The sequence below is a fragment of the Balaenoptera musculus genome, chromosome 15 (assembly GCF_009873245.2).
Source record: "Balaenoptera musculus isolate JJ_BM4_2016_0621 chromosome 15, mBalMus1.pri.v3, whole genome shotgun sequence".
NCBI lineage: Eukaryota > Metazoa > Chordata > Mammalia > Artiodactyla > Balaenopteridae > Balaenoptera > Balaenoptera musculus.
In genome coordinates this window covers 81,302,380-81,424,275 of record NC_045799.1, presented here as the reverse complement: position 1 = coordinate 81,424,275, position 121,896 = coordinate 81,302,380, and the positions used below count along the sequence as shown (strand labels likewise).

Below are 121,896 nucleotides of genomic sequence, written 5' to 3'. Positions count from 1 at the left end.
AAAAAATTGGTGGTTACCAGAGAAGAGAAGGTTGGAAGTGGGGGCAAAATAGGTGAAGGGGATTAAGAGGTACAAACCTCCACTTATAAAATAAATAAGTCATGGGCATGTAATATACAGCATAAGGAATATGTCAATAATATTGTAATAATTTTGCATGGAGATAAATGGTTACTAGACATATGGTGATCATTTCATAACGTATGCAAATGTCAAACCATTATGCAGTACAACTGAAACTAATATTGTATGTCAGTTATATTTCAATAAAAGATAAATAATTAAAAATTAAATTGTATGAGAAGGTTGTGTAGCTTATATGCAAATACTATGCCATTTCATGTAAGGGACTTGAGTATCCTGGGATTTTTGTATTCACAGAGGGTCCTGGAACCAATCCCCTTCACAGATACCAAGGGACTGTATGTTCAGTTGATTTTCCACAAAGGAGCCAAGGTAATTAAATAAGTTAAAAATAATCTTTTTAACAAGTGCTGCTAAAACAATTGGGTATCCATGTGCAAAAAAAATAAAAAATGAACCTTGACCCATAGTTTCCATTATATATTTTTAAAACTTAAGATAGATTATAGACAATGTAAAAACTTAGACTATTAAACTTTTAGAGGGAAAAATAGAAAATCTTTGTGACCTTGAATTAGGCAAAGATTTCTTAGATTCAACACCAAAACCATGATCCATAAAAGAAAAATATTGACAAACAGGACTTTATCAAAATTAACAACTTCTGCTTTTCAAAAGATATTATTAAGAAAATAAAAAAATCACCTACTGACTGGAGAAAACACTTGTAAAACACACATCTGATAAAGAACTTGCAACACAACATGTAAAGACTTCTCAATACTCAGTAACAAAAATCCCAAGTTTTAAAAATTGGAAAAAGATTTGAACAGATATTTCATCAAAGAAGAGACACAGATGACAAATAATCACATGAAACGAAGTTCAAAATTATTATTCATTAGGAAAATGCAGAATAAAACCACAGTGAGATACCACTACAATACCAAGAAGTGAGGATGCAGAGGAAGTAAAACTCTCACACTTCGCTGATGGGGATGAAAAATGGCATAACCAGTTTGAAAAACATTTTGATAATTTCTTATAAATGTAAATACATATTACCATATGACCCAACAATCCCACTGCTAGGTATTTACCCCAGGAAATGAAAACATGTTCTCATGCAAATCTGTATGCCAGTGTTCATAGCAACTTTGTTCATAATCATCCAAAACGGAGGGAAGAAATTGTCCATCAACTGATCAACTGGTGAGTGGGTCAACAAGTCATGGTACATCCATACAATGAAAACGACTCAACAGTAAAAAGGAATCAACTACCAATACACATAATGATGTGGACAAACCTCGAAAGTATTTTGCTAAGTGAAAGAAGCCAAACTAAGGCTACATACTGTATGATTCCATTTATATGACGTTCTGGAAAAAGCAAAAGTATAGGGACAGAATTCAGAGCAGTGATTGCCAAAGGCTAGAAATGGGAGGAGAGGATTGACTATAAAGGGACATGAAGGAACTCGGGGTAGTGGAATACTGTGTCTTGATTGTGACGGTGGCTACAGAACCTTATACCTTTTAAAAGCTCGTTGAACTGTAATACCTAAAAAAGATAAATTCTACTGTATATAAATCATACCACAATAGACCTGAATTAATTAAAGTACAATTATCTAACAAAACAAGCAATATGCTAATAGGAATAAAATGAATAAATCTAACAAAAGATATGGAAGACCTTCTTGAAAAATTTATATAACTATTGAAATTTATTTAATTTTACATCATGGTCATGGATAGAGACTTAATATCATAAATATGCGAATTCTCCTCAAATTAGTCCATGAATGCATACCATTCCAATAAAAATCCCAACAGGTTTTGTCATGGAAATCAGCAAGCAGATTCTAAAATGCAATGAGATTCTGAGACTAAATGAGATTTTGAAGAACCAAAATTAGATGAGGGTTTCACATACCAGGTCTCACATATTGATACTAATTAAAAAGTTATTGAAATTAAGAAAATGTGGCTTTGGCACAAATAGAGCAATGAGAAGAGAGCCTAGGAATGGAAACTTTATATATTAGAGAGATGGCATTATAATTCAGTGGGGAAGGATGGCAAGGACAAGTGGCTATCCATCTGGAAAAAGTTAAATTCCAACTTTACACCTTACACAAAAACCAGTTCTAACTGGATGAAAAACAAATATGAAAAGCAAACTTTTAGTTTTTAACACAAAATACAGGAGGCTGTCTTTATGACCTTAAGAGTAGGACAGGATTTCTTAAAAAGACACAAAGAGTTTGATGAATCTGAGATCAGATTTAAATTTCTATAGTTCAAAAGTAAAGGGAGAAGGGGGCGAGTCCGCGCATGCGCGTCCCGCGTGTCTGGGTCGTGGAGCCATCGGCCGCGGTCTCCTGCGCAGATGGGCTCAGTGGCCTAGCGCCCCGGTCCCCGCCGTCAGTGATCGAGCGCCGAGGCCCGCGAGGGGTCGCCGCCGAGGTTTCCACCAGCCCACAAGCAAGAGCATGGCAGCCATCCCCTCCAGCGGCTCGCTCGTGGCCACCCACGACTACTACGGGCGCCGCCTGGGCTCCACTTCCAGTAACAGCTCCTGCGGAAGTGCCGAGTACCCTGGGGAAGGCATCTCCTGCCACCCCGGTCTCCCCAGAGCTGACCCGGGACGCTGGTGGGCTAGCTTCTTTTTCGGGAAGTCCACTCTCCAATTCATGGCCACAGTGTTGGGGTCCCCAGAGCAAACCAGCCCAGGCCTCCACCGGCATGATCACCTGTGACCTGGCTCGGAAAGCCGTGGGGAAGCAGCAGCCTGGCGGCCAGCCTGGCCAAACCAACTCCAGGCCCCCGTCCTGAGTGGCCACCACCAGCTGCCGGGCTTCCTCCCGAGGCGCTAGGCTCGTCAGAGCCCCCCCTCCTTCCCCTCCCTGAGAGTGAGCAGGCTGCAGCCAACAGAAGCAGTTGGGTTTTTAATATCAAAACAGCAAAACACCAAAAAGGAAGTTGAGAGAACTCCACTCTTTACTATCCAAGCCACATGAGAGCCTTCCCGGCACCCCCTAACCTGTGCCTCGCGCCAAGTAGAAAATAAACTCCAAGCAGCCAGCAAAAAAACAAAAAAACCAAAACCAAACAAACAAAAAGTAAAGGGAAATAACAAGCTACTGGCAGAAAGAGGACATTTGTAACATATGTGATTGACAAAGAATTCGAATTTCAAATATCTAATGAATGGCAAACCAATTTAGAAATAGGAAACTATGTTACCAAACCTGGTTCATTCGCTGGACAGGCAACAGGCCAAACACTGAGACGCTGACGTTTGCAGCAGAGAAAAACTATATTCACGAGGCGGCCAAGCCAGGAGAGGGGAGAATGGATCTCAAATCTGTCTCCCGGAAGGGGAGGGGCACAGGATATTGATGGGATAAAGCTGAGGCATGGAGGGCACGGGGAAAGGTGATAAGGTGATCGGAGAAAAGAAAAAGTGAGGCAGTTGTCCTTCTGCACAGGTGCAACTAAGCTGTGGCTTCTTCATGGGACACATGTTCAGAAAATGATGGTGTTATTACCATGCTCTGATGGTGGAGTTTTGGGCCCTCTGGCATCTAAAGGTCCCTGAGTGGACACTCACGCATGCCCAGTTGGAGGGTCAGTAGTCTTAGTCTCATCTGGCTCAAGCTCGAACTGGACACAGCTGACTCCAAGTTACTAAAAAAACAACTTGGGCAAATATCTTTATTATTTAGGCTGCATGAAGCTTGGAAGACATGCAAACCTTCTGCAGCAACAGTTAAAGTGAACTTGATCAGTGAGCGCAGGTTACAGGTGTAATGGATCTAACTAATGATTACCCTTGGTTTCCAATATTCACAAGATAAATACAAAGAGGCAGTTCACAGAAGAGAAAACCAAAATGGGCGAAACATGAGACATGCTCTTCTCTCTAGCAATCAAGGACATGCCAATGAAAACAGTCATTTTCACACACATCAGACTGGTAAAAATTTAAATGTTGGAGGCAAAGTGAACAGTGGTGGGAGCGTGTCTTGGTACTGCTTGGAGAACAATTAAATATAATTTCCAAAATTTCGAAGTGCACATACTCTGTGACCCAGAAATTCCACTTTTAGGTATATACACTAGAGAAACTCTTGCACACGTACCCAAAGAAACATGGAAAAAAAATGTTTATTACAGCATTATTTACAATAGTCAAAGACTGAGAATAACGTAAATGTCCATCAATAGGAGAATGAATAAGTGGATCATGGTAAATATTCACATTGAAATATTTAACAGCATTTAAAATGAATGAACTCCAGTTCATCTATCAACACTGGATAAACCTCTCAAAATCATGGTGTAAAGTTAAAAACGGTTCTGACCCCAATTCCAATGAGTGTGGTGTGAGGGTTTTCCCCACACACCAAGCAATGCTCAGACACCAGCTGAGAATAACTCAATTCTGACACTACTTCGAGACAGGGTCAGATTCCACAGGGTAAGGACTCAGTCCTGCAAGACTACTCCTCCCACCATACCACCACTTCAGATGCCAATCACAAGTTCAGGTTGTCATCTGGGCTCCTGACCCATCAGCTATAGATCAGAGGCGCCAACATCCTCAGGTTTGATTAATTTGCTAGATCGGCTCACAGAACTCAGAGAAACATTTTGCTTCCTAGATCACCAGTTTATTACAGAAGGATATATAACTCAGGAATGGCCAGATGGAGAAGATGCTAGGGCAAGGTAGGGGAAAGGGCAGGTATCTCCCATGCGCTCTTGGAGCACTCTCCCATCCTCCTCCACATGTTCACCAACCCAGAAGCCCTACAAACCCCATCCTTTTGGGGTTTTATGGAGCATTCATTACATAGGTATGATTGAGTAAATTTTGGTTATTGGTGATTAATTCAAACTCCAACCCCTCTGGTCGCCACAGAAATCAGGGGGTGAGGTCATGATTCGTTCCCCTGGCAACCAGCCCCCATCCTGAGGTGCTTTCTAAAAGTCACCTCATTAATATAAACCCAGCTGTGGTGAAAAGGGGCTTGTTATGAATAATAAGATGCCCATTTCACCTTTATGGCTCTGAAACAATTTCAAGAACTGAGGATAAGAGACCAAATATTATAACAAAAAATGCTCCTATTGCTCTTACGGCTCAGGAATTTCCAAGGGTTTTGGGAGCTGTGAGTCAGGAACTGTGGAGGAAAACCACATATATATGAGAAATATGTTTTGGTCATCCAAATGACCAAATATATATATTTCTTATCAATCACAATATTGCAAGAATAAGAGGCAAGTTGCAAATGAATGTATCCTGGAAGATACCTTGCATCAATCATCCAGTCCCCAGGGGCCCAAAGGTAAAGCCTGGGCTTTATCCAGCCTCCAAATCTCTGGTGACAAGAGACAAAGCCTGGGCCAGAGCAGGATGGAGATCAGATGAGACCTCTGCATAAAGCCAGGACCCCTAAATCACTGACCCTCTGACAGTGAGCCAGAAGAAAAAGAACTGCCATGAAGGGGGAGGTAGTGGAGATTGATTCTTCAGCCATAGCTTTAGAGAAAAGCATGAAAAATATCTTCCCTCAGAGCATCCCTAACCTTCACCCACACTCTCAAGGGTTTAGGCCAGAATTCACAATGCCTGTGAGCCTTAAAAAATACAAAGCTGAAATTTTCATTTAAAGTGACCCTCGATAGGTAGTATACCTGCACCCAGCAGATGTAAACACAGATCCCCTCTGGAGGAAGGCGCTTACATCTAGGTCTCAAAGAATTCCCACAGATTAAGTTCCAAGTAAGATGAAATATCAATTTAAAAACCATCAAACACAACAAAACAAGTGATCATGAGCAAAAGAACTACAGAAACAACTGCAAAGTTAAGTCTTCAAAGACTGCTGATATTAGTATTAGATGGCATCGTTCATAAATCAATAGGTTTAAAAAAATAAAAGAAGATATTGGAAGTATGATGAAACAAGAGAATGTAAAACTGGCCAGGCAGATTTGGGGGGAAAAAACACAAATAGAAACTCTACAAATGTAAAATATAAAAATTGAAATAAAAGAGTAAATGGGTACATTAAACAGCAAATTAAATGCAGCTGGAGATAAAATTTGTGGGTTGGCTTAAGATAGGTCCAAAGACACTGTCAGAATGCAGCATGGATGCACAGGGAGGGAAAATATGAAGGAAAAAAAAGTCAAACATAAAAGAGTAAAAAAGTCTGATGTGTCTAACTACTGTATAGCACAGGGAACACTACTCAATACTCTGTAATGGCCTATATGGGAAAAGAATCTAAAGAAGAGTGGATATATGTATATGTATAACTGATTCACCTTCCTGTACACCTGAAACTAACACAACATTGTAAATCAACTATACTCCAATAAATTTTTTTTAAAAATTCTGCTGTGTCTAATAATACGACTTCAGAAAGAGAGATTAGAGAAAATAGGAAATAAGCACTATTTGACAAGACAATGAATTTTCAGGAAGCCCAATAAATTCACCAAGCAAGCATAATAAATAAAAAGAAGTCCACAACTATAAACATTCTAGTCTAACTGTAAAATACCAATGACAAAGAGGAGATGTTAATAGCAGGCAAAATGAAAAATCAGTATCTACAGAATGAGCCAGCTACCTCCTCACTGGAACCCAAAAGACAGTGCAGTGTTATCTCTAAACTATTAAGAAAAATAAGTCAACCTAGAATTATGTACCAGATAAATTATTTTTAAGACCACTAGCAAAATAAAGACATTTCCAGACAAAAGTAACAGAAAGAAGTAAGGTCTGAGGAGCAAAAGGGAATGGTGAGAAAAAAGAAGCAACCATGTGGGTAAATCAGAAGTAATACAGAGCTTTGGAGAAATGTCTATTTAGGTCTTCTGCCCATTTTTTGATTGGGTTGTTTGTTTTTTTAATATTGAGCTGCATGAGCTGTTTATATATTTTGGAGATTAATCCTTTTTCTGGTGATTCATTTGCAAATATTTTCTCCCATTCTGAGGGTTGTCTTTTCATCTTGTTTATAGTTTCCTTTGCTGTGCAAAAACTTTTAAGTTTCATTAGGTCCCATTTGTTTATTTTTGTTTTTATTTCCATTACTCTAGGAGGTGGGTCAAAAAAGATCTTGCTGTGATTTGTGTCAAAGAGTGTTCTTCCTATGTTTTTCTCTAAGAGTTTTATAGTGTCCAGTCTTACATTTATGTCTTTAATCCATTTTGAGTTTATTTTTGTGTATGGTGTTAGGGAGTGTTCTAATTTCATTCTTTTACATGCAGCTGTCCAGTTTTCCCAGCACCACTTATTGAAGAGACTGTCTTTTCTCCTTTGTATATCCTTGCCTCCTTTGTCATAGATTAATTGACCATAGGTGTGTGGGTTTATCTCTGGGCTTTCTATCCTGTTCCATTGATGGCCAAGAGGCACAAGAAGAGCTGCTCAACATCACTAATCATTAGAGGAATGCAAATCAAAACTACCATGAGGTATCACCTCACACCAGTTAGAATGGGCATCATCAGAAAATCTACAAACAACAAATGCTGGAGAGGGTGTGGAGAAAAGGGAATCCTCTTGCACTGTTTGTGGGAATGTAAATTGATACAGCCACTATGGAGAACAGTATGGAGGTTCCTTAAAGAACTAAAAATAGAATTACCATATGACCCAGCAATCCCACTACTGGGCATATACCCAGACAAAACCATAATTCAAAAAGACACATGCACCCCAAAGTTCATTGCAGCACTATTTACAATAGCCAGGACATGGCAACAACCTAAATGCCCATCGACAGAAGAATGGATAAAGAAGATGTGGTACACATATACAATGGAACATTACTCAGCCATAAAAAGGAACGAAATTGTGTCATTTGTACAGACGAGGATGGACCTAGAGACTGTCATACAGAGTGAAGTAAGTCAGAAAGGGAAAAACAAATATCGTATATTAATGCATATATGTGGAATCTAGAAAAATGGTACAGATGAACCGGTTTGCAAGGCAGAAATAGATACACAGATGTAGAGAACAAATGTACGGACACCAAGGGGGGAAAACGGTGGGGGGGGGGAGTGGTGGCAATATAAAAAAAATACCTGTATAAAAAAAATTAAATTAAATTAAAAAAATATAAAATAAAATTCAAAAAAAAAGTAATACTGAGCTTATAAGACAGTAACAACAATGTCTAATTTGTGGGATTGAAAATATCAAGGTAGTAAAGCAATTATACTCCAATAAAGATGTTAAAAAAAAAAAAAAGAAAATATCAAGGTAGGAGTCCCAGGTCTGGTTAAGATGAGTAAATACACTCCACCCTATATCTCCCCCACTGATTACAACTAAAACCCTGGACGAATACATGAAGCAACAATTGGAAGACCCTGAAAAGTAAGGACTAGCAGACAGATTGGAGAGAGAAATCAAAACTCATGGAAGGGTATGGCAGAGAGTTTATGGTTTGGTTTGGTTTGGTTTCCTCCCATATCTCTCAGCTCAGACTCAGCGCATCCTGAATCCCAGAACTGCATAGCAGGCACAGGAAGAAAAAGCTCCAACAAAAACCCTCCTTCTCCGATCAGAGGACTACTACAGAGAGACAAGGAGGAGAACCTTGGTTTTATTTTGTAATCCTACCCAGCTCTGCCCTGAGGGAAGACCCAAAGATGCACTCTCACGGCAGTAGTGGCAACCCAGCTGCAGACGCAGGCATGCCCCCCTGACAGAGCAACTAGGAGAGAGAAAAAATCCTTCTCCCTGACCACAGAAACTAGGAAAGAGAGCCCTTGTTGTTGAAAGAGCCTGGGAGGCACCGCCCTTGCTTTTCTCTCTCCCCTCCCTCTCACTGCTTCTCCTAAAGGCAGATGCAGTTACAGGAAGGGCATGCAAGAAGTGATGAGGAAGCTAAAACCTCGGCTTTCTATCTTTAAGAGGAGGAAGCTTGAAAGAGGAATTCCATCAGCTGCATATGCAGCCCATGTCCAAGATACACATACATGGAACTGATCCTAAAAACATACTAAAGGCTTCGAGAACTAAACTGTGCTGTAGATCCCCACTTAGTCCCAGGGTGGCCCATGAGCAGTGGAGGGGCAGGGGGAGAAGGAGAGGAAGCGGGGGTGGGATGCACACACAGGACAGATACAAACTCCACAGCCAAGTTTTTGAAAATGGAAATGGCTTTGGAATCACAGCCCATAGAAGGCACGTTGGGACTTTGGGCTGAAGTTAGTCAGCTCAACTTGCTGCCAAAACAGAGAAATCAACATTCTCCGAAGATTGTAGCAGGACCCAGCATCTCATAGAGCAATAGTTAAAATATCCAGGATGTAATCCAAAATTACTTGAGATAGAAAGAAACAGGAAAATCTCAACAACCCACAAGGCAAAAGACGCACACCTCGAGATGACACAAATGTTGGAATTGTTAGACAAAGACTTTGACACAGTGATGACAACCTTGCTCCACGAAATAAAGGTGAACAGTCTTGAAATGGATGGAAATACAACCATCTTAGCAGAAAATATAACCCATAAGAAAGAGCCAAATGAAAACTTTAAAGCTGACAAACATGATCTTGCTGAAACAAAAAGCTAATTGGAAGAGTTCAGTAGCAGAATTGAGATGACAGAGGAAAGAGTCAGTAAACTTAAAAACAGGTCAAAAGAAACTATCCAACTTGAACAGCCAGGAAAAATAAGACTTATAAAAATGAACAGAGCCTTAGAGACCCAGGGGACAAAATAAAAAGGTCTAACATATGTGTCCTCGGAATTCTGGAAGAAGAGGAGATAGAGATCAACGCAGAAAACAATATTTGAACAAACAATGGTTGCAAACTTCTCGGGCTTCCCTTGTGGCGCAGTGGTTAAGAATCTGCCTGCCAATGCAGGGGACACGGGTTCAAGCCCTTGTCTGGGAGGATCCCACATGCCGCGGAGCAGCTGGGCCCGTGAGCCACAACTACTGAGCCTGCGCGTCTGGAGCCTGTGCTCCGCCAACGGGAGAGGCCGTGACAGTGAGAGGCCCGCGCACCGCGATGAAGAGTGGCCCCCACTCACCGCAACTGGAGAAAGCCCTCGCACAGAAACAAAGACCCAACACAGCCAAAAATAAATATAAATAAATAAATAAATTTATAAAAAAAAAAAAAAAGAATACAGCAAATAAGGAAACATAGCCAACACGAGTGCAAAGCACCCGACACACAGGAAGTGGGAGATGTCATCCCTGCCTGTTTCAACTTTGTGGGGCCTGGGTCTCCCTCTACTTGCTTCACATAGTGAAGCAAGCTGAGAGTCTTCCCTTCCCAGCTGGACTCTAGTTTCTGGAGGGCTCACTGCACGCCTGCACCCAACCAGGGCAGGAGAAGCCTTCTCTGAGCCCCTCCCTGCCTGCAAAACAAGAGGAAGTAAACAGAGTGCTGATGTCAGCAGAGGCCCGTGGACAGCCCATGGGAAAGAGCAGAGACCAAGACCTTGCCCTTCGTCCCTCCCCCTTCCCTGTGCTCTTTCTTTGCCTCGTGTGTCCTGCCTCACCTCAGGGGCCACACTCACATCCCTCCTGCCTTTGTTTCCCCAGACCCTGAGAAGTGGCCAGCTGAATGAAGCACAATGAATGACCCCCCAGGATGGGCTGTGGAAGGAAGGGGAAGTGAGGGAGGTTAACGGGGGTGGTTGGTGGGGGAGGGGCAATCGGGGCAATTTTGGGTAAGCGCCAAGCTCATGAGGCAGACAGACCTGAGTGTGGTCCAGATCCAGACGTGGAGGGAACCAGAGTAAGTGAGGTCACCTCTCTGAGCCTCAGTGCCTTCCTCTGTCAGATGGGAATCAAATTCCTTTATCTCACAGGATTGCTGTGAAAAGTAAATGTAACACACAAAGCAAGTTCCCAGCATCAGTCCTTGCCCCAGGGCAGTGGTTCTCAAACTTCAGCAGGTCAGGCTGGGGCCTGAGAATTGGCATTTCCCACAAGTCCCAGGTTGATGCCGCTCGTTAACACTGTGATACCTGTGAATGGTATGACTATGTCAAACGGTAGATGTATGTTCAACTTTTTAAGGAATGGCCAAAGTAGTTGTACCATTTCACATTCCCACCTGCTGTGGATGAGAGCTCTGGTTGCTCCACGTCCTTGCCAACAGTTAGTATGGTTGGTCTATTAATTTTAGCCATTTAATAGATGTATGGTGGTATCTCATTGTGGTTTTCATTTGCACTTCCCTAATGACTTATGATGTTACACATCTTTTCATGTGCTTATTTGTTACCTATGTATCTTCTTTGATGACGTATCTATTCACATCTTTAGCTCATGTTCTTTTTAAAAATAAATTTATTTATTTTTATTTTTGGCTGTGTTGCGTCTTCATTGCTGCGCGCGGGCTTTCTCTAGTTGCGGCGAGTGGGGCTACTCTTCGTTGCAGTGTGCAGGCTTCTCATTGCGGTGGCTTCTCTTGTTGCAGAGCACAGGCTGTAGGCACGTGGGCTTCAGTAGTTGTGGCACGCAGGCTCAGAAGTTGTGGCTCACGGGCTCTAGAGCTCAGGCTCAGTAGTTGTGGCACATGAGCTTAGTTGCTCCATGGCATGTGGGATCTTCCCGGACCAGGGCTCGAACCCGTGTCCCCTGCATTGGCAGGCGGATTCTTAACCCTGCGCCACCAGGGAAGCCCTAGCTCATTTAATTGGAATTTTGTTTTCTTATTAATCTTTGAGAGTTCGTTATATACTCTGGATACAAGTCCGTTGTTAGTTACATGATTTGCAAATATTTTCTCCCTATCTGTATCTTGTCTTTCACCTCCTTGACAGTTTCTTTTGAAGAACAGAAGTTGTTAATTTTGATGAACTCCAATTTTTCAATATTTTCTTTTATGGGTCATGCTTTTGGTGCTGAATCTAAGAAATCTTTGCCTAACCCAAGGTCACAAAGATTCTCTCCTATGTTTTTTTCTTCAGTTATATAATTTTAGGACTTATATTTAGGCCTACAATTCATTTTTAGTGCATTTTTGAACATAGTGTAAGTTCTGTTGTTTTTTGTGTTGGTTTTTTTTTTTGGTATATAAATATCAAATTGTTCCAGTACAATTTGTTTAAAAGACTATCATTTCTTCACTGAATTGCCTTTGCATCTTTGTTGGAAATTAATTGATCATAAACGTGTGGGTCTATTTATGTACCCTCTGTTCGGTTCCAGTAATCTATTTGTCTTCCTTGATGCCAATACATTTTGATTACAGTAGCCTTGTAATAATAAGTCTTGAAGTCAGGTAGCATAAATCCTCCAAATTTGTTCTTCAATTGCAAAGTTTTTTTGGCTGTTCTAGGTAGTTAATTTTCTACAGGAATTTTAGAATTGGCTTGTCAATTTCTACAAAAAAAACCCAAACCTACTGGGATTTTGACTGAGATTGTGTTAAATCTACATATTATCCGGGGAGAATTGACGTATAACAGTATTTAGTCCTCTCATGTGTGAAATCTCCATTTATTTGTCTTCTTTAATTTCTCTCAGCGATACTTTGTAGTTTTCACCATTCAGATTTTGCACATCTTCCATCATATTTATTCCTAAATATCTGGCATTGTTGATAATATTGTATATAGCATCGTTTTCATCTCAATTTCCAATTCTTTGTTGTTAGTATATATAAATAAAATTGATTTCCGTATATTGATCTTGTAAACCTGCTTAACTCACTAATGGTTCTGGTAGTTTTTTTGTAGATTCCATTGGATCTTCTACATAAATAACCAAGTCATCTGTGAATAAAGACAGTTTTACTTCTTCCTTTTCAATCTGGACGGCTTTTGTCTCAATTACTATACCTGCAGGATTTTAATTTATAGAGGTGACTGACTGATAACTCAGAGAGATCATTGAAAGAAGATTTTTTTTGAAGATTTATTTATTATTTATTTATTTATTTAATTTATTTTTGACTGCGTCGGGTCGTAGTTGCAGCACGCGGGATCTTCACTGAGGCATGTGGGATCTTTCATTGCAGTGCGCGGGTTTCTCTCTAGTTGTGGCATGCATGTTTTCTCTCTATAGTTGTGGCACGCAGGCTCCAGGGCGTGTGGGCTCTGTAGTTTGTGGCATGCAGGCTCTCTAGTTGAGGCGCAGGAGGTAGTAGTTGTGGCGTGTGGGCTTAGTTGCCCCGCGGCATGTGGGATCTTATTTCCCTGACCAAGGATCGAACCCGCATTCCGTGCTTTGTAAGGTGGATTCTTTACCACTGGACCCCCAGGGAAGTCCCGAAAGAAGATTTTTATTACTTATATTTCCCAAGGGGAGGGTGTACACCACCCCCTTATAGGTGGGGAAGCACTAGAGTCATTCAGGAGGCAGAAAAAGGATTGAGGATAGGGACTTCCCTGGTGAAGCAGTGGTTAAGACTCTGCGCTCCCAATGCAGGGGGCCCGGGTTCAATCCCCGGTCCGGGAACTAGATCCCACCCATATGCATGCCACAACTAAGAGTTCGAACGCCCAAACTAAGGAGCCCACCTGCAGCAGTTAAGACCCACTGCAACCAAATAAATATTTTTTTAAAAAAAGAATGAGGATAAAGAAAACAGTCTTTATTATGCTTTCTGCAGGAAAAACAAGGCAGGACAAAAAACAGTTTAAGATTGGCTAGTTTGAATAATTCTGGTGGGTGTTGGGCTATAGGTGCTTTCCTTAGTTGTCTGGCACCTGGCCCTGTGTTGATTTAGGGCAGGGGAAATATTGGGTTGCTGTGTGAGAGTTAGATAAAGGAGGTGGTATAGAGTATGGGGCCGGGAGTGGATAGTTTGTATATGAAAGGCGTGTTCCCAAGAAAGCCCTTTGCTATCTATCTCTAAGAATTAGCTAGATCTGGAAGGAGCAGTAACTCCCTGGTCCGTGAGCAGTAACTCCTGGTCTCCCAGATGTCAGAGCATCAAGAATACAGAAAGTAAGAAAACAGAGTTAGTACAATTAGCCCTGTCATAAATGGATGCCAAACAGATAAATATAGAATCTAAGAAAATACAGCTAGAAAATTTTTATTTCTGTTTCTTGCCTTATTATATGGGCTAGAACCTTCCAGCACAACGAATGGAGATAGTGAGAATGCACATCTTTGCCTTATCACTAATCTTGGGGGGAAAGCAAGAATAGGGTGAGGTGCCATGGAAGGGGAAGAGGCTGGGGCAGTGATGGACGTGGCCAATGAGGAAGGGAGGATGGAAACTTGGGAGAAAGTGGGGAAGATCTAAGGCAGTGGTTCTCTCTCTCATGTGGTCCATGGCTCATAGCCCTCACCTGTCCCTGCTGCTATCACACAGTTTCTGACCTCTCCTTCATGTCTCCCTCATGTCTACCTGGGCTAAAGGGCTGCATTTAGGCTCTGCCCATCTTTGAATCACAAAACTCCAGGCCCTCCTCCTCCCACAAGCCTCCTCTGTGAGTAGAGCCACAGCACCAGGCTGCATCCCAGGCCCTCCCATGCCTACTGGGGAAGGGAAGATGAACAAACCTAGAGACCACGTGCCATCCCTGAGCAGAAACCACACCTCACAAATCCTACCCTCATGGGGCTCCAACTGGGTCCAGGGGCCTGAACATGATGTGAAATGTGCAACTTGCATCTAGGGAGAACTTCTGTGGAAGCAGCGGGGCCTGAGGGCACCTGGACAGTGGGTGCTTGCAAAGGTTACCCAGAGCCTGTTTTGTAAAAGTTCTGTGCTGCCTAAGAGAATGGGCAGTGGCGCCCCCTGGCGGGGTCCAGCCCCCTCCTCCGGAGGCCAGGCAAGGAGGAGACATTCCAGGTCTCAAGCTAGTGGGGTGAGGCAGGAATAGAACCCAGATGTCTCCCCACACACAGGGCAGGTACCCTCTGAAGGCACTGCCAAGAAGCCAGTGGGTCCCTTTTCCTCTCTTCTGCCCCCCTTTCCAGCTGTTACCAATTCAGCCCAAGCATCTTTCACAGCCCAGAGGACTCCATGATATTAAGACTCTGTGCCTCATTTTCCCCCTGGGTAAAATGGAGATAGGAATACATTCATCACAGAATGTTGTAAAACTGAAAAAGAGAAAATGGATGTTCAAGGCCTGACTCAGATAAGAGGGCTCCATGAAAGTGCAGAATCACTCTTCTCGGGCCTGGGAGGAGAGGTAAGAAAAATAGATGCAAAGGCAGGGTGGAGGCTGCTTGGCTGGCTATGGGAAAATTATGGAAAAAAACTATTAGAATTGGGGGAAAACTAAGAAAAGGAGGAGGGAAGATGGTCTGTTTTTTTCCACCTCCAGAGAACTAATGCCACTTCCTAATGAAATCATGTCTTCCCCTGCCCTCCTTCTACCCAGTACCAATGCCAACGTCATCCTGGGGAGGGGGTGAGCAGAGCCTCCATCCCAGCCAGCCCTGGGGGGTCACCAAAGTTCCCAGCCCCCAATCTCTCACCCCACCCACCACCAGTCACAGGCGGGCAGGGCCTCCATCAGAGAGGGTCCCAGGGACTGTCACCAGGATGGCTCATGACTGCTCTGACCTTCATCCCCTCTGTCCAGGGAAGGCTCTGGATGAGCCAGGGTCGCACAGCTGCAGATGGAACCCCCTGAGAAGCGTTATTAAATACAGCCTCCGGGCTCACCCCCAGAGCTCCGCACTCACAGGGTGAGGCCCAGAGATTCTGTGGTGCAGCCAGGAGGAAGCGTCCAGAAGGAGCAAAAGGCCCTGTGGGCTCAGCAAGACTGGAGTTCAGGTCCTGGACCTGCCACCTCAGAGTCCTGGACGTGGCGCAGGGCGTGTCGGAGCCCCGGTGTCCTCCTTGTAGAGTGTGAGGACAGAGGGCCCTGCAGATCCAGTCTTGCCTCTGTGGGTGGAGGCGTGGCCTCCAGAAGGCCCACCCTCCGGGTAGGTGGGAACCTGCGCCCACCCTCACCTCCTCACCTCAGGGAGGGTGTGAGACTGCACACAGGGAGCGGAGCAGGGTGGGAGGGGCCTGGTGGGCCTTGGTTCTACCTGGGGACTGAAGGGGGGCACTGCAGTGTCCCCTACCTGGAGAGAGAGAGACCACTAGCATGCTGGGTGCCCCTGGTGCCTGGGCTGGGGGCTGAGGCTTGACTACCAGCAGCTCCCTCCTCCTCCTCCTCCTCTCTAAGGGGCTGTAGCTGGGCAGGGACTCAGGGCCGTGGACCTCTCCCTGAAGGAGCCTGAACTGGTTCTGCTGTCGCCCCTTTCCCTGGGAGGAGAGAGACACTCCGAGAAGCAGGGAAAAGAAGAGAGAGACACACAGAGACACAGAGACTGACTCCTAAGGAGATGCCAAGGGGGTGGCAGAGGCAGGGAGCTGAGGGAGAGAGGCGAGGCCCCAGCTGGCCCAGGTCAGGACCAGCCCCTCAGTGTGCAGAGGGGGGCAGGGAGCCCTAGATCATGGTTCCCTTTGCACTGACCACAGAGAGGCCCTTTTGCAATATAGGGAAAGAAGCCACATTGATAAAGGAAGTGCCAGTCACGGCGGGGGCGGGCGGGTTTCAGGAAGGCCCCTACCCTCCTCAGTCCTCTGAAGGAGCCTGGTCGTCGCTCTCCTGGTGCTGAGATTCCCCGCAGGCGGCCCTTCCACAGGCCTCCCCTCTGGCTCTGCTTGTCTTCTCATCCCGGGAGGAGGGCAAGGCCATGGGTCTGCCCTTGCTGCTGTCCCTGCTGCTGTCCCTGGCATCTCTGCAGGCAGGTGAGAGGCCGGGACTGTCCTGCCCTGCCCAGGGCCGCAGGGACCACCCCCCCAGGGAGGGGCTATGGCTGCGTGTCCGTAGAAGTGTCCCTTGGGGTAGCCGGCCAGGCCTCCCACCCCCAACAAACAAAGAGCTGGTCCCACAGTGCCGGGTCCCCCCAACCCTTCACCCTCCTCCCCGCCCCAAGCCTGGAGAGGGGCTCACCCAGGCCAGAGGGCCAGTCCTACCACCTGTCACACATCCCCTTGTAGGTGAGGGTGGCTGACGGTCTGGGGTCACCTTCAAAGTCTCTCCCTCTCCCTCCCTCCTCTAGGTCACTGGGCAGAACCCAATCCAAGCACTGACTTTGGGATGAACCAACCAAAGGAACTCTCAGCCCCCAAGGGTGGCTCCATCCACATCCCCTTCTCCTTCTATTACTCCTGGGAATCAGCCAAGGTTCCCAACGTGAGAATATTCTGGAGATGGAAACACTTCCATGGGGAGTTCATCTACAACACAACCCCGCCGTTCATCCACAAGGATTTCAAGGACCGGCTCCTCCTGAACTGGACAAAGGGTGGGCACAACGGCTCCCTCCAGATCTCGAAACTGCAGTGGAAGGATGAGTCCAGGTACTTCTGCCGGGTGGAGGTGGACACGCTGAGACAAGGCAAGCAGACGTGGCAGTCCATCGAGGGAACCGCACTCACCGTCATCCCCAGTGAGTCCCGCTGTCCTGCCTGAGGCTCTTGGAGGCCACTGGGGTCTTGTCTCCCAGGCCTGGCCCAGGCCCCCTCTTCCTCTCTTCTCTCAAACTCCTCTCCTTGCCCCCTCTACTCCTCCCCAGGCCTCTATCAACCCCTTTTCACCTTAATCTTCCCAGCCCTGGGCTGCCTCCCTTGCCCATCCTCCTCTCTGCCCTCCAGATCCAGCCCCCTCCCTCATCCTCAGGCTTCCGCCCTCTGGGCTCCCAGCTATTCTCCTTTCTTGCTCCAAGCTGGGGCTGCACCCTCCCCTGCCCTCACCCCATGTCCTCCAGGTGACTTGACATCTTTGGGATGCGGCCGCCTCCCCTTTGTCATGTGTCCATGTGTGGAGGCTCAGCTACCCCATGTCTGTCTCCCCACGGCCATGAGCTCAGCCCACACACACACAGTAGGTGTGTGGTGGCCACCAATGGTGGCCCGAGGCGTCCCGTGTCCCCATCACCTGTTTCCCATCTCCCCCTTCCTTCTGCTGCTCTGCTCCCCAGAACACGGCCCTCAACGCTCCCACCCCCACCCCATCTCTTTCCCATCTCCTCTTCCCCCGCTTCCATCCTCTTTACCTGCTTGCCGCCCCCCACCTCTCCCTGTGTGCTTCTCGTCACACTGTCCCCGTTGTCCACGCTGATCTCGCTCCTCTGTCCTGGTCATGACGAGGCAGCAGCAGCGGTAACGGCAGCTCCCGCTGACTGTGCCCTGCGTCCCAGCTGGACACCTTGGCAGCATCAGCCCAGCTAAACCCCAGCTAACCTTCCCCACGACCCCGGTAACAGTCAGCCCTGCTGCCATCCTCCTGTTACAGGAAGGGAGACCGAGGCTCGCACAGCAAACACCTGCCCGAAGTCACTCCTGGTGCAGGTGGGGTTTGACCCCAGTTTAACCCCAGAGCCTCTTCTCTTAACCATGAGCCGCTTGGCCTCAGCTACTGACCTGATCATCTCGTTTTGACTATTTTTCACCTAATAATGGACGTGTAGCATCAACGGATCTCCCTCTCTCATTCAGTGGGGCGTTGGAACTTGAACCTCAGTGTATCTGACTCCAGGGCAGAGGTGAGGGGTTCTCTCCCAGGCACAGGCAATAAAGGGGTGTGTTGTCTGTAGATTATTTTTTTGAAAATCGTCTACATTTGTTTGCTTTTTATAATCACTTGTGCTGGCAATTCTAAGCAGTATCAGTGATGAATTTCTGCTCCCAGCTGGGATGGACACTCCCCGTGTCTCCCCCTCGGAAAACCATTGCCCCTTCTTGACCACTATGCTGGTTTTAAAGCAAATAGATAGTGACTGACAACCTGAATTAAGCAAGACAGCCTTGGATTAATATTTCCTGCACCTCCTCCATATTTCCTTAAATGGCCTTTTTTGAGGGACTTCGTCTTTCCTTAAATCCCTCTTCTTCCTTTCCTAATTCTTCCTTCTTTTTCTCATTTCTGTGTTTCAGTCACATTTACTCTGAGTTTTTTCATCAGTAAGTTAATTTTTTTCAATTAATTCAATTAATTGGATGGTCATGCTCATTACTTTTTAAAAGATACAAGAAAGTAATAAAAAGAAATGTTTTTAATCCCAGTGAAGTACCACCATGCAAAAACTCACACCAAAGGAATATCTGTAGCAAACATAACTCATAAGTTTGAGATTGGCTTATTAATTTTTTTTTACAAACGGTTTACTTTTCTAGCCAAATCTAATTATCTAATCTCATTTGTAGTTTTTCTCTTTTATTTCTAAGCCGAAAACCCCACATCCCACTAGGGGTGAAAATATTTTTTCCTAATTTTTGTAAGATTTGATTACTTCTCACAATAAAATTCTTCAACATAGTGAGAATTTATTTTGGTATATGGTGTGAGATAAAGAACTAAGTTGATCTTTATACCAAGAAACAAATCAGTTGTCCTTACTTCATTTATTGAATATTTTTTCTTTTTTCCATTGATTCATAGGCCTAGCTTTTAAGTTCTTTTGTAGAATAGCATCCATTTCTGGTCTGTCTATTCTGTTTCACTAGTCTGTGTTTTCTTATATTAGTACGACACTGTTTTAGTTATTATAACTTTATCATGTTTCAATGACTGTTAAGACTTTTTCCATCACAACCACATATTTCTTCCTCAAAAACTTTATTATTGTTGCCTGCCTATTCTTCCACATAAATGTTAGAATAAGTTTGCCAAGTACCTAGAAAAACGCTTATGTTGATTTTTTAAATAAGAATTGCATTAAACCTATAAAGCAATTGACAGAAACTGAAATCAGTATGATGTGCAATCTTCTCACGGAGGAACGGGTCCTATTTTATATCCCTCAGTAAACCTTTGTAATGTTCTTCCAAAGATCATGTAAATGCCTCACAAGACTTTTTCCTATTCTCTACTTTTATTATTAATGTGCAACATTTGAAAAAATGTATACTTGTTATAATTTTCATTTTAAAAGTAATGCATAAATTCTGGCCAAGATGCTGGGTTATATGCCCATGTTTACCTCCACTCCCTCCCAAAATCTACTAAAATGACAGCAAAGGGAATTTTTTAAGACAAAAACCCACAAGGACAAAGTATTTGCAATCCAGGTGAACAAAAACAAAATTTGGGACGCTGGAAACAGAGAGACTAATGTAACTGGCTCAGGAGACCAGAGGAGTTAAACCCTAAGCCACCAGCAGGGACACCCAGAACGAAGGCGATTTACACTGCAAAACCCTTTAAAGGGTCCGGAATGGCAGCTCCTAGTACTCGTGAAACTGGGGGTGGAAGGAGGTCTGAAAACTAGAGGACTAGTTGAAACGTATTTAAGAAGCAGAGACACCTCCATACCCCCACCCACCACCCCAGCCAAAGAGTGGATATTTGCTTTCTACGATAATCCACAAGGAGTCTGGGGGGTGTACCCTGGGCCCTAACTGGTGACAAGAATTTAGTTCTTAAATCTGGAGATTTGGTGAACTGATGAGACCTTAAACAACTTGACCCCTGTGGGAGCCTCCCAGGATGCAGGTAGCCAGGCTGGTACCCACAACCCACCCACCAAGGGCAGAATATTAGGAGACTCTTATCTGGGATATCTATCTGATGGGCCTGAAAAGATCTAGAAATCTAACAGATCACTCTACAGCCCACTAACTGACATGCCTTTTCTGCTATAACACACACAGCTTCCTGCATGCTGGGAGCCAAGGGGGTAAGGTGATTGGGGTCTCGGCCTTGCACCAAATCCCCTGCACTAAGGATTGTACCCTCACCTCAGCTGTGCCCAGGTTGCTTGAGGCTAGAGATGCTGTTTTAAAAATGATTGAACTAAACATTTAAAGAATGCTTTTCCCATGAAATGCAGAGAACAGAACAATCGGGGGGCGGGGGGGAAAGGGCATCTGGAAGAATCCAAAATAATGAAAGGAGATTAAAATTTTCAAATAACTATCATCCTCAGAAAGTTAAGGAATCTCATGTATATAACACAAAAGGGTGCTTTACAAAGGAGCTTCTGAAACAAAAAAAGAAGTCTCAGAAATTAGAGGTATACTAGCAAAGATGGAAAACTCAATAAATGATTGAAAGATGAAGTTTGTGGAAATATCTCAGAAGGTAGAAAAAAATTCAAAGTTTGGATATCGTAGTGGGTTGAACAGCAGCCCCCCAAAGTTCATGTCCACATCCTAATCCCCGGAACTTTATACTGAATAATGTGAATAATGCCTTACACTGTTGGAGATGTGATTCAGTTGAGGAATTTGAGATGAGATTATCTGGGAGTATCTGAGTGGGCTCTAAATACTAATAAAAGTGTCCTCATAAGAGAGGGGCAGTGGGAGATTTGACACAGATGGAAGAGAAAGCAGTGTGACCACAGAGGCGGAGACTGTAACGAAGCAGCCACCAGGAGCTGGAAGAAGCAAGGAACAGGTCCCCCTTCAGGGCCTCCTGAGTGAGTGCAGCATGGCTGACACCTTGATTCCCGACTTCTGGCCTCCAGATCTGTGAGAGTGAACTTCTGTTGTTTCGAGTCACCTGGTTTGTGGCACTTTGTCATAGCAGCCATAGAAATATAATATAGGAATTATAAGGAAGGATAAGAAAAATTGAGAATTGGTCCAAGAGTTCCAACCCCTGAATAATAGGAGTTATAAAAACAGAGAAAAAAGAAGCCCGTGGGGAAGAAATTATCAACAAAATTACTCTAGAAATTTTCCAGAATGAAAGAACCCAGCAAAATGGATAAAAATAAAGAGACCAACCCTGGGGCACTGCAACATGAAATTTCAAAGCACCAGGGATAAAGGAAGATCCAATACATTTCCAAGGAGGAAATAAACTGGCCACATAAAGAGATTCAGGAATCAGGGTGGCTTGACTCTCTCAATAGCAATAGAGGAAGCTGGAAGACAGTGGTTGAATGTTGTGAAATTCCAAGGGAAAATTATTTCATTTATTCATTTAACAAATGAAATAACAAGTACTGACTGAGTCCCTATTATATGTCAGGTCCTAATCTGGGCACTGGGATAAAGCAGTTAAGACAAAACAAAATGAAAATGTCCTTAACAATGGAACTTACGCTTGAGAATACAACAAAAAAAGCAAACAAATTAATTCTGTGTGTCAGGTAGTGGTGAGAAGAGAAAAGCAGGAAAATGGAGCAGAATCTGTGGATAGAGGGGCTGGGGGTGCTGCTTTATTCAGATGGAACAGGGAAGGCCGTGAGGATATTAGCCAGAGTCCCGGCAGGAGGCAGCTGCTCAAACAGGGTAACTGAGGAGAGTTTTAAGGGGGGCACAGGGTAGGGAACCAGTCAGGGACAGTGAGACACCTGGGACCAGCCACAGGCCTAAGAAGCAGGGGAGGAAGTAGGTACTGGGACCCAGAGAGGAGCTGTGGCCTCTGGGGAGAGAGAGTCCACATGCCAGTGATGGTTAGTTCTGTGTCCACTTGACTGGATACCTACTAAGACATTATTTCTGCGTGTGTCTGTGAGGGTGTTTCCAGAGGAGATTAGCAGTGGGTGGGCACCAGACAATCCCTTGAGGGCCTGAGTAGAACAAAAAAGTAGGGGAAGGACCAACTTGCTCTCCACTTGAGCTGGGGCATCCATCTTCTTCTGCACCCAGAGATCAGAATTCGTGGTCTCGGGCTTTTGGAATCAGACTGGGACTTACACGATTGCCCCCGTAGTTCTCAGGCTTTTGGGTTTGGACTGGAACGACACCACCAGCTTTCTGAATCTTCCCCCTTGCAGATGGCAGAGTGTGGGACTTCTCAGCCATCATAATTGAAGAGGCAATCCCTCATATTAAAACTATTTCTCTCTGTATATCCTATTGGTTCCTGTTTCTCTGGAGAACACTGACTAATACAATGCCCATTAGGGAGGGACCCAAGGGCTATGCCCTGACTCACTCCCCTCTCCCCCTGAGCCCACGGCTGGAGTCCACTAAGACCAGCCTCCAAAGGCACCAAGCAGGGTGGAGAAGAGCTGGGGAGGGCTCTGGAGAAATGAGCAAAAAAATCCAGCCTAAGCACAGATGTGCAGGAAGTGAGGGAGAGGTCTGGAGAAGAAGGTTGCAGTCAAGAGGGAGCAACAAGGGCAAAGGCCGTGAGGTGGGACAAGCGTGTCTGCAGCAGAGGAAGAGGTTGAGGGTGGCAGGAGGTGAGGGCAGAACAGGCAGGTTTCGGGTGGCTTTGAAAGCCAAGGAGAGAGCTTTTTTTTTTTTTTTTTTTTAATATTTACTTATTTATTTATTTTTGGCTGTGTTGGGTCTTCGTTTCCGCGCGAGGGCTTTCTCTAGTTGCGGCAAGCGGGGGCCACTCTTCATCGCGGTGCGCGGGCCTCTCACTATCGCGGCCTCTCTTGTTGCGGAGCACAGGCTCCAGACGCGCAGGCTCAGTAATTGTGGCTCACGGGCCCAGCTGCTCCGCGGCATGTGGGATCCTCCCAGACCAGGGCTCGAACCCGTGTCCCCTGCATTGGCAGGCAGATTCTCAACCACTGCGCCACCAGGGAAGCCCAAGGAGAGAGCTTTGACTCCAAGAGTGATGGGAGCAGGTGAGGGTTTCCTGCAAAGGAGCACCGTGATTGGATTTACAATGTAGAAGTGTCCCTCCGGCTGTTGTGTGGAGAATAAGACTGCACAGAGGACCAAGGTCAAAGCGGGAAAAGGTGAGAGATGGTGAGGCTTGATTAGGGTGACAGCCAGGGCAGGTGAGAAGTTGCCAGATGCTGGTTATATTCTGAAGACAGAGCAGACAGGATTTGCAGATGATGGGAGAAGAGAAAGAAAGAAGTAAGGATGACTCTATGGCCTTTGGCCTGAGCATCTTGAAGGATGGCATTCCATTTACTGAGAGGGGGAGCTGAGGGAAGAACAGGTTTGAGAAGAAATGAAGAGCTCTGTTTTGAACATCTTAAATTTGAGATGTTACCAGACAAACAAGAGGTGTGAGGAGGCAGTGAGATATATATGACTCCAAGTGCAGGGGGAGAGATGGCTGGATGTGTAAGTTCAGGAGTTTTCTGCGTATGGCTGGTGGTTAATGCCATAGGGCAGGATGAGATTATCTGGGAAGTGAGTGTAGAGAGAGGAGGTCCCAGCACTGAACCCTGATGGTTACAGGTGGGAACACAAGGAGGAATCAACAAAGAAAACTGAGACGGAGCTGCTAGTGAGGGAGGAGAAGAACAAAGAGAGATGGTGTCCCAGATGCCACGTGAAGAACATGTTTCATGAAAGGGAGAATATCACACGCTGAGATGTTGAGTAAGTTGAAGAAAAGGGGGTGTAAGAGATCTAAATCCTGGATTTCAATAGTAGGAAGGACTAGATACTACCTAAAACAACAAGATCAAACAATAGCAGTAAAAGCCAGTGACTTAGAAATATGAGGTTAATGCCAAAAAATAGCTAAAGTTGCTGAAAGTAGTTCCATCTGGGGAGTGGGAAAGGAGTGAGAAGGCTTATGCAGGGGGTGCTGTTTTTAAAACCTGTAGGGAATTTGTTGATTCTTTAAATTATGTGCCTATACAACTTATATAAAAATAAATATTACGTTTTAAAAATAATAAAAGTACTGGAAATACACACTTGTGAATAGTTTTAAAAATGGTCACACAGAGGGAATCAAATGAAAAACAAGTTCCTCTCTCCACTTTATCTCTCAGCCATTACCTCTTTCTGCAGAAATGTTCTCTCTACAGATGTAGATATAGTTACAGATATATAGAGATGGAACACAATAGAATCAAACTGCACACTTTTCTGCTCTTCAGCTTGCTATGTTTACTTCATGGACCTCAAGTGTCTTTCCACTTCAACACATATACATCTACACCTATCTTTTTATTTTTTTTATTTATTTTTTTAAACATCTTTATTGGAGTATAATTGCTTTACAACAGTGTGTTAGTTTCTGCTGTATAACAAAGTGAATCAGCTATACATTTACATACATCCCCGTATCTCCTCCCTCTCATGTCTCCCTCCCACCCTCCCTATCCCACCCCTCTAGGTGGACACAAAGCACCAAGCTGATCTCCCTGTGCTATGCTGCTGCTTCCCACTAGCTATCTGTTTTACATTTGGTAGTGTATATATGTCCATGCCACTCTCTTAGTCCCAGCTTACCCTTCCCCCTCCCCATGTCCTCCAGTCCATTCTCTCTGTCTGCATCTTTATTCCTGTCCTGCCACTAGGTTCTTCAGAACCTTTTTTTTTTTTTTAGATTCCATATATATGTGTTAGCATATGGTATTTGTTTTTCTCTGACTTACTTCACTCTATATGACCGTCTCTAGGTCCATCCACCTCACTACAAATAACTCAGTTTCATTTCTTTTTATGGCTGAGTAATATTCCATTGTATATATGTGCCACATCTTCTTTATCCATTCATCTGTCGATGGACGTTTAGGTTGCTTCCATGTCCTGGCTATTGTAAATAGAGCTGCAATGAACATTGCGGTACATGACTCTTTTTGAATCATGGTTTTCTCAGGGTATATGTCCAGTAGTGGGATTGCTGGGACATATGGGAGTTCTATTTTTAGTTTTTAGAGGAACCTCCATACTGTTCTCCATAGTGGCTGTATCAATTTACATTCCCACCAACAGTGCAAGAGGGTTCCCTTTTCTCCACACCCCCTCCAGCATTTATTGTTTGTAGAGTTTTTGATGATGGCCATTCTGACTGGTGTGAGGAGATACCTCGTTGTAGTTCTGACTTGCATTTCTCTAACAATTAGTGATGTTGAGCATCCTTTCATGTGTTTGTTGACAATCTATGTATCTTCTTTGGAGAAATGTCTATTTAGGTCTCCTGCTCATTTTTGGATTGGGTTGTTTTTTTATATTGATCTGCATGAGCTGCTTGTATATTTTGGAGATTAATCCTTCATCAGTTGCTTCATTTGCAAATATTTTCTCCCATTCTGAGGGTTGTCTTTTCGTCTCGTTTATGGTTTCCTTTGCTGTGCAAAAGCTTTTAAGTTTAATTAGGTCCCATTTGTTTATTTTTGTTTTTATTTCCATTTCTCTAGGAGGTGAGTCAAAAAGGATCTTGCTGTGATTTATGTCATGGAGTGTTCTGCCTATGTTTTCCTCTAAGAATTTTATAGTGTCTGGCCTTACATTTAGGTCTTTAATCCATTTTGAGTTTATTTTTGTGTATGGTGTTAGGGAGTGTTCTAATTTCATTCTTTTACATGTAGCTGTCCAGTTTTCCCAGCACCACTTATTGAAGAGACTGTCTTTTCTCCATAGTACATCCTTGTGTGTAGGAACTAAAGTTCAATACATATTAATTTAACCGTAATAATATATTTCCAATATACATTAGGTCCTTTACAGATGTTTTCTCACTTATTAAGACAATCATGTAAAATGACAAATACTGTTTGAATCCACTTCTATGAGGTACCTAGAGTAGTCAAATGCTTAGGGTCAGAAAGTAGAATGGTGAGTGCCAGGGGCTGGGGAAAGGGGGAATGGGGAGTTGGTGTTTAATGGGGACAGAGTTTCAGTTTGGAAAGATTAAAAATTTCGGAAGATGGATGGTGGTGATAGTTGCACGATAATGTGAATGCACTTGATGTCACTGAACTATACACTTAAATATAGTTAAAACGGTAAATCTGTGTTACATGTATTTTACCACAGTAATTTTTTTCTGATCCTGTGACTTAGTTGTCCCTATTTGTAGGTGATGAAATGAGGTTCTGAGCTCACAGCACTGATCAGTGGTAGGGTCAGGATTTAAACAGAGTGATGAGGAGTCAAAGCTTCCAGCATCTGCCTTTGTTACTCCCCTCCCTGTGGGAGAGCTTCAGAGACTTGCTCCCCACCCCCCCACATTCCCCACAAGATGTGACAGCTTCACCCAGGTACCTCCAGCCCTTTAGTGAAGAATTTGCATATTTCTCATGTCTTCCCAGCCACCAAGACAACAATTCAAGGCCCCACCACCACCAACACAACCATTCAAGGCCCCACCACCACCATCACCACCACAGCTGGCCTCAGGGTCCCAGAGAGCAAAAGGAGTTCATGGTCTTGGCCCTTGAGTACTGAAGCTACAGTCGGGTTGGCACTGGCTAGCGCTGTGCTCATAACTGCAATTGTGGGACTGATTGTGTACCTCAGGTGGAAGAGAAGCAAAGGTAAGTGGTCTGGGACCCCCAATCTCTCCCCAAGATTCCCAGCTGGGTGTTTCTCAGAACCCTCCTGCATCAGAATGACCATAGGTGCCCATTAAAAATGCAGATCCCTGCTGGGCTTGAGATCTGAGCTTGGGAATCTGCATTTTTAATGGTCTCCTCAGGTGGTATTTGTGTGTCAAGTTTGGGAACCACGGCTCAAGACCAATCCCTCTCCACAAATCTGATCGTTTCCAGTTCTTTTCATCTGACTTAATCATTTCTCATTTGTCCCCACCTTTTGGTGCAAGGGTAGGGATGGTCTGCCCTGGGAAATTTAAGGAGAGAACAGAAGGGACAGGAAGGTGGCTCCACTCAGCAAGCACTGGTTGGACACCCATTTTCCAGGGTCTGGGTTGTAACTGGAGATGCAAAAGTAAATAAAGCATAGGCCCTGCTTTCAAGGAACTGGGGGATAGGAGGATATGGGGAAGACAGTTGCCTCAAGGGCTAATGGCCTCATTTGCAAAGAGCTATGGTAGGTTGGGAGGAAGGAGGGGTAATCAAGGAGGACTTCCCAGAGGAAATGACACCTGCAAAAAGTCTCAAAGAATGAAAAAGAATTAGGCAGGTGGTGAGGGTGCTGTAGAGGTCACTGTCCTTCCAGGGGAAGGAAACCATGCTGGCAACTCTAAGTAGCTCACAGCTGTGGAGGAGGCAGGAGGTGAGAGAAGAAGACCTTGGAAATCACACCCCAGAGCCTCTGATCCCAGCGGCAATGTGATAAAGCAATGTGGCAACCTCAGCTTGGCCTTGCACATACAGAGTCTGCAGTGGAAGGGCCAGAGGTGGGCCAGGCTGGGGTCACTCTAAAATTGTTATTTTAGCTCTGCAGAGCAAAAACCACAGTGGTTGTGTCCTGAGAGTGAGGATGAAGGTTCAAGATGTAGAGGAAATGTGACATAGTCACTGAGGAAATGCAAGATGGTATTTGAGGATCAACTCAGATGAGAAGCCATAAATCTGTACAAGCATCATTGCACATGACTATGGTTTTTTTCAGCAGTATTCAAGCATGCAGGTTTAGAAACCTTTAGGAATTGCTGATTAAAAGTTCTGTTCAGGGAATTCCCTGGCGGTCCAGTGGTTGGACCCTGTACTTTCACTGCCGAGGGCCTGGGTTCGATCCCTGGTTGGGGAACCAAGATCCCGCAAGCCGTGCCACGGCCAAAAAAAAAAAGTTGTGTTTAGCTGCTAGCATCAGAGAACAGAAGTAACAGTGGGTTAAGTAACACAGAGGGTTATTTTTTTCCTCATCTAAAAGGATCTGGAGCCAGAAAGCAGAGGACACCGTCCTTAGGCTCTCAGGCTCCCACCTTTCTGCTCACTGTGCTGGATACTGACTTCTATCCTGAAGGCTGCTTTATGGTGCAAGATGGCTGCTAGGACTCCAGGCATTATTTGTGAATCTAAACAGGAAACAGGATGAAGGAGGAAAGGACAAAAAGACTATGACCCAGCTGTCTGTCCTCCTTTTAAAGAGCCTTCCTGAAAGTCCTCCCTACAACTTCCCCTTATATCTCACTGGCTATATTTAGTCATAGGTCCCACATCTATCTGTAGGGAGGCACACTGCCACTCCAAATAAAATCAAAGTTCTGTAACTGAATAAGAAGAAGCAAGTGGATATTGAGAGAAGCAAATAGCATTCCCTGCCTTAGGACACATCCAGGACTGAAGATGTGTCAGCAAGTGTGGCAGAAGGACAGGGGAAGGAGGTCAAGGAGCCAGTGAGAGGGCAGAGATGGAGAGTAGAGGGCTCAGCAGGGAGCCTGGATAACCTGAAAGAAAGTGGATCATCAAGAGACAAGAGTTAGTGAGGTTAAGCACAGGTACAGAGGGATGATGACAAAAGAGAGCTGGAAGGAAAGACAGTAGTAGCATAAAAATGATACTAGCATTTACTAGGTCAGAGGTCTCAGCTCGAGTGATTAAAAAAAAAAAAAAAGGCCCAGGGTGTGGCTGAGTGGAGCAGAGGTCACTGGAGCTGGGGGAAGTGGGCAAGTCCAATGTGTTCAGAAGGTGAAGGGGCGCAGGGTGCAGGGAAGAGCTGCTCTCCTGATGGGTGTTGAGGACAAGGCAGGACAGGTGTGGGCAGCCTCAGGGTGCCTGCTGGGTGCAGGCTCAGGTCCCAGGCCCTTCCCAGGTGGGTTTCAGCCGAGCTGCTTCGCTGCTCTGGTCTCTCCAAGGATGAGCTCAGGGTGGGACGGGGCAGAGAAGGCAGGCAGGAGACCGGCCTCCATGGATGACACATTGACACACTGTTGGTCCCCCTACAGGTCTGCAGACTAAAGCCAGAACCCCAGCCAGGTGAGCGCTTCTCCTCCAAGGGGGGAGGGGGGTGCTGTTTTGTGAAGCAGGAAGTTTCCTTCTGAGAACAGCACTAGGGAGCCTTTCACAGCCCCTCCCCGACTGGACTCTCCATCCACACCCTCCCAAGTCCCCTAACAGGCCAGGCTCTTCACTTCCGGAGGCTCCAGCTCTTTAAAAAATCGAGAACAGTGGACCAGCACTTTCTCTGATTCTTTCCCGGAACATCTCCCTCTGTCTTTCTCTGGCTCCCCCTTTCCTCCTTCATCCCCAGTTCATCCTGGCTTCTCTCCACCTCATCCTTCCTGAACACACCTACCACCTCCACGTTCTGTCCTCTTTCTTGCTCCTCATCCAATCTGTCCTTTTCCCCTGTGACGCGCGACCTCCAGCTGCTCCGCCCTCTGTCTTTTCTCAGAGCAACTTCCCTCCCGGCTCCCAGCCTGGCTCCCTCTCCTGGGGCCCCAGCTCCTCTTCCTTTCCTGAGCTCTTACCCTCCTCATGGCCCCCCTCTTTCCTTTCTCCATCTTTCCTTCCACTTCCACGCTTTTCCTTCTCGCAGCCCCTCCCTCCTTTCTCTCCCTCCTGACTCTTGACAGCTGCCCTCCTCGGACCCCTCCCCATGGCGATGGCGTCTCCTCTGGGGACCAAGGCCTGAGCACCGCCCAGGGGACCTGAGATTAGCTTCCTGGTTCTCATGCTCCAGTTTTAACTGAGGCGCTGCGGCAGAGAGGACAGGAGCTCCCCCTCCTGCTTCTCCTCCCTGTGCCCCTGCAGTAAAGCCGCTTCTCCAGAACAATCCACCTCAGTCAGCACTCAGGGACATGGCTACACCGCAAATGACCCCTCAACCCCATCCAGGCGGCCTCCTTCTGAGAGCCTCAAACCTCTGCCTTCATCTTCCGAGTGCGTCCGGGCAGGTCACAGAGCCCCCACCAAGAGAACCAGCCCGATGCAGGTGGTAACTCTTTTCTGTCCAGCCTCTGACACATCGCCCCCCTCCTGTTCCCACACAGGGGATCCTTCCAAAACCCAGAGGAGAAATACGAGAACACTGGGAATAAAGGTAGGTCCTGCCGCCATCATCCCCGCTCTCCACCTGGGCCTTCCTTCCTCCCCACACACCCCCTCCCCACACACGTGCCCTCAGCATCCTCCTCTCTCCCCTGCCTCACCCACCCTCCCCCAGACCCTGTTCCTGACCTAAAGATGACCTCACTACTGGAGCCCCCTGCCCACTTCTCTACCCTTGCTGCCAGGCCACCTAACCCTGGCACATCTTGATTTTTTCTAGGACAACATACAGGCCCCAAGCTGGACACCAAGGTAAGCGGCTCAGATTAGGTCCTGAAAGAATTAAAGGGAAGTTTGGAGAAGGTGGGGTGGAAGAACAGAGGGACTGTGGTTTCGGCAGGGCATCAGCTGTGGGATTGCGGCTCTGAGATGGGACAGCTCCCCCTCTGCTGCCTAACCCCCTCCCCTTTCCATTCTCCCCCAGGATGATGACATCTTCTATGCCTCCCTCGCGCTCTCCAACTTGACCTCACCAGCAGCGCCTCCCCACCCGCCTCCCCAAGAGGGCCCCCAGGAGGAGACGCTATACTCTGTCTTAAAGGCCTAAGGAGTGGGACTGAGTGAGGACCTGCTTAGAGTCAGCTGCACACAGGGATCTCAGTTCCTCATAATCACCCTGGACAGACACAGACGACTCAGAAGCCAGCAGGTGTTGAAGGCCACCAAGGACCTGAGAGACACACAGCCACCTGCTCCAGTTCCCTCTTCAACTTCCTAGCCCTTGACCACAAAAATAAAAGTCCCTGTACAATTTGCCTGAATGCATCTAAGGAGAAAGCTGACATCACCTTCAACTTCTGTCCTTCTTGCCATAAATGAACCATAATAGATAGCTCACACTCAGATCCCTCCCCTAGTCCTTTTGTTCAGTGACTGCCTCAGGCCAGGGACCAATAAATCCCCAAACACTGGTAGTCAGTCCGGAAGCGAAGGTTTGTCCCCCTACTTTAACCATTCTACTTTCCTTAGGAAGATAACTAGCATGCATTGTGTCAGTGCCTTACGTGCATCACCTCATTTCAGCATCATCAAGCACCCTACATGGCACTGGAGGTACCATCTGAGGCAGGATAACAAGACTCAGAATGGTTACGGTGCTTTTCCCAAGGCCATGTAGCTAATAGGAGGCTGAGGCAAGATTTGAACGCAGACCTGCCCTTCTCAGTGTCCTTCTCCTAGGAGTCGGGTGTCATCACCTTCCCAGATCCCTATACTGACAGGCCTCCCACCAGAAAGCACCATGAGCCACAGTGACACGGAGGAGGAGGGAGAGAAGCCAAAAGAAAGCAAGTGGTTGAGACGAACCAAACCAACTAAACCAGTAACCTGGTTTATTAACATAAACTGCACAACTCTGACCTTAGCCAACCAACCTCACAGCCAATGAACAAGCCCAACATTTATCAGCTTCTCGGGGCTCCTCTGAGAGGCTCTGCCTCTTGCTCCCACAGAAGGGATGAGAGAGCAGGAAGGCGGTGCGAGCCCACAGCTATTCCTCACAGGAGGCCACGGCGAGCCCCCCCGCGTCGTCTCTGTGCTGTGGCTCCGCCCTCTGCTCCGGCTCTTCTCCAACATCCGCCATGAGCTGGTCCAGGTCCAGGTCGCTGGAGTCCCCATCGTCAGAGGGGACACTTCCAGCCTCCTGAGGCTGCGGCTCCTGGGGTGCAGGCCCTTCTTTCCCCACCATGGGACAGGCCCCGGGAGGAGCTGGTGGGGTCAGGACCTCTGGCACTATTCTAGCTTCTTTTTCCTCAGATGAGTCACTTACTGGGGCCTTGCTTTGGGGAGCTTTAAATTTTTTCTTAGGGCCTAAATGAAAAAGTGATAAAACTGAGAGCCTTATTGGGTCATCTGTCCTCACCTTTTACAAGTCAAACTCCTAAATTTCTATTACCAAAACAATCTCTGGAAAAGATGACCTTTCTTAATAGAAAGAAAATGGGGTTTGGAGTCAGAAAGACTTGGATCCACAGGCTAGACATGGGTCTTGAGCAAACTTTATAAACCCTTTAAACCTCAGTCTCCTTATCTTTAAAATGGCAAATATCCAGTCACAGAGATACTGAAAGAATTAAAGAGAACAAGTATAGAAGTATCTATCTAGCCGGCCCACAGAAATATCAAAAAATGTTAATTCCCACCTCCTTACCATTCTCTTATCCCTGAATGTCCCTGAATCAAATCAAATAATAACGACCAAATGTTTCTACAGTGTGTGCTGTGTTCTATAATTTGGATGACACCCTTTTGGCCAAACTTTTTTTTTTTAAGTAATGAAAAGCTGTGAAATTGTTAAAAAATGATCAAAGGAGGGAAAATGCAGACATGAACCTCATTTCCCCAGTTTTCCCCAAGTCTTGAGCCTTACCTGGCTGCTCAGGTTCTGAATTCCCATGCCCCTTTTTCCCTCCCATTATGGGTAAAGGTGGAGGTGCAGATTCATTTCCCAGAGATCTCTTCATTGTCTTCCTTTGCGGGGTCCCATCTCGTCCATGTGCTCCACCTGCATCACCCCCAACCCCCAACCGTGAAGGACACTGGTTTATTTCTCACTGAGTGACAGTATGGCTAGGGTCCATAGACTCCCCACATTTGGTCTCCGCCTTGCATCTTCTGCTCATTTTCAATCTAGTGAGTCCTCTTGGTTCCTTTCTTTTCCCCAAATATTTCTTTTATTTTTCCCCCGGGTCTTCTTCTCTTTACAGTTCACCTCAGAACCCGCCTCCTCCAAGAAGTCATCCTTCTTGGCTAAGAATTTAAAACATTCATTCCACCTTTAACCTAAGATTTTATAATTCAACTCACAGAAGTGAGAAGGCTACAGCTTCCCTGACAACATTAGCATGAGTCTTGCTCATTTTCTCAGGTTCTGGAGCTGAGACGTCAGTAAGGCCCAGCCACATGCAGACTCTCCCACTCTGCTTCTGCCTTGCCTTAACTGTAGTACATGCCTCATTTCCAGCTGACTTGCTTACCTCTTTCCTTGGGTTTTTTGGTCTGAATTTTGGCTGGCTTGGGACCAGGCAAAGTTGGATCCTGAGAAAAATAAGGAGAGAAAAATAAGAAAATATAAATGAAGTCACATAATTGTGATTTAATAGAGTGGGATGCTACAGAAATGAGTGAACTTAAGGGAGTTCAAATTAGGTTCTGTGAGTCTGATACAATTTAAATCAATGACAGCACTTCCCTGGTGGCGCAGTGGTTAAGAATCCACCTGCCAATGCAGGGGACACAGGTTCGAGCCCTGGTCCAGGAAGATCCCACATGCTGCGGAGCAGCTAAGCCCGTGTGCCACAACTACTGAGCCTGTGCTCTAAAACCCACATGCCACAACTACTGAAGCCCACGCGCCTAGAGTCCGTGCTCCAAAACAAGAGAAGCCACTGCAATGAGAAGCCCGTGCACCTCAATGAAGAGTAGCCCCCCTCACTGCAACTAGAGAAGCCCCCACACAGCAATGAAGACCCAACGCAGCCGAAAATAAATAAAAATTTTTTAAATGTTTAAAAATAAATAAATAAATGACAACAGAGATAAAAATGTTCATCCTTCCCATTCTATTTGTTATTAGTCAATGCAAGGCTTTATGCACAAGAGAAGGAAATAAAATTAGGCCACAAACATGATAAAAACTGGTAAATTAAAAATTAAAAGAGAGGGGGCTTCCCTGGTGGCGCAGTGGTTGAGAATCTGCCTGCCAATGCAGGGGACGCGGGTTCGAGCCCTGGTCTGGGAAGATCCCACATGCCGCGGAGCAACTAGGCCCGTGAGCCACAATTACTGAGCCTGCGCATCTGGAGCCTGTGCTCCACAACAAGAGAGGCCACGATAGTGAGAGGCCCGCGCACCGCGATGAAGAGTGGCCCCCGCTTGCCGCAACTAGAGAAAGCCCTCGCACAGAAACGAAGACCCAACACAGCCATAAATAAGTAAATAAAATAAAATGTGCAAGTCAACCTTTTAAAAAAAAAAAAAAAATTAAAAGAGAAAGTGAAAAATCTACATTTCAGAGCTTCTAGTTTCCAGATCTACACGCAAGGAGCTTGGAAGCTGTAACTGTGTTCTAACAACTAAAAAGCTGAACAGACTGAAATACCAATAACTCTTCTTAGATCCATAAGAACGGTGAGGACACAGGGAAAACCTCTGCCCTCAAAACTGAAGATACACAGGCAAATACAGGGAGTCATGCTTATCAGAACATACACTCACAAGCAGAAACCACCAAGAGAACTAGTGTCAGGATAGGAAAACCTCAACAGTAATAAAGGAATTGCTCAGTGTGGACAAGTCTGAGAGTTAAAAACTCCAGGGATACCCAGTCATGGGGGACTTCCAGACTTTTTGTGAGTTTTACATCCAGGAGCTCAACCAGATTCTCACAGAAAATATCAAAGAAAAACTCCTTCATGCTTCCAGCAGGGAGAGGGGGAAAGAACCATTCTGAAATATACCAGAGCATTCTGTTCTTCTTAACAAAACCTACCCTCAGGAGAAACCAGTTAACCAGAGCCTAACCTACTAGGGTGTTAACAGAGCCTAACTGTCCTTGGGGTAGCGAAACACCCAACTTCAGCCCACTCTAATCATCCTGTCCCACCTAAGGGGGTGGGAAAAAACTAAGAAACACTGCGAAGTTTACAGTCCAGAGGCATAAGTTCATTAATAGACTTAGACCCAATCACAGGATATAGAACACTTCCCCTCCCCTGACACCTTACCACCACATTACTAAAGGTATATTTACAGCAGTACTTTTTACCTGGTACATCATATCTGGCAATCAAGAAAAAAACTACAAGGCATATCAAATGGCAAAAACACAACCTGAAGAGACAGAGCAAGTATCAAAACCAGGGGCTTCCCTGGTGGCACAGTGGTTAAGAATCCGCCTGCCAATGCAGGGAACACAGGTTCAAGCCCTGGTCCGGGAAGATCCCACATGCTACAGAGCAACTAAGCCCGTGAGCCACAACTACTGAGCCTGCGCTCTAGAGTCCGCGAGCCACAACTACTGAGCCTGCGTTCCGCAACTACTGAAGCCCGTGTGCCTAGAGCCTGTGCTCCGCAACAAGAGAAGCCACTGCAATGAGAAGCCTGCACACTGCAACAAAGAGTAGCCCCCGCTCCCTGCAACTAGAGAAAGCCCACGTGCAGCAACGAAGACCCAACGCAGCCAAAAATAAATAAATAAATTTTTTAAAAAAAGTATCAAAACCAAACATGCTAGAGAATTATCAGATTGGAAATTTAAAGCAAATATGATTAACATGCAAAGGGCTCTAAAGGATAAAGTAGACAGCATTCAAGAACAGATGAGCAATGTAAGCAAAGAGATGGAAATCCTAAGAAAGAATCAAAAGGAAATGCTGGGGATCAAAAACACTGTAACTAAAATGAAGAATGCCTTTGACGGGCTTACTGGTAGACTGGTCACAGCTGAGGAAAGAATCTCTGAACTTGAGGATATCTCAAAAGAAACCTTCAAAACTGAAAATCAAAGAGAACAAAGACTGGAAAAAAGAATGAAATATCCAAAGATTGTAGGATGACTACAGAATGTATAGATATGTGTAATGGGAATACCAGAAGGAGAAGAAAAAGAGAAATATTGAAAACAATAATGACTGAGAATTTCCCAAATTAATGTCAGACACCAAACCACAGATCCAGGAAGCTCAGAGAACACCAAGAAGGATAAATGCCAAACAGCCACACCAAGGCATATTATTTTCAAACTACAGAAAATTAAAGTCCTGAAAGAAGCCAAAGGAAAAAAAAAATCTTACCTGATATGCTAAGGAAGGGGAGAAAATGGAATCATATAAAAGCTCAATCAAAACCACAAAAGGCAGAAAAAGAATGGAAGACAAAAGTAAGAAGAAAGAACAAGGGCAACAAATAAAAAACAGTAACAAATATTGTAGATAATAATCCAACTGTATTAATAATTACTGTGAACATCAACAGTCTAAATGCCTGTCTAAAATGACCAATTAAAAGACACAGATTGTCTGAATGGATCAAAAAAGAAGATCCAACTATGTATTGCCTACAAGAACCCCACTTAAAATATAAAGATACATATAGATTGTAAAAGTAAATGAATGAGGAAAAATATACCATGCTAACACTAATCAAAAGAAAGCAGGAGTAGCTGTATGTTAATTTCAGACAGAGCAGACTTCAAAGCAAGTAAAGTTATCAGGGATAAAAAAGGGCATTACATAATGATAAAGGGGTTAGTTCTCCAAGAACACATAACAATCCTTAAAGTGTATGCACCTAACAAGAGAACACCAAACTACATGAGGCAAAAACTGACAGAACTGCAAAGAGAAATAGTTGATTCCACTATCATAGCTGGAAATTTCAACAACCCTCTATCAGAAATGAACAGGTTCAGCAGGTAGAAAATCAGTGAGGACACAGTTGAACTCAACGACACCATCAATCAACTAGATATAACTGGCATCTATAGACTACTTTATCCAACAACAGCAGAATACACATTCTTCTCAAGCTCACATGGAGCACTCACCAAGACTGACCACTGGGCCATAAAATACAAATTAACAACTCTAAAAGAAGAAAAATCAGGGGCTTCCCTGGTGGCGCAGTGGTTAAGAACCCGCCTGCCAATGCAGGAGACACGGGTTCGAGCCCTGGTCCGGGAAGATCCCACGTGCCATGGAGCAACTAAGTCCGTGCGCCACAACTACTGCACCTGTGCTCTAGAGCCCACTCGCCACAACTACTGAAGCCCACGCGTCTAGAGCTTGTGCTCTGCAACAAGAGAAGCCACTGCAATGAGAAGCCTGCGCACCACAATGATGAGTAGCCTCCACTCGCCACAACTAGAGAAAGCCCATGTACAGCAATGAAGACCCAAAGCCGCCAAAAAAAAAAAGAATAGAAATCATACTATGTCTGCTCTTAGACCACAATGGAATTAACAGAAAGATAACTGGAAAAATCCCAAAACACATGGATATTAAACAACACACTTCTGAATAACACATAGGTCAAAGAAGAAACCTTAAGAGAAATTTTTTAATATATTGAACTAAATAAAATGAAAATACAACTTATCAAAATTTGTGGGATGCAGTGAAAGCAGTGCTTAGTGGGAAATTTATAGCATTGAATGATATATTAGAAAAAAAGAAAGATCTAAAATCAATGATGTAGGTTTCAACCTTAGGAAACCAGAAAAACTAGAAAAAGAGCAAGTTAAATCCAAAGCAAGCAGAAGAAAAAATATAATTAGAGCATAAATCAATGAAATTGAAAACAGGAAATCCATAGGAAAAAATCAACAAAACTAAAAGTTGGTTCTTTGAAAAGATCAATAAAATTGATAAACCTCTAGGTAGGCTAACTAAGAAAAAAGAGAGAGGAAATAAATTAATATCAGAAATTAAGGAGGCGACATCACTATAGATCCCAAGGATATTAAAAGACTAATAAAGGAATACTACAAAGAATGTTATGCCCACGAATTTGATAACCAAGATGAAACGGACCACTTCCTTAAAAGACACAATCTGCCAAAACTCACACAAGAAGAAATAGACAACTTGAATAGGCCTATATCTAATAAATAAATTGAATCAGTAATTAATATCCTTCTAAAACAGAAAGCACCAGGTCCAGATGGGTTAACAGTGAATTTTACTAAACATTTAGTGAACAGATTATACCAATTCTCTATAATCTCTTTCAGAGGATAGAAGCAGAGAGTATTTCCTAACTGATTCTATGAGGCCAGCATTACCCTAATACCGAAACCAGACAAAGACATTACAAGAAAAGAAAACTAGAGATCAATATGTCTGATAAAGAGATGTAAAAATCCTCAACAACATATTAGGAAATCAAATCCAACAATGTATAAGAAGAATTATACACCATGAACAAGTGAGATTTATCCAAGGCATGCAAGTCTGGTTCAACATTCGAAAATCAATTCATGTAATCCATCACATCAACAGCTAAAAAAGAAAAATCATGTGATCCTATCAATAGATGCAGAAAAAGCATTTGACAAAATCCAACAATCATTCATAATAAAAACTCTCAGTAAATAAGGAATAGAGAGGAACTTCCTCAACTTCATAAAGAATATATCCACAAAACCTACAACTAACATCACACTTAATGGTGAGAAACTAGAAGCTTTCCCACTAAGATCAAGAATAGGGCAAGGATGTCGCCTCTCACCACTCCTTTTCAATATCATAGTGGAAGCTCCAGCTAATGCAATAAGACAAAGGAAATAAAAGGTATAGAGACTGAGAAGGAAGAAATGAAATTGTGTTTGCAGGTGACATGATTATCTATGTAGAAAATCCAAAAGTATCAACTAAAAACTCTAGGAACTAATAAGTGATTATAGCAAGGTTGCAGGACACAAGGTTAATATACAAAAGTTCATCACTTTTCTACATACCAGCAATATACAAATGGAATTTGATAGTTAAAAACACATTTATATACCATTTATATTAGCACCAAAAAAATTAAATAGTTAGGTATAAATCTAGCAAAATATATACAAGATCTATATGAGGAAAACTACAAAACTCTGGTGAATGAAATCAAAGAAGAACTAAGTAAATGGAGAAACAGTCCATGTCTGTAGATAAGAAGACTCAATACTGTCAAGATGTTAGTTTTTCCCAGCTTGATCTATAGAATCAATGTAACGTCAATCAAAATCCCAGCAAGTTATTCTGTGGATATCAACAAACTGATTCTAAAGTTATATGGAAAAACAATAGATCTAGAATAGCCAATACAATATTGAAAAAGAAGGACAAAGTTGGGGGACTGACCCCATCTAACTTCAAGACTTAGTGTAAAGCTACCGTAATCAAGACAGTGTGGTATTGGTAAAAGAACAGACAAATAGGTCAATGGAACAGACTAGAGAGCCCAGAAATAGACCCAGATAAATATAGTCAGCTGATCTTTGACAACGAAGCAAAGGCAATACAATGGAGCAAAGACAGTCTTTCCAACAAATAGTGGTGGAACTACAAAAAAATTAATCTAGGCACAGACCTTACACCCCTCACAAAAATAAACTCAAAATGTATTATAGATCTCAGTGTAAAATGTAAAGCTATAAAACTGCTAGAAGATAACACAGGAGAAAATCTGGATAACCTTGGGTATGGCAATGAGTTTTTATGTATAACACTGAAGGCACAATCCATAAAAGAAATAATTGATAGGCTGGACTCCATTAAAATTAAAAACTTCTGCTCTGTGACACTGTCCTCGACAATGTCAAGGGAGTGAGAAGACAAGTCACAGACTGAGGAAAAAAGACTCACGATAAAGGACTATTATCTAAAATAAAAAAAGACAAATGAACTTATTTACAAAACAGAAATAGACCCACAGATATAGAAAACAAACTTATGGTTACCAAAGGGGAAAAGGGGGAGGAATAAATTAGGAGGTTGGGATTAACATATATACACTACTATATATAAAATAGATAACCAACAAGGACCTACTATATATCACAATATTTTGTAATAACCTATAAGGGAAAAGAATCTGAAAAAGAATATATATATATATATATAGCACTGAATCACTGTGCTATACATATGAAACGAGCACATTATAAATCAACTATACTTCAATAAAATAAAAAATAAAATAAAATATACAAAGAACTCATAAAACTCAACAATAAGAGGGCTTCCCTGGTGGCACCGTGGTTAAGAATCTGCCTGCCAATGCAGGGGACACGGGTTGGAGCCCTGGACTGGGAAGATCCCACATGCCACAGAGCAACTAAGTCCGTGCGCCATAACTACTGAGCCTGCACTCTAGAGCCCGTGAGCCACAACTACTGAGCCTGCGTGCTGCAACTAATGAAGCCCACACGTCTAGAGCCCGTGCTCCACAACAAGAGAAGCCACCACAATGAGAAGCCTGAGCACCGCAACAAAGAGTAGCCCCTGCTCGCCGCAACTAGAGAAAGCCCGCGCGCAGCAACCAAGACCCAATGGCAGCCAAAAAAATAAAAATAAAATAAATAAATAAATTTTAAAAAAAACCCTCAACAATAAGAAAATAAACAACTCAATTTAAAAATGGGCCACACACCTTAATGGATATCTCACCAAAGGAGATATACAAATGGCCAATAAGAATATAAAAAGATGCTCCACATCATATGTCATCAGGAAAATGCAAATTAAAACCACAAAATACCACTACACACCTATTAAAATGGCCAAAATCCAGAACACTGACAATACCAAATGCTGGCAAGGATGTGGAGCAATAGGAACTCTCATTCATTGCTGGTGGGAATGCAAAATGGTACAGCCACTTTGGAAGATAGTTTGATGGTTTCTTACAAAACAAAACATACTCTACCATACAATCCAGCAATTAAGCTCCCTGATATTTACTCCAAAGGAGTTAAAAACTTATGTTCCCACAAAACCATAGTTATAGTGGCTTTATCCATAATTGCTCAAACTTGGAAGGAACCAAGATGTCCTTCTGTAGGTGAATGGATAAATAAACTGTGGTATATCCAGAAAAATACAATATTATTCAGCCAAAAAAATTAATAAATGAGCTATCAAGCCATGAAAATACATGGAGAAATCGTAAATGCATAGTTGCAAGCGAAAGAAGCTAGTCTGAAAAGGTTACACATACTGTATGATTCCCACTATATGGTATTTCAGAGAAGGCAAAACTACGGAGACAGTAAAAAAAAATCAGTGGTTGTCAGTGGTTGAGGGGTATGGGAGGAAAGGGATGAGTAAATGGAACACACAAAATTTTTAGGGCAGTAAAAATACTCTGTATGATACCATAATGATGGATATGTGTCATTATACATTTGTCCAGGCGCATAGAATGTACAACACCAAGAGTGAGTCCTAATGTAAACTATGGACTTTGTGTGATTATGATGTGTCAATGTAGGTTCATCAACTGTAAACAAATGCACCACTCCGGTGGGATGTTGATAACAGAGGAGGCTATACATGTGTGGGGGCAGGAGGTACATAGAGACTCTCTGTACCTTCTTCTCAGTTTTCCTGTTAACATAAAACTGCTCTTAAAAAGTCTTTAAATATGAAAAATATACGTATTTCATATGCCTGAAAACAGACTAAGGAAATAAAATAATGAATATCCTAAGTGTTCACACAGGGAAGAAAGGAGAGTGAAGAGAGGCAACCTGCTATTCTCTGAAATTGCTCCAGTAGGAACCAAAGAACTACAGTAAGAACTGAGATTATAATCAAAAAATAAGTTCCTAGAGATATGAGATATTAGAGAGAATAACTGAGGAGAGAGGAGACTCTCCTTCCCTGAAGACCCCCTAAGAGATAAAACCAGCCAGCCAGTCAGGGCTACTCTGACGCAGGGACAGGACGGTTCCTTAGAAAATATAAATCCATGCTAACCAGATGCCCTACAGCAATCTCCTAAAAGGAATCCCCAAGATCAATCTTACTTTCTTCTGTTGCTCTTCCTCCTCTTCCTCCAACTCTGACTCTTCCTCTAACTCTGACTCTTCCTCTTCTTTCTCCAAGCAGGAATCTAAGCTGTTAGCCCCAGAGAGCATTACGTCTAGAACAGGAATAGGAAGGAAAGGCTAAATAATTTATCTGATAAAATAGGTGATGAGTTAGTGGAGCTGATCCCAGAGAATCAGTCTTCTAATTCTGCCTTTCAGATCCAAGTCACATTTTCTCCACGAAATCTGATCCTAGATTATCATGGTTCCACCCTTTTCAAAGTCCTGTCACTATTCAACATGCACCCTCCCTCCCTACTCCCTTTTTTTCTCCATTCCTCTCTCTACCCATCTGTGCATCCATCCATCCTGGACACTTGGTCAATGGCATTCATGGAGAGCCTCCTATTATAGAATCCAGAACTAGGTTGATAATATTGGATATAAAATAAAAGCTTCAGTTGCTGCCCTCAAGAAGGAATCCCTTCCATCTCTCTCTAGTCTTTAACCTCCTACTCATCCTACCTTTTCCTTCCCCACTGTTGTCAGATCCACTGTATCGGCTCCAGAAACCAAACAGGTTAACCCGCTCCTGAGGGAACCAAGAAACAAAAGCATCATCTACTACTCTCCCAGGGGCTATTTTTGTCCTCTGTCTTCAAGGTTTTTAGTTATAGAATTTGTATTCATATTCCATACCATTTTCACTTGAAATTTCATACTTTCTATCTAGATTTTTATAGAGCTTACCTATTATAATATGTTATAATATTATAATATACAATATTATTATAACTTCTTTTTCCAGTTTGTTTATAATTCAGTTAATAACTGGGAAGGGGAGATTCACTGTCGTTCTCTACCCCACCCAAAAGCAGAATTTGAGGGTAAAAGCTGACTCCACATAAAACAGAAGATAAGGTACATACACCTGAGACTCGAAGTTAAATAGGTTGGTGGGATTCCCCCTACCAACAGTCCCTGTTTGGACTGAGAAAAGATCCCATTTGTCCAAGGGTAGGGAAAAGAATGGATGATTTAAGGCATCAAGGGAAGCTGGCCTGGGAAGGAAAGACTAGTTTTAGGACTAAGACTGTGTAATGGGGAGGGACAGCCGGTTTTCTACAGTAGGAAATGTATAACTTGCTTTGTGTCCCAAGTCCCAAAGAGAAGCAGGTATGTGATCTAAACTTTCCCACCTGAATACTGATCTGCTCTGCCTCTTGAGCCATCATCAGGGCTGCCCCCAGTTTCTGGCTGCAGTCCTTACTCCTGCACTTTTTCTGAAATGAAAGAAGATTTCAGAAAAGTGACTCTAACATACTGCTACTCACCAGACATTATCTTCACATTTATTTCCAGTTTCTGGTATTGATATGATACTCCTATTCTTAATCTTTTGAGCTCAGAGACACAATCCCATCTTATACCCAAACAAACTTTTCATCAATTTCTAGCAAAACTTTCAACCAACATTTTGGTGTCCTCTCCAAAGTAAAGCCCATGGAAATTTGTAAAGGCAAAATTAAAGGAGTTCAGATGACTGTACTTCTAAGCTTCTCACAAGTTTCTTTAGATCCAGCTGCTTGATTTAGTACTCACTGCCTGATTTTCTAAGGTCCCTGAGCTCCTAAACCTCTGCTCATTTGCAAGGCTCATGAAGCCCAAAGTGATTATAGGGAAGAAATATTATTTAGTTAATTCAGTGGTTCTCAACCAGGGGAGATTTTCCCCCCCCAGAATATATTTGGCAATGCCTAGAGACAATTTTTTGGTTGTCACAGCTAGGATTAGGGGTCTTACCGGCTAGATGCCAGTAGGATGCCAAGGATGCTGCTAAAACTCCTACAATGCCTAGGAATCTCCTCACAACAAAAAATTATCTGGCCCAAAATGTCAAGTGTCGAGACTGAGAAACCCTAAGTTAATCTGTGCCTTCATTTCTATCACACCTGCTTTGGCTAAACTGTAGAAAACCATGGTCTTTAGGAAGGCCCTCTATCTGCAGACAGGGAAAGAGACTAAGAAAAATCATTATCCTGCTGCAATCCTGGTAGAAAGAAGTGTACCTCATGAATAACCTCACCCTTGCATACTTGGTCAGATATGTACTTTCTCCTGACACAGCTTCCCCTGGGAGAAATCAGGTTTAATAAAGGGAAGATTTAGTTTTTCAAGTTCCCTGTATCACAACTGACCCCTGAGGGTTGCTCACCACTCCAGCTAACTCCAGGGATAGCTCCTGGAAGTTCTTTAGCATGTTGACTGGGATCCAAGCACGAGAGACTGTTTCTCCAAAAAATGTCACATGGTACTTGGACTGTAATAAAAAGATGGTTCTGTTATAGCCTCTTGTCCTTCTTGCTTTGGCCCTCTAGCCAGAAAAGGCAGGAGAAGAACTGAGGATTCACAAGGAAGGAGGGGCTGGGCCTTGTCTGTTCCTTTAAACCTGACCCACATATCCCACCTCATTCCATTGTTCTTCCATCCTGACCTCAGGAGTCCTAACCAAAGCATATTTATCAAAACATAAATGTCCTAGTAATGAATAAATTTTAATTAGATACAAGTTTGTTTCTATATCTTTCTGTCACTCTAGCTAAGAATCTGTTTCTGCTTGTGTCTGCTGGCTATGTCTATATTTCTAACTCTGTACATCTGTTAGGATAGATTTGTGCATTACTTTGGCCTGAGCACCTACCCACCCTGAATCAGGAGAACTCACCGGCAGGGAATCAAGATGAGATGCAAAAAGAAAATATTCCCCCAGGTCAGGATCAGATTCTACCATGCCTGGCCACCTGGAGAAGACAGATGGGTGTAGGGGATGGAAGAGAAGGGGTCAGGTGAACAGAACACAAACTCATCAATATACATGTACATAAAAGGGCAATATGTTTCGCAAATAAAGGACCCCCAAAATACACCCCTCTGTCAACCCTCCACAGTGGTCACTACCAAATGATTGAAGTGACTTCCATCAATGTACAAAGAAGCTCAGAATCTTCCTAGTAAAAATATCTTATCCTTCTAGGCCTCCTGGCAACCCTGAGAACAAAATCTTCTAAGGACATCTCCAAAAAAGAAGCTATTCCACCCTTCCTTGTTCTCTTTACTTTGTATATCTCTCATTTCCCAATGTCTAAAAAAATATCTTAGAGCCACTCTTCTCTTTCTACCCATCCAGGGTAGAACTGTCCAACCCTTTTTTCCGGGGAGATACCATCTCCATCGTGAAACCTCTAGAAAACAGGTTCTTTCAAAGCCTCCAAGCTTAGCACTTTATATTCTCCCTCACCCATGCTCTTTCTAAGGCAGGTACCATTTCCATTATAAATCCCTTCCATTTCCTTCCTTCCCTGCTTGAATCTACCACTCCCAAGTTCATGAAGGATGCTCTGACTCTGCCATAGCGCCCTACCAGGGGTAACCGTATTGCTTGGCCCAGATGATGGATCCTGGGATGTAGGAGGCATAGGCCACTTCACTCTCATGCCCTGTCCAGGTCTCCTCAGGGATATCACAGTGATTATACTCCAAATCTGCCAAAAGAGAGGAGGAATGAAGGGATGGAAAGAGCCTCATAAGGTGAAAATCTGGATGAGGGCAGAGGAGAGGACAAGAAGAAATTGGTATATGCAGCAGGTAGGACCAAAAGGACACCTGGGAGACCCATGAAGGAAATGCAGCCAGAGCCTGGAGAAGTAGGAGCGCTGCCTCGTTATGCTCTGTAGAAAGAGACTCCAAACTTCTACCTACATCCCACGTGTCTGACCCTGCTTCCATCAGTGTAACATCATGAAGGTAATTTCTCTGATATTCTGTTTTCTCATCTGTAAAATAGTTGGGCTAGACTAGAGCTTCATAATCTCTTTCAAGTAGTTTCAAACATTCTAGAATTCTAAGCCACTGAATCTCTCTCACTGGCTTTTCCCCATACACCCCATATCCCTTCCTATCTGCCAACCCAATACCAACAATCTAATCAGATTGACAGGCTCAAACCAATGCTGAAGAAAATGGAATTCACTCAGAACATACGTTTAGATTCCAGGGCTCTCCTCACAACATAGCTCTTCATGGTGTCTTCCTCTAGCCCTTTATGCCAGATTCATCTTGACATGACAGCAAGATCCCTCCCTCTCCCCAAACACTAACTACAAGGACCCCTGGAGTCCTAACTATACTTTTGTCATATTTAATCTAAAGGATGAAAGCAGGGAAAGAAAGGGACAAACAATAAAAACTGAAAAAAAAAATTTCCACTCCATTCTACCTGTATTCTGGTCACAGGACCAATTATCTGGGAGGACTGAGGGGTCAATGTTCCCACGTAGCCGCCTCCATTTCTCACAGTTTGGGGAGGAACACTGGACCCAGACTAGACATTGACCTGTCACAGGAAAAAGCCTGATATAAGAGACTCAAAAATATGTTCTTCCTTCTTCAATTTAATTAAAATCAATATACTCCCTGCCACCACCACCTCTGCCAGAATCACATAGCCTTAGAGATCAACTCATTCAATCCCTAACTTATAAATGGTAAAACCAAAAGCTCAGAGGAGATAACTGACTGCTAAAGATCAGTCTAAATTGGTGGCAAAGCTGCACTTAGAGCCCAGGTCTCACATCTCAATCTTTCTCCTATACCATGCTATCATCTCTCCTCCCCCAAGGCAGAAAGGAGTGTTTCCTGTATTGACAGTTCTTAAAAAGGATGTCTGGCATATTTCTGGCTAGTGCCTCATTTCTCTGAGGGCACGTCACTACTAAAAAGGTCTTCTGAAGGACTAACCAGCACCTCTTTTGTGCACAGCATCCGGAGTTCCTGTTTCAACCTCAACAAATTAACCTGACACCAAATCACCAAGTTGCAGCCTTTGGGACCAACAGCCCTGAGTTCACCCCTCTCCAAAAGACAGGTTTAAGCCTATTGTTTCTCAAACTATTTACTTCAGGCTGTGCTCAATGGCCAAACACTCCTTTTATCCATTACCTTCCAAACTCTCATCTCCACCTTTCTCTACCCCCACATCTTCTAAGTTGACCCAACGTCCCACAAAGCCTCTCCTCTCTCCCTCCCAAACTCTTCCACTATAGTCTTTGGGATTCCAAACAAAAGCAACAGAAGTCCACATGTCTTCAATCTCTTCTCTGAAATTCTGCCTCCTGTCTGAAATCTGGTGATGCGCTAATGACACTGCACCAACCCGACCCCACCCCACCGCTGAAGCCCTCTAAGAAGAGCCTGTCCTTCTCACATACCCCACGCCAGAAAGTGGGGTCAGCATCATCCTTACTCCCCATTGACACTTGCAGACCATTACTATCCTCCCTCCTATAAAACCCTTCCTCACTCGAGGTCTATGCCATGGGACTACACTGCCCTCTCATCACCCTTGTCACGATGCTGGCATCTGGTTCAGTCTTCTCCTCTCTACCTCCTGCCCTCGTAGATGACCACCACAGTCACAGGGGTAACTCACAGGGCACCCCATATGTTCTCCTCCCTGCCACCTCGGTAACCCCCTCACCTCAGGAACCCACTCCCACCCTGCATGCCGCACCCAGTCATCTGCAGGGACCGCGCACTCCCCTGAACCACTTATCTAAACCCCTGTCTGATAAAAAATGCCCCATCCTTCCACCTTACTTGCTCCAAGACCCCTGTGGCAACTTTCACTTTATCTAGATCTCCAATCCACTGGCCCCTACCTTTCTCTCAATCTAGTAGCAATTAAGATTAATTGTTTTTCTTCACTCTGTACTTACGCAGGTTTAATTTCCTTAGATTCTCTTGCAGACATCAACAACTCCCTTTCCCTCTGTCCTTCCTCCCACCCAGCTAGCAAACACAATTCTGAATGAACCCACTCTACTTTTTCTGTGCCTATACTCATTTGACTGAGCATTGCTAGAGAAAAATCACTGACCAGCCACATAGGTATACTATATATTCACAGCTAACAATATCAACCAATACGTTTCTCTAGTAAGTTCACTCTCCCACTGTCAAATTTTACCTTGAATGCCGAAACATAAGGGATGCCCTCCATCCCACCAAAATCATCCCTCAGAAAAGCAGTTGGCTTACATTTGGGTCCCTTCACAATATCTCATATTATGGATCACCTTCTCAATTGCTTTATTTTGAAGAATAAAGTACTGGTTGAGAATGATATATTAGTCTGAAAAGATAGTTTCCAATGATAGTTTTGGATGTTTACAGAGGTGACCTGGGAAGACTAGAAAAAAAGAGTGGGGGAAAGGGCCAGGGACCATAAAAGTGAACAGAGATCAATCAAATAAATGGTGGTTGTAAAAATAATGACTATTCATGAGGAAATGAGTGCGGGAAAATCATCCTAATGCTATAAAACTAGATATTTATGGTTTAGGATGAACTTTCCAATGACAGTTTTTAAAGACATAGAGTTCCTTAAAGTTGCCTTTCAAGCAACTTACAAAGAAGAGAAGAGGTGTTTGAAAACTGTGTTTGAGGCTCATGATGTGGCTCTGTGATAATGAAGGCTGATGTCATAGACACAGGTCAAGAGCACTTCAGTTGACCGCTCATTCTTGAAACACTAGCTTTCTTGGGTTCCGTGATCCCTCATTCTCCCGTTTCCCCATCCCATCTTTCTGGTAACTCCCTCCTCAGTCTCCTTTACTGAGTTCTCCTCGCTCTCTGTCCAATCTCTAAATCTCTGAGTTGGAGTTCCAAAGCCTAATCATGGGTCTTCACTCCCCATGCTGCACTTTCTCCTGAGGCCGGCTCATCCACTCCCTCAGCTTTGAAATCCATTTTCACACCTGACAACACACAGATATACGCTAACAGCCTCTGTTCTGAGCTCCCGGTTCCTATAGCCATCTTGCTCTTTGATATCTCTATCTGGATGTCTCACAACGATCTCAAACCTAATGGGCCCAAACCCAAATGCTTGATCTTATCCTACAGAACTGTTTTGTCCCACCTCCTTTCACATAACTGCTCAAGCCAGAAGCCAATCATCTTTGACAAACCCTCTCCTCTCTCTCACCTCCCAATATCCAGCTCATTACCAAGTTCGGAGAATTTTACCTCTAAAACATATCTTAAAACCATTCACTTCTTGTCTCCTTCATCATCCTAATCCAAGCCACCAAAACATCTAATCCTAGCACTAACTTCCTAGCTGGTCTACTCTTGTCTCCCCATACTCCATTCTCCAATTAATCACCAAAGGGATCCTTTTAAAACATCAATTTGATGATGTCACTTCCCTGGTTAAAACCCACCAGGGACTTCCCACTAAACTTAAGATAAAATTCTCACTTTGTAACATGGTCTTTGATCTAGCCACTGCCTACCTCCTTACATTTATCCAGAGCCACTTTCCAGCCTTGTTTCCCTTGCTCTCTGAATCCCAATTATACCAGCTTTCTTTCAGTACGTGGAGTACGACAATCTTCACCTTACCTAAAACTTTCTCCTATGCTTCACTTGGCTAACTTCTAGTCTTGTTCCAGGTTTCAGCTTAAATGTTATTTCCTTATAAATGCTTTCTCTAGCTGACCCAATCTTAATTAGGTCTCCACCATTTCCTCTCGTGACATTCTTTTCCTACCCTTCACAGAACTTAATGCAAATTTACTGGATACTCCCTTTCTACTTCCTGCTCCAGGAGCACCCACCTCTCCTTGGCAACTGTGAAAAACAGGAAGAGTGGATCATTAATAGGAAGAGGCTTACACAGTCACTACAACCACAATTCAACTCACGAGCACTGCCAAAGGAGTGAACTTCCATCTCCCAGGCTAAAATCTATCCCTCGCCTTAATACTGAGAGTTACAGGAGAGGGAACACTACTACCCAGACCAGCCGACTGCCCACATTAGACTTATACCTCCAGCTCTTTATACTGATTGCCATGTCATTACAACACGAGGAGTGGTTTACTGCCCTAGACTACCTTGTTTCGTACCTGCATAGTCTTCCTAGAGTTTTCTTTCAAGTATGTACAAACCATATTATTCTTCTATAATCCAAATTATATATATACGCATGCTTATTAGACACCAGCTGACTGTTTAGTCCACTGTTCCTTAATCTTCGGGTTCTGGGTTTTGGTTTTTTTTCTTTTTTGGTGCAAGCCTGTTTTCCCCCAGATTAAGTCTACTTATTTTCAAAATTTTAAACATACTAATATATTGCATGATCTATTTTATTTATCATACTAAAATTTCCCAATATTACCAAGGTTATTTCACACAATGTATTTGTTTGTTATCTATCTAGCACACTAAAACTGTAAATTCTATGACAGCAAGGATTATCTATTTTGTTCACTAATGTATTTCTAGTACCCAGCACAATGCCTGGCATATAATATAAGGCATTAAAAACTATTGTTAAAAGAATAAATAAATCTATATGCATCCTTATTTCCCTCCATCCAATCTGAAAGGCTGTGTCCTTTCTGACTCAAAATAAACCCTCTGGTTCTCTTCTCATTCTCTTCTTTAATCTCTCCCTCTCTATAAACAATTTTCCCTCAGCATATAAATATGCCGACAATAAAGAGGTCAAGTGTCTTTCTTTTAAAAGAAAGCTAAAAAAAAAGAAAGAAAAATCTTCCATCTACTTTATACCCACTCCCCTTTATTTACTATTTTTTCCCTCCTAGTTTTCACATCTAAACTAATTGAAAAAAGTATCTATTCTTCAACCAACAATAACCTGCCATTCACCCTCACCAACCCCTATGGTTGCTCTAATCAACCCTAATGATTTCCTAATTGTGATATCTGTTGATTTTCAAATCTTTATGCTTTTTGTTATCTCTGTAGTAGCATTTAACATGGCTAAACACTCCCTCTTTCTTGACATTCTCTCCTCCCCTGGAATCTGTGATACCACACTCTCCTAGTTTTCCTCCTACCTTTCTGAGCTTTCTCTTAGTTCTTAGCTTTCTCCCTGGGTAGCTCTTCCTCTGCTCAACCCTAAACATTATGTTCCCCCAGTGTTTTTATCCAATGTTCCCTTTTCACTCTACACCCTCTTCTTGGAAAATTTCATCTATTCCTATTGATGCAGATGACTCCCGAATCTGTATCTCCGAGAGCCCAGACCCCTTTCTTGAGCTCTAAAGCTCATCACAGACCCCCTAACTCATGCAAAGCTCAATCCATCATCTTCAACTTGCTCTTTCTTCTATATTTTCCACTTCAGATCATGATTCTTCATCCACTCAGTCACTCATGCCGGAAAACAGGACCATCCTAGAGGCCTCACTCTTCCTCAGCTCTCATATCCAGCAGCAATCATATCATATTGATCTTGCGTCCTAAAGATCTCAATTTTGTCTCTTCCTCTTCACTGCTATTGTCTGTCTTCCTTGCCTGGATAATTATTTCTATGGGTCTAGTTTTTCTCCTGCCAATCCATCTTCCATGCTAGTGCCAGAGCAAGCTTTCTAAAATGCAAATCTTATCAAGTTTTGCCTACTTAATGTCAATGGTTCCTCTTTACTTTTAAAATAAAATCCAACTTCCTTAGCCTGACTTGTAAGGTCCTTTAACATCTGGTGCTTACTTGCCTCTAGCCTTATCTCCCCCATCCCTACAACCTCCTACCCCCCAAAATACCCAAAAGCTACAAACATTAGCCCTCCTCCATTACTCTGCCAATAATTATCACTCTGACCCCGATCCCCACCTTAGTTCGTCTGACTAAATTATACTTCAAGATCTGGCTCAAATGATATCTTTTTCTTGGAAACTCTTCCAGGACTACTCCCAATTTGTAGCTTTCTTGTTGGCCTTCCTCACAAGCTTCGCTCTCGCGCGACAGGCTTATATTTGTTTCCTCTGCATTTACTCAGTATCTCCTAAAATGCCTAGAATATAGCAAGCACCAAACACCTGTGGATTATATGACTGAATAATTGAATGAATGAAATAGTTCTCTCTCTTCCTCAGCACCATATCCTCTAACAAGCAGCTGTAAGGGATAAATTATAGTCTTTGCATAATTTCCTCTAACATCCTAACCCTTACCTCTGTCCTCCACCTCCAATTTTCAAGCCCAAGTAGGTTTTTCAAACCATGGCTGAACTCACCAAAACCACTTCCCTCTCCTTTTTGTTGGTCCCTGATCTGAGAATGATCCTGAACTGTTTTCTTCAGTTGGTCTTTCTGTTTGTGCTCATGTCCACTTTGGGCTTTCTCCATTTTCTCATCTTCTGGGAAGATAAAAGAAAACATTGTAGGGTAGGGAGATGAAGAAGAGAATCTTTGTAGATAGTAAAGGCCAGTTAAAGAAGGAAGAAGAATCATAGCTCAACAGTTTCAAGTCTTGGGCTGAAAATTCTCAGTATGCCCACTGTCCAATTCCCTAATTTCATGGAGTAAGTACTTGAGCCAGGTGTCAAAGTGTATCTGACTATACTTACGAGCGGCCTTCTTTCTTTTGCTTAAGGAGAGTTTATTGAATTTCTTCTCAGAGGGTGCAGGATCTGGCTGGCCTGGCTTAGATGTCTTTATCTCAGGGATTACTCCACCTTCCTGAGAGGCTGAAATCTCTAGAATATGCGGTACCACTACCCTCTCTCTGCAAATAAGATTTTTAATTAAAAGGTATAAAGGGGCAATTTGTAGTACCCCTCTTTTGAAAAAACCCAAGGATAAAAGTTAGGAGGACAGAAGAATTGTAAGCTCTCTATGGCCTCCTGAGGTCATTTTATCCATCTACTGGCCTATTTTTCCCAACTCAACTCAAGTGTCTTTCCTGAGATGAGAGAAATCTATAGAGATATGAAAAATGACTAGATAGATAGATAGATGGATAACCATTTATCAATATTAAGTCTACCCTGTGATCAACTCGCCTCACTGGGATAAACTTACCCATCAGCATTATTATTATCAGTAGTAGAAGAAGCAATTCCTGGTTCCTTGTCTAACTGGGTACATCTTGTAGGCTGGGCACAGGAAGTCTCTGCAAAATCAAGGCTAGATTCCATCCCTCCCAAAACAAAATACTATAAGCAGAGAAGCAATTAAAGAAAACAACTACTCCATTATTTCCAACTGTAAACTTTCATTAAAATATCTCCCGTCAGTTGCCTGGAAGAGCTTACCTTTGGACTTTTGCCACACCATAGAACTTTCAAGTCTGTTTTTTTTTTTTTAATATTTATTTATTTATTTATTTGGTTGTGCCAGGTCTCAGTTGCGGCAGGCGGGGTCCTCAGCTGTGGTTCACAGTCTACTTAGTTGCAGCTCACCGGCTCCTTAGTTGTGGCATGAGAACTCTTAGTTGCGGCATGCATGTGGGATCTAGTTCCCCAACCAGGGATCGAACCCGGGCCCCCTGCATTGGGAGCGTGGAGTCTCAACCACTGTGCTACCAGGGAAGTTCCAACTTTCAAGTTTTTTAATTCTCAGGAAAAACTACAAATCTATATCCTTCTGCAAGCCTTTCCAGATTGATGTGCCTATTCTAGGATAGCCAGGTAATATTAATTTTATTTTGTGTACATAACAGAAATTTTATGTACCATGTTTTATATCATTTGTTCCTCAAACTTTCTCTAGGAATGGAAGTATACCTAAGAATAGCTGAAAATGTCAAACCACTGTCCTTAGCCTCATGACCTTATGGAGAAGGCCTCACGACCTATGCTATAGAGTTCCTTATTCTAAAATCAAATTCCTGAGCATATGTTAAAGCAGTATTAGAAACAGAAATATACAAGGGTAAATGGAGACTAAGTTCTTCAAATCTGGGAAAAATAATTTATCTTTTCTATGAAGATTGTAAACATATAGAAATAAATTTAAATTACATTTAAAAAATCTAGATGAGACTATTTTTATATTCTGAAGTCAATGTAATCTACTTTTCTAAAAGTCTGTACCCTCTGTCTAAGGTGGTTTAGCTATAGTCCTGTTGATAGAAGATGAAGTATTTAAAAATATTTCAAAGTCTCATCTAATATTTCCTTACTTAGAAAGATGGAAGGAAGGAGAGAAGCTATCGACTTACTCTACCCCTCAGATAACAATTTCTTTGCCAAACTGAAACTCTTTTTCTCTCACTAAAAGCCATACCCAAGCACTCCTGGAGGGACTTCTGTAGCACAATCTGGACAATCTCCTCAAATTCTGCATTGGTAAGAGTTGATTTTCCCTGCAGAGAGAAGGGTAGGGGAGAAAAACTGCTCATCTTTCCCCAGTCCTCCTCTGTGACTAGTCAAGGAAGCCTCCTTTAGATGAGGCAGTAAGTTCACAAGACTGAGAGCATAAAGTCAACCTAAGGATTCCATAAATTCTATCCCAGATCTCCTGGGAGTAAAGGAGTCAAAGAAAAGGAAAAAGTTTATAAAATTTCTGTCTACTTCTACTCTCACCTCCATCCCACCTCAGCCCCTCCCTGCCCAGTATGCCCTGCTAAACGCTTTCATCAAAACACTTTTTACCTCTTAGAGAAGAAAATAGAAGCCCCAAAAAGAAATAAAAAACTGAAACTACAGGATGAATTTTCCCTGTGGGATTTACCACATTCAAATTTATGTTATAAATATTTAAATGTCTTTTGAAATGAAAAGATCCTGTTTGCCCAGGCTGGGTGACTAGGAGAAACTGTCCCACTAGAGCCCATCATTGTGATTTTTACCTTTTCCTTCTTCTCTGCTTTCTTGTTGTCTTGAGCCCTTCCTTTTATCTCCTGGCCACTGCCTGTACCATTCTCTTTGGTTGTTTTCTCCTTCTTCTTCTCTAACCTGGCCTTTAGCAGGCTTGGCCTGGTCTCTGCCTCTGGGGAACTGATCCCCAGGATCTCCTCCTTCGATGAGTTAAGGTTACAGGGCATCAGGCTATGCAGTTTTTGTGCAGGTGGGGCAAAGGTTTTCTTTGGTCCCTTCCCGCATTCTGAAAGAAATGTGATCATCAAATGGAATTTATGAAATATAGAATCTAACACAGAAATTGCCAAACACTGCCACTGATTGACCATATCAGAATGATCTGGATATGAAATATTGATTATAATATTATAATATTATATTATGAAATATTATGATATGAAAAAATAATAATTATTTAACAAATTCAGATTCCTAGGCCTTCCTTCCCCAACCCTCCCAGCCCCCGACCCTCTCATCCCTGCCCTAAGATTCTGATGAAGTAGTTTGAAGTGAGGCCCAAGAATCTGTAATTTTACAAGGCTATCTAGATGATTCTGATGCACTACCAGGTTTAAGAACCACTGAGTAAGTCAAAGGTGATAAATATAAGTATGCAGGAAACTGAATTATTCAAATGTGAAAATTTTTTTTAATTTGCTTGTTTTAACTTTGCACAAAATTTTAGGGGAAATTAGAGAAATTTTTAAAAACCTAGTCAAAATCTACAAACGATGCAATGAAAATTGTACTGCTCCTCCCAGGTATAAGTAATGTATCTTTCTTCTGAGCTTCCCTAATACTTTGTACCTGTCCTGTGGCATTTACCACATTTAAATTCATGTTTTAAATATCTAAATGTCTCTTCTTTCCCTACGAGTTCATACATTTCTTGAATAAGACTGTTTCTAAGTCAAATATATTTCACTCAAAGTGTCTAGAAAAGTAGTAACTTTAACAAAGTGGACATGAAATACATGTGAATTGAACCTCCCTTTGGAGGTAAAGGTGTCCAGATGACCAAGGGCTGCGAAAGAAGAGGAAAGTGACTCTTGACTCACCGTCTTTACTCTGCAAGGTTGTCATCATTCAGCTCAGAAGCTACACTTTTCTTTATGCCTCTGTTAGAAAAAAGAAATGAACTGCTATGACTCTGAACATGATTTTTTAAATTTTATTGAAGCCTAGCTGATTTACAATGTTCTGTTAATTTCTGCTGCACAGCAAAGTGAGTCAGTTAAACTTATATATATTCTTTTTCATATTCTTCACCATTATGGTTTATCACAGGATACTGAATATAGTTCCCTGTGCTATACAGTGCTGATCGAACATGATTTTAAACTTGCTCCTCTCTCTGTCTTCCTGGGTTCAGGGTCTCTTTGCCTGGGACACTTGAACTACATTTTCTGCCTTCTTGACTACAATTCTACTCCTCAGCAGTGCCAGTTACATGCTGGAGGATAATAAGAGTTGCTGTTTTAAAGATCAGCAACAATCCTTAGTGTTTTAAGTTTCTAGAACCATGTGCAACATGAGGTAGGCACTTGTAAGTAGGTAGAAATGATAGTGGTAGTGATTTGTTAAAAAACAAAATTCAGGGGCTTCCCTGGTGGCACAGTGGTTAAGAACCCGCCTGCTAATGCAGGGGACACGGGTTCGAGCCCTGGTCCGGGAAGATCCCACATGCCGCAGAGCAACTAAGCCCATGCACCACAACTACTGAGCCTGTGCTCTAGAGCCTGCGTGCCACAACTACTGAGCCCACGTGCCTAGAGCCCGTGCTCGGCAATAAGAGAAGCCACCGCAGTGAGAAGCCCGCGCACCGCAACGAACAGTAGCCCTCGCTCACCGCAACTAGAGAAAGCCCGCGCGCAGCAACGAAGACCCAATGCAACCAAAAAAAAAAAATTAAAAAAAAAATTCAACTGAGTAAATTTTGAGGATCTTATTGGCTTTATTCAACAATTCACGAATTGGGCAGCATCCAATCTACCAGATAGACAGGAGCTCCAAGGAGCTATACAAAATTAAAGACTTTTACAGGCAGAAGGGAGCAGGAACAAGGAAGTAATACTAGGCAAAAAAAAAAAAGCAGGTTGGTCATACAAGGTTATTTTCCTTTAAGGGACTACTGGAGTCTATCAGGCAGATTACCCAACTAGTGCTGATCAGGCAATTCCTGATTGACTGGTTTAAGATTCCATTTCTGGGAGACCTAACATTGTAATTAAGTTGTCTTGGTTTAGTGACTTGGAGCTTAGCATAAGCAACCCCATTTGGTGCCTCTTATTAAAACAAGACACGTTTTTAACAGCCAGAAATATAAATAGTAGTAGAGTAGTGGTAGTAGGGTGTGGACAGTCCTGGGAGTTAAACAGTGAGTTTTCTTCAGAGGGATAACCTCATTTCACAAGGTTCTCCTAAATACTTAGAAAAAAAAAAACCTATAAATTCTCCTACCTAATTCAGACATCCCTATGCATAGAGAACCCCCTTTATTAACATCACTATAATGTATATCTTCCCTTTACCTAGATCTTCTAGTCTAATAAATTTCCGAATGTGCTGGATTCTCGCAATTTCTATTCATGGCTCAGAAATATTTAGTAATCAGCAGAGGTCCCCAGAGAAGCTAGTAATAAGAATCTAGCATATTCACTCTATATCCATAGTTTATCTGTAGCTATCTACTCACAGATGTTCTATACAATATCAGCATGCTTCATTATTTCTACCAAAATTGTGACTAATAATAATGAATAACACTTATTGAGAACTCACTATAAACTTTGGATATGTCATCTCATTTAATTCTCCCAATACATCTATGAGATTGATACCATTTTACAATTGGGGAAATTGACGCTTAGAGGGATTTAGAGACATTAAGTAATCGATAAAGTGGTAAAAATCAGGATTAGAATCTGTCTGATTTATAAGTTTGTGTTATGAACTGTGCTACTCTACATCCCAATCGTCTAGTTCAGTAGTTCAGTGCTTCACAATAATTTTAATATCACAGCACACATGTAAAGCACACATTAAAAGTACACATTGGGGCTTCCCTCGTGGCGCAGTGGTTGAGAATCCGCCTGCCAATGCAGGGGACACGGGTTCGAGCCCTGGTCTGGGAGGATCCCACGTGCCGCGGAGCAGCTGGGCCCGTGAGCCACAACTACTGAGCCTGCGCGTCTGGAGCCTGTGCTCCGCAACAAGAGAGGCCGCGATAGTGAGAGGCCCGCGCACCGCGATGAAGAATGGCCCCCACTTGCCGCAACTGGAGAAAGCCCTCGCACAGAAACGAAGACCCAACACAGCCATAAATAAATAAATAAATAAATAAATAAATAAATAAATAAATAAAGTACACATTGAAACACACAGAAAATATTTCTAGGTACTCTAGGGTAAAAGGACCAGGCTGCCCACATCCATATAAAACTGAGGGATGGGAGTGGGGGGCCTCCAGCCACACTAAAGGCTGAAGAGGTTAACATCTCTACACAGCTATAAGTCATTTGTGACCCAGCACAGTGCCAAGACTCATCTTGTGATGTTCCAAGAACTTGTACATTTTTCCAGTTTTCACTTTCCACCATTAATATTATTTCTACCCAGCTGTGGTTTGCCCAAAACCTCAGTGTTAATACATGGTAGAGTCAAGATGAACCCAGGTTTTGGCTTCTAAATTCTAATAACATGTCTGTTCTTCTCAGTGATCTTATTTCTGGCTGTTGGTTTTGAGTGCTTTGAAGGCCCTGGACCTGAAACTCAATCTTCCAACTCTGCCATCTGCCACTATAAAGAGATCCAAAAGCAGCATAAAATGGATCTTTGGGTTCATACAGTCTTCCCTCTAAAGGGGCTGAAAATTTTACGACCCTCAAATGGCCAAGCTAAACACTCAGTTGTTCAGGGTGTAGAATTCCTCCCTCCAGATCCCAAGATGAATTCAAAAGGTACTGGAGACTTCACTTAGTGTGGCCACAGCATGGCTGAATATAAAGTATTTTTAATTTTTTTTTTGGTATTTTTCTGTTCCTTTTCTTCATTCCATAAATGTGAATAATTGATATGCGCTATTCTGCAGTAACTACTTTTCCTATATATTAAGAAGCACATTTTATCATTGTTTCCATCTTAACTTTTCACCACCAACTCCCAAACTTATTTGACACTGGAAAAAAAGCAAGTGGGACATTGGGGGAGAATCACTGCAGCAAACTGGTCCCTTCTTTATGATAATCCTAAACAGAAGCCAGAAACTGGATAAAATTAGGCTGCAAAAGGAATAATAATAATAAATGACAAACATATCTTCTCCCAGACTCTAGAATTCCAAAAATGATCCTGAGAAGTCCCTATGAAGACAATCAGAATTATAAAACTATACTAAATGAGAAAAACAAAGTGAAAATTAGTGTACCTGAGATGACAAAATTTGATTTTTTTAAATGTTCATCTATACAAGATGCTTGTGTATCCATAAACTATCTCTGGAAGAATACACAAGAAACTGACAAAAGTGTCTCAGCAGAGTGGAAACGGGTGGCTGGGGGTGGAAACGAGCTCTCTACTGTACCCTCTTGTGTAACTCTAGCATTTTATACATATACCACCATTTCAAAGTGATTTTTTTAAACCCTATTTTTAAAATAAAAAGAGTATTTTAATCAACCTAAAACGGCAAAATTTTTCCAATATTTAGGTTCAAATCATTATCTAAACCTATACTGACCTCTCTAGGCAAAAGTGTGTTACTGGAGCCCCAACCAACTAGATAAAATTGTGGATCACTGTTGAGTTAATAAGATGTAGTAAATATACAAGCAGCAATGAATACTGGTTTTCCTTAACCTACAGTGAGGGTGTGATGAAGAACAGTACTTTTAAATAAAATCTCTAACCTGATCAATAGAGAAGGGAAAGTCTGGAAGTCACTGTCTGACAAGCCAAGTCTCTGCTCCTCTGTTTCAGGTGAAGTATTTTCTTCCACAATAACGAATGTTGAAATCTACTTCAGAGAGAGAAAAACAATTTTAAGGAAGTTAATAAATACACAAAATACCACCAACTTTCACCTGGCCAGCTACGAAATGACTGGGGGCTCTAGACCCAGGAATAGGGGCTCTAGACCCAGGAATAACATTTGAGGTTTTAATTTCTCTTTTCTGACCTTAGATGAAAAAAAGAGAGACAAAAAAATCCAATAAAGCTTTAAGTGTGAAAGTAACGGAAAGTTCCATAACCAGATCCTAACTACTGAACTGACATAAGAAAGAAGGGTGAATAAGGAGGGGAAAATAACTTAGAAATAATAAAGAGAACCAAGAGAAGGTGAATGAGCTGTTCCAAAAAATAGTTTTCTTTCATTTAGAACACTAAAAATCATGACACTGATTATAGAATGAAATCACCTAGCTCAGCAGATCTCAAAGTGTGATCCAAAGACCCCTGAGGGCCCCCTCCCTTTTTCAACTACTTATCTGTGTTAGGCTGGGTTTTCTCATACTTTTCAACCAAAACAAGATATCGTAACAGATTGAATTCAGAAACAGATGAAAATCCAGCTGTTTTCTATTAAGCCAGACATGAAAGAGATTTGCAGAAATGTAAAACACCATTCTTCATACTAAATTTTCTTTCATTTAGGAAAATACATTTTTCATTAAAATATTATCTATGTTAACATTATGTAATGGGTTTATTATCATTATTTTAAAATTAATAAATAAATGTTTAACTTTTTTCTCAGTTTAATTTCTAATATACTAGTATCAATAGATCCATAAATAGATATAAACCAATCTTTGGAATCCTTCATAATTCTTAAGAGTATAAAAGGATTCTGAGACCAAAATGTTTGAGAATTGATCTAGCTAAATAAATTCAGTCTTGTCAATATTTTTCAAAAAGCATTAATCCTCCTCCCCCTTCCCCCCATTTAGAATATGTTCACAAATTTCTCCCCTCTTAAGTATCCAATTATTCCCTCTTTATATTGTCCCTGGAATCCTCGGTCTAAAAGAAAAGAAACCCTTTAGAATTATCCTCTAACACAGACTCCGTGAGCCTCAAAAAACTGTATTTAAAGACTATATTTTGAAAAAAAAAACAAGAAGACTATATTTTGAGCAGAGAACAAGAAAGATCGAGTTTCTGTTCTCACTGAGCTGACATTCTAGTGGGAGTAGTTAGACACAAACAAAAATAAGTAAATATATATTGTAAAATAAATAAATAAAGACTATATTTTGGGAGCAGTTTTCTCAGGGTTACTTGAGATGCTGCCTCCCAGGCTTGAAGTCCTCAGTATGGCCACCAGATAAAACATAACTCTTAAATAAATAAGGACTATATTTTAAATATCCTTTAAGCTGGAGTTTGATTTCTTTTTGTCTTAATGTCTAACGGCATGTAGATCCCTGCTCATTATCATTCCTCCGTCAGTAAGAGGTTTTTTTCTCTTTCTCTCTTCCTTCCTTCCTGTCTCCTTTCTTTCTTCCTTCTTTCTCTCATGTGCACTCAGCAAGCATGATTTAAAACTTTTAACAAGACAGAAGGAAAAAATGATCCCCGCTACGCTTACTGCCCATAGCAGACTACCTAACAAGACATTTCCTGTCATAACTAACTGAACTAAACCTTTTACATAATCTTATAAATAAATTAATGGTGACTAAAGCTTCTCGGTTCAGAGAGTGCAAGGAAGCACAGAGATACGGACACTTATCACCGAAACAGACTCTTTCTTTAGGACCCTGATCCTGGTTCAGACCCTTGCTATCTAACTCCCGAAAAGCTTCCATACTTGCCCCAAACTATTGCCGACCTCACACTAGCCTTTTGTGTTGTTTTCGCTTACAGGGGTCATGCCCATGGACTCCCAGACTCCGGCAGCATTTTGCCTCACAGAGCACCAAGGCGACGTCTGGAACAATAAAAGGCCTAATTCCACCTTATAAACCAGAGGGAAGAACTTTGACGGACCCACATTTTTCCCTCTCTCTTCCCTCACCAATTCTACCTTAAGCACAGCATTTAAAACCGGAGGTACCACAGAACCAAAACTCCTTGACTCCCCTCAAAGGGTAAAACAGTGGCTTTCTAGCCTCTCTTCCCCATCAACAACTCCCCCACCATGAGAGAATTTCCCCTCAGCTCCCGCTCCCCACCCACAACCCGCGGAGGCACCAGGATCCGCATTCTCGCTCAGGTCCGTCGTCGCCCGCCGTCGCCCGCCGTGATATTGAGTTAGTTTTGTTTGTTTGTTGGGAGTAAGTTTGCGGTTAGAGATTCTGAGGACAGGGGTTAAGAGTTGGACGGCACCCTGAAGAGAAAACTTTCAGGCGACAGGTGCCAGGATTGACCACGCCTAGCACCTTCAGCTGCAAGCGGAGAAGCACCAGCTACCTTCTGGAGAGATGAGAACCTAAGGGCGAGGAGCACAGTGGGCTAAGGCAGAGATTCTCCAAGCACCTCGAACCTCGAGCCACTTTTCCCGCCACCAGGGAAAGGCGCGAGGCCACGCACAAGCTCCACCTCCACCCCCACCGGCGGCGTGCTCGCAGGGCTAAGGCGCATGCGCAACTGGAATCGGCTTCTGCGTCTGCGCAGCTGAGTTATTTCCGCCATCTTCCAACAGAACGCCCTGTAAAACTACAAATCCCATAATCCTCGTTGGCCTCACTTTTTTTAGGTGGCAGCAATAGCGCCTGATCGTTCAAGATGCACATCTTCCTTTTACTAACTTTTCTCTGTGCCCCAGACTGCCTTTTCCTTCCTCTGGGAATCGTGCACTGATTCCCATTCTTCCTCTTACTCTCCTTCATGCCCTTATTTTGGCATTTTATTTTGAGACTCTCCTTAACCCCATTCTCGCCTCTTCCTCCCTCTTCTCAGCCACAGGACCCGCACCCCAAGCGCTGTTGGCAAGGAGAACGAGCCACCAAGCACCCTCTGGAAAGGCCGTCGAGTAGCTTCTTCCCCATTGACTGAGGCAGGGGGTCCCCAAAGCAGGCCAAAGCCTCTTCTCCGCCCACATTCGTTTTTATATAAGGCGGCGCGAAGCCGCAGCGTGTGCTCGGGAAGGCCTGCGTACGAGGGGGCGGTGGTGGTGGGTGTACTGCTATTGGTGGCTGTGGTGGGCGTCGGGGTCGCTCTCCGCGGGCTGGGGGGCTCGTGCGCAGACGTCGGGTGGTGGGCGGAGGCTTTGGTGTCCGGGAGGTGGGTGGGGAGGCGGAGAGGAGGGCGTAGTGTCCCCAGGTGATTGCGATTGGGGAAAGGCGGAGGAGCGAGAGAACTACTCGGCCATTTCGGGGGAAGAGGAAGTTGGACAACATTGCCTGTTTTAGTTATTTTTTTTTTCCAGTTCAGCAGAGAGTATTTTCCAGGGGGTGAGTTAAAATGACCTGTCGTATTATACTGAGAACAGTTCGTAGGAAGACGGGCAGTACGCTCCGCTCTTTCCCCTCCCCTACTTTTAGGTGCACCCCTCCGCTCCCTCGGAAGCCCTTCTAAATAGGTGGACACAGGGGGCAACCAGGTCATGAATAATTCATGAGGGCCGCCCCGTTCCTTAGCCACGCCCCTCCGAGTCGTGCTGACGCATGATGCGTGTACCAAACCTGAGGAAGCAACGTAACAGTCCCCGCCCCTAGCACGGAGGGCGGGGCGTCATCTCCAGCACGTGCTGCATCTACCCGCGCAAGCCCAAAAGGGTGTGCGCAGGCGCTGCCCACTAGGGGGAGGAAGGAGGCGGGGTAGGGAGGTTGCTGGTTTAGAGCCGGGCGGAGACCGCTGAGACTCATTCCTCAGGAGCAAGGGTCGGGTGTCAAGGAGACCTTTTCACACCAGCTCCCCGTCCCCCGCCTACGGTGGGTGGGATCGCGCGGCAGAGACAAAGGATATCAGTAGGGACGGACATAGCTGCGAAGGGAAGTAGGGTGTCAGTTTGGGGTGGTGGGCTTTTGTGGGGGCTGAGAGGGGCTATATTTAAACTCCCGGAGCCGTTAAGTTGGTTCGTACTCCGATGCGCGCGCAACCAGGGTGGTGGCGGAGTGCGCATGCGTGATTCCAGGGAGAGAGGAACGCGCCCCAGCAGTGCGCGCTCGCGGCGAAGCGGTAGTGGTAGTGGAGAAAGGGGTCGGCGCACGCGCGGTTGATTCCTCGAGTTCGGGTCTCGCGGGCATCTTGTTTTGGTCTCGCGGGCGAGAAGGGCGCGCTTCGGGGGAGGCGCTTGGGCGCGAGACTAGGGGAGAGAAGCAGAACTGCGCGCGCACTCGCGAAAGGGGGGGGGGGGAAGCGAGCGGGGTCTAGGAAGGGGGGTTAAGCCCCCGGTCCCCCCGGTTGCCCTCGACTGGGACGGAATAAGGGGAGGAAATGATCGAGATGGCGGCGGAGAAGGAGCCGTTTCTGGTGCCGGCCCCGCCGCCGCCGCTCAAAGATGAGTCGGGCGGAGGGGGCGGCCCCACTGTGCAATCGCACCGAGAGCCAGCCTCCGGGGAGCTCCGCGGCGGAACACAGCGTGGGCCGGGCCCGCGCGCACACTCGGCGGGATCCCCGGCTTCTGGGGCCGGCAAGGAGAGCCCCGGGGCTGCATCCACCCCTCGGGGCGGTCAGTCGCAGCAGCAACGAGGGGGCGGCCCCCAGGCGCAGTCGCACGGGGAGGCCCGCTTGTCGGATACCCCCGGGCGAGCCGCTCCCCCGGACGTGGGGGAGGAGCGACGGGGAGGGGGCGGAACAGAACTGGGCCCCCCTGCTCCTCCTCGACCCCGTAATGGCTATCAGCCCCACCGGCCCCCTGGGGGAGGTGGGGGCAAGAGGAGAAATAGCTGTAACGTAGGGGGAGGTGGTGGAGGCTTCAAACATCCGGCCTTCAAGAGGCGCAGGCGGGTCAATTCGGACTGTGACTCTGTCTTACCCTCCAACTTCCTCCTGGGGGGCAATATCTTTGATCCATTGAACCTGAATAGTCTCCTGGATGAGGAAGTGAGCCGCGCACTCAATGCGGAGACCCCAAAGTCATCCCCACTTCCGGCCAAGGGGCGAGATCCAGTGGAGATCCTCATCCCCAAAGATATTACAGACCCTCTCAGTCTCAATACTTGCACTGATGAGGGCCAAGTAGTCCTTGCTTCGCCACTCAAGACTGGTCGGAAGCGGCATAGACACCGGGGACAGCACCACCAGCAGCAGCAGCAGCAGCAGCAGCAGGCAGCTGGAGGGAATGATAGCCACTCCGTGCTGCCCACAGCCCCCCTCACTTCCTCACTCCATGGGGAGGGCACCCCGCAGCAGCAGCAGCAGCAGCATGGAGGCCAGAACCGGGACGCCCCCGAACCCTATGAACTCAACACAGCCATCAACTGCAGGGATGAGGTCGTGTCTCCCCTTCCATCTGCCCTACAGGGTCCCTCAGGCTCCCTTTCAGCCCCTCCAGCTGCCTCAGTTACCTCTGCACCCCCGTCTTCCTCCTCACGACATCGCAAACGTCGCAGGACTTCCAGCAAGTCAGAGGCAGGGGCTAGGGGTGGAGGCCAGGGTCCCAAGGAAAAGGGCCGAGGGAGTGGGGGAGGCCGCCACCACCTCCACCCACTACCTGCTGCGGGCTTCAAAAAGCAACAGTGCAAGTTCCAGTACGGGAATTTTTGCAAGTACTATGGGTACCGCAACCCTTCCTGTGAGGATGGGCGCCTTCGGGTGTTGAAGCCTGAGTGGTTTCGGGGTCGGGACGTCCTAGATCTGGGCTGCAATGTGGGCCATTTGACCCTGAGCATTGCCTGTAAGTGGGGCCCGTCCCGCATGGTGGGCCTGGATATTGATGCCCAGCTCATCCACTCGGCCCGCCAAAACATCCGACACTACCTGTCCGAAGAGCTGCGTCTGCCACCCCAGACTTCTGACGGGGCCCCAGGAGCAGAGAGTGAGGAAGGGACCACAACCGTCCGAAAGAGAAGCTACTTCCCAGCCTCACTGACAGCCAGCCGGGGTCCCATTGCTGCACCCCAAGTGCCCTTGGATGGAGCAGACACATCCGTCTTCCCCCACAATGTTGTCTTCGTCACGGTAAGAGGGTTCACAGGCTCTTGGGATAGGGGCCAGGAATAAAGATGAGATTAAATGGGAACATGGCAGGGAAAGGTTATGACCCAGAGGGTGTCTGTGCATGCACCCCTCCCTAGGAAAACCAAGTCCTCGAGAGAAGGGTCTGAATCTGCGATTGATTCCATAGGGTGTGTCTCCCCCCCTATAACTGGGTCGGGGGGATGGCGGGGGGTGGCTCTACTTGGAGTCCTTTCTCATGACTGCAAGCCCCAGAATTGGGGCAGACTCCTCTTGCCCTGCTCTTGGCCAGTACTGTAATCCAGACCTGTCGACCTTCCCCGTTAGAGGATGTGGTCCAGATGAAGACTTGTCCTCCAACCTACTGAAGGTGCATGAAGGGATGGGTTTCAGACATGGAATGTCTTGGGATGCGGGGGGCGGGGGAGAATTAGGGTAGTGGCTGACTAATTACAGTTTCTGTCCTTTGATAGGGACCTTGTTTGCATTAGATGCAGAGTTGATTGTCAGTGGCCAGGAACCTAAGCGGCTTGGCCTTAGGTCATCTCCATACTGACCCTAGATGGTGGGATGGGGAAGCGTCAGAAAGAGTACTGTGGGGAAGCAGGAGAGAGTACCATGTCTTCAGTGTCTGTCCCCTGACTGCAGGTGGATTCCCATAAAATGCTCCAGTTAGGCCAGCTACAGAAATAGTTGGCAGTGTGTTGGGTTACAACTTAGAAGAATGGACTTTGCAGAGGGTGGTAATGATCTTATCATCCAGAAAAGGTTTCCTGAGGGATGGGGTTCTTCCATTTCTCTGGGAGAAAAAGAATAGGCCTGAAACTTCGCCAGTCCCAACTACAGGGAAGGAACCCACAGGTCTCCCCTTTCAAACCTGGGTTGGGGCCCTTTGCATAACGTTGAATCTCAGCTTAATGACTGTGGGGTGGGAATAAGTAGGGGACAGGGTCTTGGGAGAACCCCACCATTCTTTCTCTGCAATTTGACCCCCGCCTTTGTGATCTCGTGGATAATTTGCTCAATTTAAAGTTACCCAAGCTCCCTTTTTATGTTTGATTGGCTTACCACCAATAGAAAGCAAGAAAATGAGACTCAAACAGGGCACCATTTGGGAGTTATTTTGAGGAATGTCAGAGCAGATTGTGGCCAAGGACTAAAGTGAGGCTGCAGAGTGGGTTGTGAGGGGGCAGTGGTTCTTTTATGCCTCTGTTGACCTCACCCCCAATTCTTGCCCTCAGGGTAACTACGTGCTGGATCGAGATGAGCTGGTGGAGGCCCAAAAACCCGAGTATGATGTGGTGCTCTGCCTCAGCCTCACCAAGTGGGTGCATCTCAACTGGGGAGACGAGGGGCTGAAGCGCATGTTTCGCCGAATCTACCGGCACCTACATCCTGGGGGCATCCTGGTCCTGGAGCCCCAGCCTTGGTCATCCTACGGCAGGAGGAAGACTCTCACGGTGAGTTGGGGTTTCTGTGGAAGTTGGGCCTCTCCTTCCTTTAGTTGAGGCAAGGAAGGCCTCAAAGAAGCAGAAAGAGGACTTTCTGAACAAGGTGAAAAGGCCCCCTGGGTGGGCATCAGCCTCCACCAGCAGAGAAGGCAACGAGCTAAAGTGATCCCTTGCCCTCCTCCCTAGGAAACAATCTACAAGAACTACTATCGAATTCAGCTGAAGCCAGAGCAGTTCAGTTCCTACCTGACATCCCCAGAGGTGGGCTTCTCCAGCTATGAGCTTGTGGCCACACCCCACAACACCTCCAGAGGTAAGGCTGGCTTATTTTGTTGGGGGAGGAAGGGAGGCCAGTCCTGGTGCAGGGTGCAGACCCTGTGGAGTCTTAAGGTCCTGCCAACCCCTCCTGATTGCACACTCTTCCCTCAGGCTTCCAGCGTCCTGTGTACCTGTTCCACAAGGCCCATTCCCCCAGCCACTAAGTGGCCCCCTGAACAGAAAGTGTGAAGCTGCCCGCTGCTCCAAAGGACCTGGGGGGGGAAAGGAAAGTATCCCAAGGTCTTTTCTTTCTGCCTCCAAAAATAGTTCCCTCTCCTGGATCTGCAGAGAAAGCTTTTCCTGTGTTGCTGCCCCAGCCTCTTCCCTCCACCTCTGGCACCTAAGCAGCAAGCCCAGCTGTGCTGGAGTCACCATCATCTTCCTCTCCCCTAGCCCACTGGGCTGGATGGCATGGACTGTTTGCTGCCCTCTGTTCTCCGAGGGCATGGGAGGTGGGGGGTATCAAGTTTTCTAGCCTCTTCCTCCTGTTCTCCCAAGGAGAGATTCCCATTTCTCCTCGGCCCTTGTCCCTAGCTGCGTTTCAGTGGACCACGGATAGATGGACTGAGGGTTAAGAGGGGGACGTTGCTGGGGAGGCATGCAGGTACTGTGAAAATCCTTCCCTCTGCTGTCCCTCACTGGGAGAGGGGGTTGGGTTTGGAATGTGAGAACAGCACAATAAACTTGATGTTTAGGGCAGTGGCCCACACACCTGTGTCTGGCACATTCTAGTTTGGGGGGGGACGGGGGAGGGGGGTGGTGGGGTGGGGAGGGTGCCTCCTGGTAGAACCTGTGCTTCCTCTCTGCCCAAACTATAGTCTTAAGGAAGAGGGCAGGTTTTTCAATGGTTGGGAAGGTTGCTGAATGCTAACGAAACCCACACACAAGTGTACAGAACCCTAGGCCAGGAAAAAGGGGTATGTGAACTTTGATGTGAAACTTGAAGAATCCATCTATCCTCCCCCAAAAACACACTGACAGAATTTTTTTACGTAAGCTTTTGGCACAAGGCTAACTTTGGAAGAGTTAACCGTGGAGTCGAAGTGGAACTAGGAAAAGGCACTTTTAGGACCAGACCACCTGCCTGCTCTACTTCTCATCACTACCAAGTTCCTTTAAAGGAGGGCCAAAACCTTGACTTTCTGGCAGCTTCCAACCTGAGGCTTGACCCCATCTCAAGGCTCCCAAGAAGAGTCCCATTTGTTAGCAAAACCACTTTATTCTCATAGTTTAAAAACAAAAAAATACGAACTAGCAATCCAGGGAGCCTCCAAGTCTACGCTTCCCATCGCCTCAGTGTCCGATGCATAAGGAAGGTATCCTCTGAAGGGCGGGGCCGGAGTTGAAGCCGGAGAGGGGGCAGACCTTCCAGGGTCAGGTGTGGAGATTCATAAAATAATGTTTCTGGATCACACAAAATGGTCATGTCTGGCCCTGGCCCAGGTGGCTCCTGTTGGAGCACAAAGCAAGGTTACCTTCGGGGCGGGGACAAAACCCCTGGCAGTTGGGGAGGAGGGGGGACGGAGTAGGGGAGACTCAAGCCCAGGTCCCTCACCTTTGGAGGCGGGGCTCGGGCCTGCGGCGGCAGGAGCGCCAGTTTCTCCCTCAGCGCGGCGTTCAGAACCTGTTCCTCGGGCACCTGCAGGCTCACCAGGTCTCGGAAGAGCCGCTTGGAGCGCGGCACGTTCAGCCCTGAGATCGCAGGAGGAGCGGAAGTGAGCGGCGCCTCGCACCCCCGCTCCCGCGCCCGGCCGGCCGCCTGCCCCCCTCACCCTCGGCCACGCTCTCTTCCAGGCTGCAGCGGGTCTGGAACGACTTTCTCAGCTGTTCTTCCACGGCCTTCGCGGCATCGAACTGGCCCCCGGCTGCGGCCCGCGCGGCCTGCAGCTCGAAGCTCAAGGCCAGGCTACTCTGCTGCGCGGGCGTCCCCAGGTCCTGCGGCGCCGCGGGCTTCTCGCTCGGTGCGGCGGCGGCCGGCGGCGGCTCGGACCGTACCGGGGAGGGCGGCGCCAGGCGGAAGCGGACCTGGAAGCAGAGAGCGGGGCGGTGAAGAGGTAGGCGCGGGGTCGTCGGCGGGCTGGCGGCCAGGCCTTCCCCCAGCTCACCTGTCGCCCCTTGCGGGCCCCGCCCCGCCGGTCCGCCCGCCCCTTCCGCCGTCCCGGGCTGCAGTTGGACCGCCCGCGCCCGGGGCTCTCGGACAGAGGGCTCAGGCTTAGGCTCAGGTCCAGGCCGGGCTCCGGCACTGGGGCTCCGGGCTCGGGAGCTCGGGGTTCTGGGAGTGGCCCTGGGTCAGCCACGGCCTCTCCCCCTTCCACCGACTCCAGCTCTGACTCCTCACAGCCCATCATCTTGGGGTGTCTGCAGGGGTGCGGGGTCGCTAGGGGCCAAGGGTCACGGGACACGGACTCGCCACCTCCTCTCCCCAGCCCCTCTAAGACCGGGCTACCGAAAACCGTTAGCGCCCGCCCCGCTCTATTGGTGCGCCTAAGCGTCACTTCCGTTGCCCCGGTCCCCGCCTCCCGGCAGGCTTCCGCCCACAAAGCCTCGCCCCGCCCCCAGGCCTGGGTTTTAGAGCTGAAGCCCTTGGAAGCTCTACGGGTCCTCATTAGGACCATTTTCATTTAGAAACTTGCGGTACGGCGTCGTTGCCCTATCCAATCGTCACCACCTGGCCTCCGCTGGAATCCGGAGTGTGTCAGTTCTCCCTATTAACGGTCCAGCGTCCCCATACTGGACCTCCCTACTCCGTGCCTCCACAGCATCTCCGGGTGTTCCGTCGCCTCCGAACTCGGACCGGAGCTCCCCAGTTTGAGTGAGGGCGTGGCTCGCTGACTCCAGCCTCGGGCTCCCTCCTAGGCGACCGTGGTTGCCTGGGCGACAGCAGCCTCATTCCGCCTTGCGGCCTTTTGTGCCTTTTTCCCCTTCGAAGATCCACTAAAATATTCATCTATATAAAAAATAAATATCTGCATATAACTACAGTTTTTAAAAAATGTTTAAAACTATATAGAACTTAATACATACACACACACACATACACACGAGTACAAAACTGGTAAATGTTAATGAGATTGGTGGATTATGTGAATGGCAACATCCTGGTTGTCACAGTATAGTATAGTTGTGCAAAATGTTACTGCTTTAGTCGGTTCATGCTGCTATTAACAGAATACCACAGACTGGGTGGCTATAAACAACAGAAATTGATTTCTCACAGTTCTGGAGGCTGGGAAGTCCAAGATCAAGGTCCTGGTAGATTCCATGTCTGGTGAGGAACCACTTCTCGGTTCATGGGTGGCTATCTTCTCATTGTGCCCTCACATGGTGAGAGGGGCAAGGGAGCTCTCTGGGGTCTCTTTTGTAAGGGCACTAATCACCTAATCACCTCCCAAAGACCCCACCTCCAAATACCAACACTTTGGGGATTAGGTTTCATTATAGGAACTTTCAGGGGACACAAATATTCAGTCTATAGCAGTTACCATGGGGGAAAACTGTGGAAAGTGTACGAGGGATGTTTCTGTATTATTTCTTACAACTGCATGTGAATCTACAGTGATCTCAATAAAAATTTTAATTAAAAGTAATGCTGGGGCTGGGAAGAAGGGCAGTGTATGAGGGTGGGTGTATAGAGGAAACAAGATCAGCCAAATGTGGGTGATTGTTGAAGCTGGGTGATGGGTACATGGGGGTTTATCATAATATTTTTCTTTACTTTTGTATATATTAGAACATTTCTATGATTAAAAAAAAACTTTGGGTTTTGGGGGTTTTTTTTTAAAGAAGGCTGAGATAGCTTTGGCACCCAGGAAGTGTTGGAGCTGAAACTTGAAACTGCACCCTATCCCCCAACCCTCAGGCCTGGGCTGTGATGATGGATATAAATGCCCTACAGGAACGCTAGCCATGAATTCAGTAAACTCAATTCCTCAGTCTTAAAATCTAGCCACTTCACCTCACATCAATCAGAATGGCCATCATCAAAAAGTCTACAAACAGTAAATGCTGGAGAGGGTGTGGAGAAAAAGGAACCCTCCTACACTGTTGGTGGGAATGTAAATTGATACAGCCACTATGGAGAACAGTATGGAGGTTCCTTAAAAAAATAAAAATAGAACTACCATATAATCCAGCAATCCCACTCCTGGGCATGTACCTGGAGAAAACCATAATTGGAACAGATTCATGCACCCCAATGTTCATAGCAGTAATATTTACAACAGCCAAGACATGGAAACAACCTAAGTGTCCATCAACAGATGAATGGATAAAGAAGATGTGGTGTATATATATATACAGAATGGAACATTACTCAGCCATAAAAAAGAATGAAATAATGCCATCTGCAGCAACATGGATGGACCTAGAGGTTATCATACTAAGTGAAATAAGCTAGACAGAGAAAGACAACTATCATATGATATCCCTTATATGTGGAATCTAAAAAAATGATACAAATAAACTTATTTACAAAACAGAAATAGACTCACAGACACAGAAAACAAACTTATGGTTACCAAAGGGGAAAGGGAGGTGGATAAATTAAGAGTTGGGGATTAAAATATACACACTACTGGGCTTCCCTGGTGGCGCAGTGGTTGAGAATCTGCCTGCCAATGCAGGGGACACGGGTTCGAGCCCTGGTCTGGGAAGATCCCACGTGCCGTGGAGCAACTGGGCCCGTGAGCCACAATTACTGAGCCTGCGCATCTGGAGCCTGTGCTCCGCAACAAGAGAGGCCGTGATGGTGAGAGGCCTGCGCACCGTGATGAAGAGTGGCCCCCACTTGCCGCAACTAGAGAATAGCCCTCGCGCAGAAACGAAGACCCAACGCAGCCATAAATAAATAAATAAAAATTAAAAAAAAAAAAGACTTTAAAAAAAATATATATATATACACACTACTATGTATAAAATAGGTAACCAATAAGGACCTACTGTATAGCCTATATAGCACAGGGAACTATACTCAGTATCTTACAATAACCTATAATTGAGGAGAATGTAAAGACAATGAATGTACGTATAACTGAATCACTTTTCTGTATACCTGGAACTAACACAACATTGTAAATCAACTGTATTTTGTTTAAAATAATTAATTAAATAATTAAGTTTTAAGCAAAAAGAATAACTATAAAACATTTTTTAAAAATCTGGCTGCTACCTCTTCTTAGGCCTGGATACAGAGATTAAAACAAGCCATTACCGGGAATTCCCTGGCGGTCCAGTGGTTAGGACTTGGCGCTTTCATTGCCGGGGTCCTAGGTTTGATCCCTAGTTGGGGAACTAAAATCCCGCAAGCTACGCAGCATGGGCCAAAAAAAAAACAAGCCATTCTGTTTGCCAGCTTATGTTATGGGCCTCCAAGAAGTGCAAAGTTCACCGAACAACTTTAAAGAAACAATATGAATACGAGGATGGGTAAGTGGAGGTGAGGGAATGAGGGGTCTCAGTCCAACCTCCACTCTGCCTAGGATTTTTTTGGCTGGAATTGCTTGTGCTCTTTTTTTTTTTTTTTAATTATCATGTACATATTTATGTTAATACAATTTGATGTTGCTCTTCCTCTCTAAAAAAAAAAAAAAAGTCCCCCCTTTAAGACGGAACTGATAAGCAAGGAAGATTCCTTCTCTATCCTGAACTTCAGAGTCCCCTCATGGCGGCATGTTCTAGAGCTGTACCCTCTTCTGCAAAGATGGATTCCAGTTACACACCACACCAAACCAAGCCCTGACTGGGGGCAGTAGAAGGTGTGAAGGGGGAACCCAAGAGGAGGGAGTGAGGAGAGAGATCGTAAATGTGGTCCAGGAACTGACCCCCCCCCCACCACCACCTACTGAAAGCAAAGGAGAGGAGAGACAGAGAAGCTCCCCCGAACCCCGTTAACTGAGATTGCCAAGTGAGGGGGCCCTGCCCGAGCCCTCATCAACGAGCCCCTCCCTCCACTCTCCAGGCTGGGGAGGTCCCACCTCTGCATCACTTCCCATCCTGGGAAGGGTGGGAGAGGAGAGAAGAAACAATGCTGAAGGAAGAGGGAAAGGAGCACAAGAAGACCCCCAGGAAGAGGTCATGCTTCGCGCTCTTGGGTTTTGTCTTGATGGGTTAGATTCACCAGGCAGTGGTGCTCCGTTTACTCATCTAGGACAGGCAATCCCAGACACGGATCCTGGCTTGGGAAAGACAAGGCTAGGTGCTGGAAGGGGTCATTCAGGGTCATCCCTGAGGTTCTGCTGGGCCAGACACTATAGGTGGGCTAAGGTGGGACAGCAGACAGGACAGGGTCAGAGGTCCTTCAAGGGACCATGCTGTTGAGTAGCACCAGCATGCATCCAGCACAGTGGTGTGACCGGGACCATGGCAGCAGGCAGCTAGGAAGACCCGCCCCAGCTGAGAAGGCAGGGGAAGAGCCAAGGTTCCATCCAGGAAGGCGCCTCCAATAGGGCCCAGACACGTCAAAGAGATGAGGCAGCAACCCTCTGCCACCACCCTCTGCAAACCCCACGTGCAGGGACCCCTCACTTCCCATCTCCCACTCCCAGACTGGCTGCTGCCGAGGGGTCAACCCAGAGACACCTCCACACTGTGTCCCTGTCACACAGGGGGTGCTGGAGGATGGGAGTGGCTGACCTTGCACTTCAACAGCTGTAACCCACCCCCCAGCCACACACACATCCAGGCTCCCAGCCCCAGTGTACTTTCCCATCCTACCTAATCTCAGGGGTTGGCAGGGTAAACCACCCCCCAGCAGAGGGCCTGAGCCCTCCACTCCTTTCTCTCAACCCAGAAGGAACAGACCGACATCTGGAGGCGAGGGCACAGATCCGGCTGCCCGCCAACGCACTGACTCTGAGCCCCTCGGCCTGGCCCCTCCAGAAGCAGGGAAAGGAACAGGAGGGCCAGGATGGCACCCCTTATGTCTGAGTCTCCAGGGATACGGGATGAGACCAGCTTCTGGGATGAAGGAGAGTTGAGGGTAGGGAATAAGGTCTCATTCGGAAGAAGCTATCCACAGTCTGGGTGGGGTAGAGAATGAAGAAGGGGAAATTGGATGAAACTAGGAAAACAGAGAGAAACAGGTTTTCAGGGTTGGAGGTATGGAGAATTCAGTGGAGCTGGGCTTGGCAAAGGGGAGAGTACTGGATTGCGAGCCTGGGCTTGCTGGGGAGGGGATGTCCTTGATGTCAACATAGGGAACAGAAGTTGATGCCCATTGGTTAGGGCCTAAAAGAGCCTGGGGAGAGGCTGGTCAAAAACCACTGGAGCTACAAGAAAGGGGATAGAGGCCATGAGCAAGGTGGGTGGGGTTAGAGCCACAAAACATATGGCCATAAACCAGGAAGATGGAGCCATGGGTAGGGGAAATTTAACTATGCAGAGGGACACATGGTAAACTGCTGGCCTTACCCTGGGATACAGGTCCTAACAGATCTCTGCCTGGCTGAGAGTCGGCACCTCAAAAAAATGGGATGGGGGCAGTCTGTTACTCAATGAGGGTGGGCACACAGGATGTGCTGGGGGATCCCTAGGGTGAAGGGTGATTCCGCGGAAACCTCTAGATCAAACAGGGAGATGCTGGCGTGAGGTCTTTGCACAGCCCGAGGCTGGCTGGTGGAAGAGAAGGATCAGAGTCCCTCTGACTCCACTCTCTGCAGTGGTCCCAGGACCATCTGCCAAATGCCAACACAACAGGAAAAGACAGGGTGGGGTGGGGGAAGGAGAGGAGGGGGAATGCTGGAAGGGATGGGAAACAGAAAGTTTCCAGGTAGGGATGAGAGGTGCTCTAGGCGAAGAGGTGAGACGGGGGGTCAAGGGGGGCAGAGACAAGGTATTTGAGGCTGGGACATCACGAAGTGACCAAGAGGCGGGGGCCACGTTCCCCAGCAATAACCTCAGCTTGGGCAGCTGTGCAGAAACTTGAGGAGGGACCAGGGCCGGGGGTAAAAGGGAGAAGGCCTGAGAGGGAACTGAAGCTCTGAGGTCCTGCCTTGGTCCTGAGGCTGCAGGGGGTTCCAAGATGGTGGAGAAGGAACTCTGGCTCAGAGCCCACTGGTGTTCACCGCTGCTGAGGCTATGGGAAGCTCGGGTGGGGCAATAGGACTCTCCTCCCCAAAAACTACTGGGACGGGGGATCCCAGCCTCCGCAGACCACCACCCTCCCTTGGCAAAGCCTGAGCCAGCTTCCCAAACTCTTCCCCTTTATCTCAACCTGTGTCTCTGCCCTTACACTCTCCCCACCTCCCCTAAGCTGCCCCAAAGAGGTGCCCAGGCACAGACTGAGCCCTCTCCCAGGACCTGCAATGCAGAGGGGATCTTAGAGTCTATGAGAAAACTGACCCAGGGCTAGCAGCTGGTAGGTGCAGAGCCAGGGCCTGAGCCCAAGGCACCCTCCTCTGTGTGGTGCCCAGCCTTCCTCTCCCCACCCGCCATTTATGCTCAGGCAAGAGGGTGGCCATGTTCCCCAGAGCCCAGCACAGGCCCACCACAGAGAGAGAAGATAAATATTTGCCAAATAAGAAAAAAGTATTCTTTTCAGGTTTTAAACACTATCCCTGATTCTGACAATTTAGGATTTGACTAATATGATGATTTTTTTTACTTGGCCCAAAATTCTTTGGCATTCCTTCCATTGAGAGGCGCAGTGTACGTCCCCTCCCCTTGAGTGTGACTCAGGTGCGCCTTCACTGACACAACTCTGCTTCCCACAAGCCAACCACCGCACTAGCTGGGAACTGGAGCAGGAGGGAGGGCAGGTGAGACGGCCAGCCTGGGGGTAGCCCTGCCGAGGGTCCCCCAAGGAGCCAGGTGGTCTCCTTTTGTTATGCAAATTAAGCAGCTCTCCAGGTAACCATCCCCTTTCCTCCTTTTCTGTGGCTGCCAGGGAGCTCAATGCTAAAGTTGGGCCAGATTGCAGTAACTGACATTGGCCTATGTTTCTAGCACATTTAGCTCCTTTGAGACTTTAAAAAGTAAATGTAACACCTACATCACAGGATTGCTGGGAGGATTACAAGAAGACATTTAACATCTTTCAGAACCCACTATATGCTAGGGGTTACGCTAACTGCTTGAAACAAAACCCTGTGTGGTATTATCATCCCCATTTTGCAGATGGGGAAATACATCCGCATACAAAGAGGCCAAGTGATTTGCTCAAAGTCACACAGCAAGTAGGTATAGGAAATGGGACTACACTCTAAGGCTCTTTTCGTAGATCTAAAAGATAATGCATGTGTGAAAGCACCTAAGTCAACAATGGTTTCCTTCCTTCCATCTTTGGGCTCCCTCAGCACATCTGACCATCCCTCAGCTGGGGCATTTCTCACCCCGCATTGAGACTATCAATTTACCTTCTCTCAGCTGTGTACTGGGCTGGAGTGAATCACCTTCAAAACTGCCCCAGGCAGGACCTAGCACTCAGTAATTGTTTGCTGAGTGAATGAAAACCACACCACTTGTATTCCATTACTCATTGTAAAGCTCTTTCATTCATCCCACAAATATGTACTGAGCACCTACGCTGAAAATCTAGGGCTGCAGTTAAGTCCTCTGGGGACACAGCTTTGTTTAATCCTACCAATCACACTGTGTGTTTGCTGTGAGTGCTGTCATGCACATTTCTGAGGAGTCTAAGACAGTGGCCCTCAAACTCCAGCACGCATCAGAATCTCCTGGAGATCTTGTTGATGGGCTCCACCATAGAGTTTCTAATTCAGTACATCTGGAGTGGGGCCCTAGTAATTGTGTCTCTAATAAACTCCCAGGAGACGCTGATGCTGCTGGCCCCTGGTCCACACTTTGAGAACCACAGCTAGTAAGGAGTGAGGTGTCGGTCTACACCCAGGTCTATGTGACTGCCCAGGCTCTTACCCACAATCCCTAGTGCTTCCTAACCTGAGAGCAGGGCAGGTGGCATGAAGGAGGCCTTTAGGCAAGTTCTGTTTGCACAACTTGGGGAGAAATGCAGTCGCCCTTCTGGTCTTTCATGCCCCTCATCCCCACCCCCAGGGGGGCCTACCTGGAAGCTACTGAGAGTCTGGCCTAGAGCTGGTCCTGGGACCTCTCCTCCTTACTTCTCAACTCCTTTCCTGGCTGATTCCCACAACTTGTAGACTAAGCCAGGGCTCCCTAACCCCCGGGGCCGTAGACCGGTAATGGAACAGGGCCACACAGCAGGAAGTGAACAGCAGGCGAGCGAGCGAAGCTTCATCTGCTGCCCCCTGTCGCTCAAATTACCTCCTGAACCAGCCCCCCCAGCCCCCCCACCCCCCGCTGGTGGAAAAATCGTCTTCCATGAAACCGGTCTCTGGTGCCAAAAAGATTGGGGACCGCTGGACTAAGCGATCAACACTTACGTGTGTATTTGGGGGAAGGCTGGTGTAATAATTGACCTCTCAAAGATGTCAGGTTCAATCCCAATTACCTTAAAAGAGGGAGGCAGCAGGACACTTGATACAGAAGAAAAAGAGACAACGTGACAAAGGCAGAGATTGGAGTGACAGCAGCCATCAGAGGCTGGATGAAACAAGGAATGGATTCTCCTTTAGAGCCTCTGGAGGGAGAACAGCTCTGCTCACACCTTGATTTCAACTCAGTGAAACTGATTTCCAACTTCTGGCCCCCAGAACCCCGAAAGAATGAATTTCTGTTGTTTTAGGCCACCGAGTTGGTGGCAATTTGTTACTGCAGCCTCAGAAAACTAATATAGCTGAAGGAGAGGTCTGGGCTGCACCTCAGGCTCAGGCCACCGTGTCCCCCAGGATCTCACCGACACCTTCACCTTGGCTGCATCCCCATCCTTGGAGGGCTGGGACTGGAGGCCCTGTGGTGGGAAGGATTTGGCCATGAAGGACCATCTTTCCTTTGAGGGCTTCTCCAGGCTCCAGAGAGTTGCCAAGGGAAACCGGGGCAAAGGCAGGAGGAGAAAGGGTGGGTGGTGGGAGACAGGTGGAGTGTTGGGGGCACTGGGGAGGGGAGCCTGGTGTTGGGATTACAGAGGAATGACTGGCCCCCCTGGGGGTCCCTCTGTGTGGGGAGAAGGAAGCGGGAGCCATGACAGCACAAGGGGAGGGGTGGCCATGGGGCGGCCTGTTGTGTGGAGAAGTTGATGGGATAGGTCTACATCCAGCCATGCCCACCCAGGGGCCCCCAAGATCTTAAGCTTCTGGGGGTGGCCACCCAGCTGGTCACCAATCATGCTTAGCAAGTGTCAGGCTGCCGTGGCAACCAGGAGGGGTACTCAAGAAACTGAAGCCTTAGACACTAAGTTTTAGGAAACGTAGGCTGCTAGCAGAGACCTAGCAATCAGGAACCAGCCCCCTGCCTGCAAGTTACTCGCCACACACATGGTGTCAGTCCTTCAACCTGAGAGAACCCCCAAATGCCCAGTACATTTCCTGCTGGCATCCCAGGCCGAAGAAAGGCTGCTACCCGGGCAACAAAGGGTTGAGGCTGGGTTGATTCTGGGCTGGAGGGACAGAGGAGGCTGCAGGCGGGGACTGGGTAGTCTAGCAGGAAGTGAACTCGGTGGAGAAAGAGGCCTTTTGACACCAATCAGCAGTGTGCTGTGACCATAGCACTGAGACCACATCTACAGTCCCAGGTCCAAAGTCTGACCCTGGGGGACAGGGAGAGGAGTAGGAGGGACTCACATCGCACAGAGGACTGGGCCTGGGACCAGAAATCAGAGGATCCCCGGGCCCCCAGCAACACCATCTTTTTCCTTGTTGGGCCTCAGTCTCCTCATCTGTAAAATGGGGGGGAGGAGAGCTATACTAGTTGATCTCTGAGCACCTTCTGTTCCAGACAATACATCCCCTTCCCCAACACCACACACACACACACACACACACACACGCACTTATTTCAGTCCTTTGCCACCACCAGTGGCTAGTCCCCTCTCCTTGGCATCTCCTGCAGCCAGCCCTTTCCTCTCTCCTATCCAGGACTTCCACTTCTCCCCAGGACTCCAGCATCCCCCACTCCCCATCGGCCGAGGCAGCCTCCCCATCCAGCCTCCACCAGCCTCACTCCCAGCAGCAGCAGCAGCTCAGGATGACCGCGTAGAGAGAGCATGCCCACAACAGCCAGGCCTACCAGACAGAACAGGAAGCAGCAGGTCTCCTGATACAGCTCAGAAGTGGCAGGTTTGGGGGATGCTGGATGCTGAAGATCAGCTGCTCCTTGGCAGGAGAGAAAACCCTAGAAGCATGAAGTGGGTGCAATGAGAGCTAAAGGGGTGGATGAGGTCAGCTCCCCCACCAGGAACAAGTTCTGTGCCAGGGAGAGGAAAAAGAAACGTGGGGAGATGGCTGCAGGGACAGCAGGGCAGCCTAGAAGGCTACTTTGTGCAAATGGGAAAAGTGTGCCCCTTCCTCAAAGCTCTTTACTGCCATCTGATGGAAAATTGCCCTAATGGTTCTATACATCTGTCGACTGGAGTTGTGCAGTGTACAACCTGCACAATGGCAAGCAGAGGGCTGGAGGAGGGGGGCTCCGGGAGAGAGAAGGAGGGACCCCTGGGTCCAGTCAGAGAGGTGGGGAAAGCAGTGGTCTGTGACAGGGGCACCGGCCTGGTAGACATTTTTTCACTCTCATAGCACTAACTGGAAACTTGCTGGAGTTACTGAACCCCTCTAAGCCACAATTTACTGATTTGGAAAATGGGGGTGATGCCTTTAGGGCCTAAGGGACGGCCTGCCCTTAGGATTAAATGAGAAGCTGATGCAAATCTCGCTCGACGTGAAGTAAGTGCCCGATGGTGGTGGACTTGGCAACAAGGGCAGGACACAGAGAGAGGGAAAGAGGGGGAGAGAGGCCGGCTGTTCCAGGCCAAAGGACATGGTTTCACTAGCTTGTTGAGGAGTTGTTTTAACTAGAGATTAGCTGTCCCGTGAAACCAGTGTCTCCAATGGCCCGTGTCACCACGCGTGACCCTGAGTGTTTAAGGATAAGGGATAGGAGCTCCTCCATAATCCTCCATCGGCTAACGCCGTCGGGGCTGCGGGGGGAGCCCGGCCCCTCGATCGGGGCTCAGGGGCTCACGATGGTACGCCTGTTCGCGGACACCGCCACGAGGCCCCCCGCATCTCCGCCGCCGTCCCCGCAAGGCTGCTTTGAGCTCCCAAACCCGAGGCCCAGTGAGGCGCGGCGAGACGGCCACGGAGCCGACGCGGGAGTAACGGCGTCCGCGCACCGCAGCGCCCCCGGAGCTCAGGACCGCGAGGCAACCGGTCTTCCAGGTGCCCCAGCTCGGCGGCCTCCCCGCTGACCCCTCCGCCCCCACAGGTCCCACCCTGCGCTCGGTGCCCTCGGGCCAGGCCTCTCCCCACCCGCACCCACCTGTCGTGGAGAGAGGTCCGACTAGACCGCGGGCGGAGGCGGGAGAGACCCCCCCCCACTTCCCAGAGGCCACGCCGCTTCGGACGGAGCGCAAGGGGTCCCGGCTCGTGGGGTGACGTCACGGGGTTGGGCAGGTGTCCACGGAGGGCACGCCCTTCCCTCATTGGGCACTACTCCTCCCCGTTCCACAGGGACTTTAGGGTAAAGTCCAAATTCCTCCCTTCTCCAGCTTGAAATCCCCTTCTCCACCCATGGGAAGCCCTCAGCTCCCCAGGCTGGAGCCTTCTATGACTCGAAGCGTCTTCCATGACCTTCCCCCAGGGCAGCCTCTGGTGCAGGGTCCCCCATCAAACTAATCGCAGGTTAAAAGATAGATTCCCAGGTCCCACCTCAATCTCTGGCTTTGAGGCCAGGAATCTGTATTTTTAACAAGCTTCCAGGTGGTTCTGATGTCTCCTAGGCTTCAGAATCTCATCGTCCACATTCTCATTCGAAGTGGCAGCAGTTCTCAAACTTCAGTGGGCTTGTTAAAATGGGTTGCTGGGCCACATCCTCAGAGGTTCTGATTCAGGAGGTGTGGGGTCTGAGAGTCTGCATTTCTACCTGTCTCGGGGGATGCTATGTTGCTGGTCCAGGACCACACTGGCAGAACCACTTCTTTAATGATACATTTTGGAGAAGAGTTTTCACCTGTTGTCAATTCACTGGGTACCAAGCCCTGTGCAAGGCACTTCACATTCATACAGCCATGTGAAATAAATATTTACCATTTTTCCCGGATAAGGAAAGTGAGATTCAGACAAGTTAACTCACTTGTTCAAGGTCACACAGCCAGGAAGGGCAGGATTTGAACCAGGTCTTTCTGAATCCAAAGGCTGGGCTGGCTCAGCCTCCCGTGCACTGCTGAGAAGTGCAGGATGGGGCTCTGAAGCCCCCCTCCCACAGTGCCTTAGGTTCAGGGGACTGGCTTTGCTGGGTACCAGTTTTTCTGCCCAGAGAGTTCATGAAGAGAAGACAGAGAAGCTTATTCCTCACGTGGTCCTGACCCCTCGTTCCTTCGCTCCCACTCACATTGGAGTGGAAGTCACCCTGACTTCTCTCTGATTGGCTCCAGAGTCTCCTGGTTAGATCACAGGGACTAGGAGAAGGAAGGACACTTGGGTGTTACAGGAAGAGCAGGAGGGAGGCAGGACCACGGGGTGCTGAGAGGAAAAAGTGGGGGGGGGGGTGCCACACAGGTGCCCAGGCACCTGGTCACTGCTGCCTGGAGGTTTTGCCCCGACAGGCCCCAGGGGAAGCCCTTTCCTTGGGGGCAGGGACACACAGGTCAAGCCACAGCTGCTGACGGGGTGGAGGGTTGCATAGCACATCTCAGGGGGGCCTCAGGTGAAGGACAGGGTGGTGAGGAAAACAACAAATCTAGGTGGGCTGTTAGGGATGAGGGGTCCCACCTGTGACTTCCTACTCCTGTCTCCTTCAGAGCTGGGTTTCTCCTTTGTCACCCCCTAACCCCCACTTCTGTGGAGTGGGCCTGAGACAGGGGTCAGCAGCCCTTCGGGACAGTGCTCATTCTCCTCTGCCTCTTCCTCGCAGCCCCCAGCTTTCTGCCTCTCCTCACCGGCTCCTGGGTCTTAAAGGTTCCCTTGGGGAGGGGAGCACAGCCTGGAAAGGGAGCACAGTTGGGGAGCCAGAGACAGGATGCCAAATGGAAGGAGTCTGACCCCATCGGGTGGGCAGACTAGGACCCAGGGGTACATACTACCTACCTGAGTCATCCTTCCTTACCCCAAACCCTGTTGCCCTGTGCATGCCAGGCACTGTGCTGAGGTGAGCTCTGGGACACAGCTCTGAACAAAGCCCAGGGGACAGGGGGACGGGAATTCAGGGAAGTCATCTCTCTCTGAGGTAGCTAGAGACTAAATCCGAAGGAGGAATGAGAGCAAGCCAAGTGAAAAATGTAGGGGAACCACTTTCAAAACAGAACAATCAGCATTTGCAAGAGGAAATGAACTGAGACTAGCCAGGCAGAGCAGAAGTGACTGCAAAGGGACACCTGGAGAGATGAGGGGCCAGGCAGGTGGACAGGGGCCACAGCCAGGCGCTGAGGCAAGGAGTTTGGATCTCATCCTAAATGCTACAGGATGCCCTGAAAAGATCTTAAGTGGAGAGATGACACACTCCAAGTTACACAGAAATCTCTATCTAACCCCATAAAAATTTTCAAAAATATATCTGCGTGGTAAAAAAATAAAATAAAATAATGTAAAATAACCTCACCCCTGTTGGAATGGCTATCATCAAAAAGACAAGAAATAACAAGTGTTGGCAAGGACATGGAGAAAACGGAACCCTTGTGCACTGATGAGAATGCAAACTGGTGCAGCCACTATAGAAAAGAGTAGAGAGGTTCCTCAAAAAATTAAAAATAGATCTACCAGAGAATTCCCTGGCAGTCCAGTGGTTAAGACTTGGTGCTTTCACTGCCGTGGGCCTGGATTCGATCCCTGGTCAGGAAACTAAGATCCCACAAGCATCGTGGCGTGGCCAAAAATAAAAAATTTTAAAAAAAATTAAAAAATAGAACTACCATATGATCCAACAATCCCACTTCTGGAGATTTGTCCAAAAGATATAAAAACACTGGGCTTCCCTGGTGGCGCAGTGGTTAAGAATCCGCCTGCCAGTGCAGGGGACACGGGTTCAAGCCCTGGTCCGGGAAGATCCCACATGCCGCAGAGCAACTAAGCCCGTGTGCCACAACTACTGAGCCTGTGCTCTAGAGCCCGCGAGCCACAACTACTGAGGCCGCGCGCCTAGAGCCCGTGCTCAGCAACAAGGGAAGCCACCGCCATGAGAAGCCTGTGCACCACAAGAAAAGTAGCCCCCGCTCGCTGCAACTAGAGAAAGTCCGTGTGCAGCAATGAAGATCCAATGCAGCCAAAAATAAATAAATATAAATAAATAAATAAATAAATAAATTGCAGCATTATTTACAATAGCCAAGACATGGAAGCAACCGAAGTGTGTCCATTGATGGATGAATGGATAATGAATATGTGTATATATTATTCAGTCATAAAAAAGAAGGAAATCCTGACATTTGCAACAACATGGATGGACCTTGAGGGCATTATGCTAAATGAAATGTCAGACAGAGAAAGACAAATACTGTATGATCTCACCTATATGTGGAATTAAAAAAGAAAAACACCAAACTCATAGATACAGAGAACAGATTGGTGGTTGCCAGAGGCAGAGGGGTAGGGGGTGGGCAAACTGAGTGAAGGGGGTCCAAAGGCACAAACTTCAAGTTATAAAATAAGTCCTTGGGATATAATGTACAGCATGGTGCCTATAGTTAATAATACTGTATTGTATATTTGAAAAATAAAATAACAGCTAAAATGAATAAAGTGGGAGAAGTCACTCTACCCAGTGTTAGGGCTTACTTCAGTAATCAAGGCAGTGGGGTATTGGCAAGGGACAGACATATAGATCAATGGAACAGAATAGAGAACTCAGAATTAGATCCAACTGATTTTTGACAAAGGGATGAAAGGAATTCAGTGGAGAAAGGATGACCTTTTCAAAAAATGGTGCTGGAGCAGTTGCACATCCATAAGCAAAAAAATGAACTTTCCCCTAAACCTCACACCTTATACAAAAATTAACTCAAAATGTATCATAGACTTCAATACAAAACTATAAAATATAGGGGAAAAAATAGATGAAAATCTTCAGAACCTAGACCTAGGGGAAGAGTTCTTAGACTTGATACCAAAGGCACAGTCCATAAAAGGAAAACTTGATAAATTGGACCTCATCAAAATTAAAATTTTTTACTTTGTGAAAGACCCTGTTAAGAGGATGAAATGGCAGCTACAGACTGGAAGAATATATTTGCAAACAACATCTCCAACAAAGTACATATATATATAAAGAATATTTTTTTAAACTCTCAAAACTGTAAAAAACAAACAAACAATCCAATTAGAAAATGGGCAAAACACATGAACAGACATTTCACTAAAGAGGCTATATGGGGACTTGCCTGGCGGTCCAGTGGTTAAGACTCCACGCTTCCACTGCAGGGGGCACAGGTTCAATCCCTGGTCGGGGAACTAAGATCCTGCATGCTGCGTGCCACAGCCAAAACAAAAAAAAAAAGAGGCTAAACGGATGGCAATTATTTGAACATAAATGAAAAGATGTTCAACAGCATTAACCACTAGGAAAATGAAAATTAAAACCAGAATGAGATATCACTACACACCTGTCAGAATGGCTAAAATTAAAAATAGTGATAAGAGCAAATGCTGGTAAGGATGTGGAGTAACTGGATTACTCACACGTTGCTGATGGGAATGTAAAATGAAACAGCCACTCTGGAAAAGAGTATGGCAGTTTCTTTTTTTTCTTTTTTATAAATGTATTTATTTATTTTTGGCTGCGTTGGGTCTTCGTTGCTGTGTGCAGGCTTTCTCTAGTTGTGGTGAGCGGGCTTCTCATTGCGATGGCTTCCCTTGTTGCGGAGCACGGGCTCTAGGCACGCGGGCTTCAGTAGTTGTGGCACGCGGGTTCAGTAGTTGTGGCTCGCGGGCTCTAGAGTGCAGGCTCAGCAGTTGTGGCACACATGCTTAGTTGCTCCGCGGCATGTGGGATCTTCCCCGGCCAGGGCTCGAACCCGTGTCCCCTGCATTGGCAGGCAGATTCTTAACCACTGCACCACCAGGGAAGTGCCTGGCAGTTTCTAACAAAATGAAACATGCACTTAACTTGTGACCCAGCAATTGCACTCTTGTGCATGAAATGAAAACTTACACAAAAATCTCCATACAAATGTTCGTAGAAGCTTTATTTGGAAGAGCTCCCAACTGGAAAAACCCAAGTGTCTTTCAATGGCTGGTCAAACAAACTGTGGAACAACTATACCATGGAATACTAGTCAGCAATAAAAAAGAACGTGTTATTGATACATGCACAACTTGGATGAATCTCAAGGGAATTATGTTGCATGAAAAAAAGCCAATCCCAAAAGGCTATGTACTACAGGATTCCACTTATATTATATACTTGAAATGACAAAATTGTACAGAGGGAGAACAGGTTAGTAGTTGCCAAAGGTTAGGGAGGGGAGAGGGAAAGATATGGCTAAGGATATAAGAGGGCAGCACAAGATATCCCTTTGATGGAACTGTTCTGTATCTTGACTGTGGTGGCGGTGGTCACAGGAATCTACATGTCATAAAATTACATGGAACTAAATACACACACACACATACACAAATAAGTACACGTAAAATGGGTGCAATCTGAATAAGGTCAGTGGAGTGCATTAATGTCAGTTTCCTGGTGGTGCTATTGTACTGCAGTTATGCAAGATGTTACCACTGAGTAACATCTGGATGAAGGGTATACAAGAGCTCTATTATTTTTGACGACTGCATATGAATCCACGTTGCTTCTAAATAAAAGTTAAAAAACAGAGGACTGTGTTAAAATATTTGCAACTCATATCATAAAGGGCCGATGCCTCTCACATTTAAAGAGTTTCTAGACAAAGAAATAATAACAAAACCAAACATGTATACAGCACAAAATACGTAGCAAGTACTGTTCTAAGTTTTTTCGATGCATTCATTCATTAAATTCTCACATCATTCCCATATCATCTCCATTTTATAGGTGAGGTGACTAAGGCACAGAGAGGTTAAGCACCTTGCCCAAGGCCACAGAGCTAGTAAGTGGTAGAGCCAGGATTCAAAACCCAGCAGTCTGGCTCCAGAATGCAAACTCTTTAACTCTGTGGGTCTCTAGAAAAGACTAGAAAAATTGTCAGAGCATATAAACGGTAAAAGAAAAACAACTGGGTCTTAAACTTAGAGGAGAGAAATCCAGAGAAGGGTGGTGCAGACCTCCCTGCACCCTGGGAACCAACCTTCTTAAGGGCCCCATCTGCCCCAGCTTGGGCAAGCCCAGCCCACGTCACACCTCATTACACACGGCACAGACCCCTCCTTCAACACAAAAAGACCAATCCCCGCCTTCCAAACCCTGCCCCTCTGCAGCCACCTGCTCCAGGAGGAACTGAGGGAAAGGGAGACTGGCAGAAGGCCAGGCCTCAGCTTTAGCAGGGAGACAGACACAGCATCCCAGGTGAGCTGGGAGACAGGTGTGGGGCAGGTAGACTCAGCTTTTGAAACAAAGAGGACAGAGAAGGGAAGAAAAGAGCCCCTCCCTTGGAGGCCTTACCAGCCGGTCTACCCTGTCCCCCCAGACTGACCCAGTGAGCAGATAGGCAGCTCCAGTAAGGAGTAGACAGCGCTGGCAAATTGGGCAGCAATGACCCAGGGGACAAAGGACTCAGCATGAGGCCACCACCAGAAACACCTGCTCCCAGGCCTGCAGCCCTCTTGGCCCCTTGGAAGAGCTCCAGCCCTCTGAATCCCAAAGGTGCTCCCCTCTCATCCCCCTCCTCCCTCAAGTCCTGGGGGACCATGTGCCTATTTTGGGGGGAGGGGGTAGACAAAGGAAGCTAGCCCTACAACAGTCCTAGAGACTAACATCTCATTTGACAGGTGACATCTTCCCTTAGGTAGAGGGTAGAGAATGCCAGCCCTGCCATCCTACAACCTTTTCCTCTAATTAATCGCAAGTCTTGCCACTCCTGAGAGGAAAACAGGAACAAGTTAAAATATAACTACAGAGACCCACAAGTACACACAGGCACATCCATGTGTGTACTTCCAGCGTGTCTGAGGCCAAGACCTTCATGCCTTTGCCCCAGCCCACAGTGGGGCTCAGGACTGGCTCTCCTCCCCCAGGGCTCAAATACGAAAGTGGATGAGGCTGAAGGGGAGGGAAGGACAGGGGTAGAAAGATGATCCGGTGTCCAGGGCTGGGACTTTGTCTCTGGGTTCAAAGGCTTAAACCAAGAATATTTTACCCTGGGTCAACTCTCTCTGTGGCAGCTTTGAACTGTTAGCAAGCAGAGCTGAGGGAGCTAGAAGCACCATGTGTCCCCAACCCTGAAAAGCATGCAGTGGATAAAGGGAGCACAGGACCCGACTGGAACCCCCTGGAAGCTGGCTGGGGACAGATCAACCAGCCGTTTCAACCCATCATTTTATCTGAAGAGCTTGAGGCCCAAAGAAGGAGAGGGATTCACCAGAGTCCCACAGCAAAGTGGCAGCAATACTGAGAAAAGGACCAGGATCTCCTGACTCTCTCTCAAGTACTCTTCCTGTTACTCACGGCACATGGCATGCTTTGTCACTTCCAAAACTGGCATTCCCTCCACCAGAGAGCTGTTTGGAAAGTGCTTCCCACACACTAGGTGAAGGTTTACTTTCTGGTTCATTCAGCACTCTTTTAGGCCACGGAGATAATAATCATAAACCATAGATCATAAGCATTAGCATCATAATAGCACATAACATTTATTGAGCCCTTATGGTGTGCCAGTCGTCATCTCCCTGACCCTCATGACAGACCTATGACACTGGTACTACTACCATGCCCCACTTCACAAACGAGGAAACCGAGGCTCAGAGAGGTTAACCAATTTACCCAAGATTACACATCAAGGAAGTGTTCACTTAAACCACTTCCCATGCTCTTAACTACTGCATTCCACTGCTGCCACCCAAGTATACTGGTAAACAAATCAATAGGATAATTTCAGATACTGTTAAGCACTATGAAAAAATAAAGCATGGTGAGAGATAGAGGATGACCTTGACAGTGGCTCTCTCCCAATCTGTAGGTCCAGTGGTCAGGGAAAGAGTCCACGAAGACATAGCGACGTCTGTACAGAACCCAGAGGGGCAAGGAGCCCACCATGACAAGATCTGAGAGAAGGGCATTTAAAACAAGGGGGACAGTTTGGGTTTTTTTTCCAAGGGCGATGGAAAGCCATTGGAAGGTTTAAGCAAGGCAGTGACATGTTTTGCTGTGTGATGAATAGATTGTAGGGGGATCCCAGGGAAAAAGAAGAGATCTGACATTTTCAGGAAATCTGATGATGAAGGGGTGGAGGGGAGATGAGGCAGGACTGAGAATAGAGCAGGGGCATCTGGGACCAGCACTCTCCTTTGCTCCCCACACTTCCAGGGCCCCCGACCCCATTAGGATGAGTGGGATTTGAAAATCAAGACCCCTGGTCCCAGCTGGGCCCACCTATACCCCTACCACCTCTGCCTCATGGAGTCCAGAAGCCTTGGGGAAGGGGAAGTGCTTGGGGTCTGATGGGGACAGGAGGGCAAGGTGTCCAAGGCGAGCTTTTTTTTTTTTAATTAACATCTTTATTGGAGTATAATTGCTTTACAATGGTGTGTTAGTTTCTGCTGTATAACAAAGTGAATCAGCTATACATATACATGTATCCCCATATCTCCTCCCTCTTGCGTCTCCCTCCCACCCTCCCTATCCCACCCCTCTAGGTGGACATAAAGCACCGAGCTGCCAAGACGAGATTTTTTTTTCTTTTGGCTGTGCCACGTGGCATGCGGGATCTTAGTTCCCCAACCAGCAGTTCTGCACCCCGAGCAATGGAAACTTGGATTCTTAACCACTGGACCAGCAGGGAAGTCCCTTTTTTTTTCTTTTTTCTCTTTTTCTTTTTTTTTTGGCCAAGGTGGGATTTTTGCTCAAGACTCTCATCAGGGGACTTCCCTGGTGGCGCAGTGGTTAAGAATCCATCTGCCACTCCAGAGGACACAGGTTCGAGCCCTGGTCCAGGAATTTCCCACATGCCGTGGAGCAACTAAGCCCATGTGGCACAACTACTGAGCCTGCATGCCACAACTACTGAAATCCTCGCGCCTAGAGCCCATGCTCCGTAACAAGAAAAGCCACCACAATGAGAAGCCCGCGCACCGCGACGAAGAGTGGTCCCCGCTCTTTGCAACTAGAGAAAGCCCACATGCAGCAACGAAGACCCAACGCGGCCAAAAAAAAAAAAAAGACTCATCAGGAGGAAGATTTCCCCAGGGGTCACACTGTCCCCCACTGCTCTCTACCAGGAAAGGGCTGGGTGGGTAAGAATCCCACCCCCCACACAAATCTCCACCCCAGGAGATCCTATATGCTTTCCCTCCAGTTGGGAATTTCGTCCTCACGTCCCAACACGGGCCTTCTCCAGGGCTCTGGACTAGATTACGTGGGATGGGAAGGAAGGAGGCTGCCTGGGTGCACTGGGACATCTAGGAAAAGCAAGTTCTACGGACTTTCCCCCTCCGTCCCGTCCCTTTCTCTCCCATGAGTTTATGAGTTTCCTGCCCCCGCCTGGCCAAGCCCAGACAGGACTCCATCACGTCTGGGGAGGGAGAGACGGTGGGAGGTGCCAGCAGCTCCCCTGGCTGCTGGCTGAACTCACCTTCTTCCTTTCCTCCCCTTACATCCTAAAGACGCTGAAGAAGCCAGAGAAAAATGGGAGGTGTATTCCTTCCCACAAGCCCACAGCCTCAAGCCCATTGGCTCCTGGGCCTGTAGCTACTTGCAAGGTTATTTACTAGTGACCCTCAGTGGCAGCCAGCCTTCCTACCCTCCTCTCACTGAAATTTCCTATTAGGTCCCCAATAGGAAAAGGAGCATATCTAAGGATTTGGAGGGGCTGATTCTGGACCTTAGACAGTGAGGCACTACTCCAAAACCCTGGGACCCATTAATCCTCCAGGCTTCCTGGGACAGACCCACCATGGCCTGTTCGGCCCCAGAACAGTTCCTGGCACACAATGGAGATGTGGTGAATAATTGGTGATTGAAAGCCCCAGAACTGAGCCACTGTGTATTAGAATGTTTTGAGGGCCTGACTGGCTTCAGGCTAACCTCAGAACTGATTCCTGGAGAAGCCACCACATTCATATATTGAATACCTGCTATGTAACATGTATGTAACATGTCCTGTGTGAGCTAGACATTCGTTGGTTGAATGAAAACTGCACGACCTTAAACATGACCTTTCTGTCCCTCAGTTTTCCTCTCTAAAAAATGGAAGTGATAATACTTCATCATAAAGCCACTGTGAGAATTACAGTACTTAGAACAAGACATAAAAATAGTCACAGTAGGTGTTTAATAAGTGGTGGGTGGTATTACGAGGGCTGTAAATGTTGGGGTGCGGTGCACAGCTAACAGGTTCAGGGTAGCAGAGCTGTAGGGCATCGGGCAGGGCAGCCGGGGGTTGCTCCGGACTTCTGGAAAAAGCCACTCAAATTCCCAGCAATGGTGTCCAACTTTGCCAGAGCTGCGGAGGGTGGGGTTGGGGGCCAGGAGGAGAGTTTGCTGACTTTTCTAGTGAACTGGGCACTTCCAGCAAACCATCCCTGCTGCTCCTCACCGGCTCCCAGCTTTGCTCACGCCCACCGCCTCCTGCTCACACCTAACTTCTCGGTGAGCAAGACCCAGTAGCACAGCCGTCCCTCCCCCGCTCCCAGGGCCTCTGCTGCCCCCTAGGCTCGGGCGCGGCTGCCAACCCTTGCACCTTCCCCCACCTCCAAGCCCTGTGAATTCTGACATCCCCGAATTTTACCGTCTCGTGAAATATCCCTGCTTTTCCTTGGGGAGCCACCTCTGCGCCCTCGCGTGGCCCGGCAAGAGAGCAGGCTAAGGCGGAGAGGGGACTTGAGGCTCCACGGTCTCCCCTCGTGTTGCCCCCGCCCCCCAACCTCGCACCAGATCGCCACGGTCTCCCGCCGCTGCTCCCGCGGCGCCAGGCCGACACCCTCCCGCGCTTTCCGACCGCGACCCTTCCGGCCCCCGGTCCGGGCCCTCTGCGCCCCGCGGCCCAGCCTCACCGCCGGGAACCCTGGGAGATGTAGTTTTCGGCCGCCCTCGGCAGGGGCGGGGCCCACAGAGCCTGATGCGTGTCCGCGTCCGCCAATTGAGGGACCCTGACCCTCGCCGTGGCCGGGCCCAAGAGCGCCAGAGAGGCAGGGCAGTGGACCGGCTACGGAGGCGGAATTTCCAGCGAGGTCTCGTTCTCCGTAGGGCCCTGGACAAGTCCCGTAACATCTGCAACAGTCTGTCTTGTAGGATTTACAGCAGTAGCCCGGGCTCAGCACCTGGTACCCAGCATGTCCTCAAGGAACCGGTGCCGATGAGACTACCGTTACTGGCCCGGCACAGTTGCCAAAGGCAATTCAGCCCCTAGAAGTGTGTGGGGGCCTGCCTGCCACCCCCCCCCCGCCCCGTTACTCCCACACATATTTGGGCCGGCGCCCCAGGTGCCCCTCCCTATCCCACCCAAGTTCCCCTCAGTGCCTCGGGCCATCCACAAATACACTCTACCTCTACTCAGAAATATCTGATATTTATTTCCCAACATTTTGATAATTTTTTACAAATTGAATAAAAGGAATGAAGGGGAGTACGTGGGACCCCAGGCCAGGCCTTGGGGTCCCGATGAGAGGTGACGGTATGAAAACTTCTCCTCACCCACAACTCCTGGCCTGCTGCCCTAACCTCTCCTATCAATCTTACCTAAGAGTGAGGTGGGGGCTTTCTGAGGATGTGGGGTTCCCCCCTAGAGGGGACTCGGGGAATCCTGTTTCAAGCCCTGAACTGGGTCAGGCTGGGGACAGGTGTGGGCCCGGACGTGGCGCCGTCGCCGCCTCTCCTGCCTGCGGGCCAGCTGCCGCAGTTGTTTCCGAATGGCCCACAGCACCAGGTACACTTCCCGCAGTATCTCAGTCCCTCTCGACTCCAAAGGGGACCCGGTCTTCATTTGGCAGGTGACTGAGGTAGAACTCACAGATGACTGTGAAAGAGAGAAGATGAGCACAGATGAACAGCTTGGTCTAGGGGGAAACCACTGGTGGAACCACCTGCAGATAAACGGCAAAGGCTTGTCTAATTCCACCTGCTCTGTCAAGCCTCAGCTTGGGCAACGCCTCCTCCTGGAAGCCTTCTCGGGCTGTCTCTACTCTTGTGTTCACCCTGTCATACCACATTTTATGCACTGTTTGTTCTGCGGACTCATCTGTTTTCAATACCAGCATGCAAGCTCCTGGAAGACAGGGACCATGTCCGACCCACCTTTGAGTCCCCACTAGGGTTCCATGGAGAGTGCATTAAAATGAAGGCCAGAATGACACCCTCAACTCTGTCTCCAACCCAAAGCTCTCGCCTGACCTCCAGGCCTGTATATCCCACTGCCTCCTAGATGTCTCCTTGCAGATGTCCCTCTTAACACTTCAACTCATCCTGTCCCAACGCCCGAAAGTCATTACTTTCTCCCCTAAGTCGGCTCTCCTTCCAGTGAATGGCTCCAGCCTGTTTTCACGTCTGTCTCTCCCTCGCCCCTCACCATCATGCAATCAACCACTTGGGACAACAATTCTACCTCTTAAATATCACTCCAATCCATTAACTTGTTCTACCTGATGCCTCTCTCCCTGCCCAGAATATTTTATTTTATTTTATTTTTGACCACACCGCACGGCTTGTGGGATCTCAGTTCCCCGACCAGGGAGTGAACCTGGGCCTCGGCAGTGAGAGCGCCAAGTCCTAACCACTGGACCACCAAGGAATTCCCCAGGTGAACTTTCAAAAATTATTATTAATGCAGTAATACCTAATTCAAAACCAAAATAAATTGACTTGGTAGTGATCTAGACACTTCCCTTTTTAAATTAAAATTTTGACTGAGATAGTTGCAGGTTCACATGCACTTGTGAGAAATAATAGAGTCTTTATACTCTTTACCTATTTTCCCCCTATAGTAAAATCTTTCAAAACTCTAGTAGTATCATAGAATATTGACATCAATACAATCCACTGATCTGAATTTATTCATATTTCTCCAGTTTTTCTTATATTCGTGTGTGTGTGTGTGTGTGTTGAATTCTTCCCAATTTTACATGATATGTGCAGGTTCATGTATCCAACTACCATAGTCAAGATACAGGAGATTTCCATTATCACAAGGATTCCTCATGTTGCCCTTTTATAACCAACCCACCTCCCCCGTCTCTCCCTCCATGTGCAGCCCCTGGCAACCACTAAACCACTAATTGGATCCCCACTTCTCTAATTTAGTTATTTCTGGAATGGTATATAGTATAAATGGAATCATACGATATATAACCTTTTGGGATTGGTTGCTTCCACGCAGCATAATTCCCTTGAGATCCATCCAAGTTGTTCCATATATCAATAGTTTGTTCCTTTTTATGGCTGAGCAGTATCATTCCATGATATATCACAGTTTAACCACTCACCTACTGAAGGACATTTGGGCTGGTTTGGGCTCTTATGAATAAAGCTGCTATGAATATTCACGTACAGATTTTTGTGTGAACATAAAATTTCATTTATCTGGGATAAATGCCCAGGAGTACAATCACTGGGCCATACGATAATTGCATGTTTAGTTTTAGAAGAACTGACCACACTGTTTTTCCAGAGTGGCCACACCATTTTACATTCCCACCAGCGTGAAAGAGTCATGGGGGATAGGAGGGGGACAAGGTGCTGACCTTCCAGCTGCACATCTGCCAGCCAGACTGCAGGACGGAGACCATGAGCGTGGAGACAGATTTGACGGCAGTCCGGGGCAGCTGCAACAGCGATCTCTGCCCATGGCCCGCCTCCACCGCAGCCCTGTCCGCGGTGGTCTTGGCCAACACGCAGGGGCCAGCCACCTTGGAGGACACATCCATCTTGGAGACCTTAGCCTCCTTGGGGGACTCAACCAACTTGAAAGTCTCAGACACCTTGGAAGTCTTCTCCACCTTCAACTCATTTTTCTTGGAGTCAGTGCATCCTACGATGGTTGACTTAGCTTTGTGTTTCCAGAAGAAAACCTAAGAACCGAGACAGGGAGAGGAGAGACAGAAGAGAGGGGCAGAGCAAGAGACAACAGTCAGGAGAAGGGAAGGCCCAGAGAAGGGCCTCCTCCCCAGCTGTCCTGTCCCTCACCACCTCCCTCTCCGTCTTGTTTGGCCACAGGTGGCCAGGAGAGGAGGGAGGCCAGGTGAGGAAGTGCGGGTTTCTGTGACCTAGAGGTCATTGACCAGCACCTCCCACCCCAGCAGGACAAGAGGAAGGGGCGATCTCTGAAACTCACCCAGCGACTAATCTTGCGCCAAATCCATCGGAAGAACCTCATGACCACAGCCATTTCTCCTGATACACAAGCCCCAAGTAGGGGGCAGAACCAGCATTTAGTTCAGTGGGGAGGAGGACAGGCTGCAGGCCAGTGGCCGCCACCTCAGGGGTCTCTGGGGAGCCTCTAGTGCAGCGGTGAAGAAAGAAATAGAGAATCCAGGAGGAAAGATCCCCCCAGTGACTCATCCTAGGCCCTTCCTCCCCTCCCTGGGACAGGGAGAGGAGTCAAAGTGGATGAGAACCCAGAGGGAGGGAGGGTTCTAGCCCATTGTGAGAGCCTGCCTGGCCCTGACCCCAACCCCCGAGACCCTTCCAGGATCCCCGGAGCCAATCCCTGCGCCCTTGGCCCTCCTTCCCCCGAATCCAAGGAAGGAAAACTAACATTTATTGTGCGCCTGGTACTCCTCAGGCATTTCCCATGTCTGATGTCATGTAACCCTCCCAGTTGCCCTTCAGGTAGGTATTATTGTCAGTACCATTTTACCCCGGAGGAAGCTGCGATTCAGAAAAACCAAAGAACCTGCCCAAGTCATAAATCTAGGGAGCCACAGGGCGGGGAGTCCAATCCAGGTCTGCCCCCAGGATCCCACTCTCAGCAGGTCCCCCCTGGTCGGCCCGGGGTTCTCCTGAAGCGGAGGCTGCTGCTTTCCCCGCTTCCCCACTAGATGGCGTCCGTCTCCCTCCCTGCCTCTTCCGGCTAGGCCAGAGCCGAGGCTGTCAGGGAGGGGCCTGCTCACCCACGGGGCGCCATCCTCAGCCAGCTGGGGGTGGAGGCCACGGAGGCCGGCCAGGCCTGGCGAGGGCACCGTGTGCCCGGGGAGCCTGGCCCACACCCAGCGTTGAGACAAGGGGCCCATTCAGGGCCCCCCGCCCCACCCCCAAGCAGCCACCCGGATCCAGCCCGCAGAGGGGACACGCTGGGTAGCTGGGGGTGGATCCTGCACAATCACCAAAGGCTCCATTGTTCTCCTGTCCCCCACCAGCACGTGGGCCGCCGCCCCCTGCCCCCCCCCCCGCCCCAACGCCTTGCCTCTCCTGCCCCTTCCCAGGACCCCGGCCGCTGGCTCCCTTTTCCTTCCGCATCTCCACTCTGAGCCACATTAAACCTCCACAGTCTGGACAAGATCTCCAGGGGAGCCCACAGCCTCAAGTTTTTCTCCCACAGGTGGAAACTGTTGGTGCAGGTCCCGCATCTGGACACAAGGAACGAGATGCCCACCTCCAGATTCAAGTTTCTTCGGATTTTTTAATTATAATTATTATTTTAATAACAACCTGAATCCCAGAACTTCCAGATACTTTCTGTACTCCCTCCCCTGGGCAGAGGAGAGGGGGGCACTCCAGGGAACAAGGTGGGGATGTCTGCCAGGAGGCTCCAAAACCCCCAAGCCATCTATTGCCGGCAGGGTCCCAGAACACTGAGCCCTAGGGAGGGAGGAGGGGGCTCCATCTAACACCCTGCCCTGATGCCCTCCCTCCTCCATCGATGTCTAGGGATGCCCCAGCCCAGTCTCTGGGCACTATGGGGAGATCAAGGAAGGGCGGGGGACAGGCCACTTCTGAGCCTTCAACTCCCATCCCCGGGGATCAGGGGGCATTAAAGCTGCATAGGAAGAGGGGGCAGGCAGCTGGCTCAAGGCCTAGCAGCTGTGGCGGCCCCCAAAGGCACATTGTGAAGGAAGGGAGGCTCAGACTGAGGGCCCATTGGGCGCTGGGGGCCCCAGCCGCGGGACCCCCGAGGAAGGCAGCTGGGCCAGCTGCTCGGGGCTGGCCAAGGCACGCAGCAGTCCATTCTCCTGCTCCAGCGCGGCATTCCGCTCGGCCAGGTCCCGAATCTGCTCCTTCAGCACCTCCACCTCCTCCCGGACCGCAAACATGAGGTGGGACTTCACCAAGTCCTGGGGGGTCCAGGGACAGGCAAAGCGTCAGGGGTTCCAGGCCACCCCAACCTCATCCCCTGCCCAGTGCCTTGAGGAGCCAGGTGTGGGAGATCCTCCTGCTCCCAGATGATGGGGGACCACTGGGGAAGAAGTCAAACAGGGAAGGTGCGGGGGGGGGGGGTGGGGTACTGGGATGGGCAAGGATGCCGGACAGAGGCAAGGTCAGGGCTCAAAGACAGAGACAGAGGCCAGGAGCAGGCTAGGAAGTAAGGTACGTCAAGGGTTCAGGAGGGGGCGAAGGACCCCAGGGAACTCAGCTGGGAGCAGGTTGAGGAGTGGAAGTCAGTATTCCCTAATAATGAGGACAGCAGGGATGGAGCACTGGGCCGGCCAACGGAGGCAGGGGCCTGGGCATCAGCACATGAACCGGGACCTGCTGGGGCCAAGATGGCTTCTCTTACCATGGCTTGTTCGATCTTGTTGTCAATGCCAACCAGGCTTCCGGAGCCACTGGAGAGACACAGGGAGACGAGAGGTAAGGAGGAGGAGCAGGTGCCAAGCCAGGTGTCTGGACACCCCAGCCTGCTGCCTTCCAGGTGCTTCTCAGAGCAGGCTCTGGCCTCCGCCACAAGCCCCATTTGCTGCAGCCTCCCACCCACACCCCTGCCTGTACCTGTGACAGTAGAGAATCAGGGAGAGGAGGGTTTTGTCCATCCCCCGGCGGGGTGAGGGCCGCTGCCCGGGCCCCCCCAGGCCCCGGTGGGGTGGGGGTCCAGAGGCCCCTCGGATGGGGGATGCTCCCCGAGGGGAACAAGGAGAGGAGACACAGCCCCTCTTCCGGGGAGGCCCCGGAGCCATTCCCACCACTCGGGTCTCATACGAGGACACCAGGGACTTGACTGAGACCCCTGGCTGGGCCATCCCCAAGGGAAAAGGATCCTTGGGCGTCCCCAGAGGGAGAGAGCTGTATCATAAGGACTGCCTGGGGGGCTCAAAGCCCCCCGGGCAGAGCAGAGTCTGGCTGGTGCCAGGCAGGCAGAAAGGAGACGGTGCCTAGGGGGTGCTGGCCTGAAAGATATATACCACTCCCCAGGGCAAAGCCTGGCTGCTATTGGCTCCTCAGGGACACGGGGACCCCCTCCCGCCAGCTCCATGGTGGGCGGGAATTCCCAGACACGGTCAGTGCCAGTGTCCCCTTCTCACCCTGGCACCAATCCCAGAGCGGAGGGGAGGGGGGCCGGCTGAGGACAGTCAGCTGGGGGGCCGAGTCAGGGGAGGGGCTGCGGGGCCAGAGGCCTGGGGCAGGGAAGGGTGTGAAGGGTGAGGGACAGCCTGGCCCTGGGAGGCCTCTTCCCACCTCTGATCCCATCCTGCCCCCTCTGGGCGAACACTGGCCTCCCTCAAGGCCTCAGCTGCTCTCAGCCGGGAGGTAAGAAAGGGAGTGAGAGCGATGGGGTGGGGTGTGTTTCTGATATGCTTGTGGTCTTCCTTGGATTATGAGCACCTCCCTGAAACACAAAGCCCACAGCAGGGATGACCCCTGGGGCCTAGCCAGAGAGTTCCCCTCCTCCCACGGTGAGGGTGAGGAGGAATGGGAAAGTTACCATGGCAACAGAAACAGAGCCTGAAAGACGAGTACAGCCTATGGACCTGGGACCCGAGTCTGGTGTCTGGGATCTTGGAGGGAGTGAGGGCATAAGGAGAGGTGAGAAGGTGAGGCTGGAGGTGGGATACTGGGAATAGGTGCAGGCGCTTTGAAGAGTCCTGGGAACGGAAGACAGGGAAGGGAGAGCAGGTCTGGCTGCAGTTTATTAAGTGGCCACCAGAGGTCGACTCAGGCCTGGCTCAAGGATCCCCAGGCCCAGGCTTTGGGTCCCAGAACCTGCACCGTCCTTTGCACCCTGTCCTCTCCTCCAAGGCTCCCTCTCCCCACCACTCAGGCCCCAGGTTCCTGCCTCACCCTGCAGCTCACCACCCACACCTGTCCAGCTTCTGCCTCAGCTGCCTCGGCCCCAGGGCCAGCCCTCCACCTATGCCTCCCAGTACCGCAGGATCACCAGTCCTGACCTCCAGCCCCCAGTTTCGCCCCTCTCAGGGAAGGTGGCCCCAACATGCTGCCTCCCTCACCCTTGTGCTCCCTTGTCCAGCCCTCTCTCCTGGTTGTCAGTTCCAACTTGCTTTCCTGTGGGGGGAATTAGCACTCAATCCAAGGTGACCCTTGGATGAGGCCCTGCAGCCAGGAAGGGAGCACGAGGGCACTGGGAATTTTCCATTTCCCATCCAAGCTCTGGGTGCAGAAGGCGCTGACAGGTGGAGTAACCAAGAGGGTGACCAGGCCTGAGAGAGCAGGACAGGATGGGGTGGGGGAAGGACACCTGGGACCCCTGGGGTTGCGGGGAGAGAACAAGTTTGAGAGCTGAGGGAGGCCAGCCAGCTGGAGCGTCAAAGCAGTTTTCAAGCTATTTCAAACCGAGACACCTGGGTGGAGACTGGGCCACCACAGAACTCTCCCCCCAACCACCGGTCCACACAGACACACAGAGACCAAAGAGGGGCAGAGTCACAGGAACAGGAACACTGGCCTTGCTTGGCGAACACTCAGTTAAGATGCCAAGTAAGTTGTTCCTTCTTGCCAGAAATAAATGAATAATACAACAATAAACATTTGTCGGCTGATAGATGGTTATCTCCTGTTTGCCTAGTGCTGGAGTTCTTGACGGCACTTTCCACTGGCACATTCTAACATTAACACTTCAAGGGACCAGGACTCTGGCAACACAAGCCCTCCCTTTGAGAACCCCTGAGAGAAGGGCTGCCTGGCACTGTGCTGGAATCCCTGAGCAGGGTCAGGAGTGGGAAGCTTGGGGTTGACTGGATGGGATCAGCCTTCACCACAAGCCCCCAGAGCAACTTTGTATGAGTCAGAATAAAATTTTCAAGACTTATTGCCATCTTCTCGATAACTGTCATGACTTCAAGTGTCAACAGTGACTTCAAATGTGAGTGGCGCCCCCTGGAGTTGTGCAGAGCACGACATGCACACCTGGGGACTCTGGCCCTGCAGGACTCTTAGGTCCTGGGGCAAGGACACCTGTAGAGGCTGGTCTTCTTTTTTGAAGGTCAAATGAAACAGCCTCAAAATGAGGATCAGATGAAGAAACAGGACATCTGGGAGAGGTGGGGAGGTTCTGATGTCGGGGACAAGGGCCAGCTCTGCTCCCTCACCGTGTTTTGATGAGCCCCCAGGGGCCTGGCTGCCCTGTCTACTACACTCCCTCCCGGATCTGTTGTGGGGGGGGGGGCGGGGAGGATGGCTCTTTGCCCGGATTGGGAGAGCTGTCCCTGCCTCTGTCCTGGAGAGAAAGGGCATCCCAGAGATGTTTGCTTCCTCCTCCTCTCTTGGGACACAGGCATTCCAGTAGAAGAGGGGAGAGAAAGTGGCTTTGGGGTCCGACCCAGGCTCCAACAGCAGTCCTGCCACTTACTAGCTGGTGACAGTGGGCAAGTTTCTAAAAACCTTCCTCCTCTGAGTCTCAGTTTCTTCATCTGGAAAGTGGGGATCATGGGGTTGCTCTTAGAATTATGTGAGATAAGAGATAGCATCTGACCCCAAGGAAGCACTGGATAAACATACCTTTTCTTTCCTGAGTTCCTAGAATTCATTCCCTGTAATGTCTGGATTCCCCATGCTGGCCATCTACCCACCTATGCAACCGTCCCCTCATGCATCCATCCATCCACTTATTCAAGTACCTCCCAACTGCCAGGCCCTGTTGGGGGCACGAATTCACCATGTACCCTCTGTTCTCCCATCCCCAGATTTAAGATTGGTCAGGGATCCCCAACTCCCCATCTGGGGTCCAGGCACTTAATACCCCAGCCCACTTTCCCTCTCAAAAGGGAGGCCCCATGCCACTCAGACCCTGTTCTGTCAGCTCCCGGCACACCAGAGAGGTGAGGTGGGGGCTACACACCCCATTCCAGGGGGCCAAGGAGGTGGCCCAGCCCAAACACGCTGGCCCAGCAGGGTGGAGCTCGAGGGGTTGGGCCTGAGCCCCAGAGGCTTGGAGCTCAGCAGAGTAAAGTGGAGGCTGGGAGGTGGACCGGTCAGACTGGGGTGTTTGAGGGGGTGGGACAGAGGGAGGAGGGGAGGGAGGGGACAAGCCAAAAGAATAGAGTTCAGGAGGCTTCTAGAGGCAGAACTCTCTAAGAGAAAGCTGAAAGCTGGCCTCTCAAATCAACAGGGGTGGGGGAGGGACAGGGAGCCCTCCATGCCAGGGAACCTCCCAAGTGGGAGGGGGAGCGGGTGGGAAGCGCTGAGAATAGCAGCGATGGGGTCAGGTGACTCTCCCGGGCCTGGCCGACCTCACACCTCACACATTCCTTAGAGCAGGGAGCTCTGATGCGGCCCTGCCCAGCCCTGCTCTGTCCCTCATTCTCCAAGTGCCTCCACCAGGGCCCTCGCCCTCCATCCCACCGGCCCCTACCACCCCTTCTCTTTCCTCTCTGGCCCCCCCCCCCAAGGCCTCAGTCCCTGACTGGAAAAGGGGGGGGGCCGCCACGTGACTGGAAGGCAGGAAGAAGAGACTCCGCTGAAATAAGTCCCCCACTTCCCACTAAGCCCCGCCCCTTAGTGCCTTCCAAACAGGAAGTCCCTCCCCCAGGCTTCAAACAGGAAGTCCCACTCCTCCCTCCAAAATAAAAGTGGCGACTCCTTGGTCCCTCTCCTGGGTTCGTATCAGTCCACAGCCAGAAGGGAGCAGCTTGGCCATCTGACTCGCGATTTTGTTCCTCCCCTTTCAGCTTGATAACTTTGCTACGTTGAAACCTGGCCCTCAAAACAGGAAGTTCTGCCCACCGTGCCATGAACGGGACATTCTCCCCTGAAGGGCAAACCCCAGGAGATCCTGCTCTCCTGTGCCTTCCCTGTGACCGACAGCCAGCCTCTGCACGGCTTTGGCTTGGCCTTGGCCTCGGCCTCCGGGGAGTGCTCAGCCCCCATGGTGATCCTAGCACAGAGAACCGAACCTTAGGGACATGCTTTCTTGGTTCCAGAGGTCCCAGGATCCTAAAGTAGTCTGCGTGGACTCTGCAGGAGTCCCATTCGCCTCGGTAGGGAGAGGGAGAACTGGGAGGAGACCGACTCCCTATTCTGGTCTCCTGAACATTTGCCAGTAAATTCTTAGGGTTGGCCAGATGATCGCTAAATCTGCAAGAGCTCTGGAATTTGACAACAATGACTCCCTTCAAACTCTAAAAAAGTCTACCATTTGACAGTCCTAAGCCAGGGAGGCCCACCCAGCTCTCTCCACAGAGAGGGAGTAGGTCTCAGATCAGCTTTGCCCAGTGTGTTATGCCCAGGCCAGGCTTCTCAGTTTAAGAGGTCCTCTCCAAGTTCAAGTAGGGGGAAGGACACCTAGCAGGCAGTTTCACTCAGCTTTCCCAGGTGCTGGGTGGGGAACCGGAGCCCACCTACCTATCGTCATCGCTGTCCAGGTGGCCACTGATGGCCAGCATGGAGCGGGCGAAGCTGAGGCTCTGGGCAGCCGCTGTTCCAAAGGGGTCTGGAGACTTGTGAACCAGACTGGCATCGGGGAAGAAGTAGAGGGCTGGGGAGCTGGGGCGAGAGTCGAGTGGGGGCACCTGGAGACAGACAGGTGGGAACTGTCACATTGAGTGAGAGAAAGGATCCAGCCACCTTACAACTTGCCTAGTAGTCTTCCTCCCTCCCCAGCTCTCCCCACACACCCCGTCTTCCGAGGACAAGGGACCCAGGCGTCCTGCCCCCGCAGCCCCTCTTTCCCCCGGCTCTGGGGAAGGAGGTACTAGAGACAAGGGAAACAGCACCCATCCTGAGGACTGGGTGAGTGGCTTCCAAAAAGTGGCTCATGGGGTATTGGAAAGGGGCTCTGGTCTGCACTCCAGTACCCTTCCACCACCTGAACTAGGACCCCTAATCAGAGGCCAGTCAGAGACTGTGCCTTCTGTTACCTGACTTCTTAAGGCGACTCAAATGTCACTTCCTCAGAGAGGCATTTCTCCATCCTTTGACTCATGAATTCCACTGAACTGTTCTATTTTTTTATAGCCCCTAATATTACCTGAAATTAAAGTATTTTTGCCTCCCTGCTGCTAGAAGGTACGCTCCAGAGGGCAGAGCTTGTAGTTTGTTCAGTAGCCATTTGTAGAATGAATGAATCCTCAGAAACTGGTCCTCCACCTCCTCTCCCCTCCCCCCTCCTCTACCCATTCTAGCCTCTCCTCTCAAACTTCTAGGGACTCAGGTGAAGTTCTGCTCCTGAGCTTGGCTCTTGGGGGTTGGGGACCGGGAGCAGTTACGGAGATGGAGAGAGGCGGAGCCTGGGCGTGGACCCACACAGCCCAACAGGCGCTGGGGGTGGCTGCAAAAGGGCGGGGGCCACAGGAACAAGACGCCTCTGTGAGGCCCCAGGAGGCCCCAGCTTCTCGGAAAAAGCCAAGAACAGAGAGTCCAGGGTGGTTGGCGGGACAGAACAGAGGAAGGGGGCCCAGGTGGTGCCCCCGGCCCTCCTCCAGGCCCCTGTTAGAGGCAACCCGGGGAGAAGAGGCATGGGGGAGTGTAGGAGGAAGACAAACTTCGGGGCAGGGAAACAGCAGCACAGAGGCAGGGGCACAGGAAGGAATCAGGACGTGGGGGAAGGAAAGGGAACTGGGGGCACAGAGGGGAGAGGGGCAGGGTCTGTGGGCCCAAGGGAAGCTCAGGCAGGGCTTAAGGATAGAGAGAGCTGAGGCTGGGGGCAAAGGGAGCTTGCTTTGGAAGAGTGTGTGGACAGGGACCACTAAAGGAAATGCATCTTCTCCCCTGGGGTAGGAACAGAATGAAAGAACTCAAGAAGAGTGGGGGGTGGCATGAGAGACCTGAGTTTGAGGCCAGGAGGGGGTGGGGGGAGCCGGTCCTGACCGGTCCTGACAAGGCCCAGACACACAGTCTCAGGTTATTTTTATACTGTGGTTTGTGCCCAAGGCCAGGAAGGGGAAAAGTTCTCATCCTCACACTACCTGCCTTTCCTCCTCCGTCCAAGGTGTTATTTTCTCCTTCAGGAAAGACACATCCAACATCCCTTGCTGCCCACCCCCCACCCCAAGGACCCAGGCATCCTGCCCCCCAGCCCAGACTTGTTCCTCTTTTGGAGGCAGGAAGCAGAAAGAGCAAAGGATTTAACTCTTTCTCGCCTGCTCCCCACCTCTCTCCCACTGCATGGTGGCCACCCCAAGTGATTGATCCTGGAGAGACCCAGACGCAGGGAACTGAGACTGACAACTGGGGGTAGAAAGGACAAACCAGCCAACGTCCCATCCTTGTAATGGGTTCCCTCACCCCCACCCCATTCTTCAATGTCTTGGAGAAGTTTGTCTTGGGACAAAGCTGGAGGTGGAGCTGGGAGGGTGGTGAGTGGAAAGAAAGAAGACCCCCCCCCCCACCCAACTGGAGATGGGACTGCAAAGGAGAGATTTATAGTACAGAGATTTACAGTGCAATGCCTACTTTTTGCCCTTCCCTCCCAACCCCAGCAGGCCCAAATACCCCAGCCCTGCCTGGGGTCTCCACTCTCAGTGCGTGAAGAAGCGAGACCAAGACAGAAGGTGAAGGCCAAAGTGAGGAGGTCGTATCTCCATGATGGAGAGACAGGACTGGGCTACCTGGAGATGGAGACTCGGGCCAAAGGCAACAAATGAAAGACCAAAGAGAAAGAAAGTGCCGAACGTGGGGAAGAGGGAGCCTAAGTGAGAAAACAAGGGCCATGTGAGGAGCAGGAATGGACTTCCAGGTGAGAGAGCAGGAAGAAAAAGGACGGGGCTGTCTGATGTGACAGAGAGGTGACAATGGAGCGGGGAGAGGTCAGTATGGAAGTGGGGGCCAAGGTCGAAATGGACAAGCACCACCCCTCAGGTGTCTCCCCCAACCCTGAACCCAGCTCTTACCTGCCCCATCTCCTCTGGAGCAACCAACTCCATCCTCAGCCGCAGAGCTCCATCCTTCGCACGGGACAGTGGAGGGGTCCCCGCTGTTGAGCCCCCTGCCTCCACTTCTACCCTCAAAGAGGGCAGGGGCGTGGCAGCCCGGGAAGTGCCCGCGCTATCCCCTGTCCCGGCCTCTGGGGGGCGCTGCTGGGGCAGGGAGGCTGACAGGGGGGTTGTCTCCAACTTGGCCTTGCCGGGCACTGCCAGCTGGCCCAGCCCCCCGGTGAAGGAGCGGGCCTGAGGTCCAGGGGAGGTGGGGGGCGGGCGGAGCCAGGAGCTGGGGCCCTGAGACAGGCCTGCCTGTGGGGCAGGCGCAGCCAGGCCCAAGCTGGCCAGCTCCAACCTGGAATCCAAAGACCTGCCCCCGTTGCCCCCTGAGGCCCCTCGAATCCCTTCCAGGAGCCGGCCAAAGCTAGGGGGCTCCAGGTCTCTCTCGTAAACATCCACACATGTCCAACGGCCTCGGCGATAAGGCTCTCCCAGGCCTTGGGGCAGCTTCACCACCCGGAAACGGGAGGCGGGGGCCCCAGGCGGTGGGGAGCCATTCCGGGGGGTGCCCTTGCCCCCTGGCTCGGGGTTGGGCTCCTCATTGGGCAGGCGGGGCGGGGGCCCAGTGGGGGCCGGCAGGGCAGGGGTATCTGGACCCCCTAGGCTCCCCGGACCCTCGTAGTCCGTGGTGACGCTGGTGATTTGGAAACTACTCTTCTTCTTGCCCCCACTCATGGTCCCTGGAGCTCAGGACTGGGCCAAGGTGGGCAGGGGGGCGGTGGTGGCTCTTCGAGGGGCTCAGGCACCCCTGGAACAGGGGGGCCACATGGTGGGGACATCAGGGCCCCTGGGGACGTCTGGGTCCGACATGGCAGGAGGGCCTTACGGGAACTGGGGGTGTCTGGTTGGTGAAGGGAAAACAGGGTAGGGGAGGCGGCGGGAGCTGGGGGGGCAGGGGCAGGTTTTTCCTGCTGCTGTGGCTGCCACCGCCGAACTCCAGAGCTGAGTTTGCAAACTGGAGAGAGAGAGAGAGAGACAGAGAGAGAATGTGTGAGAAAGCAGTGGGCAGGCCACCTCCGGGGCTTCCTCTCTGGGGAGCGGAATGGGGGGAGGAAGGGGAAACCGCCAGAGACAAAGAGACAGAAATGACAGAGACCAGAGCAGAGAGGACAGATTCCGGCGGGCACAGAGAGCAGGAAGAGGCGGCCCAGACCCAAAGTTGGGCATTTCTCGCTGGAATTCAAACTCACGGGACCCAAGTCGTCCCAAGAGCAAGGGCTCCAAGGCCTGGGTGAACAGGAGTGAAGCCGCTCCTCAGCCCGACCAGGCCGCCGGGAGGCCTGTACTGGGCCACCGAGGCCCCCCGCACCCCAGCTCCCCCATCCCTGAGGCAGGCCCTGCCCCGCCGCCCCGGCGCCCCGCCCAACCCAGAGCCCTACCTCTCGGCCGCGGCCACCGAGCTGGGCCGGGGGTCCCGGCCGCCTAAGATGTTGGGTTGTCCCTTCCCCGGGGCCTCCTGGCCCCAGCAGCTCGGGGGCGCAGGCGGCAATCAGAGGCTGGCCGGTCCTCTTCGGGGGCCGCACCTCGCCCCGCAAGGCATCTCCGCGGAAAGTTTGCTGTCCAGAAAAGAAGGAACCCCCGCCTCCTTGACGGAGCCCAGGCGCAGCCTCCGAAGCCCCAAGGGTCTGCGGACCGATGCGGGAGAGGGCGGCTTAACCCCCTATCCTGCAGGTGGAGCCGCCTCGGTGGTCGTCGCGGCGAGTGGCTCTCCCAAGTCTCCTCCCGCGTGGCACCGCTGGGTCTCTCTCCGCTCCTCTCGGTCTTTCTCTTTCGGGGCTGTTGACAACCCCCACGCCCGGAAGTCCTGCCTCCTCGGGCCTGCTGACTGCTCCTCTCCTCCTCCTCCTCTTTCCCCTCTTCCTCCCCTTCCTCCGCCCTTTCTCGCTCCTGGGGCTCCCAGCCAGCTGGCCCGGGGCCAGGTCTGCCCCCGCCACTGCTGGTGCAGTTGCCGCTGCCGCTGCTGTTCCTGGGGCCCGGGACTGGCTGCCTTAACCCCACACCTGCTGGGCCCCAGCCCAGCTCTTCCTCGGAGGGAGGGGCCGCGGAGGGCGGAGAGAAAGGGGAGGAGTTTGCGGGGAGGCCCGGGATTCCCTTACTTGTAGGCATTTGCTGCCATTGGTCTACAGACGCACGGAAGAGTGGGGAGGAGCTTACCAGGATCCCGCTGGGTGCCTGCCACTCTCATAAGCGCCCAGTAAATTGTTCTGGTGCTGCTGCAGCTGTTATTGTCATATCGTCGCTGGTTTTCACAGCAACTGTACGAGGAAGATACTGTTTTTCTCCCCGGTCCTTATTTTTTCAAGTGGATCCTTATGACAATTTTCAAACATGCCACAAACTAGAGAGAATGGTAAAATGAACCCCTAGGGACCCAGCATGGGGTTTCAACAATTGTCAACTCACAATTGAAACTCAATCTTGTTTCATCTATACCCCCAATATCTTTTGTTGTAATGTGCTGGAGTATTTGAATCAAACCCCAAACATCGTACTATTCCTCTTGTTAGATGTGGAAATTGAGACCCAGGACTTTCAGAAAGGCTGTCAGTGGTAGAGCAGGGACATTTCTCACACTCAGGTGTGTCCTTGTCTGGCTCCCTAGATCGGTATAGAGAAATGACAGAGACACACTCAGGAAGGTGCTGACTTGCATTTTCTCTCCAACCGCGGGTCACACACAGCCACCCGTACAGATGTGCCCGCCGGAGGAGGAACCTGGCTGGCCACAAGCATGGACCCTTCCCCACACACCCACCTCGCACCCTTCCCACCTCTCCATCCCATCCCCTGCTCACTGTGGAGGATCCACACACACTCATAAAGGGCCTACTATGTGCTTGGCATGAAAGAATAAACCTCCAACTGCCATTTTCTCTTTTTTGCGCCCCCCAACAACATTCTGAAAAGAATTATTTTAGCAAAAGCAGCGTCTAACGACCGTAACTGCCTTCACTCCCAGGTTCAGAAGGAAATGGATTCTAATTAATTTGGGTCATATGGAACTCTTTTCAAGGATATTAAAATTCTTCATATTTGTCCACTCTACATAATTATCTCATGGATTCTCAAAACAGCCCTGGGCAGAAATGGGGTGGGTTTTGAGCTCCAGTGTCTCTGCTAAGGAAACTGAGGCTTGGGTTACTTGCCCAAGGCCTCAGAGCTAGCATTTGATGGCATTGAGACTAGCTCTGGGCTGTCTGACACATCCTTCCTTCCTCAGCTTTAGCTCATGGAAATTTTTAACCACCCTTTAGGATTAGACAAAAACAAAATAATGCAAACCCCCTTGCCCCCAGTTTATATACTTCCTCTTTATCTCATTGTTAAAATGCATCTGCACTCCAGTCTCTCTCCCTTCAAATGGTAACAATGACTACCGTAGCCAGATCCTGAGGCCTCCCAGGCGGTGAGGTGCAGGAAGCAGCCTCCCACACAACGGCCCCACCCCCACCCCAGACCCTCTCCCCTCTGGCAATATTCAGAACACAGCCCCGCTGCTCCGCCCCCAGATCCTCCTTCCCTCAGCGATAGCTCGCTACAAACTATTCAAACTTATCTTTGCATCCTCCCCTTCCCACCAACTCAGACAATCAACATCAACTTGGACTCCTCCGTGTCTAGTCCCAGGGACATTGTTGGTCTCTGTGGAAATGTTTGTTGAATGAATAAATAAAAGTTTATTCACACTAAGGTGTAAATGTGAAAGGACAGTTACGTATTTTAATGTGTTAACTCTCCCAGGGGCGTTTATAATAGCCTTTTAATATATGGCGCCATTTACGACTTATTCTTAATATTCATTATTTTGCGGAGTCAAAGGTTACTGGGAGGCTGACTTGGGCCGCGGGGGCGGACGGGCAAAACATTTTGAGCCCTGGCGGTGAAACAGGTCTGGACCCCTGGGAACCTGCAGGGATTGGCGACGAGCACCAAGAGAGCCAGCTCCGGTGCCCTCCCTGTACCTGGGGGGCGGCTGGAAGACGGGGCGCGGCACAGGGAGCTCGCCCCCTGCTGGACAAAGACGCGGATGGTCCAGCTCCCGACTCTCTGAGCCCCTCGGCCCGGAAACCGGCCCCCCCTGCCGGCCTCGCCGCCTCACTGCACCCCGGGCCCCGCAGCCGCAACCTCGCCCGGGCCGGCCGTGGTGTGCGCACCCGGGGAGCGCCGGCTGCACGGGGTACGCGCGTGGGTGCAGGCCCCGGGTCGCCGCTGGGGGGCGCCGCTGCGCGCTGCGCCCAGCTTCGCTCCGCCGGGGCCTTGGACACCAAACCCAGCACGGCCCTGCCGGGCAGGGGCGAGGGGCTGCAAGGAGTGGACGCCCCAAAGCGGGGGCGGGCTGGCGCCGGGTCCCCTGCACCCCACGACGTTTCTCCGTGTCCCCCCGCCGGCTCCGCTGGCCCGGTGCCCCCCCACCCCAGCCTAGCGGCGCAGCGCAGCACGGACACTCCCGCTCCGTCCTTGGAGGGTGTGGTAGGGTGGGTTTGGGGCCGGGGGCGGGTCTGGGGGCGGACCCGGAGGCGGGGCTGTCTCTGCGGCAGGGCCCTGTTCGGCTCCCCCCCGGTCTCTCTCTGTCTCTCCTCCTCCCTCCTCCTGCTCCGGGCGGAGCCCGGCATGGGGGGGCCGGCGCCCGGCAGGCCAGGTACGGTGATGTAGAAATTGGGGAGGCTTGGTGCGGGGAGGTGGGATGGGGGGACAAGGGGTAGGGAGGATTGGCGGGGCGAGAGACGGAGAAACCCAGGGTAGCAGGACAAGGGGAAGGGGAGGGGTGCCCGGGAACCTGGGGCCTTTGGATGGAGAGAGGGATGAAGCCGACCAGGTTTGGAACAAACAGGGAAGGGAGAGGACGGCAGTGAGGAGGGGCGCCTGGAAGGAGAGGTGAGGCAGAAGGCGCAAAGGAGAGTGTGTTTGGGGGAAGGGAAACCAGGGCAGGTATGGAGGCCGCAGCTTAGAAGGTAGCTATGAGGCCAGACTGGAGACCCCCGGGTGGGATGGAGGGGCGGGGACTGCGAGAGGGAAGCCGGGAGCCTCCCAGATCCCGGAGGAGGAAGGTGATTTGGGCCCTCAGGGAGGGAGGCGGAGACCATCGCTGAGGGGCCAGGGTGCAGGAATAGGGGTGGACGGAAGCCCAGGCCCAGGCGAAGGACTGGTGAGGGGGTCGGCAGGGAATGGAGAGACATGGATGGGTGGTCTTGTAGCTGCCCAACTCAGAATGTCCCCACCCTTTCTCCAGCATCCCCGCCCTGCCCTCATGACACCCCCCAGCCTCAGGCCCCAAGAGGGGGTGGGGAGTCTGACTGTCTCCCCCTTCCCCAGCGGGGTGCAGTGTAGGCAAGTAGGCCCCGGCATAACTCCTTGTCTATAGGTACGTCCAGTTCGGTGCAGCCGATTTGTGTGTGTCTGGAGGTCTGTGTGTGCTGTGGGTGTGTCGGGGTGTTTATGTCTGTGTGTCTGGCTGTTCCTAGGTTGTGTTTACCTATGCCAATCAGTGTGTCTGCTCCTCTGTTGGTAGATATGGGTCTGTGGCCCGGAGGTTTGTGGGTCTGAATGTGTGTTTGTGTGACTGCAGGGTTGCTGTAGGTTGGTGGGGCCTGTCTGTGTGGTGGATCAGGATGTATTTACAGGATGGGATTCTGTGTCAGTCTGATCTCTCCAGAGTGTGTATCTGTGGCTCTGAACACCTTTGTCAGGGTGTGTGACTCTGGATACACGTCCGTCTGTGTCTGTACGTGTGTGGGTCCTGGAGGCGGTGTTGGGTTTTCTGTGCCTCCATCTGTTTTCCTCTCTCTGAGGACCCGAGTCACATCTCTGCTCCTTTCTCTCTCTTTCTCATTCATTCCTGGCCCCGACCACCCCACATCTTTCTTTTTTTTCCTTTCCATTCCCCCTCACCAAGTGGATCCGGGACCCAGGGAGGGTCGCCCCCCGGGCCTGGTGGCGCTGAGCAGGAACCCCCAGCACCCGCCTCCTGCCCCACGACATGAACCTCCTCTACCGAAAAACCAAGCTGGAGTGGAGGCAGCACAAGGAAGAGGAGGCCAAGAGGAGGTAAGGCCGCAGTCCCAGATTGCCCCCTCGCCTGTCCCACCTCTGCTTCCCTCGTGGCGGGGCCACATCCCTCTGCCCTTCCTGACTCCAACAGCCTGGTCATCAGTCTGATCTCAGAGCCCGTGCTCAGTACAGAATTGCTGGAATTGCACACGCCCTGTCCCTGCCCTGCTCCTGGCTCCTGGCTCCAGCCCCTGCCCTGGCCTCTCAGGGGGCTTCCAGCCCAGGGACACCCTGTTGGCTCTTCCCCATCCCCAGAGGCCCAAGACGCTCCTTCCTGACTCACCTCTGGCCTGTGATGTCCTCCTTTCTGTCAGTGTGGGCCTGGCTCCTGGTTCCCATGTCACCTGACCTTGGAAGGGGCAGGCCCTGCTGCCCTCATGGTCCAGGAATGGGTCATTTGAGGGGCACCAGAGACGACCCATTTGGCCCCCTCCCCGTGACGGGGTTGTGTGTGTGTGGTGGGGGACGGGCAGGCTGGCCCTGCAGAGGAGCCAGGGCTGGGAACCAACACCCCACACACACACGGCTCGCCCCCTCTCCTTGCCCTCCCGGGGACCTGGCACCTGGCCTCTTCCGTCTTGCTCCCTTCTCTTCTTCATTCCCATCGACGGCACAGCCGCTCGGAGCCTGAGTCAGAGCCATCTCCCTGCTCCCTTCTCCCTCCTCAAAACTGTGGAGTTTAATTCTTGTTGTTAATTAGATTAATCAGAGCTATCACTGCAGTGATCTCTCCCTAATGAAGGGTTAGTAGACAGGGCCTTAATGAGAGCCCACCCCACAGCAGCTCTCCCCTCTTCCCTGCCAGCCGCGCCCCCCCTTCACTCACACAGAAGCTCAGAGACAGTGAAAGGGAATGGGGGGTGAGCCTGGGAGGGTGACAGAGAGAGGACAGCACCGAAGGAGAGGGAGAGAGAGGGAAAGAAAGAAAGAGAGAGAGGCAGGGAGGAAGAAGGATCAGCCGGGGGAGGCTGTTCTGAGGATGCGGCGGTACAGCCCGGGTCTGGGGAAGGAGGCGGTGTGGGAGTGGAGGCCGCAGCAGCCAGACACGAAGGGAGGCCAGAGGCCAGGTGTGGGCCAGCGTGAGAGTGAGAGGGAGCAGAGCTAGGTGGCAGGAGCATGTGCCAGGCGGGGCTGCGCTGCCTGGGTTTGCATCTCTATATACGAAGTTGTCCACACGTGTGTGTGCACCCGAGATGCCCAGGCTGGGGTCGGCCAGCTCCAGGAATGCTCCCTTGCACACAGGCTCACCCCTTCTCTCATCCCTGCCCTCCATATCCTTGCCTTTTTCAAAGCCTAGAAATTCAGTCCGAAGCTTCTACTTTAGTGCTTTGGACCCTCAGGCTCCCCCCATCTCCACCCCGGCCCCCCTCCTCCTACCTGGGAGGCCACAGGGTTGCAAACCCCTCTTGGGGTACGGGAGCGGGGGGCCCAGGCCTGAGGCCCGACCTCTGCTCCATCTGGGCTTTCTCTCCCCAGCTCCAGTAAGGAGGGGGCTCCCGCAGGCTCCGCGGGGCCCGGGGCCGGCCCAGGGCCGGGGGTCCGCGTGCGGGACGTCGCCTCGCTGCGCCGCTCGCTCAGGATGGGCTTCATGACGATGCCCGCCTCCCAAGAGCACACCCCCCACCCCTGCCGCAGCGCCATGGCCCCACGCTCCCTCTCCTGCCACTCGGTGGGCAGCATGGACAGCGTGGGGGGCGGGCCTGGGGGGGGCGGGGGGGGCCTCACAGAGGACGGCAGCACCCGAAGACCCCCGGCCAAGCCCCGGAGACACCCCAGCACCAAGCTCAGCATGGCAGGGCCAGGGTCAGAGACGCCCCCCAGCAAGAAAGCAGGTGAGACACCAGCACCCCTGCCCAGAAGGAGCCGGGAGCTGGGAGGATCCATTCCAGGCCAAGGGAGGCCTGCCGGGAGGGTTCATTCAGGGAAGAACCAAGGAAGTGGAAGGTTCCATTCTCAGAAGGAGTGGGGGGGTTCCTTTTTGGAAGGGCCTGAGATGAACCATTCAAGGGCAGGGGAAGCTCCTTGAAAAGTTCATTCTTGGGAAAGGGGTGGCCTTGGAGGGCCTTGAGGGTCGGGGAGAATTGAGGGTGGGAGCTGCAGATTCTGGGGCGTTCATTAGAAGGACGGGAGGCAGACCGGTAGGAAAAGAACCCACTGGGGCTGTAAGTTGAGAGCCGTGGGGAAAATGAAGAGGCAGAAATGTCCTTGCCGGTGAGTCAAGAGGTCACAGTGGGTCTCCCCATTTCCTTCCCCGACTTAGAGCCCGGTTTCTTTTTCTCTTTCCCACTCCTGCGCAGGCTCACAGAAGCCAACCCCTGAGGGCCGCGAGTCCAGCCGGAAGGTTCCTCCACAGAAGCCCAGGCGAAGTCCCAACACCCAGCTCTCTGTCTCCTTTGATGAGTCCTGTCCCCCAATCGCCTCTCCTCGAGGGGGGAACCCGCCCCTTCAGCGCCTCAGTAGGGGGTCCTGTGTAGCTGGGGACCCTGAGGTGGGTGCCCAGGAAGAAGAGCCGGTGTACATCGAGATGGTGGGGGATGTCTTCAGGGGAGGAGGGCGGAGTGGAGGGGGACTGACCGGGCCCCCTCTTGGGGGTGCGGGGGGGCCGACCCCAACGGCTGGCGCTGACTCAGACTCAGAAGAGAGCGAGGCCATATACGAGGAGATGAAGTACCCGCTGCCCGAGGAGGCCGGGGAAGGCCGCGCCAACGGGGCCCCTCCGTTGATGGCAAGCTCGACACCGCACCAGCCTCACGCCCTTCAGCTCCACACCCAGCGCCGTCCAGCTTCAGCCCTCCCGAGCCGGAGGGAGGGGACGCCCACCAAGACCACTCCTTGTGAAATCCCCCCGCCCTTCCCCAACCTCCTCCAGCACCGTCCTCCACTCCTGGCCTTCCCCCAGGCCAAGCCTGCTTCCCGAGCCCCTGGCGATGGGGTCTCGAGGCTACCGGTCCTCTGCCACTCCAAGGAGCCAGCCGGCTCCACCCCAGCTCCCCAAGTGCCTGCCCGGGAGCGGGAGACGCCTCCCCCACCGCCTCCGCCTCCCGCTGCCAACCTGCTGCTGCTGGGACCCTCGGGCCGAGCCCGGAGCCACTCGACACCGTTGCCGCCCCAGGGCTCTGGCCAGCCCCGGGGGGAGAGGGAGCTCCCCAATTCCCACAGCATGATCTGCCCCAAGGTGGCAGGGGTGCCGGCAGCCCCTCCTGCCCCGGCTGCCTTGCTCCCCGGCGCCCCCAAGGACAAGGCCGTGTCTTACACCATGGTGTACTCAGCAGTCAAGGTGACCACGCACTCTGTCCTGCCCACCGGTCCGCCCCTGGGTGCTGGGGAGCCAAAGACGGAGAAGGAGATCTCAGTCCTCCACGGGATGCTGTGCACCCGCTCGAGGCCCCCCGTGCCTGGGAAGTCCAGCCCCCATGGCGGGGCTATGGGCGCAGCAGCTGGGGTTCTCCACCACCGCGCCTGCCTGGCCTCCCCACACAGCCTTCCGGACCCAACTGCAGGCTCCCTGACCCCCCTCTGGACCTACCCAGCTGCGGCAGCTGGGCTCAAGAGACCCCCTGCCTATGAGAGCCTCAAGGCTGGGGGGGTGCTGAATAAGGGCTGTGGAATGGGGGCTCCATCCCCCGTGGTCAAGATCCAGCTGCAGGAGCAAGGGACCGACGGGGGGGCCTTTGCCAGCCTCTCCTGTGCCCACGTCATCGCCAGCGCGGGGACACCAGAGGAGGAAGAAGAGGAGATGGGCGCCTCAACGTTTGGGGCAGGCTGGGCTCTGCAGAGGAAGGTCCTGTATGGCGGGAGGAAGGCGAAAGAGCTGGACAGTGAGTGAGGAGGGGGTGACGGGGAGGGGGACCGGGGATGTCCGTGATGATTTGGGGGAGGTGTTGAAGGGCATACTTGGAAGCCACGGCCCATTGTCCTGAACTGGGAACTTTTCTGGGAGACCAGAGGGATGGGGGCATGGAGCATACTGAAGGGATGGGGTCCCCGTGTGTGCTCTTGGAGAGGCAGGAAGACCTGGGATGGGGACGGGGTAGAATCTGGTCTCCTCTTCTTGCCCTGTCCCGCTCTACTCCCTGCCCCTCCCTTCGCTGGGCTGCAGGGGTGTGTGTTTGTGAGTGTGCGCACACTAGGAGCTAAACACAGCTGCCTCCCAGCCGTTACCATGGCAACCCATCCAGACAGGAGGGAGAGGAGAGGGAGGCCCCTACTGTTGCTTGGCAACGCAATGCTCTGCCAGGCTTACTCTCAGAGATGAGCTTAGTTCACATGCAGCCCTTCCCCCAATGCCCCCCTTCTCACTTCCCGGCTTTGGGAATTCTCCCCCTCCTAGGGAACAGCCCCCCTGATCTCTGTTTCAGAGGGTGTTTATTCTGGCACTGTCTGGGGCTGGAGGGGCTCTGAAGTTAAACTGGGGTAGGGGAGACCCCTCTGAATAGGGAAAAGGGTTTGGCAGCAGTAAATATCTATGATTCTCAGCCCAGGGGTGGTGCCAGGACTGGCGTCCCTCCTTGTGTGTATGTCGGGGGAGTGTGAAGCAGGGCCCTTCCCTTCCCAGCTGTGACCTGCAACGGGGCAAGTTACTTCTCCTGGTCCACCCAGGCTGCGGTGTGTGTAGCTGGGGGGACAGCAAGACCCTTCCCATTGTACAGTCTCAGAGCTCTCCTTGTCACCCAGCAGAGGTCGAGGACAGTGTCCGGGCCTGGAATGGCAGTGCCGAGGCTCCAAGCAAGCTGGAGCATGAGGACAGAGGCTCTATGGCATCAGGGATCCCAGTGAGGAGCCAGGGGGCAGAGGGCCTGCTGGCCAGGATCCACCACGGAGGGGACCGAGGAGGAAGCCGCACCGCGCTGCCCATACCCTGCCAGACCTTCCCTGCCTGCCACCGCAACGGAGGTGACACACTCTGCCCTCGTACACCAGCACACAGATGGGCGGGCTGGGGGGAATCTCCCAGGGTCCTCATCCTGGGCCCTACATCCTAATACCACGTCTCCAACCCCTTTCCTCCTCTAATGAGGCTGGGGGGGGGGCGCAGCCTGGCAGGGGCTGTCCTCAGGGAACTGGGGGAGGGGAACCTGGAGGCCCCTTCCCTTCTCACCCCTCAATCTTCTGCCTCAGACTTCACGGGAGGCTACCGCCTGGGGCGCTCCGCCTCCACCTCAGGAGTCCGGCAGGCCGCGCTCCACACCCCTCGGCCCTGCAGCCAGCCCAGGGATGCCCCGAGCCAGGTGAGGAGGGAGACAGGGTTGGGCATTTTATTTGTGAAGGAACAGGTAGGCAAGAAGGCCCGGGTGAGGGAAGAAAGGCAAGACTTAAGGCTGGGGCCTGCCACAGACTAACGGGGACGGCTGGAGAGCGAGGGGCTGGGGGAGATCCTGGGTAGCCAGCCAGGGCCGCCACTGGCCGACGTGCGCCTTTGTGCGTTGCGTTTAGAAAGAGACATCCCCTCTGGGTGGAAAAATGCATCCTGCTGGGAAGACGGCTTTGAAAAGGCGCCCCTTCCTGGGGTGAGACACGCCCCGCCTGGCACCAGGGCGCAGGGAGAGAGGACAGAGGCCTTGGGAGCAAGAGAGGACTTGTTTCTGGGCGACGCATTGGCCTCGGCGCTCGGCGGTGGGGACAGGGCCGGGTGACTCTGAGGTCCTTGACCCCCTTATTCCTCCCTCCCCCCCAACCCCGTCGGGGCTGGCGGCGGGAGGAAGGGGCACAGACCCAGCCTGCGCTGCCGATGCCGCTGCCACTACCGCTGCCGCTGCCGCCCCAGGCCGCCCGCGAGCGCGACGGCAAGCTGCTGGAAGTGATCGAGCGCAAGCGCTGCGTGTGCAAGGAGATCAAGGCGCGCCACCGGCCCGACCGCGGCCTCTGCAAGCAGGAGAGCATGCCCATCCTCCCCAGCTGGCGGCGCGGGCCTGAGCCCCGCAAGTCCGGCACCCCGCCCTGCCGCCGGCAGCACACCGTCCTCTGGGACACTGCCATCTGAGGAGGCCGGGGCGCCGGGACCGGGGAGCGGGGCGGGGGAGACCGGCCTCGAAAGAGGGACGCTTGAAGGACCAGGTGAGAGCGAGCTGGGGAGAACCCCTGCCCTCCACCCTAACCCCCGAGACGGGGAGTCGGCCGGGCCCATCGGGTTGGGGGCGCCAAGCAGCACCCCCAGAAACTTGGCTTGAGGTTGGGAGTGAGGCCCTCTGCCGCTCTTGGCACTGAGCCAAGCAGACCCCTCCTCTTGAGAGGGCCAAGGCCAAGCCCAGGTCAGCATGGGGGAGGAGGGAAGGGTCAGGGAGGAAGAAGGGGGGGGCGGGTCAGCGAGGGATAGGGACCCGAGAGTGAGAGGTAGAGGGGCTCTTTTAGAGAGTGGGGAGTGGGGGAGGTGCTGTTTATTTTGTTATTTATTTCGGGCTGGGGGGCAATTCTTGGCCCTTCTGACCTACTCCTGAACAGGGAGTGGGGAATCGCAGGCAAGTAATGGGAACCAAGCTGGCACTCTCCCCAACGCCTAAAGGCCCCACCATCCACACCCACCAAAGCTAGGGACAGGTCTGGAGTGGGGAGTGGAGCAGGAGAAGGGAGGGGCTCCGGGGAGCCCAGGGGCCAGAGGGCTCATTTACAGTATTTACAAGTTGCCAGTATTTGGTAGTGAGCTTGGCCTGCTCTGAAACAGGGATCTTACTTAGCTCCGGGGTGAGGGTCTGGCACCTGGGATGGGGGGGATGATGGGGAAGGAGGGAAATTCTCGCGGGTGGGGGGCGGGCAGGGTATTTATTTAAATTAAAAAGCAAAAAAACAAAAAACCCAGAAGAGATGTCAGGAACTTTTTTTTAATTCCTTTCTTTTCAGAATAATATATTAAAAGACTAACGATCCTAGAACTGGTTTCTTATGTTTCAGTGCGCTCCGCCTTTCTTATACCTGTCCCGTTTTCACTCTTGCCCCTGGTTGGTGGGAGCCGGAGGTTGTGCAGGGCGGGTTACTATGGCACGTGAGAGGGAGAGGTGGAGTTGGAGGAAAGTCTTTGGGAACGCCACCGTGCAGTGACTCAGCAAACCCTAATTGAGCATCTGATGTGTGCGTGACCGTGCGCCGATGCAGAAGGAACGGTCCGACTGAAGCCTGTCCTCAAGCAGCTTGTAGTCTATTCAGGGAGGTGAGATACCTGAGCCAACACCAGGCAGTGCTCCAGGAGTAGGAGAGGGAGAGAGCTGGACTCCTCCGGCACAGTGAGCCTAAAAGTACAGGTAAGGTTTGGATGAGCAGGGGGAAGGTCCCAAGCTCGTGTCATGATTATCTGCTGTGGTGGGATGGGCACAGCAACTGTGTTTAAATAATGCGGAGGGCAGTGAGTCAACCGTGATGAAGCTGGTGCAGAAGGAGGGGCCTCAAAGCAAGAGGCTGGTCCTCAAGAAGGAATCCAGGGAGGAGGATAAAAAGAGTGTCTGGGAGAATGGAGGGCAAAGGGACAGTTTGCAAGATGCAGCTGAAAGAAAACACCCTCCGATGGGGATGAAGGAGCCGAAGGGGGCATCCACGAAGCCCAAGTTTGGCGCTCAGGTGACTAAGGAAATGATCAGCCTGACAAAGCATGGAAAGTGGGGCTGAGAGGGACTTTGAGGGAAGAATGTTGACTCTGAAGCAATGGTGAATATTCAGGTTTGTTACCAGCTAGACCAGAGATTCAAAAATGCAATGGATGATACCAGAGATGTCTTTTAGTGGTATGAAGAACATTTTTTAAAAGCTTTAATAGTTTTGTATTTATATTCATGCATATTAGAGAAATTATAATCAGCACATCAGAATACTACTTGTTATTTCACGGCAATTATTGCACAAGATAAGGCTAAATTTATTTTTAATGAATTGGTTTAAAGAAAAACAGTAAGCAAATAAATAATAGTACAGGTGGAATACAGAATATGAAAAATTATGACAGTGGTGTGAGAATTTTTGAAATGTAGGAAATACCAAGTTAGAGATAAAACGATGATGGTTTGGGAGAGCCAACAAGACTGTGGATGTTAGGAGTCATCAACGTAAAGATGGTACTCAAGGCCTCCATAGAGAGGGTGTGGACAGAGATGAGAGTTAAGAACAAGGAATAGCTTTTAAATTATTTATGTTTTTTTAAAATTTCATTATATATATATATATCTAGTGAAATGATCACCCTGATAAGTTTAGTTGACGTCCATCACCACAAATAATTACAATTTTTTTTTCTTGTGATGAGAACTTTTAAGATGTACTCTCTTAGCAACTTTCAAACATAGACTATACTATTGTTAATTATAGTTACCATGCTGTACATGCCCTCCCCAGGACTTACTTATCTTATAACTGGAAGTTTGTACCTTTTGACCACCTTCACCCATTTTTCCCCACCTCCAACCCCCCACCTCTGGCAACCAATCTCTCTGTATCTATGAGTTTGGTTTTCTTTCTTTTTTTCTTTCAGATTCTACATATAAATGAGATCATACAGTATTTGCCTTTCTCTGTCTGACTTATTTCACTTAGCATCATGCCTTCAAGGTCCATCCATGTTGTCGAAAATGGCAGGATTTCCAATAGCTTTTTAATAATTAGTTAGGAAATTAATGGAAGGAAATATCTCATTTGTAAGAGCAACAAGAATCATAAAATATCTAAGAGTACTTAAACAAGAAAAGTATAGGGCTTCGATTAATCAATAAAACTAAAGTACTTTGAGTAACTCAACCAAGGAAGACTTGAATAAGCAGAGTAATAACTAGTTCTTAGATAAGACCATAATGTAAAAGATGTAAGTCTTCCCTAAATCAGTAAATTCAATGAAGTCTCTAAATCTCAAAAGGATAATTTGGGAAACTTGACAAAACAATTCAAAAGTTTATCCAGAATGATAATGAGAAAAACCAGAACATTCTGAAACAGATGAGTAAGGGGGGGGGACCTGGCCTATCAAATATTGAAAGCACAGTGAGCTGGGATTGGCACAGGAATGGCACAATCTATCAGAACAGAGTCCAGAAATAGCAGCAAATGCACATGGGAATTTAGCATGTACATGATAAAGGTGGCACTTGAATAGTGGGGAAAAGATTATTTGATAATTGTTTCTTGAACAATTAGCTAGTCAAGGGAGAGTGTGGGAAGCTGGATTTCTATTTCATTCATTACACCGAAAGATTTAAATGTAAAAACAAAATATTAAAAGGGAGAAGTGGGTGAACATTCTTATAACCTTGGGAGGGAGGAGGCCCTTCTAAAAGGATATGAAAACCAGTAACATGTAAACCAACTATACTCCAATAAAAATTAGAAAAAAAAAACAGTAACAAATAAACCAAAAGGCATTTAAGTTTGATCTCATTCACAGCTAAAACTTCTATATGGCAAAGTCAAACTAGAAACATTAAACTAGGAAACTATTTCTAACACATATTAAAAAGATTGAAGCAATATATAAGAAAGATTTGTGAGTTGATAAGAAAAAGAAAAAACAACCCCAGCAAATGCGAACAAAGGACATGAACAGACAATTCACCAAAGAAAGAGAAATTACCAACAAACGTACGTGTTCAACCTTAACAATAAGTAATGCAAAATAAAACCATAATAAAACACTTTTCACCCATCAAACAAAACTGAAAAAAATTCGTAACATCAGTCTGGCAAGTATGTGCAGAAGACAGGCATTCATTGTGTAAATGTAAATTAATACAGTCTCTCTGGAGGTCGGTTTAAAAATATTTATGAAAATCTTAAATGTGCATGGTTTTGACTCAGAAATTCCATTTCCAGGAATTTATCCTATGGAAATAGTTACACAGGTGTGCAAAGCTAAATGCACAAGGGTGCTAATTGCAGCATTGTTTGAAATAATGAAAAATTGGAAACAACCCCAAAGTTCATCAGTATGGCACTGACTAAATAATTACGGTAACAATGGAAAACTAAAACTGTTAAATAGAATGCAGGAAATATAGATGTTTTAAACACAAGAATCAGTTCCCAATAAATTAATAAGTGAATAAAGCAATGTGCAGAAAAGTACATACAGAGAAAGCCCATTTTTAGAAAAATTATTTATTCATAAACGTTTATGTAGGTCTGGAAGGAAATACACCAAATAGTTGGTGGTGATGATTTTGAGGTCTGAGAAGAGAGGGGACTTAAGTTTACTTTTAAAAAATAGTAAAATTTATATTGCTTGAATTTTTATGTGTATGTCTTCATTCTGAAATCAGAAAATAGATATTATTTTCTAAAATAGAAAAATAAGCAGTGCTCAGTGACAAGAAGCAGAGGCAGGCCCGAGGTGTCAGGGACTGTGGAGCTGGCGTGTGTGGGTTCAAGTCCCAGATCTGCACTAACAGCTAAGTTTCTCACTTTCCTTATCTATAAAATGGGAATGATTAGAGGGTTGTTGAGGAGATTGAATAAGATAGCACAGTGCCTCCTTTGAGGCTGAAGAGAGATGGGTAGGGATAGAGACCAAGATGGGGGAGATGAGAAAGAGACCAGAACCTCAGCAAGGCTGGAGTGAGAGGCAGGAGTGGACAGAGTCAGGGTAGGAGGGGCTCAGGCAAAGGCAGGCAGCTGAGGCTGCCATGAGTCAGAGGTACACAGCTCTTCTGCTAGGTGTACAAGATCAAAGGCCTGAGAAGAGTTAGAAGTTGAAAGAACAGGGTGTGCTGGAATTATAAACCTCACATAGCATCTGGAAGGATGAGCATCCCCTGGGAAGTCAGCCTGGACACAGCCCCGCCTGCCTGACACCTGGTAAAACTCACCTGGGACTCCACATCCTTTCCTGGGGTCACCAAGGCACTTCCAACGCTGACTT

At 48.8% G+C, this 121,896-nt stretch overlaps 7 protein-coding genes and 1 pseudogene across 13 annotated transcripts; 4 read left to right on the top strand and 4 right to left on the bottom strand.

Moving 5' to 3' along the window:
* Positions 1 to 2,463: 2,463 nt before the first annotated feature.
* Positions 2,464 to 3,027, top strand: LOC118881255 (annotated as a pseudogene).
* Positions 3,028 to 16,724: 13,697 nt separating this feature from the next.
* PILRA (paired immunoglobin like type 2 receptor alpha) lies at positions 16,725 to 31,698 on the top strand. The gene is made up of 7 exons (XM_036826136.1): positions 16,725 to 16,811; positions 17,126 to 17,515; positions 26,984 to 27,208; positions 29,524 to 29,554; positions 30,571 to 30,620; positions 30,849 to 30,880; positions 31,053 to 31,698. The coding sequence occupies exons 1-7, from the start codon at positions 16,757 to 16,759 to the stop codon at positions 31,173 to 31,175; spliced, it is 906 nt and encodes a 301-aa protein (XP_036682031.1). The 5' UTR covers positions 16,725 to 16,756; the 3' UTR covers positions 31,176 to 31,698.
* Positions 31,699 to 32,095: 397 nt separating this feature from the next.
* Positions 32,096 to 62,287, bottom strand: ZCWPW1 (zinc finger CW-type and PWWP domain containing 1). The gene is made up of 18 exons (XM_036826294.1): positions 62,228 to 62,287; positions 59,722 to 59,828; positions 55,873 to 55,932; positions 54,805 to 55,058; positions 54,240 to 54,318; positions 53,034 to 53,124; positions 52,580 to 52,737; positions 52,247 to 52,369; positions 46,417 to 46,533; positions 45,562 to 45,682; positions 44,866 to 44,941; positions 44,356 to 44,460; positions 43,340 to 43,423; positions 42,666 to 42,732; positions 42,138 to 42,253; positions 33,604 to 33,664; positions 32,997 to 33,131; positions 32,096 to 32,437 (listed from the first exon to the last, which is right to left on the bottom strand). Exons 3-18 carry the CDS (start codon positions 55,898 to 55,900, stop codon positions 32,118 to 32,120), a joined length of 1,935 nt encoding a protein of 644 aa, XP_036682189.1. The 5' UTR covers positions 55,901 to 55,932; positions 59,722 to 59,828; positions 62,228 to 62,287; the 3' UTR covers positions 32,096 to 32,117.
* Positions 62,288 to 63,404: 1,117 nt separating this feature from the next.
* MEPCE (methylphosphate capping enzyme) lies at positions 63,405 to 68,362 on the top strand. 4 transcript variants are annotated; one of them, XM_036827127.1, is made up of 5 exons: positions 63,545 to 65,029; positions 65,114 to 65,881; positions 67,120 to 67,338; positions 67,516 to 67,642; positions 67,915 to 68,362. In XM_036827127.1, exons 1-5 carry the CDS (start codon positions 64,196 to 64,198, stop codon positions 67,989 to 67,991), a joined length of 2,025 nt encoding a protein of 674 aa, XP_036683022.1. In that variant the 5' UTR covers positions 63,545 to 64,195; the 3' UTR covers positions 67,992 to 68,362. The 4 variants fall into 4 exon arrangements, with proteins under 4 accessions (XP_036683020.1, XP_036683022.1, XP_036683021.1 ...); XM_036827126.1 differs by having other exon boundaries at positions 65,111 to 65,881; XM_036827125.1 differs by having other exon boundaries at positions 63,405 to 65,881; positions 67,759 to 68,362.
* Positions 68,363 to 68,846: 484 nt separating this feature from the next.
* On the bottom strand, positions 68,847 to 70,281 carry PPP1R35 (protein phosphatase 1 regulatory subunit 35). Its single transcript, XM_036824140.1, has 4 exons — positions 69,753 to 70,281; positions 69,420 to 69,672; positions 69,203 to 69,339; positions 68,847 to 69,097 (listed from the first exon to the last, which is right to left on the bottom strand). The coding sequence occupies exons 1-4, from the start codon at positions 70,266 to 70,268 to the stop codon at positions 68,924 to 68,926; spliced, it is 1,080 nt and encodes a 359-aa protein (XP_036680035.1). The 5' UTR covers positions 70,269 to 70,281; the 3' UTR covers positions 68,847 to 68,923.
* A 21,999-nt stretch (positions 70,282 to 92,280) lies between these two features.
* On the bottom strand, positions 92,281 to 96,080 carry C15H7orf61 (chromosome 15 C7orf61 homolog). The gene is made up of 3 exons (XM_036825528.1): positions 95,057 to 96,080; positions 94,467 to 94,793; positions 92,281 to 92,746 (listed from the first exon to the last, which is right to left on the bottom strand). Exons 1-3 carry the CDS (start codon positions 95,108 to 95,110, stop codon positions 92,513 to 92,515), a joined length of 615 nt encoding a protein of 204 aa, XP_036681423.1. The 5' UTR covers positions 95,111 to 96,080; the 3' UTR covers positions 92,281 to 92,512.
* Positions 96,081 to 96,317: 237 nt separating this feature from the next.
* TSC22D4 (TSC22 domain family member 4) lies at positions 96,318 to 107,056 on the bottom strand. 2 transcript variants are annotated; one of them, XM_036825526.1, is made up of 5 exons: positions 106,406 to 107,056; positions 104,940 to 105,981; positions 102,454 to 102,620; positions 97,439 to 97,487; positions 96,318 to 96,995 (listed from the first exon to the last, which is right to left on the bottom strand). In XM_036825526.1, exons 2-5 carry the CDS (start codon positions 105,699 to 105,701, stop codon positions 96,786 to 96,788), a joined length of 1,188 nt encoding a protein of 395 aa, XP_036681421.1. In that variant the 5' UTR covers positions 105,702 to 105,981; positions 106,406 to 107,056; the 3' UTR covers positions 96,318 to 96,785. The 2 variants fall into 2 exon arrangements, with proteins under 2 accessions (XP_036681421.1, XP_036681422.1); XM_036825527.1 differs by lacking the exon at positions 106,406 to 107,056 and adding an exon at positions 106,217 to 106,368.
* Positions 107,057 to 109,083: 2,027 nt separating this feature from the next.
* On the top strand, positions 109,084 to 117,331 carry NYAP1 (neuronal tyrosine phosphorylated phosphoinositide-3-kinase adaptor 1). 3 transcript variants are annotated; one of them, XM_036825523.1, is made up of 8 exons: positions 109,833 to 109,901; positions 110,340 to 110,388; positions 110,920 to 111,071; positions 112,551 to 112,906; positions 113,372 to 114,892; positions 115,752 to 115,967; positions 116,193 to 116,302; positions 116,785 to 117,331. In XM_036825523.1, the coding sequence occupies exons 3-8, from the start codon at positions 111,004 to 111,006 to the stop codon at positions 117,052 to 117,054; spliced, it is 2,541 nt and encodes an 846-aa protein (XP_036681418.1). In that variant the 5' UTR covers positions 109,833 to 109,901; positions 110,340 to 110,388; positions 110,920 to 111,003; the 3' UTR covers positions 117,055 to 117,331. The 3 variants fall into 3 exon arrangements, with proteins under 3 accessions (XP_036681420.1, XP_036681417.1, XP_036681418.1); XM_036825525.1 differs by lacking the exons at positions 109,833 to 109,901; positions 110,340 to 110,388 and adding an exon at positions 109,084 to 109,501; XM_036825522.1 differs by lacking the exons at positions 109,833 to 109,901; positions 110,340 to 110,388 and adding an exon at positions 109,559 to 109,665.
* Positions 117,332 to 121,896: the final 4,565 nt, after the last annotated feature.

What these genes read in the sequence shown, in the direction of transcription:
- PILRA (XM_036826136.1), top strand. Translation starts at nt 16,757, where the DNA reads ATGGGTCTGCCCTTGCTGCTGTCCCTGCTGCTGTCCCTGGCATCTCTG. An exon ending in AAAGCCAGAACCCCAGCCAG is followed by an intron (nt 29,555 to 30,570) that starts GTGAGCGCTTCT and finishes GTTCCCACACAG; the next exon opens with GGGATCCTTCCAAAACCCAG. An exon ending in CGAGAACACTGGGAATAAAG is followed by an intron (nt 30,621 to 30,848) that starts GTAGGTCCTGCC and finishes GATTTTTTCTAG; the next exon opens with GACAACATACAGGCCCCAAG.
- ZCWPW1 (XM_036826294.1), bottom strand. Translation starts at nt 55,900, where the DNA reads ATGATGACAACCTTGCAGAGTAAAGACG. An exon ending in CAAAAGAAAGAAGGCCGCTC is followed by an intron (nt 52,370 to 52,579) that starts GTAAGTATAGTC and finishes TTATCTTCCCAG; the next exon opens with AAGATGAGAAAATGGAGAAA. An exon ending in AGGAAGAGCAACAGAAGAAA is followed by an intron (nt 33,665 to 42,137) that starts GTAAGATTGATC and finishes TATTTTTCTCAG; the next exon opens with GATCCAACTTTGCCTGGTCC.
- MEPCE (XM_036827124.1), top strand. Translation starts at nt 64,196, where the DNA reads ATGATCGAGATGGCGGCGGAGAAGGAGCCGTTTCTGGTGCCGGCCCCG. An exon ending in ACAATGTTGTCTTCGTCACG is followed by an intron (nt 65,882 to 67,119) that starts GTAAGAGGGTTC and finishes TCTTGCCCTCAG; the next exon opens with GGTAACTACGTGCTGGATCG. An exon ending in ACCCCACAACACCTCCAGAG is followed by an intron (nt 67,643 to 67,914) that starts GTAAGGCTGGCT and finishes CTCCAAAAATAG; the next exon opens with TTCCCTCTCCTGGATCTGCA.
- PPP1R35 (XM_036824140.1), bottom strand. Translation starts at nt 70,268, where the DNA reads ATGAAAATGGTCCTAATGAGGACCCGTAGAGCTTCCAAGGGCTTCAGC. An exon ending in GGAAGAGAGCGTGGCCGAGG is followed by an intron (nt 69,340 to 69,419) that starts GTGAGGGGGGCA and finishes CTGCGATCTCAG; the next exon opens with GGCTGAACGTGCCGCGCTCC. An exon ending in CCCGAGCCCCGCCTCCAAAG is followed by an intron (nt 69,098 to 69,202) that starts GTGAGGGACCTG and finishes GTGCTCCAACAG; the next exon opens with GAGCCACCTGGGCCAGGGCC.
- C15H7orf61 (XM_036825528.1), bottom strand. Translation starts at nt 95,110, where the DNA reads ATGGCTGTGGTCATGAGGTTCTTCCGATGGATTTGGCGCAAGATTAGT. An exon ending in GGCGCAAGATTAGTCGCTGG is followed by an intron (nt 94,794 to 95,056) that starts GTGAGTTTCAGA and finishes CTCGGTTCTTAG; the next exon opens with GTTTTCTTCTGGAAACACAA. An exon ending in GGCAGATGTGCAGCTGGAAG is followed by an intron (nt 92,747 to 94,466) that starts GTCAGCACCTTG and finishes TCTCTTTCACAG; the next exon opens with TCATCTGTGAGTTCTACCTC.
- TSC22D4 (XM_036825526.1), bottom strand. Translation starts at nt 105,701, where the DNA reads ATGAGTGGGGGCAAGAAGAAGAGTAGTTTCCAAATCACCAGCGTCACC. An exon ending in CTCCAGAGGAGATGGGGCAG is followed by an intron (nt 102,621 to 104,939) that starts GTAAGAGCTGGG and finishes GTCTGTCTCCAG; the next exon opens with GTGCCCCCACTCGACTCTCG. An exon ending in CTGGACAGCGATGACGATAG is followed by an intron (nt 97,488 to 102,453) that starts GTAGGTGGGCTC and finishes GTGTCTCTCCAG; the next exon opens with TGGCTCCGGAAGCCTGGTTG.
- NYAP1 (XM_036825525.1), top strand. Translation starts at nt 111,004, where the DNA reads ATGAACCTCCTCTACCGAAAAACCAAGCTGGAGTGGAGGCAGCACAAG. An exon ending in GCCCCCCAGCAAGAAAGCAG is followed by an intron (nt 112,907 to 113,371) that starts GTGAGACACCAG and finishes ACTCCTGCGCAG; the next exon opens with GCTCACAGAAGCCAACCCCT. An exon ending in GAAGGCGAAAGAGCTGGACA is followed by an intron (nt 114,893 to 115,751) that starts GTGAGTGAGGAG and finishes GTCACCCAGCAG; the next exon opens with AGGTCGAGGACAGTGTCCGG.